The sequence below is a fragment of the Erithacus rubecula genome (genome assembly GCF_903797595.1).
Source record: "Erithacus rubecula genome assembly, chromosome: 17".
NCBI lineage: Eukaryota > Metazoa > Chordata > Aves > Passeriformes > Muscicapidae > Erithacus > Erithacus rubecula.
In genome coordinates, this window is record NC_136669.1 from 8,161,835 (window position 1) to 8,282,990 (window position 121,156).

Genomic DNA, 121,156 nt, shown 5'->3' on the forward strand with positions numbered 1-121,156 from the left:
CTGTCCATCCCTGTCCATCCCTGCCGTGTCCATCCCCGCCCGCCCGCGGGATGCAGACGCTCTATGCAATCCTCATGCAAATCGCGGGGGCGGGGCCGTTCCGAGCCGCGCGCGGGGGGGCGGGGCCGGCGGGGCCGCGATGCTCGGGGGGCGTGGCCAGCGATGCAGATGGGGCGGGACGGGCCGTATGCAAATGAGGGGGCGTGTCCCGGCGGGCGGTGCCGGAGCCTCCCGCCAGCTGCGGGCAGCGGCCCCGAGCGCGGCCCCGGCAGCGCAGCCGGAGCAGCGGCGGATCGGCGGCACCGGAGCGGGCCGGGCCGGGCCCGCAGCCCCCGAGCAGCATGGCCGAGCCACCGGCAGGCGCGCCGGCCCCCGAGGGCGAGGAGGGCCCGGTGCGCTTCGCCCGCAAGGGCGCCCTGCGGCAGAAGAACGTGCACGAGGTGAAGAACCACAAGTTCACGGCGCGGTTCTTCAAGCAGCCCACCTTCTGCAGCCACTGCACCGACTTCATCTGGTGAGCCTGCCTTTCCCCCGCACCGCCGCAGCCGCTCCGGGACACCGGCTCGGCGGGACATCCTTCCCTGTGCTCGCCCAGCCATCCTCATCCTCGCCATCCTCATCCTCATCCTCGCCATCCTCATCCTCATCCTCGCCATCCTCATCCTCGCCATGCTCCGCGCTCCCCTCCCCGCTCCCCTCCCGGTGCCCCCGGTGCCCGCTCCGCTCGGGCGGGCAGGGTCGCGGGGCCGGGGTCTCACTGCGCCTCTCTCTCCGCAGGGGTTTCGGCAAGCAGGGCTTCCAGTGTCAAGGTGAGTGTGGCGCTGCTTGGGGGGGCTGGGGGGTCCCCACTCCGTGTCCGCCCCCCGGGACCGGCCCCCAGCATCCCCCAGGACCGGCCAGCAGCTTGGTCATTTTTTTAATCAACCCAGCAACTAGTCGCTGCCTTTAAGCCGGTCGGGTGTCGTTAGCAGGGATAAGCGCCCGGGACTTCAGCTAAATCCCCCGAAAAAGGCCGAGGGGAGTTTGTTTTTAATGTACTTAACACCAAAACGTGTGTGTGTCTGAGTGGCGAGCGGGCTGGGCGAGGGCTGCTCCCGGCTGGAACTGCGCAGCCGGCGAGGACTTGAATGGCTTAGTTGTGTTGCTGGGGAAAAAATACGAGGCTTTATAACAAAATATGTTGCAGTAGCCGGGCTACTATGACCATAATTCTTTGTTCGGATGTCCCCTCGGGATATTTTGCTGAATTACCCAGGCGTGATGTGGTTGCTGCTGTAGCCAGCCCAGCTGGGGGCTGCTCCTGTCCCCCCACCTGTGTGGGGCTCAGCTCTGGCCGTGGGGCTCAAACGGGGCTGCTGCTCGCAGCTGCTGGCAGGGAAATTTTGCTTTTGTGAATATTTGGGACAGAGTTTTATTTTGGTAGGTGGCTGACTCCCAAGTTGAGGTATTTGGCATCAAAACAAACCCTCTTTAGAGCTCTAGAAGCTCCTCTTCGCAGCTGTGCTCGGGGCTCTGGAGTGGCACGCTCAGTGTGAAGTGCTGGGGTGGGTCTGGCTCTGGGGGGCTCCTGTGGGGGGACTGTGCCTCGGGAGCTCTCAGGAGCATCCCTGCAGCTGCCTGTACAAGCAGGATGAGGCTAATCCAATCTAAATGATGCTGCTATTCATCCTTGACACCTGCCACGCGCCTATAACCTTAAAATGCCAAACCCATCTCCCTGCCACCTCCCAAACTGCAGCCTGAAGGCCTGGACAGGTGTTGGCAAGCAGAGGAAAGTGGATATGGAGAGTAAAATGTGTCCTAGGGCTGTTTCTCAAGGTCACAGCTTCCCCTGGTACCTGAGGTTTCACACATGGGCTGTGCAGTCACGTTACTGAGAGGAATTCTGTGCACCTCGGATCTCTGCTTTGGGGCTTACCTGGCTGTGAATTCCCTGATTTTCCTTACAGTGATAGTATATTTGTGCAAACACAGCGTCCATGAAATGCAGGGTGTGTTATAGAGCAGGTGGGCACCACAGCAGGGTTTGCCTGCATTGTTTCTAGAGCCCTGCTCAGTTCTACCTGCAGCATCCAGTGTCAGTAACTGGCACCTTTCCAAGTCTCTTCCAGCTGTCAGGAGCTGTTCTCCAAACCTGGAGCTGTGCTCTTGCTTCAGGGTTCATCCTTAGATGTTTTTAGCCAATGTTAAATCAGCCCTCAATGCCAGGGCAGCAGGTGGGCTTGGAGATTTTGGGCAGTGCAGCCCTGGCTCGTGGGGCAGGAGCTGCAGTGGCACCAGGGGCACTGCCAGGAGCCCCCTGTGCTCAGTGACACCCCCAGGGTGGGTGACTGCTCTGTGACATGCCTCCATGCCTTGAGAAACCCTTTGCAGGTCACTCAGGTGTTACAGACGTGAATGTGCCACAGGGAATCCTGCAGGTCAGGCTCTGCAAGCCAGCCCAGTCTTTACTTCCCTAAAATCAGGGAGGTGTGGGTTTTCCCAGAGCCCAGCTGTGAGGTGCTGGGGTGCCCACACAAGCAGCTGTGCCCTGGGGTTGAGGGCAGGAGTTTTTCCCTGCAGGATGCTCCCAGCTTGGGAGCTCAGCCCCGGGGTCTCTCCCACTGCCATCTGCTCTGGAGCCACGGGGCTTGTCCTGCAGAGAGGCAGGACTGGGGGTGCCAGGGCTGGCACTGCCCTGTGCAGGGACCAGCTCTGGCTTTGTGCCCCACAGGTTGTGCTGCAGCTGCTGCTCAACTTGGCAAACGTTGACAGGGAGGCAGAAAATTCCAGGACTGGCTTTTGTTTAGGGCTGGCAGGAAGCTCTGGAGTGAGGGTTCTACCTCTGTCTTTACTGAACACAGCTTTAATTCAGCTTTAACAACTTCCCCCAGTGTTTCATCCCGTTGTGCTGTGGGATGGCTGGAAATGCAGCTGGGGCACAAGCCTGTCTGCTCTCAGCTGTTCCTGCTGCTGTGCTCGCTTTAAGTAGGTTTTCACCTGTGCCCTGATTTCTTTCTAGGGCATTTGTAATAAATTAGATTGTTAATTAGCTCATTACTTGTGACTTTTGGCAGGAAGTTAGCAGAAACTGACTCTTTGTAGCTTGAAATACTGATGGATTCCACAAAATGCCTTAATTGCTAATCTGCTTCTTATCCTCAAACACGATCTCCTTATCCTCGTGTGCATCTCAAGACTTCCTGGGCCAACGTCTCTCGTGAGCCAGAGAGTGTCTGGGTGTGGGCAGGGGAGGTCTGTGCACAGCCAGTTGGGGAGCAGGGCTGCTTCTGGCAGGTTCACAAAAAGAAATCAATATCTTGTGGGTGTTGGAAGCTGAAGGATGTGCCTGGAGCTGCCAGGAAGGTGAGCTCTGCCCAAGGGAGGCTCGTTGCCCCTGGCTGCCTCTCAGCCTGTGGTACAGAGGGGTTTTCTGGCCCTGCTGCAGCTGGAAGTGCAATAATTTCTCAGGAATAAAGAGATAGGAGTGAGTGTTCTCCCCCTCCTGGGTTTGGGGGTTCACCCAGGCAGAACCAGCACAGGGATGTGTGAGGAGGGAGCAGCTCCTCGGTGTCTGCAGCTGGGGAAGGAGCAATGGCCAAGTCTTGGTTCTCCTGGTGTGGGATGTGCTGTGGGATGAGGAGGGAATTGGTTTGAGAGCTTTTGAGAACAAAGTTCTTGGTCACCTGCTGGGAATGTGCTGGGAGCTGGCAGCTTTCTCTCTGCTGCTCTTGTTTCCCCCACCTTGGCATCCTCGGGGGCTGTTTCTCCTGCTGTCCAGGCAGCTCTTGGTCCCTTTGTGGATCAGGGTGCTGAGGGGACGTGTCCCCAGGAGCTGTGGCTGGGTTGGACTCACACCCCGGGGGCCTGGGCAGAGGTGAGGAGCACTGGAACATGATTCACACTTGGGAGCAAAAAATAACCTGCATCTGTCACTGCTTTCACATGTACAATGTGGAAAAGATCTTGGAAAGGAGAATCTTGATTCTTCCTGAAGAGAAAGGGGGAAAAAAAACCCAAAAAATAAACCATCTTTTGGTAATGGGAGCTTGGATCCCATGCAGTAACTTTTCTGGGAATGTTCACTTCTCGTCCCTGCTTATGACTCAGTAAGCAAAGAAACTCTTCAGACTAGATCTCCTTCCAGACTCTACACCACCCAGAATTCCTCCCTCCAGGTTTTCCTCTCCCTGTCCTCCAAGGCCTGTGCTCTCGTTCTGTTTTGTGTTTTCACGAGTCAACATCTGAGACCAGAACCGTGCAGCTGGAAAATGTCACCCAGGCCTTACCTCTCAAGCAAGTATTTTTTCTCTTGTTCAGTGCCTTCAGAAGCCACCCTTCCTCCCCCCAGACGGAAGTGAAACCCATCACACTTTGCTCTCCACTGCAGCTCGAGCCACTCTGCAGCCTGGGCTCAGCACTGCTCTTATTGACTGTATTAAACAAGTAAAGAAACAAAAGCAAAACAAACTCCAATCATTCCGAGTTGCCTCAAACCCAGTAATTTCGTGTCAACATATTATGCACACTGGAGAAATGTTAGTGTTCAAATAGACTAATTAAAAATGTTACTGCAATTACTTTTTGCAACACAAATGATGCTAATTATATAATGCTGCAGAAATTGGAAACATGATTTCGGAGGGGTTTTTTGGTGGTAAGGCAGCTCTGGGTGCTGGAGCCGTGTCCCCAGGGCTCAGGGGTGTCCCCAAGGAGCCTGGGGCAGCAGGGCAGTGCTGCAGAGCAGGGACCAGCAGAAAAGGGAAGTGGCTCTGGCCCCATGTGCTCCTGCACAGCCCAGTGCACCCAGAGCTGCTGGGACATGGGAACCTGTGCCCCTCGCAGGGGCCTGCCCAGGCTGAGCTTAAAGCTGGCACCTGGGCTGGCCTAGCTAATCCTGCCCTTCCCTGAGCTGTGTGCCTGCAGCTGGGGCGGCAGCTGGGGAGGGAGAGGGGGTTTTGGAGGAGGGAGAAAGGTTTGGAGAGAGGGAGAGAGGTTTTGGAGAGGGATGAGGATTTGGAGAAGAAAGGGGGGTTTAGGAGGAATAAGGGGTTTTGGTGGAGGGATTGGGGGTTTTGGTGGGAGAGGGGTTTTGGAGGAAGGGTTTTGGAGAGGGTTGTTTAGGAAGGAGGCAGGGTTTTGGAGGGAGGTGTTTAGGAGAAGGGTTTTGGAGAGGGGTTTTGGAGGGAGGAAGGGTTTTGGAGAGGGCTGTTTTGGAGGGAGGAAGGGTTATGGAGAGGGGTGTTTTGGAGGGAGGAAGGGTTTTGGAGGGGGGTTTTGGAGGGAGTGTGTTGGGCCGTGCAGCCCCTGCAGTGCCAGGCTGTGGGCTGGGCAGGCACAGCTCAGTGCCAGCAGCCCCTGCTGTCCCCGTGCAGAGCACAGGGGCTGGCCCAGCAGTGGAAGTGGTTTCTCTCTCCCTCCCCCCTGCAGTTGCAGGGTGGATTTTTCTCTCTTATCTCCGGAGATAGCTGTCACCCTACAGTGATCAGGGGCCCGGATAATGAGGGGTCTGTTTCCTTCCCAGGGTACTGGTTGCTGCCTGGTGCCAGCTGTAGGATGCTGGGTGTGGGGTTTGGAGCTGGCCCTGGGCACTGGGGTGCCAGGAGGGTTTGCAGCACATCTGCCTGGTGCCTGCTGGCTCTGACACCACTGTAGAGGTTAAACCAGCCCAGCCCTGAGCCTCTGCCATGATTATTCTCCAGCTATTGAGTCTTCCTGGGGAATTTAATGTCTGGGCTGTCTCTAAGGAGACTTCTCAGCAAACAGTGCAGGCATTTGTACACGCCTGCTCGCTCACACACGTGTGATCCTCCAGATTCCTGCAGCACACGTGGCCCTGGCAAGGCGAGCAGGGCATCCTCCCCTGGCAGGGTGAGGCAGGGCATCCTCCCCTGGCAGGGTGAGGCAGGGCATCCTTCCCTGGCAAGGCGAGCAGGGCATCCTTCCCTGGCAGGGTGAGCAGGGCATCCTTCCCTGGCAGGGAGCTCTGGGTGGGCATTCACCTGTCCTGACACTGCAGGAGCTGCTGTGAAACAGAGCAGGACCCCGGGGTTTGGTGTGTGCTGTGGAGCAGGAGGTGGGGTAGAATCTGCTCTCAGAAGTTGGTGTGAACTCTGTGAGCTGCTGGGGTTCTGGAGGAGCCGAGGGAGGGGAGTTGCGCAAGCCCTTGCTGTGGGCTGCTGCCCTTCCTCCTTCCCAGCCAGCACTGCTCCTCCTCCTGCAGCTCAACAGGCTGCAGCTGAAAAGGCTGGAGAGGCTCCTCAGTGCCATCCAGGAGCTATAAGTGCTGGTCACAGTGACAGAAATGAGCTGCTGGCTGTACCCGTGGTTTGGGGAGGGCAGGATTGCCTGGAGCTCCCTGTGAGAAGGGTGTGATCAGAGGAGGAAGGTAGAAATGCTTTCCCCTGCATTGAGGGGGTGTTTGCAGGGTGGGTGGGATGGGATTGTGGCCAGGAGAAGTGTTTGGGTGTTTTTTTCCAGCTGTGAGAGGGTGGGTGCAGCTGGCACACCCCCTTGGGCTGGTGGCCTTGGTGTGCCTGTGGTCCAGCCCGGGCCCCAAAGGCAGCACAGAGTGTGGGGGGAGTGCTGGGGAGGTGAATGCCACCAGTGTGGCTTTGTGAGTCACTGCTCTGCAGCTCCATAAATGAGAGCCACTCAGAAAAGGGTGAGTAAGGAGCTCCCTGCAGGGGAAGAGTATCCACAGGTGCCTGGGCAGCGTGTTCCTCGTGCTCTTGGAGGGCTCTGGGCTGTCAGAAACCAGTTCTGGGGAAAAGACAATGAAACAAAATCAGGAGTCCTTGTGTGGGGTCCTGGATGCAGCACTGGGTTGCCAGCCCTGTGTCCTGTCCCACAGAGCTGGGTGAGGGCAGGGGACAGAGATCAGTGGGAGTCCAGAGCCCCTCCGGACCTTTGAGGTGATGCTGTAGAAAATAAAACCTGTCTGGGGACATGAGCATCCTCTGCAATGGCTTTGTCCCGTATTTTGAGATTTAGCAGAAACCACAGGTCCTGTGTTCCTTGTAGTGGGCCCTGCAAGGGCTCCCTGGGGTGGCACAGTGCCCTCCCACCTGGGACCAGAGCAGAGATGTGGGGCTGGGGCAGCTGGGCTGGAGGGTAGAGACAAGGGCTGTCCCTTGGGTTTCCCTTTCTTCAGGGAAAGGACAGCTGTTCCCCAGCTCTGAGCCCTTCCATCCATCCTTCCCTCCCTGGTCTGGTGTTGGTGGCCTCTGTGCCATGGCCAGGAGTCCCTGGAGGCAGGCAGGTGACAGGAACATCAGGGATATAAAATGACCCAGTAACTGCCTTAGCTTTGCAGTGACTCAGTGGATGAAGGTGAAAACCTCAGGGCTGGTGTCAGGGTCTGCTGCCCCAGCAGAGAAGGGCACAGGTGCCACCCTGGCTGGCCCTGTCCTGCACCAGAAGTCAGTTTTTCCACAAGAGCCACAGAAGGGATGGGGTGACAGGAAGAAAGCTCTGGTGGAGGCTGGTGGCAGCCAAACTCTGAGTTCAGCAGAAGCAATTCCCAGAAGTAGCTGTGCTGGCTGTGGCCCTTCTTGGGAAGGGAGGGCACAGTTCCAAACCACAGCCTGGGCTGCACCCCGAGCTGTGCAGGGCCTGCATTCACCAGGGGATGGGGATCCCAGCAGGCACCTGCAGAGCCTGGGGGTCCCTGCAGGGAATGCTCTGCTCCATCTCATCCCAGTAGGGCTGTGGGAAGGAAATGCTTTGGCTGTGGTGAGGGAGCTCCTGGGGTGCCCGTGGGGGGACAGAGCTGTGTCCTGGAGCTCCTTCTCTCAGCACCCCAAATGTGTGTCCCCCTCTGGAGAGGGTGGCCAAGGCTCAGCTGGACCAGCCAGCGGGATGGCTCTGCCCAAAGTGCTCCTGTGTGCAGGTGCTTGTTTGGCTCTGCCCTGCTCAGCCCTGGGCTGTTGGGAGCACCCTGATGGCTCTGAGGAACTGATCCCTCCTGGTTTAGACTGCCTCCATTGGAAAAATGAAACAGATAAAAAGTTCTCCTTGTGAGGAGGCTCCTGAACTCTGTGTAATCCATCATTTGCCAGTAGCTCTCTTTTGTCCTGTAGAGGGTGAGGCCTGTTGATGGGTGGGGAGCTCTCTGGGCCCTCCCAGGGCCCCTCCTGGAGCCCTGGCCATGCTTCTGACAGCCAGGACAGGGAAGTGCCTCTGATGAGATGTGACAGCTCAGTGACAGCTCTGCTCCTGCAGCATGGAGGGGCAGATGGGACTCTGCTCCTGCTGCTCCTCCCTGGCAGCTGCTGGGCTCTGCTGTCCACTGGCCCTGGCCACATCCTGCTCTGCAGGGATGGCCCCTGCAGCCACATGTCCCAAATAGGGACCAGACTGTCACCTCCTGTGAGCCATCCCCTTTGCCATCCCCTTTGCCAACCCCTTTGCCATCCCCTTTGCCATCCCCTTTGCCATCCCCTTTGCCATCCCTTGCCTCTCACCTGCTCCAAGTGCTCCCCTCTTATTCTCTCAAGGCTCTTGCCCTGCTGGGTGCCTGCCCAGGCATTGCTGTGGCTCTGCTCCAGCTGTTTGCTTTTGAGGGATTTTGGGCTGACTCCCCCAGCTGTTTGTAGTCATCCTGCTCTCCCCATCACAATATGAAAAAAAATAAAATTCCAATCCAGCCTGATAGTGGAATAAGTGAGTGTTTGGGCTGGGTAACCTTGTTCACCTCTTGCTTTTAGAATTTAACTCTGTGGCCCAGAGCAGGAGCCTTCCTGCCCCAGCTGATGGGCACTGACTGCCTCACTTAATGCTTGTGAGCTACATCTTGTCAATTTAAATAATTTGCTTCCATATTTGGTCTTGCTTTTGTGCCAGATTTATACATCTTGTTTAAATCTGACAGGCAGAATATACTTGCTGCTAATCCGAGCTGGACAAGGCAGTGCCTGCCAAAAAATCCAATATTAATAAGCTCCAGTACATGGAAGTTACTGGATTTGCAAACTTGAGGCTTCTTATGGCACAGCTCCCTGAAAATTGGCTGTTTTGCATCTACTTAAATCTGGGTTTTTCCAAAGAGCCCGTCTGTGAGCTTCCCTCTTGGGGTGGGAGCTCCCTCCCCTGCTCAGCCTTTGGAACAAGGGAAGCCTTCCAGCTCCAAGCAGATGAATTGGTTATTTTTTGGGGTGTGGTTGGGAAGATGGGGGGTGGCTGGTGTCTGTGCAGGGACATCCTGGGAGCAGCTGGAGCAGGAGCTGCTGTGCTGTCAGCCAGGGCTCATGCCACAGGGCTCGTGGGGCTGCTGGAGCCAGTTCAGAGCTGTTCCCAGGGCTGGAGCCCCTCTGGAGCCAGGCTGGGACACCTGGGGGTGCTCACCTGGAGAAGGGAAGGATCCAGGGAGAGCTCAGAGCCCTTCCAGGATCTAAAGAGGCTCCAGGAGAGCTGGAGAGGGACTGGGGACAGGGGATGGAGGGACAGGACACAGGGAATGGCTTTATATTGACAAAGATCAGGGGATGGGATATTGGGAAGGAATTCCTGGCTGGGATGGAATTCCCAGAGCAGTTGTGGCTGCCCCTGAATCCCTGGCAGTGTCCCAGGCCAGGCTGGACAGGGCTTGGAGCAGCTTGGGACAGTGGAAGTGTCCCTGCCATGGCAGGGGTTGGAACAAGATGAGCTTTAAGGTCCCTTCCAACCCAAACCATTGCAGGATTCTCTGATTCTATGTTTAAAACCCTCAGTCTCCTGTAGTTCTGCTCTCGTCTTCCTACATTTGGTATTTAGTCAGCAGCAGGGAAGCTAAAAAAGATTCAGATGTCTGAATCTCAGCCTTCAGCTGTTCTTCCTCTTCCTCGTGCTGTGTTGCCAGTGTGTTCCAGCTGATCCTGCTGGTGGATTCCTCCCTGCCTTTTGTTGCCATGTGAAAGGATGCAGCAGGAATAGCTTCACCTTTGGGGGGAACAGTTAAATACCTTCATTCTGCTGGTCTGAGCAGAGAGCACAAGCACACTGAATAGCTGACACTCGGAGCACATGAACAAATGCATTTTCATGATTTCCAATTATAGCAGAAGAATGAGAAAGTGAGGTGGTGAAGAGGAGTGAAAGTCGTCCTGGCTCCCCTGAATGGCTTCCTGCAGCCGGTGACATCGGATGAAGTCAGGATTGTTTTATAATATCACTGAGGAGCCGAGTGAGGGGGAAGTGGCCCATGAATTTCATTTGCATCACTGAGTGGATTAGCTCCTGACGCAGTGCAAAGTCATTATTTACTGTGTCTCCAGCTCCAGAGCCCTTCCCAGCAGCGCTGCTGTGGAGAGGCTGATTCAGAGCTGGTGCAGCCCCTGCCTCCCCAGCAGGAGCAGCACTGCCAGGGCAGGGGATGGAGCCTGACTGGGCTGGGATGGAGCCTGGGATGGAGCTTGGCAGGGTTGGGATGGAGCCTGGCTGGGTTGGGATGATGGAGCCTAGCTGGGCTGGGATGATGGAGCCTGGGATGGAGCCTGGGATGGAGTCTGGCTGGGTTGGGATGGAGCCTGGGATGGAGCCTGGCTGGGTTGGGATGGTGGAGCCTGGGATGGAGCCTGGCTGGGTTGGGATGATGGAGCCTAGCTGGGCTGGGATGATGGAGCCTGGGATGGAGCCTGGCTGGGTTGGGATGGAGCCTGGGATGGAGCCTGGCTGGGCTGGGATGGTGGAGCCTGGGATGGAGCCTGGTAGGGTTGGGATGATGGAGCCTGGGATGGACCTTGGCGGGGTTGGGATGGAGCCTGGCAGGGTTGGGATGATGGAGCCTGGGATGGAGCCTGGCAGGGTTGGGATGATAGAGCTTGGCAGGGTTGAGTTCTGGGCCTGCCCCAGGAAAGCCAGAGTAAGCTGGGTTTAGATCTTCTCTTCCTCTACATTCATTGCTCTTAAACACTTCCACTTGAGCTCAGCTTAACAGAAATCCCTGGCAATGCTCTATCATAGCTCAGGCTTAACTGAAAGTGGCCAAGAGGAGACAGAAGTGGTGCAGCTGTGTTCCTGCTGCATGGGACAGAGGCACTGTCCCCATGGTGCAGGAGGTGTGCCAGGCTGTGCCATGTCCCTGCTGGAGCCCCTCTGTCCTCAGCTGGTGCTCAGGATGAGTCACTGTCACCCAGAAGATTTCTGCACAGCTGGAAATGATCCCTCAAACTATATTTATATTTATATTTATATTTATATTTATATTTATATTTATATTTATATTTATATTTATATTTATATTTATATTTACATTTGCATTTCCCATGGCTCAATGCCGTTTTTGCTGTGCAGTGCTGTTGCTTGGCTGTGATGATGGAGATGGGTTTGGGAGAGGCTTTGTTTATGTTGTCTGACCCAGTATGGGATCCTTGGGCAGCCAGCCTTGATAGGGAAGGATCAACATCTCACATGGTCACTTGGTTTTTGGAGAGTTGGATGGAATAATTTGCTTTTTGGGGATATGGTCACAGCCAAGTGCCCTTTCATTCAACATCTGTAATTGCCAGGGGGTTTCAGAGCTGCCAAGAGGGACATCCCTGTGTGCAAGGGGCAGGAAGGCTGAGCAGGACCTGTGTGTCCCCTCCCCAGACCAGAGATTTCTGGCCCAGGAAAAGCTCTAGAACTGGACTAACTCACATTTTTGTGATCATGTGTCTAAGGACCATCTCCAACAGCTTAGTCCATTAATCCCCAAATTTGTCCTGCTTGTGTTTGATGGAGAGGAGCTCAGGAGTTTTCTGGAGAGGAGGGTGGTGGGTCTGAGGGGGTGTGGGGTGACTGTGGAGCCGTGTCCTTGTGAGGAGCAGGGCCAGGAGCAGGGATCCATCCCTGGTGCCTTGGGCAGGGAGGGCACAGCCACGGCAGCGACAAGGGCACAGCTGTGACCCGGTGTCTCCCAGGGCCTCTGAGGTGGAAAAAGTCTCACTTACTGGGTCATTTGGAGACTGAATCTGGGGTTTTGGCAGGAGGAAAGGCTTTAATTAGCTGCTGCTCAGTAGGGCTGCTATTAGATCTTCAGAGCAAGATGCTGCCGGACTGGAAAAAATGCAGCAGTAGCTCATTTGCTCAGGAAGCCATGATGGTGATTTGCATTTTGGTCGGGTGCTGAGCCCTTGTAGAGAATTTTTCTAAAATAACTTCAAACTGTAGCTGAGATTCCTTCCCTCTCTGCACCTGGGTGAATGTCTGGTCCCAAACACTTTGGGTGTGAATCCCTTTGTTTGCAGCTCAGCTCTGCGGGGAGGGCTGGGCTGTGGACATGTCCTGTCAGCAAATGCTGCATGACAAATGGCTTTTGTCTCTCCACTTTGGAGCAGAATTCAATTCTCCCTTATTACACACCTAAAAGGATTTTTCTGCTCTACCAGCAGCCCCTCTGCTGGCCTGAATACCCAAGAGACCTGTGGTAGGGTGGGAAGCTTTGCAGTGCATCTCCTGAACCTCAGCCCTGCTGCTGCTGGAGGAGAAGGAGCTTTGAGATGTGTTCTGAGCACTTTGAAATGTAGTTTGGACACTTTTTTTTTCATTTCTCCTGTGCTGTCAGCTTGCACAAGTGCAAAACGAGGACAAACCCCCCAGCCCCTGCTGCAGAATGTGCCTCAGTGCTGCCCACAGTGTCACAGGCTGGGTGGTGGCTCTGTCCCCAGGGTTTGTGCTGGCCAGGAGTGGCCATGGCTCAGTGCAGGGCTCTCACAGGGTGTCCTGGACACAGAGATCCTGGGCTGGCCCTGCCTGGCTCCTGCTCATCATTGCTTTGCTCCCACCCTTGGCTTTGCTGTGGGTGGTTGCTGTTCCTTTCCCCAGTGAGAGCTGGAATTTCCCAGCTGCTTTGGCCCCTGTGCCAGGCTTTGAGAGGTTTCACCTGGCTGCAGCTTGGCCCAACAGGTTACGAGGCAAGAGGCTGGTTTATGTTTTAGGTCATTGCAGCTGTTTCCCCAGGGTGGTGTGGGTGGGAAAAGTGGGATAACATGGGTGACACCTCCATGGGGCAGGGAGGATCCCTGAATGCTGTGCTGCCAGCTGGGATGGGGACAGGAGCCTCAGCACAGCACCCCTGGCCAGCAGCAAATCCCTCTGTGCTGTGGAGTTCCCTCCAAATCCATTCCCCTCTTCTGGGCTTTGTAAATTTGGAATAAACTTAATTTCTCTGCTGTTACTATTAACTGAGTCCGAGAGGATGAAAATAAATGCCTGTTGGGAAGGGCAGGCTGACTCACTTTCTCATTCTCCTGTAAATTTCCATTTAAGTTTCAGTTTAAGCTCAGGTATGAGGGGAGTGAAAGCCGGTAATTTGTGACAAAAACTTCTATTTTAACTCGCAGTAGAAGAACTCCCTTTTTAATTGCAGAGATTACAAGGCTGGGATTTTTGTAAAGGAATGCTGGCTCCAGCAGGTGCCTGCTGTGGGTGCTTCACTGCAGGGCCACCAAGGGAACATGAGCACCAGTGAGGGTCCCCCTGCTTTGCTCTCACTGCTGCTGTGGCTTCTTGGTTGTGAGATGGTCCTGGCAGGGCCACAGCAGCCAATCCTCCCTCCAGCAGGGTCTTGGTGGCTTTATGGTGTCCCCTGTCACCTGTCCCACGCCCAGGCTGGGCTGTGCAGCCTCCTCCATCATTCCCCATACACAACCAACTCCATGGTTTTGGTCATCTCGCCCTTTGCTGCAGCTCTTCCTGCTCCGTGGGGTTTGGAGGCTGCAAACCTTTCCTGCTGCCCTGCATCCCCCAGGACAGGGGCCCCTTCCTTGCTCTGGGGTCTGGTCACTTATCTTATTCCTGGATCAGGTGCCCCAGGGCTCTGCTGCAAGTTCTTCCCTTATCACTCCAGCCTGGGCTGTGAATTTACTTCCACTGTGTCAGAGTGAAACAAGAAAACTTCTTTAAAAAGCAAGAGGAAAGTCATGTGAGGGAACAGTGTTGTGTCAGCACTTACAGAAGGTTCAGAATAACTCAGTGGCCCATCTGGTGCCTCCTGAGAGGGGAAGCAAAGGGCTCCCTGCCCTGTGCTGACACTCAGGGAACCTCTGTGGGACCAGCTGGGTGCTGCTGGCTGGGTTGGAAAGAACCTTCAAGCCCATCCAGTGCCATGGCAGGGACACCTCCCACTGTCCCAGGCTGCTCCAAGCCCCATCCAGCCTGGCCTGGGCCATTCCCAGGGATCCAGGGGCAGCCCCAGCTCTCCTGGAACCCCTTCAGGGACTGGAAGGTGCTCCAAGTCCAACATCCCCCGGGGGTGGAAGCAGCATCCCCTCCCTGGCAGCCTGTGCCCTAAATTAGAGCAGCAAGATGCTGCAATGGGTCCATATGGAGACTCCTAAAATAATAGCTGTCAGCTCCCTGCTGACTTGCACGGGGTGCTGAAGCTTTTGGCTTTAGGAACAGTTTGGGGAGCAGCAATGCTGTGGGTGCAGCCAGACTGGAGGTGCTGCTGGCTTGGCCCCACCTGTGTTGGGATGGGCTCAACACCTCCATCTTCTGCTGCTGGCACATCCCACGGGTTTTGGAGAGCTGTTACCACCCCTCCATTTAGTGCAGGGATAAAACTGAGCTTGGGGAGAGCTGTGGTCAAGCCCTTTGTGTTAGACCCAGAGGCAGGGGCAGGTGTGGGAGTGTGGAGGTGCTGCCAGGCACGTGCAGGAGCTGTGGCATCCCCTGGTGCTCTGGCAGAGCTCTGTGTGTGTGTGGATGCTGCTGCTCACGTTCAGTCCCACTTTATTGCCCTTTGGCTTTGATGTTTTTCCCCTGTAATGAGCCAGGGCGATGGATGTCTAATAACGAGCTCCTATCTCATCTTCCTGCTCTGCAGGGGCTGCTGGGCTTCTCTAATTGCTCTGCAGTGGCCGTGGGAGGTGGCTGCCTGTCTGGACAGCTGTTCCTTTGATTTCCTATTGCACATTCAGGTCTTGTCCTGCTCAGGTTTTATTTGCTGCCCAGGCCCTGCCAATCCATTCTGCTGAAAGGAGAGTTTAACTGGGAGGGCTCGTGGCTCAGCATCACCTTGTGCCTCAGCATTTCAGGGAGTGGGAGCTGTGGGGGCTCTGGGGGCTGAGCTGCTGCCCTGGCACAGCCAGCTGGGAGCTCTGCTGCTCCAGGAGTGATGCTGGGAGCCTGGACAAACCTGTGCTGAGATAGCCTGGAAAAGCAGCGGGCTGTGCTGTCCTGCATGGAGGAAAAGGAAAAGGAAAAGCTCCTTTTCCTGTTGGAGCTCTTGGGGTGTGCAGCAAGCAGCCCCTTCCCCCTGGCTGAGCTGCAGGGAGTGACCAGGGCAGCCTGTGGGATCTGATGGGGTTAGACACCAAAATCCGCATTTGTACACCATGGTGGTGAGTCCTGGCAGGAGCCTTTGGCTCTGCATGCCCAGCTGGAGCTGTGTCCCCTCCCAGGGGCTCAGCTGTGCTCTCAGATAAGAGCCCAGCACTGCCTGGAGCTGCTCTCCAGGGGAAGGATGGACAGGATCATTCTCCTGCTCTCCCCCTGGTGAGGATGCTGCTGTCCCCTGCAGGGCTCTGTGCTGCTGCCATGCTCTGTCTGTCCTTTGTACCCAGCTCTGCTGTGCCCCCAGACCCTGGGGAGCTGGGCACAGCCTGGCAGGATGGTTCTGGTGGCCTCAGTGCCTTCCTGGGGTGCCCTGTGGGGCTTTCTGTGCTGGACCCAGGTTTTGTAAGCAGGGCTGTGCTGAAGCAACACGGAAGCCATGCAGTAACTTCCTGGGAGTGACTCCCTGGCAGAGGAATGAAAATTACACAGCCTTTAAAAAGGCTTGAATGAGGAATCAGAGGGTGCATTTCAGGTTTCTGTGTAATGTGGGAGAAAGGGTCGTTATTTTAGTTTATTTTTGTCTGTGTGTCTGGTGGGGCAGCCTGCTCTGTCAGGGCCTGGGGTAGCTGAGCTGTGTGTCTGGGGGAGGTGACATCCATGGAGCTCTGGGCAGCTGGGACAGTGGGAGGTGGGATGGTCCTTCAGGTCCTTTCCAACCCAAACCCTTGTGTGGTTCTGGAGCCAGGATTCCCGAGATTCCTCGGGCTCAGCTGTTTCCATAGGGGCTGCAGGCAGGTGTGCAGGTTTTGGGGTGAACCCAGGCACTGTGGGGTTACAACACCTGAGATGGCAGAGCCCAGGCACAGCACCCTCCTCATCCTCAGCAGCTCCTGGTGTGAGACAGGGCTCTGAGAGGGGGGATCTGGAAGCCCCACAGGGGCAGGCAGAGCCTGTCTGTGCTACACAGCATTCCCAAGCACTGCAGGGCATGGAAAACACCAGCCAGGGACTCGAGAAGGCTTCACACTCCGAATTTCTTCCCAGACCTCCTGTGAGCAGGTGGAGCTCGTGGGTGTGGTGTCGTGATGTCAGCTCACTGTCACTGTGCCCCCCATGTCACTGTGCCCCCATCCCTGTGCCCCCCATCACAGTGCCACCCCTGTGTCACTGTGCACCCATCCCTGTGTTCCCTCCATCCCTGTGCACCCCCATCCCTGTGTCCCCCATCCCTGTGCCCCCCATCGGGCTGCACCCCATGCTCACAGCCTTCCCCCCTGCTGCTGTGTTTGCCATCAGTATGTGCCTCTCTCTCCTGACACGTAGTGATTTTTCTCTCTGTGAAGGTTTCTGAGCAGGCTAAATTGAGGAAGGGGAGGATCGCTCGCAGACACGGCACTGGCTTGGCTCTATTTTGAGGGAGTGTTTTGAGGTTTGACTCAGCTGTAGCAGCTTCTCTGCAGGGCTGGATTGATAGTCAGGAGTGGTAGCAGGTCAGGTAGGCTATTTTTGGAAGGGCTGTTTAATTGTCTGGTGTGATTCTTGCAGGGCTTGTGCTGGATGGTTTCTTATCTGCTGTCAGAGTTTGTTAGCGTGAGGCAGCTCTGGTTACACGCTGATATTAAACAATCCAATCCACGCGAGGGGCTCGGACCTGCTTTGTCCTGCTCACTGGGGAGGGTGGCAAGGGATAAAGAGCTCAGCATCTCTGTGCTTTAGTGCCAGAAAATGCTCCAGAATTGTTGTCAGTCTCTTCTCCCCCCCTGCAGTGGGTCTGTCACTCGTGAGGCATCGCTGCCCACCCAGGAGCTGCCCACAGCTGGGTTCTGCTGCCCTCCCTGCACGGGCTGGGTTTGGTTTCAGGCTCATTTTCCATCTCAGCTCTGTGAAGGACACGCTCTCAGCAGCACAGAGGCTTTAACTGAATGCATGTTAGCGTGTAAGCCAGTGTTAAAATGCTTTTGCTCTGCCACGCTACCGAGCTCCAGAGCAGGTTTGGGGTCTGGGGTGGGCTCAGGGGGATTTTCCATTCCCAGGGATGCTGTTCTCGTGCTCACGGCTCCCCTGTTGTGTTTGTCAGGGGAGAAGGGCCAGGGCAGCCCTGTTCCCTCTGTGCCCATGGCACAAACCCTGGCACCAGCCCCTCTCCTCCTGCAGCTTCCTTGTAGTGTCACCCTGCAAAGGGATTTTCCAGAATCTCCTGGTGCAGCATTTCCAGAACACCAGCAGTGCCAGGGCAGTGTCCAGGTCCTGCCCAGTCCTGGTAAGGAAAATCCACTCCTAACCCTGGAAAAGAGAAGAGGAGGGTAAGTCCAGGATGAGAGCAGGGAAGGGTTTGCTGCTGAGTCCCAGCTCATTTCTGTCCCCTCTCCTGTCACCAACGTGTCCAAACAGTCCCTGCTGGGCTGGGGATGCTTTCGGGTGTTCCCCAGCTGGAGCCTGACCTGTGCAGGCATCCGGCTGAAGAAAAGCTCTCCAAATCCCACCTGTGTCTGGTGAGGAGCACAGCCCTGACCCCTGGGTGAGGAGGGGACTCGTTCCTTGTGCAGGGTGCTGCAGGAATGGGAGCCAAGGCACTGGGGCTGTATCCTGCATCCCAACAGGCTCTGTCTGGGGTCCTGCTGTGCTGGAACATGCCAGCTTGAATGAGTGGCTTGAATTAGTTTCATTCTTAGTCTGGCTTTGCTGTGCTGACTCACTTCCAGCTCTCTGATAACTCCAACACATGAGTTCGTGTCAAGGCAGAGGAACAGGGATCAGAGGGGGAAGGAGGCAGTGCCTGGTGTGGGGCAGGCTGTGCTGGGGGCTCGCTCTGGGGGAAGCCAAAGGAGCTCTGAGGTCGGGCTGCACTCAGCCAGGATGCAGGAGATGCAGCAGCACCATCCTCAGCTTTCCCAGGCTCTCCTGCAGCTCTGGTGAGAGCAGGGAGGGCAGCCCAGGGCAGTGCCAGAGTCCTGTGCAGGCTCCTTGCTCCGGGGAGATTTTGGGGCAGGAGCAGTGCTGGGGTCACACACAAGGTGCCTTCTGCACCCTCAGCAAACCTTTGGTGTCACCTCACGATGCCTGAATGACCAAGCCCTCCCAAGGGGGGGTTCTGGAGGATTTGTGGGGGTCTATGGGGTGTTTATGGGGGGCTGTGAGATGTTTATGGGGGCTGTAGGGTGATTTGGGGGCAGTGGGGTGTTTGTGGGGGCTGCAGTACCGTGGGGGGAGGCTGTGAGTGGGAAGGCTGCAGGAGGAGCAGCTCCCTGCTGTTCCTCCTAATTGCTCTCCCACTTCTGTACCCGAGTGAGCGAGGAGCTGTCCCTGGGGACCCTGCCTGCTTCTGTCATCCCCAGCACCCTCCCCGCACTGGGGCCCTTTCAAAGGAGCCCTGCTCTGTTTTGACTCCCCAGTCTTCCCCTTGATGTGAGAATGATCCCTCTGCCTCCCGATCTGCCGGGGCTGTGCTGAAGCCTCCCGGGCGGGGGTGTGAGCTCCTGGGACGGCTCCCGTGGGGAGGAGTGGGAGCAGGGCTCAATCCCCAGCCTTTGCCTAAAGAATTCCTTGCTCCAGACTTGTTACTAGAAGCTGATAATAAAATTTGTAGGAGGTTTTTTCTGATGGAAAAGTGTGGGGGAGTGCGGGAGGAGCTCCCCTGATCTGCTCAGCGTGGTCTGGGATTGTGAGAAGCACCAGCCCCGGGCTTTGGGGTGGGTGCCTGGCTTTGGTGGAGATGGAGCTTCAGGGATTTCCAGAGTGTGAACCCAGGCAGGGCCTGCTGGGGCTGGGGCTCCTCAGGTGCCAGGGATGGGCAGGGTGAGCCAGGGATGGGCAGAGATGGGCAGGGTGAGCCAGGGATGGGCAGGGTGAGCCAGGGATGGACAGGGTGAGCCAGGGCTGGACAGGGTGAGCCAGGGCTGTTCCCCAGGCTCCATGGAGCCAGGGCTGTCCCCCAGCACATCAGATCCTGCCCCAGGAGCTGTTCTCTGGGGGCTTTGCCAGCGCTGCTGTGATGTTCCTGCAGGGCTGGGTCAGTGCTTTCCAAACCAGCAGCACTGACCTGCCTGGAGCTGGGGAATTCTGCTGCTTCCCCCTGCCTGGTGTGCTGGGCTGGCTGGAATTCCCTGCAGTCCAGGACCTGCTGAGACTGCTGCTCACAGCCAGGTTTCAGGGTCCTGTCAGCCCTGGAGGTGGATGCTGAGGTGTTGTTCTCCCCAGGTGCTTTTGCAGAGCTCAGAGCTCTGTTCAGAGCACAGAACTGTGTTCCTGTCTCTTTGCAGTCTGATGTGCCCAATGTGACACAAACTTTGGCTCTTTCTCACTCAACGAGCTTTATCCATGATTTTGTGGAAAGCGTTTGCAGGGAGCAGGAGGGGAGGAAAGCTGTGAACTCATGGGATGGTTTGGGTTGGAAAGGACCTAAAACCCATCCAGTGCCACCCCTGCCATGGCAGGGACACCTTCCACTGTCCCAGGCTGCTCCAAGCCCTGTCCAGCCTGGCCTGGGACACTGCCAGGGATCCAGGGGCAGCCACAGCTGCTCTGGGCACCTTGTGCCAGGGCCTGCCCACCCTGCCAGGAAATAATTGAAAAGGAGCTTTTTCTGCTCCAGGATTACTCAGCAAATTTCTCCTGGAAATTGACTTCAGGCTGATTCTGCTGAAGATTGATTGTTGTTCTTGTTTTTGTTGTTTTTTACTAGTTGTTGTATTTGTAGGAATAATTATGTCTAAGCACTGTCTTACCAGCTGGTCAGGAATTCTCTGGAGAGTTGATAATTTCCAAAGGAAATATTCCTACAGCAGTAACTCCCGATTTGTGTGTGCCCACCTGGAGGCTTTTCCCTGGAGGCAATTTCTGTTTCAGTGCTGGTTAAACACCTTCTCCTCCCTGGCCCTTCTGTTCTGAGCCATCAGAGCACATCTTTACAAACCAGCTGGTTTGGGCACTGCAATTCCTGCAGGACTGGGATGTGCTTTATGTTGGAGAGTTCTGCATGGACAGACAGTGAGGGAACAAGGGGGAACAGCTTCAGACTGAGAGGGGAGACTTAAGTTAGATACTGGGGGAGAAATTCTTCCTGTGAGGGAGTGAGGCCCTGGCACAGAGTGCCCAGAGCATCTGTGGCTGCCCCTGGATCCCTGGCAGTGCCCCAGGCTGGGCTGGACAGGGCTGGGAGCAGCCTGGGACAGTGGAAGGTGTCCCTGCCATGGCAGGGGTGGCACTGAATGGGCTTTAAGATCTCTCCCAACCCAGACCATTCTGGGATTTGGTGATTTCTGCTGCCATCCCATATACCCCAGGCTGGCTGTGCTCCATCTCCACCCATCCCCATCCATCCCCATCCATCCTCGTCCATCCCACAGCATTCCCACCCCATCCCCATCTATTCCCACCCATCCCCATCCATTCCCAACCATCCCCATCCATCCTCACCCATCCCCATCCATCCTCACCCATCCCCATCCATCCCACAGCATTCCCACCCCATTCCCATCCATTCCCACCCATCCCCATCTATCCCCATCCATCCCACAGCATTCCCACCCCATCCCCATCCATCCCACCCCATCCCCACACTGCTGTTGCCACGGGAACGGGCGTTGTGGAGTTGGAAACCTCATTTGATTCCTTCTCTCTGCGAGTTGAGATCTCAGATGGGTTTGAAGTCACAAATACAATAGTCACAAGTTTTTGGGGTGGTGCAGGGAGTTCAAGGATCCTTCCCCAGTGCAGGAGCTGCCTGAGCTCTGGAGGGGTTGAATGAGCTTTTCCCCTCAGTACCCACTCAAAAGCCCACTCTGCCAGCTCGGTGTGTGTGGGGCTGCTCCTTCTGCCACCTGCGGGGATAATTAAGACCTTTCAGGTTGCCATAGAGAGTATTTTGCCTTCTAATATTGCATCAATTTATATTTGGGATATTTTTCTATAAAACTGCCAGTGCAGAGGCTGCTGTCTTTGTCAGGTGCAGCAGTGGCAGGTACAGAAGGGGAGGCCTTAACCAGCCTGTAATTTGCAGCATGGAGGAGATGCTCAGTGCTCCTGGTGTTTCTTTACATTTGGTTTTTCTAACAAATACCATCCAGAACGTTCCTTCCTCACTGAAGGGACGTCAGCAGCCTGCTGGAGGAGTGATGGGATTTTATGTAGGCCAGATCCTGGACTTGGAGCGAGCAGCTCCAGAGGAATTGTTCTGCAGTCACATTCCCAGCTGAAATTTATCTTGGTGAACTTGGCCCTGTTGGAGGGCACTGCAGAATCAGAACAACACCACGAGAAGTTGTGTCTGCTCCTGGTGCTTGCTCAGCCTCTCAGGAAACAAAACCCTTTCCTGCTTTCCAAACCCCCATGGCTTGTTCAAGTGGGGATGGGAACCAGGGCTGTGTTGGGGCTGCAGCTCCAGCCCTTTTCCAGGGCCCCACCACTCACTGCTGCTCCTTTGGGAAGCTGCAACGCTGAAAAGAGCAGCAAAAAGAGTTTGTGTTGAGTTAGAACTTCATAGCAAAGGGCTGCTCTGAAGTGAGGTGGGGATGTTTCCCTTGTACCCCAGGATGGGAGCTGGGACAGCATCAGTCAGGACAGGGGCCAGGGCAGCTCCAGCAGCCACAGAGAAGGGACAGGGCAGCTCCAGCATCCAGGGCTGCAGCTGTCACTCCCTGCCCAGGGCTGCGGAAGGAGCTGTAATTCCATTAATGAGCTGAATATGCTGGGGTCAGCCTTTGCTATCCAAAATAACATGATAATGAAAGGGAATTACAAGGTAATGGTTATGGATGGCCCCCAGGTTGGAAGGGAGCTGACGCAGGTGGGTGTCCCACGGGGCCATGGCCCAGCAGCAGTGCTGGGGAGGGTGGGAGGGGAGGAAGGTGCTGGAGCTACTGAAGGAGGAAGGATGATGTAAGGCAGGAGAATGTGCAGTCCAGGAGGAGATGCAGCTGTGTAAATGGAGTTTATTTGAGAACCAGTTTGCTGTGAATTAGCACCCTGGCAGGGTGCAAAACATGAGTTTTTGGGGAGGCACCTTTTGGTGGGTGTTTGATGCTGCAGAGTCCGAAGGGCAGGGAAGAGCTTCCCTCGGGGGGGCTGGCCCGAGTTTGAGTCCTGGGCTGAACCTGCCTCATCTCCTTTAGCTCCACAGCTCTCGGGATAAGCTGCCTGTGGTGCAGGCAGTGATCTGCAGCAGGACCAGATCGATTCCAGCTCAGAGCTGCGTGGGGGCTCAGGAGCCTTTGGCAGATCTGCCAGGCTGGTGGTGCTGGGGATGGGAGCAGCCAGGAGATGCAGGGGGAAGGGAAGATGAGCCTGGAACAGGCTGCCCAGGCAGGGTCGGGAGTCTCCCTCCTTGGAGATGCTCAGGCATGGTCCTGGGCATGGTCCTGGCTGAGCAGAGGGTTTGGGCAAGATGAGCTCCAGAAATCTGCTCCAGCCTCAGCCTTTCCGTGATTTTATGGGAAGGGAGCTGGGAGAGGTGATGGAGCTGCGCTCCTGCAGAGCTTTGGTGGGGCTGAAGAGACAGCGAGTGAGGCACTGGGAGCTCTGGAGGAGCCAGTCCCGCATCCCTCGAGCTCGCTGGGCAGGCGGGAGGGGACCGGGGACAGCGGGGACAGCGGGGAAAGCGGGGACAGCGGGGACAGCGGGGACAGGGGACAATAGGGACAGGGGACAGCAGGGTCGCAGCAGCACCCGGAGCGAGGAGCCGCCGGCTTCTTCCCCAGCCTCGGCGATGTGTTGTGAGTGTTTATGTAAAAATAACAGATCTTTCCAAATATTTATGACTCGATCATGTGCCGAGGAGCGGGTGCCGTGCGCTCAGAAATGCGAAGCCGCCCCCGAGCAGCTGCCGATCCGGGCTGGGGCTGCGAGGGACGGGCGGGAGCAGCGGCTGGGACACTGGGGTGGCACTGGGGGACACTGGGTGGCACTGGGAGACACTGGGGTGGCACTGGGGGGGCACTGGGGGACACTGGGGTGGGCACTGGGGTGGCACTGGGAGACACTGGGGTGGCACTGGGGGACACTGGGTGGCACTGGGGGACACTGGGGTGGGCACTGGGGTGGGCACTGTGGGACATTGGGGTGGCACTGGGAGACCCTGAGGTGGGTACTGGGGCTCGGGTGTGGAGACAGGCACTGTGAGCAGAATGAGCTCCAGTTGTAGAGGCTTTAGGGGATTTCTCACCCCAGACTCTTCCAGCAGAATCAGGTTTGTGTTGGCAAGAACTTTGGAGTGGCTTTGGAGGCAGCATGGAGGGGCAGCATCCCCTCAGTGGATGTTGGGTACCTGGCTCCTTGTTCAGCCCCAGCAGCTCTGGGCAGCCTTTAATTCCCCAGGAACACAATTCCTGTTCAGGGCAGTGCTGGGGCCATCCCTGCAGCTTTCCCTGAATCCTGCAGATGCTGTGGGGCTCTGGGGGTGCCTGGGGTCCCTTCCAAAAGGAAACTCCAGGTGGGATTGCTGGGAACTGGAGTTTTTGATCCAATGGCTGCAGGAGATTCTCCTGCCCTGGTGAGGTGACCTGGCCCTGTGGTGTGTCACAGGTAAAGGGTGAGCATCTGTTCTGCCAGAGATTTTTTTTTTTTTTTATTCCAAAAATCACACTGGTGGCATGGAAACACTGAGCACACAGCTGGGAGCTGCTGCTGGTGTGGGAGCTGGAGCTGCAACCTCCAAGGAGTTACAAGGGGCTTCTGTTCCTTCTTGTCCTGGCTCTGCTGACAGCTCAGGGCTCAGCAGAGAGGTTCCTCCCTTCTCAGCTGCTTGGCAAAGGGGACAGGGGAAGAGGTGAGAGCTGCAGGCATGGCTGGGGACACACAGCTCAGCACAGCTCAGTGTTTCTGAAATCTGCCCTATTTTGTTCCTCTAAAGTGCTGCAGAACAGCTGGGAGACATTTCGGGCGAGCTCACAGATTTTTATTGTCCCACTTAGTCTCTTATGTATGGAGCTTTCCCTTTTATTGCTTTATTAAAATAGACTGGATGTGAAGCTGCCTCTGGGTGTGATGGCTGGGGCAGGGAGGGTGCTGTGCCAGCTGTGCTAGAACAGAATTGGGATGAAATGTCCCCTCTTGGCTCTGGGGCTGCTCTGGTTGACACCAGGGCTGGCAGGAGCCCTGAAGGCTGCAATTCCTGGGTTTTGGGTGATGGTTCTGGAGCCTGGTGAGCTGGGGATCCACTAAATTGCTTATCCAAACTTCATTAAAAATGCAAATGGATTCTTGCAGCGGGACAGAGCTGCATTAGAAAGTAGGGCATATCATAGCCATTAATAAAGTCATTCTGGCCAGCAGGGACGTGGCCGGGCACAGCGAGCCAGGAAAGCTCTTTGCAGAGCTCCTTGTAAATAAAACTGCTTCTCTCTTTTCTCCTGTCCTCCTCCTCCTCGAGCTGCCAGCCCAGATAACATTCTCATTGAACCCAGTGGTGTGTAATTGCACAGGACTGTTCCCCACAAACAGCAAACTCAGTCCTGGGTTGATGGAGTTTTTTAGGACAGCAGAAGGCAAACACTTCAGCCACTTTGTTAAAGCAAAATTCACCTAAATGATAATTTCTTTTAAAATAAGGTAAAACATGAAGCAGGTTTGATTTCCTCCTCCCCAGCAATGTGTTTTAAAACACCTCCCTTAACGTGATCCTGCAGGTAGTGTCTGATTTCACCTTCTCTGCTGACCTTGGGCAAGGGCTGGTGCTCCTCTGTGCCAGCTCTCCATGGCCAACACCTTGAGCAGGTTCCTGAGCTCGTCCCACACATCCCTGGGGACAGGGACAGCAGATCCTGGGACAGGGACAGACAGATCCCTGGGGGCAGGGACAGCCAGATCCTGGGACAGAGCTGCCCCCTCCTCCCCTAGCAAGGTGACTCCTGCAGCTCTGCACTGCCTGTCTGGCAGCATCAATAAAACCCTGCTCTAAACAGCTCTGGCTGGAGCGAGGAGGGAGCAGACACAGTAAATCTGCATGTTGGAAATGTTATTTTAATATCTTATCCGTGGAGCATCAAACACGGTGCCAAGTACACGAGCATCTTGCCAGCTGCAGCCCTTTGAACGTCTGCAAGGCAGAGATGTTGCTGTGCAGTAACACCCTGGCAGTGCCTGCAGCCTGCCAGCAGATCAGGGCTGCTTCTCCAGCAGGAAACAAAGCAGAACCTGTGGGATCCCCTCTGTTCCTGCAGCTGTGGGGCTGGAGTGGGGCAGTGCCTGTCCTGAGAGGGTCAGGGCTGGGGGGTTTTGCTGCTCCTGGTGCTGCTGGCAAACCTCTCCTGGGAAGTGAGCATTCCTCTCCTGGCTGGGGCCCAGGAGAGCAGCAAGCATCCTCCTTCCCTCCCTCCTTCCCTCCTTCCCTCCTTTCCTCCTTCCCTCCCATCTCCGTGCCCAGCAAGGTGCCAGGTGCCAAAACCCAGGTCAGGGAGAGCTCTGTGCCAGACCTTGGCTTGGCCAGGGTTTGCCTCACTGGTAGGATGAGCCAAGCCAAGGAAAGCTAAACCCCCATCAGGAGTGGGGAATGAGCATTTCCTGGTGCTTTCTGCTGCTGGGGCTGCCCCCCTTACTGGAGCTGCTGTTTCCTGCACAGGAGGTGGCAGAGTTTCTTACCTTGGCAGCTCCCTCCCAAGAGTTTGGGGTTGAAGGCAGGTGGGAGGAAGGCAGGTTGTGGATGCTCCAGTCATGATTGGAGTGCTCCCTCACCCAGCCCCTGTGTCCTGGGGAGCTCTGACAGCAGGAGGAGATGAGTTGCTGCTGGAACAAAACTGGGGGGAGTTGCAGCTCTGTGCCCTGCTCTGCCCATGCCTGGTTTATGGCAGAACTGGGCAGAGCAGTGCCCATGGGGGTAAGACTTGTCTGGGAGGGTGCTGGTGTGTCCCCTGAGAGCTCCTGTCTCCAAGATCCCTGTGGGCATCCCTCCACCTTCTCCTTGGGCTTTGGCTCTGCCCTCGATCCTCAACACTGCTGTTTGTTCTCGTGCAGAAAGGCCCGTGCTTGATAAATGGATTTTTTTTCCCCCTGTGTTGGAAGCTTTCCAAATCATTGAGATTTTTTTGTGATGTGTTTTTGCCTGCTCTGCTCAGCAGTCTTGTCTCGTGGTGGGAGGCAGCGCTCGAGGGATCGGCTGTCCCAGGACAAATCCCGTGGGAGTTCCTTCACAACACAAACCAGGGCTGGAGCTGCAGGGGGAGAGGAAGGAGCAGGGGGGAGACTGCAGCAAGGCTTGGGATGCTCTCATTTCCCTTTTTATGGGGAAATTAGGCAAGTGTGTGAAATATTTCCCGGTGTGGTGCTTCTGGGAGGATTTCACCCAAGGGATGGTTGGAGGCTGGGAAAGGGGTCCTGAGGGTGACCCAGGGTCCCTTCCCTCTCTCCTCTTCCCTGAGACTTTGGCACAAATGCTGCAGGGGCAGCCCCAGGTGATGGGGTTAACAGAGCACCTGGCACAGGCAGCATGTTTCCAAAATAGCATTTTCCCTGAAAATTCTGCCAGGGTTGTGCCAGGCTGCAGCTCAGAGCCACTCCTGGGAGCCTCAGCCACGGCATCTCCTACCCCATCGTGTCCTTCCCTCTGAACATCCAGGGTGTTACATAAATCCAGAGCTCTTGTCTGCCTCAGGAAGCTGGAGCTTGTCCCCCTCTGTCCACAGAGTGCCCTCGTGGTGATGGCTCTGGGGGGACACTGGCAGAGGGACCCTGGGCTGGCTGAGGGACCCCAGGGTGCAGGAGATGCACAGGAGGTGCTGCTCAGGGGCTGGATCCTGGATGCAGGAAATGCACAGGGGGTGCTGCTCAGGGGCTGGATCCTGCCAGGTGCTGGGGGTGCTGGGGGGTTCTGGGGGTGCTGGGCATTCTGGGGGGTGCTGGGGGTGCAGTCTCCAGCCCCTGCGGCCCCTCAGAACCCCCCTCAGCTGCAGAATTCTGGTAGCTGTCACAGCCAGGGGAGCCCTGCCCTGTGTCAGGGCAAGCTGGGGCTGGGGGGATCTCCTAAACCATCTGGTTCAAGTTCATACCACGGGTTCCTGTGCCTGGTCCCCAGGGAGGGGCTGTGGCTGCAGAGGGGACACGCTCAGTGGTTGGTGTTGGAAAGCCAGGGCTGTGCACAGCAGCACAACCAAATAAATCCTCTGCAGGCAGCTCCACCTTACCAGGGCCTGGCTAATTGATGCTTTCACTTGTGCTTAAAAGGAGCTGTTCACGTTCCTGGGTGTTCAAGAAACCCTTCAAACATTGCTCGATGTGTGGTGAACAAACCCTCCTAAGATGCTGCCAGCTCAAAATAAGCCTGAGGCAGCAGCAGGGAAGTCATTACTCTTCATATCGGACACAAAAAACATGTTTCTGTTGTACTCATGATTATTTTTGTTTTCTGCACTTCCTGGAAAGCAAAGGGGCCATGCAGTGTTGTGGGTTTTTTTTAGACATGCAGAGGGGAGCAGGAGTACAGCCCCTGCTCTGCTGCAGCCTTGCTGTGCACTGACTCTGGGTTCAGGGTCTGCTCTGATGGGGTCAGAGCTGAAATCGTTCACATCTCAGGGGCTGGTGCTGGGCTCCAGCTCTGGTCACACCTGTGGAGGGCTCTGGAAGGAGAACCCTTTGGAGGGGCTCCCTGACCCCCTGGCCTTGCAGGGTGTCCCTGTCCCCAGGCTGGAGCAACCTCCAGGGTTCTTCACCAGTTTATGACACCAGTGCTGGTGGGCAGCAGCTGCAGGCAGAGCTGGAATTGGAGTTTGCTGAGTTTTTTGAATCTTTGAGTGCTGAAAGACTTCACCTGATGTCCCTGCTCCTCCTTGCCCGTTTGGAGGGGCAGGTTCCCTGGGCAGTGGACTCGGGCTCTGCTTTTGGAAACAAGACAGTGCTTAGAATATTCAAAATTAAGGGGGAAGGGCGAGGATGCAAGGAAGAAAAGGGGAGTGAAGTTCCCCTCTCTGTCTTGGAGATAAGCTACAAAATCCAGCTTTAACTGAGTTACACCAGCACTTTGGGGACTGGGTTTTTATCTGCCTTGGAGGGGATTAAACGCTGTGACAAAAAGGAATGGCTTCAAACAGACGAGCAGGGCTGGGCTGCTGCTGGGTTATCTCTGCTGGCCCTGCCCTCTCCTAATGCCTGACCTCTCCTCTGGCCAGCACTGATCCTGCTGGGATACCTTTCCATATTTCTCCCTCCTCTCAGGAGTCTGACCCCGAGTTTCAATTACCATATTAAATTACCAGGTCACCAGAGTCAAAGTAGGCTGCCAAGTTTTTAATGATCTTCTCTTTCTTCTCGTGTGGAGTTGTTGTGTTGTTTTTTTTTTTTCCGAGCCTCCTTTCCATCTCTGCACTTTTAATTGAGACCATCTGTAATTTAACACATCTCCACAGCGAGTTGTGTAACTGGTGCAGGGTTTGAGGAGGACTCAGTGCTCATCCTCAGGGACTGCAGCAGCTTTCCCTTGTCTTCCAGTGCCTTCGGAAGAAATCCAGAACTAATTGCCAAGACCGTTTAATCTGCTCCCTCGGGGCTCTGATTAATCACTGAGTGCTTATTTCTCATCCCTCGCTGCTGGAAGTGCTGCGGGGGGTGTTGGGGGGCTGGGGCTGCTCCCCAGGCTGCTGGGGGCTGTTTGTGCTGCTGGCACCCGGGGTGTCCTCGGGGATGTCCCCAGGGACCTGGAGGGGCTGCACAGTGTCCTCGATGCCTGTCCCCGTTTGCCTGAGGGACAAGCCAAGGCTGCCCATCAGTTCTGCACCTCAGGAGCTTCTCTTCTCCTCTGCCTGACCTTGGCCAGCACCTGGCTGCTCCTCCTCCAATGCCTGGCACCCCCAAATCATCAGTGTCCCTGCTTGCCATGACCGTGGTGGCCCTGGGGCTGTCCCCTCCTTGTCACCACCTTCCTCTCCCCTCTGCATCTCAGGGCTCCTAATCCAGGCTGTGAAGAGACCAGTTAGAAGGGGTTGTTAACATGGAAAGAACCGAATTCCAGCCTGTAAAACTGCACATTTCTGTGGCTGTAATTAGGGACTGGGGGCAGCTCCTTCCCCTCCTGTTCCTGCCGGGCTCCAGTTGGGGTGGGAGCCCTGCCTGGGCAGGGACAGAGGTGGTGTCTGCCTGCCCTGGGGCCACCCCACACTGCACAGAGCCCCTGGCAGCTCTCCAGGAATAGTGATGGTCTGTCCATAGCCTGTTTTTTTTTTCCTGATAAACTCCACAAATGCAATTCCTGGATGAAAATTCCTGACCAACTCCCCATATTGGATGCTAATTCCTCACCAACTCCTCAAATGCAATTCCTGGGTGATAATTTCTGGCAAATTCCAGACTAGTTGATAATTCCTGATGAACTCCCCAAACTGGGTGATAGTTGCTGTTCTGTGGTGGTGCTGGGGACAGGCACAGGCCAGGGGAGGAGCTGTTCCCCAGGGTGGCTCTGCATGTTGGGATGCTCTGCCCGCTCTCCCAAGCAGCGTTTTTCACCCAGGTGGGAGAGGAAGCAGGAGCTTGTGCCATGCCCTGGGTGGAGGAGCAGCCTCTGGCACATCCCATGTGGCTGGCACAGGTTCCTGTGCCAGCCAGAGCCACCAAACCTGGGCCAGCTGCATCCCTGGTGCTGCTCCCTGCCCTGCCCCCTGTCCCTGCCCTGCTCTGGGGGTTGCAGCGAGGATCTCTCCCCATCCAAGCCCTGCTGCTGTCACCATCCCCGTCCCCACCCACTCCCCCTGCGCTGCCGGGGATGATTGATGCTGCTCATCCCGCCTGGCTCCAGCGCGTTCATTGTCATGCAGAGGATGTTGTCAGTTCATTATGGTATTTCATGGAAAACTGCAGGCGGTTTGGGGTGTTTTGTTCATGAAGTCCTCCTAAAAGCACGTGGCTGGGCTCGAAATACTCAACCCCTTTCAATGGAGAAAAAGAGGGATGCTGAAGATGTCCCTCTCAGCACAGGCAGAGCAGCCTCCCTGCCCTCCTCCCCAGCTGCTGGGGCTGTTTAGTGTTGGACACTCCTCACAGGTGGTGGATGGGGACATTCCAGGTCCCTGGTGTCCCTGTCCTCATTCTGCAGCCAAGGACACGAGCCGGAGCTGCCGCAGCCCCATGGCATCCCCGGAGCTGTTCCTGGTGCTGTCCCCGAATCCCTGTGTGCATCACAGCTGCTTGCAGCGTCTCTGGAGCTGACAGTGGCAAAGCAGCTGAGGGCTGAGGAGCTGAACATTGTTGTGCTGTAAGAACTCCAGAGAGCTTTTAACCAAAGCTGGGGATTAAATCCAAAGAGGGAAAATTTTAGCTCAGCTTCTCTCTCTGTGTGCTCTAAGTGATTAAAAGCTGTAAAGCGCTGTCAGAAATTCAGGATTTCCCCTCCTGGAGCCCTTCTTTCTCCTTATTTTATGATTACCATGCTTCACTGCCTCTGTTTGATGTGGTGAGTGTGATTTTCAGCATGGAATGGAAAGTCGTGGGCAGCTCTGGCTGGGGCACGTTTCAGTCTCTCTGACCCGGGGGGTTTGCCCAGTGTAGGTGGAGCAACACAAAGCTCCCTTTAAAAAAATTTTTTTTTCTTTTTTTCTTTTTTTAGTGTTATTTTGTTTCCTTCAGTTTTGCTAATCTGAATTCCAAGCTGTTTCCTGAAGCTGTTGTTCCTTGGGAAGCGGAGACGTTATCCAAATGAGAATATCCACAGGTTGGAAGGGAGCAGCTACACACTGAGATATGCTTGAAATAATCTTTGAGCTTCCCTGATATTGGAGCCATCTGCCAAAGCTCAGCTCCGTCAGCTCCCTGGGGATGCTTGAACTCCTCCCTGGCTTTGATTTTTAGATGAGTCTTGCTTGAACCTTCTCCTGTCTCTGTTAATCTTCCATCTGTCTCCCTTACTTGACATGCTGTATCCAAGACTGTTCCTGGTGCTTCTCAGACCTCTCCCTGGCCTGACATAGGGGGAACAAAGGCTTCTCTTTGGTGGGAATGTGTGTTCTGGGAAGGGCTGGACTCAGAGGTGACGTCCCTGAATTATTCATTTGGGAAAATTGATTATTCCCTTCTTCGGAACATTGGGACAAGGAGTTCGTGCAATGAAATTAGAGCAACAAATGGAGATGGAGTGGCAGGCAGGGCTCATCCTGCAGGGATGGTTGGTGATGCTTTGGGAGGGCTGAGTGCCCTCCTGCAGCTGAGGATGTTTTGTGTGGGAGAGGGGGTTAATCCCATCTCATGTGCCAGGCTGGGTGTGAGCAGGGCACCCCGAGCCAGCCCTGCTTCCCCTCCATGTGCTGGGGTGCCACAGGATTGTGGCATCAGGATGGGGTCAGCAGTCTCAGGAGTTTGCCAGTGAAACCCTGGCTTGAGCCTTTCTGTGCTTTCATATTCCTGGGAATACCTTGTGAGCTTGTGTTAGCTCCCAGGGCAGCCTTGCCTGTTTAAGGAAATCTTTGGGCATGGTGGTGTCTTTGGGCAAAGTGCCTGAGTGTGAGAGGGGAGAGGGAGTGTGTGAGGTGAGGTGAGGGATGGCAGGGAAACACTCCTGAGCTGGTTCACAGTGAGCAGGAGAGAGAGGAGGGAATATCCTGCAGGAGAGAGGAGGGAATATCCTGCAGGAGCTGGGAGCATGTGCAGGGCTGGGCTGGGAGCGCCGCTCCTGGGATCAGCAGCTGCCACAGCCGCAGCTTCTGCTGCTGCTGCAGGGATTTGCAGCATCCTCCAAACCCTGCAGGCAGCTCCCCCAGGAGCTGCAGTTCCTCAGCCTGTCCCTCTGCATCCCAGGGAACACCCTGAGCCCTCAGCAGCTGGAGCTGGGGATGCTCTGCCGAGCCAGGACAGCCCCTGCCGTGCTGCAGCTGCAGCCAGATGTGTGTTCTGCTGCCTGCAAACGCCTGCAACACATTCTGGGGTGTTTCTTCTGATTGGCAGCTTCTGGAATCAGCAGGGAATCAGCAGGGAAACTGCTTTATGGTTTTTCTGGTTGGTTTTTGAGCAGTGGTTTAAGCCAAGACGCCTTTCTATATGTGTGTGTATATATATTTAAGCAATACTGTGTTAGCATTTTCTAGCATTTTCTCCCTTTTCATCCTCCACAATGAGACATTTCCTAGGTTTGAGAATGCCCTGCTCTTGTTGTGGTTTCTTAGCTCTCAATCCCAACCTGGCAGGAGATTTTCCTTCCCAGGACTGTGTCAGGATCTCAGGGAACAGAGCTGTGTGATCTGTCCTGATGTTTTGGTGCAAATCTTTTCAGATCTGAGACACTGTGCTGGGGCTGCTGTGAGAAATGTGCATTCCAGTAAATCTCCCAAGGCTGTGGAGAGCTGCTGGGCTCAGGGCTCTGCCTCTTGCCTTCCATGAGTTTGTACCCTTCCCTTCTCCCAGGACAGGGATGTGTCCCCAGAGCCCTGTGAGGGAGCTGGCCCTGAAGGAGAGTTTAGTGCCAGGAAGCACCTCCTGCATCATGCAGTAAGGAATGGGAGAGGTTAATCTTTCATTCTTGTTGTGTACAAATGGCTTGGGATGTTTGTAGCCAACCAGTGGGATTTGATAACTTTATTACCCAAATAATAAGATTTACAAATTAACTGTCTAATTAGCAACCTGGGAAAGCTGCTGCTCGTGCTGGGGTTTCTAAGCTGACAAAGACATGGGCTGAAACTGCTGAAGTGTGATGGCAGCAGGAGGGCAGGCAGCAGAAAGATCTCTGCAGCCTCCTCACATGCAATGGGCAGGCAGGTTCAGGAGCTGAGTCAGGATCACTGGCAGGAGATCCTGCTCCTGGGCCATTCTGTCAGCCCTGTTCCCCTCTTGCATGGATGGAGCACTCACCTGAGCACGTGGGAGGTGTCCCAGTGGCTCCTGCCGAGGCCTTGGAGCTGCCTTGGGAGCAGTGGGTGCAAAGTTTGCCTTGGATGTGTGGGGAAGTGTTCTGCTTGCCCATATTCCAGAGGATTATAGATTAGAATCACAGAATCCTGGAATGCTTTGGGTGGGAAGGGACCTTGAAGCCCATCCAGTGCCACCCTGCCATGGCAGGGACACCTCCCGCCGTCCCAGGTTGTTCCAAGCCCTGCCCAGCCTGGCTTTGGGCATTTCCAGGGATGGCCTCTAAGGTCCTTCCCACCCCAAGCATTCCATGGGAAGTTCAGGCTGGTGGCACTTCCCTTCCCTCTCTGGGTGGGATGATTCCAGCTCCTTTGGGGAGCCTCTGCCAGCAGTGCCTGTGCTCAGGGTGTCATGGAGCTCTCTGCGTTTGTACACACACTTCAGGAGAAATCCCTGCTTAATAGAGTTCTAATTTCTTCCTTCCTGCTTCCCAGATGCTTCTGTCTCCATATACAAATGACAGAAATGGTGAGCAATGCTTTCAAGAAAATGTTTGTTTGTTTGACTCAGAAAAGCAAGTGAGAGGTCCTGCGAGGAGAGAGCTCTTGGCAGCTGTTCTGCCTCTTAAAACCTTCTGGGTTTGTTTTTGTTCACAATGGAAAATGTGAAAAGGAAAATGAATTTACAGCTGGATGTAGCAGGGCACAAAGAGCAGATTGTGAGGTTCATGGCCAGTGTCACTTGGTTTTTCCTTGTTCCTTAGGAAAAGTCCAGTTGCTGCAACTGGAACCTGCTGTTCCTGCTCAGCCAGTTTGGTTCCTGTGCTCCATCTCCAAACCACAGTCCCTGCTCCTCTCTGTGGTGGATGGCAGAGCCCTGAGCAGAGCAGAGGGGGTGCCCAGGCTCCCTCAGGATCAGGATTGTTCCCTTGGCTCTACTCTTGCCTGGGCTCCCTTGGAGCTGAGGTGTCACCATGTGGGACAGGGCAGGGATGGAGCTGAGCATCCCTGGCTGTGGGTGGGTGCAGAGGGTGGTGCCCAGGCCAGGCTGGCACCCAGGAGGTGACAGAGGTGACATGGGCTGCCAGGTGCTGCCTCTGTTCTGGGCAGCCCCAGCAGTGCTGCCACCTCCAGCTGCAGGCTCAGAGGGGCTGAGACCCTTGCAGAGGATCTGGACCATCACTTGAAGTTACCTACAGTGACAAATGCTCCTTTGAGCTCTGTCACTGAAGGTGAGGGGCTTATTTGGCATTTGGGGGGAAAAATCAGCCTTGAAATACAGAGCTTGAAAGACAGCCTTGAAATCCAAACTGCAGACAGTGCTGGCAGCTGCAGGCAGGCAGTGCTGACAGGGTTTGGAGGTTTAGGGGATGGGGGTTTAGCTGTGGATGCTCCTGCCTGGCAGTCTGGGCAGTGGCACGTCAGGATTGATTCCTGTGCTGTTCCCAGAAGGGCAGGGCTGTCTCTGACGTGCGTGAGGGGAGGAAGACGTGCGTGTCTTCTGGTCTGGCAAACGGAGGCTGGGGAGATGCTGAAGAAAAGCAGAGCTGTGGGAGGAAAATTGCCCACCTGTTCCCTTGGGTACAATCTTCCATTTTTGGCCACATGCACTTTTCAGCTCAGATCCTTGCAAACGCCAGATTCTCCCTCTTTATATTCCCTGACCTCAGAGTGTGTGCCACGAGTGACAATGAGCTCAGAGGAGCAGGATTGTTCCCAGCCCTCCTCTGACGTTCACTCAACACTTTGTTCTGCTAAGTTTTACCAAAAAATGCATGTTCTGCTTGGGGTTATTCCATAAGATTTAAAAATCTGCCACGGGTTTGCTCCAAAAACCTCCTGGGGCTGCTCAGGAATCTGACACGGGAGTGGTTTGTGCTGGGACCTCGTGGTGCCAGTCCCAGGCTGATCCTGTCCCTGTGCTCTCTTCACAGTTTGCTGCTCTGTGACCCTGTCCCTGTTCTCTCTTTGCAGTTTACTGCTCTGTGACCTATCCCTGTGCTCTCTTTGCAGTTTGCTGCTCTGTGACCCTGTCCCTGTGCTCTCTTTGCAGTTTGCTGCTCTGTGACCTGTCCCTGTGCTCTCTTTGCAGTTTGCTGCTCTGTGACCTGTCCCTGTGCTCTCTTTGCAGTTTGCTGCTTTGTGGTGCACAAGCGCTGCCATGAGTTCGTCACCTTCTCGTGCCCCGGTGCTGACAAGGGCCCTGCCTCGGATGTGAGTATGGGGACAGCACCTGCAGAAGGTGCTCCTTGCTCCTGGGGGGTTGTTTCACAGCCATCTCTAATTTATGCCATGGGTTAGGTTGGGAAAGCCTCAGGTCCAGCCATTCCCCAGCAGTTCCAAGGCCACCACTGCCCCACACCCACCCATGCCATGTGCTGTTAGATCCCTTCAGGGACTGGGATTCTGTGGCTGTGGGGACTCTCGTAGGTTTCTGGGATATTTAAAACACTCAAACTACCCAATAACCTGTGCTCCCCACATGGGGAGGCAGAGATTTCCCTTTGGGGCTGAGCCTGCAGCCTTGCCCCAATGTCCCTTGTGTCACAAAACCACCCCAGCACTTGCTGGCTGAGTCCCCATCCTTGTTTCCCCAGGATTTTGTTTCCCATGGCTTGGGGGCAGCAGAGCTGGGCTCTGCCAGCACCACTCAGGTCTGTCTGGCAGGTTCTGTGTTTTACCGTGGAAACTGCCTAATTTGGGGAACTGCTGGGAGAGAGGAGCTCGAATTGGGGAAACGACAGAGCACCACAGCTCTCACCCATAAAAATAGAAGTGGTGGGAGCAGGCTGCAGGGGGTGGAGGCTAAACACGAGCTGTGGCCACCCTCCCAAACTGGGCTGTGCCCTGTGCCAGGGGGAGAGGGGGTTTGTGGGATGAGGCTCTTGGGGTTGGTGAGGTTTGTTCTGGGCCTTGGTGGTGGCTGTTCCCCCTCCTGCAGCGTGGTGCCTGTGCAGGAGCCTGGGAGGAGGTGTCAGGGTGGCACTACTGGCACCCACAGACACAACCTCAGGAGGAGGTGGCAGGGTGGCACTGCTGGCACCCACAGACACAACCCCAGGAGGAGGTGGCAGGGTGGCACTGCTGGCACCCACAGACACAACCCCAGGAGGAGGTGGCAGGGTGGCACTGCTGGCACCCACAGACACGAGCCCCTGAGGGCCTCCTGTGCCAGGGACAGGCAGGGGCTGTGGTGGGGATGTGGGCAGGAGCTGCTGCCTGCCTGGAGTGAGGCTCAGCTCAGTGGGACACCCAGAACATCCCTGTATCCCTCTCCCATCCCAGTGCCCATGGCACTCAGGTGTGTGCTGGGAGCAGGGCTCTGTGTCTCTGGGCACAGCAGCTGTGCCAGTGCCCAGCCTGCAGCAGGGGATGGGGCTGCAGGAGGGGGAGTGATGGATTTGAGCTGCTCACATTCCCATCTCAGCCTTCTTTCCAGGCACTTTCACTCCCTGCTGCTGCTGGAATGGGGCAAGGAGAGCTGAGAAGGCAAACAGGCAATGAGGGGATGGGGGTGGGGGCCCTGAGGGCTGAGCTGACCCCCAGGCAGGTGGGACCCTCTGTGGGACGTGGGGATGTGACAGAGCCCTGTCCCCGCACTCCATGGAGGTGTCACAGCCCTCTGCTGTGACACGGTGTGGCACTGCCAGCTGAGCTCCCCCCGGGGAGCCCTGACACTCTCCCTGTCTGTCTGTCCTCTGTCACCTCTGTCACACACACAGGCAGTGGCACTGAGTCCCTGTGGCGTGTCCCAGTGCTGTCACCTATGGCAGGGCAGTGTCACCTACCCAAATCTCTGTTCCTGACAGGCACTGAGCTCCTTGTGTGTGCCCAGGTGGGACCTGGCTGGCCCCAGCTCCCCCCAGCCTGGTGGCACTGGTGGCCCTGGTGGCACTGGTGGCCCTGGTGGCACTGGTGGCACTGGTGGCACTGGCCCCATGGCTGTGAGTGTCCAGCTGGGATCCCAGGGCTTCTCTTCCCGTGCCCTAGACCTGGAGCCCAGGGTAAAAAATGTATTAAAAGAAAAATATCTCCTAACTTTGCTCCTTGATCTCTGTGTCTTCCTAGTGCTGGAGAATTGAGGAGAAAACCATTTTGTACCTGTGCAGTGCTTATGGTCTGGCTGAATATTTCCATTTTAACAAGTGGGTAATTCTGATTACTGAGCTAGAACCCTGCAGCTGGTGTGGAACTCTGCTTTTGTTTTAGGGTAAATTTTGGAGAAAACTTTTGAATGGTTTTTTTTAGGAAATAGATTTGAATAGTTTTGTTTTTATTGCTTTGGGGAAATATTTTTTAGATAAGTGGAAAAAAATCTGATTATTTAATAAGTAAAGTAGTATTTAGTATAAAAATGAATAATATTAAATAGTCAAATTTTTTTGTTGTTTTGAAGAGAGGATAAATTTAGAAGAGATTTATTTGTGGGTTGCAGTTTGTTTTATTTAGTTTATTTTTAGTTTTTTTGGTGCTGGGAAATGCTGCACCCCAAGCTAGGCTTGGTGGGTTACAGGTGTGAATTTTTGGTGGGTTTTTTGGGTTTTCAGTTTAGAGCAGGTTTGAAAAATTTTAAGAAAAAGGGAAAGAAAAAACGCTATGGTTTAGAGAGTTTCTTTGATTTAATTAGTTAGTAAACCAAATAAAAGCAAAGGAGAGGGGTTTTTTTTCAGCCAGTGTCTGTTTGTCCCACAGCCAGGTCTCCAGGACCCAGCCTGTGTAAATGTATTCCATTGGCAAACCTAATTATAGCTGGAGCTATTAGTAGAATGCATAATTATTTAAATTATAGACAAAATAATCATTAAAATGACCTTCTTTGCATGATCTTGTTAAAGGTCATCTAATCAGGATGTGTTAATAAATATCAGAGCTGCTCTGGGAAGGTGAGGGGCCAGTGTAGCTACATTTCAATTTTGGGTGTAAATTATCCCTGTTTGTGCCTTGGGGAGAGGATTTTAGGAAGGGTTGTAGGAATTATTTCAGGATGGGTTTCAAGAAGGATTTCAGGATTTCAGGAAGAATTTTAGAAATTATTTCAGGAATTATTTCAGGAAGGATTTCAGGAAGGATTTTAGAATTATTTCAGGGATGATTTCAGAAAGGGTTTCAGGGAGAATTTTAAGAATTATTTCAGGGATGATTTCAGGAAGAGTTTCAGGAAGGATTTGAGGAATTATTTCAGGAAGGATTTTAAGAAGGGTTTCAGGAAGGATTTTAGGAATTATTTCAGGGATGATTTCAGGAAGGATTTCAGGAAGGATTTTAGGAATAATTTCAGGGATGATTTCAGGAAGGGTTTCAGGGAGGATTTCAGAAAGAGTTTCAGGAAAGGTTTCAGGGAGGATTTTAGGAATTATTTCAGGAATGATTTCAGGAAGTGTTTCAGGCAGGATTTTAGGAATTATTTCAGGAATGATTTCAGGAAGAATTTCAGGGAGGATTTCAGGAATCATTTCAGGAAGGAATTCCCCTTGGAAAGGGCTCCCTGCTGTGCTCCCAATCCCCTCTCACCAGGTGCTGCAATTCCCTGATCCCTCCTCACAGCTCCTGTTCTTCTGGGCTACCCTGGCTGGAATTTGGCAAATCCTCCCAACCTTCCTGCAACTGGCTGCTTCCTGTTCTCCTGCTAATTAACTTCTCCTTGCCTCGTGCTGTGCCATCTGCCCTGGAGGGAGGGCACCTGCTCATGGTGACAATTCCCATTTCCTATGGGATGAAGATGTCTCTGCCCAGCCCTGCCTGGAACAGCTCTGCTCTCCTTGTCTCAGGGATCTGAGGCAGGCTCAGGGATGAGGGTGTTTGGCTCTGTGCCCTCCCCATCTGGGGCTGGGCTGGGTTTGTGTCTCTCTGGGAGGATGAGGAGGGTGCTGCAGCCTGTGCCCACCTGCCTGCAGCTCCTGCAGGTGTCTGGGGGTCTCTGTGCTGTGCCAGCCCCTGGGGCTGCAGGGAGAGCCCTGTAAGGACTCCCAAGGCATGTGAGAGTTACTCTGGAGGATGCTGAGATGCAAACACTGCTCTGGGAGAGTTTTTCCCAATAATGCCTGGAATTTTGACAGGTTTGTAGTGTTCCCCCAATAATGCCTGGAATTTTGACAGGTTTGTAGTGTTCCAGTGCAGGTTTTAGGACTTTTTGGGCCATTTTCAGTGCGATTTTAGGGGATTTTTGCATTTCTTAGTGTGAATTTTCAGGGATTTTTCTATGTTTTAATGCTGAATTTTTCCTGGATTTTTTTTCATGCTTTTCCCAGCAATCCTTGGAATTTTTGCAGATTTTAGGTGTCTTAGTCTGGATTTCAGGAGTTTTTGGGCCATTTCTTGTGTGATTTTAGGACTTTTTGGGCATTTTTAATGTGATTTTTGTGGTGTTTGGGCCATTTTAGGCCACATTTCATCTGGATTTTTTGGCTGAGCTTGGCTTTTTTCTGCTGCTGGGAAAGAGAGAGCATTATGTTTGGTGCTGGCAGCAGCAGCCAGGAAGGGACTGTCACCCCTGTCCCTGTGCAGCTGTCTGACAGAGGATGAGACCTTAGAACCAGGGAATCACAGTCTGGTTTTGGTTGGCAGGGACTTTAAAGGCCACCAAGTTCCAACACCCTGCTGGGACCCCAAACAGGACCTGTGTCACCTCCTCTGGGCACTGTCTGTGTAACTGTTTTATTTTAATATTTTATCTATTTTATTTTATTTTAGCTCTTCTCACTGGCACCAAGACCCACCACCCTCCCTCCCTTGTTCCTGTATTTCCCAGTGTGGTTTTTGCTGGAACCTGGAGCTGTTTCTCCCCAGAGGTGTTTCCCCAGCCCTGTGCAGGGAGGTGGGTGCATGGCCAGGGCTGTCCTTGTCCCTGGTGGATGCAGAATGACCTGCACAGTGCCAGGGTGGCACCTGGGCCTGTCCCAGCCATACTTTCCCTGGAAGGGATGACAGAGCACTGGTGTCTGCTGTGAGCTGTTCCCTGCACACCAAGGGGATTTTCCACGGGAAATGTGGGAATCAAGTGTGAGGTTTTGGGTTTATGTCCCTGCCAGGGTTTGTTGAGTGCAGGCAGTAAGCTGTGGCTTGTGTTGTATTTGCTATTGTGCTGTTTAAATCACTATGAAATTCACTTTAAAATGGTTTCTTCACACGAACTGTGCTAATTCTTCTTCAGCAGAGATCATTTAAAGCTTTCTTTGTGATGAAATGGGGAAAGCAGCAGCCTCTAATCTTGAAAGCAAAGCTCTGTGTTCTGTCAAATGCAGCAAATGTGAGTGCAGAAGTTTCAAACACCCTTGGCTGTACATGTGGGCCCAGCTGCCCCTTCCCAGGGAGGAACTTTTTTCTTATTTAGACAAGGAAACAGGAGAAACTTCAAATGCAATTAGGGATTGCAGTCAGGGATGGGATCTTGTATCATTTTAGAACAGCTCTACTGGACTGGGGTGGGTTCTGCCACCTCTGCTGGGTCAGTGCCTGCAGGGCAGCAGCTCAAAGCTACTCCAGCCCACTCCCTGCCCCAGGCTGGCATCCCTGGCTGCAGAGGGTGTGCCCTGGTCTGGAGGACAGGTGTCTGCCAATAAAGGCAGGAGCTTCTCTTTGAAATGGAGGATGTAAACCCCTACCTCTAAATTCTTATAATTTTGAAATTAAGGGGCTCTCAGGCCAAGATATGGGAATAGGAATAACAGTTCTTTACTAGGAAAATTAAAATAGAAATACAGTTATTACAAAGAACAATCCCAAACACTGCCAGAGTCAGAATCCAAGCTGACACCCCATCAGTCAGTCAGGGTGGTGGCAGCAGTCCCATTCAATGGTGGCTGCATCCTCCTGCAGTGGCAGATGTGGTTTAGCTGGAGCAGTGCTCCTGTAGAAGCTGCAGTTTCCTCCAAAGGTCCAGGGATGATGTGGAAAGGTCCAGTTTTCCTCTGGAATCCAGAGGAAAGAAGGTACCTTGGTGTCCAAAATCTCAGTTTTTATCTAGGTAGGAAATGTTTGGCTCCTCCCCTGGCTGGAGCATCTCCCAGTGGGATGATGTAATTTTATCAGTCATGCACTGGGACTCAATGGCCATTAACAGGAGGTATCTCCTGGAGGGAGGATGGGAGGGGCTGTGGGAAGATGACTGCCCAGCTGATTTAAGGATGGCCCATTAGCAGATAATGTGTGTCAGGAGATCAGGGCCACTGCCACACCCAGTTTCAAACAATGGCCCATTAACAGGTGATACCTCCTGAAGGGTGGGTCATGAGAAAGATAAAGATGATTGCCCCAGCTGGTTTAAAGCTGGCCCATTAGCAGATAATGTGTGCCAGGAGATCAGGGTCACTGCCACACCCAGTTTTAAACAATGGCCCATTAACAGGAGATATCTCCTGGAGGGAGGATGGGCTGTGGAAAGATAAAAATGATTGCCCAGCTGGTTTAAAGATGGCCCATTAGCAGATAATGTGTGCCAGGAGATCAGGGTCACTGCCACACCCAGCTGCAACAGATGGGGACAGAATACACACTGCTGGGCACATCCTGTACTGCAGCCCAAGACAGGGTGACATCCTTGGCTGCAGAGGGTGACATCCCTGGCTGCCCCTGTGGCTGCACTGGCTGGGCTGGGCAGGGCAGAGCCTCTCCATGCTCTGGCTCTGCTCCTGGCATTTCCCAGCTCTGCTCCAAAGGAAGCTGTCCCTGCCCCGTTTTCCAGGCTGGCTCAACACTGCTGGGGGAGGAGAAGAGCCTTTTCTTGGCAAACTTCTTTTTAGCCACTCTTGTTTTAAGTCTCAGCATCTGCATACGCAGTGTTCTCTCAGTGCTGGCTGCATGGTACAAAAATAGTTTCTGTACAGACTCTCCAGCCTTGCTCAGAGCTGATCCCCAGAATTGGCAGTTTCTGGCACTTTCTGAGGTGCTGGTCAAGGTGAGCCCCTCTCAGGCACAGCCCAGCAGCTCTTTCTCTGCAGGCCTAGCTGCTCCATTACCCTGCCAGCCTTGGCTCTGCCCTGGGGGTGTCTCTGGAGCAGGGCTGGGAGCAGCAGTGAACCCCCCCTCTGGGAAAGGGGTGCTGCTTGGGGGAACCCAGCCTGCTTTGCCACTTTGCTTTTTCAGCTCTGGTTTCTGGAACTCTGTGTTCCAGTGGGAATTCAACATCCTTGACACGAGGAGGGAATTGTCTCCTTTTGCATAAAGCTTGTGTTTTTCATGAATGACTGACTTTCACTTGCCTGTTTCTGGAAGGGAAGGCAGCAGCTCGGGGTGATCCCTCTGTGCCACTCATGGCTTTTCCCAGAGCTGCCCCCGTGTCCCCCTGCCCAGGGAAGCTGCTGGGGCTGAGGCAGGGGCTGTGCCTGGGGGCTCTGCAGGATGCAGGGCTGGGCAGACACCTCCTGTAACCCCAGGACACTGGCAGGGGAATCAGGATCACAGCAGGGATTGGGTTGGAACTTTCCAGGCCATCTCAAGGTTCAGTCCCAGCTGCCTCTTGGCTACCTGCCCCAAGTTTCATGGGGGGAGGCTCCCCCCACCTCCTGCTCCAGCCTAAAATCCAGGCTTCATTTCTCTGCTCTCAAAACGTCTGAGGAATGCAAAAGGCTTTCAGACCTACAGAGTCACTGACAGACCTGGCTGCTTGGGCTGTCCTGAAGATATATTGTGACCCCTTGTCCCCTGAACCTTCCTGTGCCATTGAGCTAGCTGGAGCCATGCTGGGAGCTGTGTCTGAGAGCAGTTTCCTCAGGGTAAAATGCGGGATATTTCCAGTTTCAGTGCCTTGGCTGAAGCCTGTGCCCAACCCTGGCATGGCACAGACCAGGTTAAAGGATCCTCTCCTGGTTTTCCCCCTCCTGGGTGCCTTTGGGGTTGTCTGTGGTGCTGAGCAGTAGAGCAGAATGTTGGTGATTAATGCAGCTGGAAGCTCCAATGCAACAGTGCTGGGAAATGAATTTCAGGGGGATGGAATGTATTGGTGGTGATGTTACAGCTCGCTTCTGATTCCACTCTTTATTTATTTACTCAGCTCACAGTGCCCTGAAAAGGTGTCTTTGCTGATGCCTGGGCAGCTTTCCAGGCCATTAAAAAACTGCTCAGCTCGAATGACAGAGCTGGGAGCTGAGCCTCATCCCCAGCCCTTAAACAATTAACCTGAGATGAAATCAAGCTGGTCCATGCCAGAACCTTCCCCTTGCCTCTGCTGCTCCTGGGGGTGAGGAGCCCCAGCAGCTTCCTCTGCCCAGCCCCACTGCTCCAGGCTCTCCTCGGCTCCCACAGTTGTCCTTTCTTGCATGGAACATTCCAAAAATTGCCGAACCCTCACTCTGCCAGTGCTGTGTTCCAGTGCTTAGTTCTCCCTCCCTGTTCTGGAAGTTTTTTTCTGGCACAGGTGCCAGAGCAGCTGTGGCTGTCCCTGGATCCCTGGCAGTGCCTAAGGCCAGGTTGGACAGGGCTTGGAGCAACCTGGGACAGTGGAAGGTGTCCTTGCCATGGCAGGGATGGAACAAGATGGGATTTAATATCCTTTCCAACCCAAACCAGTCTGGGATTCCATGATTTGGGTTTGTTTGGCTTTAACTCCTGTTGACCCTTGCTGGAGCTCAGGAGCTTGCCCAGTGCCTGCACAAGGGATAAACTGGGATAAATTGGGCTCTGCTGGGTCTGCACCCTCTGCTTCTGGGCAAAAATCTTCCCTTGCTTTTAAGAAAGCTCTTGAATGCCTGGGATTGTGAGAAGAGAGCTGGCACCAGAGCACAAGAGATGTTTCCTGGGCAGACTTAATATAGATGAAATCATGGTTGGTTTTTCCTGCCCTGCATGGAAGCTGGGCAGTGTCCAGCCCTTCTGTTGGTTTGTACCTACCAATTTCACCTGGAGTTTTCCATGCTGAGGCTGAGTTATTGAAAAACAGTAAATCCCCAGCCAAACCAGTGCATTGCTTTTTCATTGTTATGGCAACACAGATGAAGAGGAATAAAGCAGAATCCTGGTGCTTGCTGGAAAAGGTCCCCACGAGTCAGTGGCAGTTGCCTCAAGTCCATTAGCAGCACCTCCGGAGCCAGCTGGCACTTGGAATGGGAAGAGCAGGGCTGCCTTGCCAACATTTGCTGCAAGTTTATAATCTTTGTCCTTTATTTTCCTCCCAGGATCCCCGGAGCAAACACAAATTTAAAATCCACACGTACTCCAGCCCCACCTTCTGTGACCACTGCGGGTCCTTGCTGTACGGGCTCATTCACCAGGGGATGAAGTGTGACAGTAAGTGACACTCAGTGATGGGAGATGGCTCTGGCTGCAGCACCAGGGGCTCAGCACCCCCTGGGGGGTTCAGGCACCTCAGGATCCTGGGCTAGAGCCAAGAGCCTGTGCCCTGTGCCAGCAGTGTGGAGCTGCAGGGCTCTGAGGGGCACCAGGGGGCACCTCCTCACCCGCTGGGGGGACTCCCCATGGCTGCTGCAGGGAGAGGGGAGGGAATGGGATTGGGCTGGGGGGAACCTTCCTACATCCCTCTGCAACAGCATCCCTCCACATCCCTGTGTACAACATCCCCACATCCCTGTGTGCAACATCCCCACATCCCTGTACAACATCCCCACATCCCTGTGTGCAACATCCCCACATCCCTGTACAACATCCCCACATACCTGTGTGCAACATCCCCACATCCCCACATCCCCATATCCCTACATCCCTGTACAGCATCCCAACATCCCTGTACAGCATCCCCACATCCCTGTGTACAGCATCCCCACATCCCTGTGTGCAACTTCCCCATATCCTCATATCGCCACATTCCTGTGTGCAACATCCCTACATCCCTGTACAGCATCCCCACATCCCTGTACAGCATCCCCACATCCCTATGTGCAGCATCCCCACATCCCTGTACAGCATCCCCACATCCCTGTACAACATCCCCAAATTCCTGTACAGCATCCCCACATCCCTGTGTGCAGCATCCCCACATCCCTGTGCAACATCCTCACATCCCTGTACAGCATTCCCTCATCCCTGTAAGCATCCCCACATGCCCCAGGGCAGCAGCACCGCCCCATTTCCCCACTGCTGCATCATGCTCCCAAACTCCCCCACAGCAGCACCCCCAAAGAGGCATCCCCTGCAGCATCCTTGCTGCCCTGCACCCCCTCCATCCTCCCTCCATCCCTCCATCCTCCCTCCATCCCTCCATCCCTCCATCCCTCCCCGCAGCCCCAGCCCGCAGCGCTGGCTCCGAGTGACACCCTGTGGCCGTGGCCACGCGTTGCCACCGCATCTCCCGGCGCTGCCGGCAGGGGAATTGCAGCTCAGGGAGGAGAACTGGGCGGGTGGAAGCAGAGGGAAGGGATGGAACCGGTGATTTTCCGAGTTAATCCTGTATGTTCCTATTTAAGGGGACTGGGACATGCAGCATGTGCTCCCTACTTAGTGATGGGGAAGCTTGGCTGTCTGGGAACAGCACATTCCTTAGAACCTCGGGAATCCTGCCAGGGGGAAGTGAGCTGATTTGGAATGTAAATACATATACAAGTATCTTTATATATAGATAGATATTTGTGCCTCTCTGTGTCTATACAGATGCACAGGTAATTTTTAATGCCCCTTTTTGGCTCCAGCTGAGCACCCAGCGTTGCACCCTGGGGGTGATGGAGGAGAATTTTAATGAGTCAGCAGAACTCCAGCAGTCCAACAAGGGCCTGGAGCCCTGGGGTGTGTCAGGCAGTGGGTTCCTGCTCCGGGCTCTGCAGTCTCAGCTGCCCGTGCAGATCCCTTTGCTGTGTTTATCCCGGTTTAAAAGCAGGGCAGGCAGGCAGGGCAGGCTGTCCCCGTGCCCCCTGCCTGCGGTGCCAGGGTGCTGATGTCCCCTCGTGTCCCCAGCCTGCATGATGAACGTGCACAAGCGCTGCGTGATGAACGTGCCCAGCCTGTGCGGGACGGACCACACGGAGCGCCGGGGCCGCATCTACATCCGCGCCGACATCGACAGGGACGTGCTCACCGTCGTAGGTACGTGTGTGCCAGGGCTGCTGGCACTGCCCAGGGAGCAGCACAGGGCTTTGAGCCTGCCTGGGGATCCAGTGCCCCGCGTTTGGATGGCACTTCCAGTCACTTTTCAAAGCGGTTTTTTGAATGATGGAAGGTTTCAGCATCTGCCAGACCCCAATAAGGGTGTGGTGTGTGGCAGGGAACAGGATTATCCCATCTCCAGAGGCTTTTGCAGATTTGGAGTTCCCAGAGGATAATTCTTCCCCCATGCGCTGTGAGCACCTCACCAAACACTGTTCTTGTAAAGCCTCCTGTCCCCAGCACGGGGACACCAGCCCAGGATGTGGCTCTGGGGGCTGGTGGCGCAGTGCCAGCGGGATCAGGGGCAGGGATTGCTGTCTGTGGCACTCCCTGTGGGTTTGTGTGCTGCAGGCTGGGTTGGGAAGGAGCTCCTGCCCACACGGGGTGACCAGGCAGCTCCAGGGGTGGCGGCTCCGCAGGGGCGGCCGAGCTGTCGTGGTTATTCCCAGATGAGTCAAAGGCAGGGTGTGAAATGCCCCCCGTGTGCCCTGAGTGGGCAGGGACCCCGGGCTGGGACACCCATGGCAACACCGGATCCTTCTCCCTCATCCCCCGCCTGCCCCGGGCCGGCTCTCCTGCCACAATCTGCCTCCCCACATCCTGTCACCTCAGCAAGCTGTGACTTCCCCAGGGCTGGTGGCTGTGGGATGGGGTTGGCTCTGTGGGAGCCCATGGTGCTCCTCACCACTTGTCCCCCGGGGAGAGCCAGCAGGAACGTTCTCAGAAAAAACAGCAAGTTGTTGAAAATGTTAATGAAAAACTGGAAAAAGTTGTGGAGGACTTTATAATTTATTTTTTGTTGTGTTTGTCCTTAAAGGAGAGCCTCAGTGAAGCAGGCAGAGCTCTGTTTGCAGAAGTCCTGCTTCCTAGCACCTTCCTGAAGGCTGGACTTGGCGACCTTGGAGGTCTTGTCAAGCCCTAAAGATGCTGTGATTCCCTCCAGCCTCCATCAGATGCCAGTGGGGTGCAGGTCTCACCCTCCTGCTGGCACCCCAGGCTCCCTGGTGCTGTATTCCTGCTCCAGAGGCAGGGGAGGAGCCCCCAGTCTGGTTCTGTGCAGCTGGATTTTCATTTCTTCAGCTGGCTTTGAAAGGCTGTTTTATTTCTGGCCCGTTCTGGAGGTGTTGGTGCAAACGTGTCAGCTGTTGGCTTTTCCAGAAAGGAAGGGAAGCGTGCTGAGCTCTCCAGGAGTGGGAGTGCTTTGGGAGAGGAGGGATGGGCACTGGGGAGCCCAGATGGCCCCCAGAGCACAAGTGGGCACCCAGCCCTTGGCAGATGGAGCCACCCAACACTGTGCTGGCACTGCTGAGGGAGCACCTGGAGCCCTGGGGCAGCTCTGGGAGCTCACAACAGGGACACTGGAGCATGGCCAGGGAAGGGAACAGGGCTGGGAAAGGGCAAGAGAATTCCTGAGGGAGCTGGGAAAGGGCTGGAGAATCCCTGGGTGAGCTGGGGAAGGGGCTCAGCCTGGAGAAAAGGGAGATCAGGGAGGACCTTGTGGCTCTGCACAACTCCCTGATAGGAAGGGACAGCCAGGGGGGATTTGGGATCTGCTCCCAGGGAACAGGGACAGGAGGAGAGGTAATGGCCTCAGGATGGGCCAGGGGAGGCTCAGGGTGAGTTTTGGGAGAATTTCCTTCTGGAAAGGGCTGGCACAGCTGCCCAGGGCAGAGATGGAGTCTCCATCCCTTTAGGGATTTCAAAGCTAGGGGGATGTGGCACTTGGGGCAGCTGTGGCCTTGGCAGTGCTGGAGGAACAGCTGGACTGGATAGGCTAGGAGGAATTTCCTGACCTGCAGGACCCCTGGGCTGTGCTGGGGGGGCACATGGGGTACAATGGGGAGAGCTGCTGTGCTAGGGGGCAGTGCCAGGCTGACAGATTGCAGCTGGGAAATGCTCTTTCCAGGTTTTCTGCAGGAATTCCCGTGCAGGGTGGGCAGGATTTCTGTGGAGGACAGGAGGATGGAGGGGGCTGGATGAATGGAGCAGCCCCCGAGTGCTGCCCGGGGTGAGCCCAGCTTTGGTCCTGCTGCTGTCTCAGCAGCTGAGGGAGCCTCATCCAGGAATTCCTGGAGCATCCCAGAAGAGCGGGCAGGGCAGGGCTGGTGCCTGCAGGCGGCAGCACGGGCACGGCCAACTTGGATTTTCCTCTCCGGCTGACAAATGGAGCAGGGCTTTGCTGTATGCTCCTCAGCTCTGTGCTATTCCCTCCTCTTGCTCTGATGTTTTTCCCTTCTCTTTGTAAAGCCAATCTTTCTTCCCCATGGAAAGCACAGATTTTCACAGAATCTTTGAGTCCTGGAGTGGTTTGGATTGGAAGGGACCTTAAAATTAATTTCTGAAGCTCGTGGGCTTGGGTGCTTTTGACTTTTGTGCCATCCAACCTGGCTTTGGATGTTTCCAGGGATCCAGGGGCAGCCACAGCTGCTCTGAGCACCCTGTGCCAGGGCCTGCCCACCCTCCCAGAGAAGGATTCCTTCCCAATATTTGGAATGTGGGATGTGTCTGAGGCCCTGGTGCAGGAGACACACCCAGGGCATTGCCTGGCTGGTGTGGGACAGCAGCAAATGCACCTTGCACTGTCCTGCTCTGGGCTTTGATCAAGTGTCTTAGTGGGAAAAGGCTGTAGATAAGTAGGAAGTCACAGCAAATGAATGTGTATTGAGGCATTGCTCAGCTCTGCTTTGTAACAGCAAAGCTCCAGTGCAGATTATGCTGAGCCTGTCATATTTAGGGCCATGAATATCTGAGGCTGGGAAATGAGGGCTGGGAGGATGTGAAGGCTGCTCCAGGCTGTGTGCAGGGCTCTGTGCTCGGCTCCCCTCCAGAGCCAGCTCTGCCCTCCACCTTCCTGTGGGAGCTGTGTCTGTGCTGTGCCAGAGCATCCCACTGCTCCTGAGCTCCCCTCAGGGAGTGCTGGGGTGAAGGGACAAGGGCTGAGGGACAGAGTTTCAGAGGGATGAAGAGGCAGAGCTGCAGGGTTTGTGCTCTGGGGTCAGGGTGTGTGTGGAGTTGAGAGTGCCCTGTGCTCCTGCATGTCCTTCCTTCCTTCCTTCCTTCCTTCCTTCCTTCCCTCCCTCCCTCCCTCCCTCCCTCCCTTCCTTCCCTCCCTTCCTCCCTCCCCACCTGATGAGGGAAAACAGTGACCAAAACTGAAACCAATTATGCTGATTAGATAAATGAGCTGGAAGTGTGTTAATTAATAATCACCAGGCCAGGCAGGTGCAGCCATAACGAGTCCTGTGCCTTTTCCATTGTATGAGCATATGCAAATTTATTCTTACCAGAGCAATAATTAAATGTTTTAACTCACGAGGGTGTTCTGAGTGCTGGGATGGAGCTGCTCCTGCCCAGGGATGTTGGTGCTGCTTCAGCTCAGCCTGAGAGCCCTCTCCAAAATCCCACCCCAGAGCTGTGGCATAGAGGGCCAGGAGAGGTGATGGGCTGGGATGATGGGGTGCAGCTCTGACCTGCAGGGACCCAGGCTTTGGAAGGGTTTTTTGTAGATCTATAGAATCCTGGAATGTTTCTTTTTAAAGACGTTGCCTTGGGCAGGAACACCTTCCATTAGACCAGGCTGCTCCAAGTCCCTGAACCCTTCCAGGCTGTGACTGTGCCATTGTTTTTGCTTTGGAGGGCAGTGGGAAGCAGAACTCCCTGCTCTGGCCAGGCTCTGTGGTGCTGTGTGCTCAGAGAGGAGGGGCAGATGTGGCAGCCCATGGAGAGCAGGGCAGCAGTGCCTTCATTGCAGTTTTTTTTAATTCCCCAACAAAGGGAGCCCCGTGTGGCAGATTTAGGAAATCACTTGCTGGGGTTTGTTTACCCAGTGTATGAATTTTGCCTTTCCTTGAAAGCCTGGGGGCTGGGGCAGGGCCTTGCCCTGCTCTCAGAGGCACAGTGAGCTCCTGGCCATGACCCTGTGCTCCCTCCTGGCAGCCTGCTGCTGCTGCTGCCCACGTTTCCATGGGACATGTGGGTGTCTCTTCCCAAATTCCTCAGTTATGGCTGCCAGAGTAATTCAGGGATGTTGTCTGAACTGTTATTGAGAAGCTGTTGCAAACTTTGCAGAATAAATTATGCAGATATCATGCACCCAGCCCTGGCCCTGCAAGGCAGAGTGGTGGCATCTCCTTCCCATGGCAGTGGAGCAGTGTCCCCAGTGTCCCCAGTGCCACAGGAATTATGTGGAGGAGGAGGAGGGCACTGCCAGCACTGCCCCTGAACCCCCCACTCCAGAGATGTCCAGGACTTGCCAGCATCTCATCCTGACCATGGCCTGAGCCCACAGTGGCATCTCCTTGGCCACACTTGGTACCCAGAGTGATTTAGGACTTGCTTTAAATGGGATCATAATATTCTTACTCATCACTGTTAATAATGATGTTACTGCTTCTTAATGATGCACAAAACTGTCAGGATATGAGGGATATAAAACTATTTTACATCAAGTTTAACTGTCAAATAAATGCCATCAATGTTGGCGAGGAGCTCATCTCCCCTGCCGTGAGGTATCGCTGCTGCGCCGCTCCAGGTTTTTATTTTTCTTTCCCTTAATTGTTGATTTCTGCTTGAAAAGTCAGGAAGTTTCTTAAGGTCAAGCAGAAGCATTTTGGTTTTTTTAAATGAATAGATAAAATTATTTCCATTAATGAAATTTGGAGGTCTGCACGCTGAGATAATAACATGAAGTAATCAAATCTCATGCTTCAGGGCATAAACTGATTAACTGCGAGGGCAGGAACGACTTCTCCTGTTCCTCAAAGAAGCCAAGGGCAGCTGATAAACAACAGAGGGCTGTTCATGAGGCTCCAGGGGATGCTGGGACAGTGAGAAACAGAGCAGAGTCAGGGCTGGCTCTGTGTGACATCATGGCGTGGCGTGACATCATTCTGTGATGTGACATCATGCTGAGGATAATGGATGGATGGATGGATGGATGGATGGATGGATGGATGGATGGATGGATGGATGGATGGATGGATGGATGGATGGATGGGACAGCCAGCATTTCCCAGCAGCCTCACACCTCTGCCTGTCTCACAAGCTCCTGATCCCTGTGTGCACACCTGGGGAGGGGGCTCTGCTCAGGGCTCCTTTCCAAACAGTTTTTCCCCAGATTATGGCTTGGCTCCATCCTGACCCATCATTCTTCCCATCTCTGCTATCTGTGCTCAGCCTGAGGGGAAGCTGAGCTCCTTCTGGCAGACAGACCCTCTTGGACTTAATCTGGCCAAAGAGACTCAGCTCAGGCTGGCTGTGTTTCATTTGTCCAAGCTGCAATCCAATTAGAAGCAGCTGAGTCACCTCAGGTTTGCTCTTCCCGCTCTGCTGCTGCTTCCCGGAGGACATGCTGGCCCCAGAGCTGGATGATGCTGCCCAGGGCCAGGGATGGTGCCCTGTGGCATCCCCCAGCCCCAGGGCCACTGCCTGGGGTGCCCTTGGGTTCCTGCTGCCACCCCACACTCCTCAAGGAAAGCTCCATCCCAAGCCCCCTGCAATCAGTGCAGTTCTGCTTCCCAAGGGGCAAGAGGAAACAAATCAGCTTTAAACTGCTTAAAACCGAGAGCAAACAACAAATCAGCCTGTCAGAAAGTAAAAATAATCTCCTGAGTCGACCCTGCAGCCTCCCCCATCCACGAGAGCCGCGTTTGCTCGGCGTTAATTATGTCGTTCCTCATGTAATGCCCATGTCTGCACAGATCCAGTTTAATTCTGCTTTTAATCACTATTTTCACACTTACTCTTGGCACGCAGGGAAGTTGTCAGTTGTTGGGTATTTTTATAGCTGGAATACTGAATTTAATCCTTTTTCTCTTTCCCAGTAAGAGATGCTAAAAACCTAGTTCCTATGGACCCTAATGGCTTGTCAGATCCCTACGTGAAGCTTAAACTAATCCCTGACCCCAAAAACGAAAGCAAACAGAAGACCAAAACTATCAAGTGCTCCCTGAATCCTGAGTGGAATGAGACATTTAAATTGTAAGTACAAAGGAAAATGTTTAAATCTGTAACGTGAATTTTCTCACTACCAAGAATTAATGTGACTTTATTTGCTCTGATTTAATTATTCAGAGGCATTGAGCTGAATCAACTGAGAAATTATTCTTTTTGTTCTGTGACACAGCAGCACTCAAACCTCTGCCCTGACCCTGCTCAGAGCAGAGTGTGGCAGGGCAGGAACTCTGTGAATTGGATGGGCCTTGGAAATTCAATACTGGGGACCTCAGCAGGGGCTGGGGAGCATCCCTTCCCTTTGCAGCCATGTGGAGCAGGGGGGACACAGTGGTGTGGGGACAGCTGGAGGATAAAACCACCCCTGGTCCCTTCCTGTCTTGCAGCCAGCTGAAGGAGGCAGACAAAGACAGGCGGTTGTCAGTGGAGATCTGGGACTGGGATCTGACCAGCAGGAATGATTTCATGGGCTCCCTGTCCTTTGGCATCTCCGAGCTGCAGAAGTCTGGCGTGGATGGATGGTGAGATGTTTCTGTGCTATCAACACTGTGCACACAAAGCTGCCCGGGCAGTGTGGCAGCCTGGCCAGCTCTGCTCCAGCCCCTGTGCCAGCTGCTCCACCTCTGGGTGCTGAGGGTCACTGGTGCCATGGAGGGGGGTGTCTGTGGCACCCAGGGGTGCCAGGGCACTGTCTGAGTGCCCAGCAGGGACTGGCTTGGTGTCACCTCCTCCACAGCCTCAGGCTGGGGTCTTGGGGGTGTTCCTTCCTAGGGCACAGCCAGGTGCCCAGGGCTGCTTTGCCTGAAGGGCTTGGGGAGGAGCTGGCACTGCCAGGCATTTTCCAGCATTTTCTGCTTGGATCCCCTCCGTTTCTGTGCTGGAGAGACACCGTGGGTGCCAGGGGACCCCTCTGAGCTGTGACTGCTGGCTGAGCACATGGGGGGCACTGCTCAGAATAAGGGGAGCTCCCACGTGTGTAATTACCAGGTGTGTAATTACCAGGTGTGTAATTACAGCTGCTCATTAGCACCAAGCCATGAGCACAGTGGGTCTGGTTTTTCCCTGGTTTTCCCCCTGAGAGCTGTGTTACCTGTCCATGGCCAGTGTAATAATTGAACAGGCATGGTAAATGTCTTTTGGAAACCAAACCCTGGCTGTAATTAAGCTGAGTGGATACCCCAGACTGGTTTTTTCTACCATGGAAACTGGACATGTCTCCCTGAGAGCAGAGAATGGAGAGGAGAAGGAGGAATTAGGAGGGTTGGGTGCCCACACTGTGGCACTCTGTGCTCCCTGTGCTCTCCCTGTCCCCACTGAGCTGGGCACAGTGTGTGGCATGGTGGCACTGTGCCCCTCACCTGCCAGCCCTGCTGGGGACAGGGGGAGCTGTCCCTCCCTTCCCCAATTCCCAGTCACCTGTGAGGGTGTGTGAGTGCCACTGCCAGCTCCTGACACAGCCCAAAGCCTGAGCACTTCCCAGCCTTTTAAAAATCATGTCAGTGGAGATCTAAGTAGTTTTCCTTGTCACAGTACTGGCTGGGGTAAAGTGGAGGAGAAGGAGCTCTGATCCATATTTCATATCTAAACAAGTGCAGTTAATGGGGAAAACAAGCTTGAAGGCAGAGGCTGTGCTGTGCACACAGGGCTTTGTTCTGGAGCAGCCTCTGGGATAACACCCGGCCAGGATCCACCCTGGGGCTGTGCAGGGTGAAACTGCCGGGATCTGAGTGGCACTTCCATGATTTCTGATAATTGCTGTATAATAATTTTCTGCTCCTTTGGAGGAGCATCCTGTCTGTGTGCTGGGGTTGGCAGTGCCAGCCCAGCTCTGGCACATGCCACATGCTGTCCTCATGGGGCAGCTGTTGGAAGGGGGTTTGCCCATGCCTGTGCCCGTGGCTGTCACAGAAACACGAGTTTGTCTGAGGGTTTGGGGTCAGGGCTGGCTTGGAAGTGACCCCAGTGCTCTGTGTGCCCAGCACAGCAGGCAGTGCAGGCATTCCCTGGGCTGGGGGCACCCCAGGACAGTCAGGGACCCAGAAATGTCCCTGCAGCCACTGAAGGGCAGGGGCTTGCTGAGGGGGATGGTTTGGGGGCTCTCCTGACCTGGGGAAGGGTCCCCTGGGTGCTGGTACAGCTGGGACAGAGCTGTGCTGGAGCAGAGGTGAGGTCTTGCCTCCCTGCAGCCGCTGACCTGTGTTGTCTGTCCCTCTGTCCCCCTGTCCCTCTGTCCCTCTGTCCCTCCAGGTTCAAGCTGCTCAGCCAGGAGGAGGGCGAGTATTTCAACGTCCCGGTGCCTCCCGAGGGAGAGGAAGGAAATGAGGAACTGAGGCAGAAATTTGAGGTTAATTTTTTTTTTTTTTTTTTTTTGACTCTCAGGGGTTTTCCTCACTGCCTGCCTGCCCTGTGCAAGGGACTTTCCCTGCCAGCCCTTCCCTGGGCCAGGGTCCAGCTGCCCAGAGAGGCTCCAAGGAGAAATGTCCATTTACTACTTAATAAACCATGGAAGTTCTTGATGAATGATTGATCCAGACGCTGCTGAATTAGCAGAAATTTGCCATTTTTCAGTGTAGCTGAAGTCTCCACAGAGCCCTGGGAATGAGTGTGGTGCATCTGGAGACTCACATGCAATGAGCCATAAGAAATAAGAGTTGCCCTTATGGTTCCCAGCATGAACTCTGTAATTGTAGCAGAGACTGCAGGGTTAGCTCCTGTTCTCATTTCTTTTTTATCTTTTTTAATCTTATTTATACACAACTTTCCTGAATACCCAAGGAAAGACAGTTCTAATACAACAGTTGGCTACAACCAATTTTTGGCTGCACAAAGAACTAACAACTGGCTTTTATTGTATTTCATGGTGTCCCAGTGGTGTTAGAATGGTCAGGGCAGTCGGATGATGAGCTGGCTCCAGATCAGAAATCATTGTCCAGAGGTGCCAGGGCACATCTGTCCCTCACCTTGCTGTGTACCTGTGCAGGGAATCCCTCTACCAGCAGGGAATCCCCTTCCAGCTGAGTGCCAGACAAGGAATCCCCTTCCAGCTGAGGTGGCCAGGCAGGGAATCCCCTTCCAGCTGAGGTGTCCCAAATAGGGAATCCTCTTCCAGCTGAGGTGTCCCAAACAGGGAATCCCCTTCCAGTTGAGGTATCCCAAACAGGGAATCCTCTTCCAGCTGAGGTGTCCAGACATGGAATCCCCTTCCAGCTGAGGTGTCCCAAACAGGGAATCCTCTTCCAGCTGAGGTGTCCAGACATGGAATCCCCTTCCAGCTGAGGTGTCCCAGCAGAGAATCCCCTTCCAGCAGGGCCATGGCTGCTGGTGCTGGGAGTGAGGATGAGTGTGCTGGAGCCCAGAACATTCCAGGCAGAGCCATGGTCACACCAGTGGTGTGTGAGTGAAAATCCCAGAGACCATTCCTTAGGTTTGCAGTGCAGGAGCTGTTCAGGTGCTGCAGATGACCTTGAATGGGGAATTCTGCAGCCTGCAGAACCTTGAGAGAAGCAATTAGCACAGCAAAGGCTGGAGATTGCCCGTGGGGGGCTGTCTGGGGGGGCTGCCAGCAGCAGGCAGATTGAACCACAGGGATCGGGGTAATGGAATTTCACACTCGGCTGAGCTCGGCACAGGCCCCACACGGCCACACTCTGCTGGAAATTAAAAGGGAATAAATTGTGAGAGGGATTTACAGGAGGATCAGCACATCACAGCCCTGGCCTGGGGAGGAGGTGCTGGCACTGCTGGGGGCTGGGGTTTAAAAATGGGGTTTGGCAGGGTCCTCCTTGGTGGCTTCCTCTGTGATTCCCTCCAGTCTCAGATACAATTCCAGAATATCTCAAGTATGTGGGATGGACCACAGGGCAGTAATGGATGAAGATCTGGATAAACAGCCCCATGTTTTACTTGCATATATTTATATTCCCCCCTCTTTTTCTGGTGAAGTAAGAAACAGGAGCCAGTTTTTGCCCCAGAAGAGCTTCATTAGGCCTCTTTCCCAGGCTGCTGTGTCCTGCAGGTGTGGGAACAGGGAACAGCAGAGGCAGAGGTGATTCCCAGTTGCTCTGGCAGGATAATTGGGAAGCAGCTGAGCAGTGCCATGTGCCAGGGTGACTTCTCCAGTGCCTTTCTTGGGGCTGTCCCCATCACGCCCGTGGAAAAGGCTCCCAAAGCTCAGGGTGCGTTTTGAGCTGGGATTCTGGGAGCACCCACTGGGTTTATAATGCCCATTCTCCCTGCTGTTCTCAGTCGTGCTTTCTGTTCCTCTCTGCCCCATCTCCACCTTTGCAGAGAGCCAAGATTGGAACTGGCTCCAAGGCTGCAGATGAGAAGACAAGAAATGCCATTTCCAAACTGGACAACAACGGCAGCCGGGACCGGATGAAGCTCTCGGATTTCAACTTCCTGATGGTGCTGGGGAAAGGGAGCTTTGGGAAGGTGAGCTTCCCCCTGGAACACCAGAGACCACCACAAAATCCATCCTTTTGGGCAGCAGGGGATGAGCTGTGTCTTCAAAGCTCTTTTTTATTTGGTTGGGCAGTTGATTCTTCTTCTCTAATCATTACAAATATATGGGAACATTTTAATTAACTTCCCAGACCGGTTGAGAGCAGTAACAGAATTTAATTCTCCTGGTAATTATGTGACTTGGAGCCTTCATTTTTCTTGGGGTCTCGCCAACTCTCTTGGTTTCCATTCAGGATCCCGGTGCTCCAGGGCACGCTGGGGCTCTGCAGGAGGTGGGTGCAGTGTTTGCTGCTGTGATGGCTCCACTCTCATTAGTGAATTGCCTTAATTGCAGGGAATATTGCTGTGCCTGCAGGCTCATTCCTCGGGCAGGCAGTGGAGATGAGGAGGGTGTGCAGGCATGAGCACAGGGGTGCTGCAGGAGCCTCCCTTCCCTCCCAGCCTTCTGCTGCCATTGGAGCTTTGGGAGGTCCCAGCTCCTCTGTGGGTGTTGCTCCGTCTCCAAAGGAGGAGAGCTCTGGGATTCATGGCAGCATTTGTGCCAGGCAGGGAACGAGGAGGTCCTGACGATCCCCAGCCCCCAGAGCATCAGCCCTGAACTCAGTGGTGTCCCAGGTTGGCATCCTGGGCTGCAGGAGAGCCCCATGCTGCTGTCACTCAGAGATGTCCCCTGCCCCTCCCTCCCAGCTCCTCATCCCTCCCAAACCAGTGCCTGGCATCTGGAGGCGCCGCGGCTGAGCCGTGTCCCCGCCGCCTTCTTCCATTCCATTTGAGAAACATTAGCAAACTCCTCAGTCGGCTCTGCCTTATGTAAGGGAATGTGTGACAGAAACTGTTCCCTGGAACAGAATGTTATAAATATGCTAATTAGCGCTAATTAAAACAGCACGTTGGTTTCTCCGGGTGGATGCAGCCTCGCCCTCACGTGTGCCTGCGCTTCCCCAGGCATCCCTGCTGCCATGGGGACACCCAGGTGCCACTGTCCCTGCCCCCTGTGCCTCCAGAGGTGCCAGATGTTCGCCAGGAGCCCGGCAGAGGTGCCTGGAGCAGGAGAACAGCCCGGCTCCCCAGCCCCTGGTGTGCCCAGCTGCTGGTTCTGTCCATGACATTGCCATCCCTCTCCAAGGCTGGCACCGTGTCCTTCCCTCTCCAGGGCTGGCACCTGCTTCTGTGCCTGGCTGCCTGCTGCCAGTCTCCCTCCTGCCAGTCCCAGAGCTCTTGGACTACAATCACACTGTTTTAGTGAGCCTCTGTCTGTCTCCATTAACCCTTTGGCATCAGGACCTCAGATTTATTGCTCAGTATTTGGCTCTCTCCACCCTCGTCTCTCCAGGGTCAGGAGTGCCAATGTGCTGGCCTCGGTGGAGTTTGACAAACTTGCTTTCTCTGTGTTCAGAATATCTCCAGTTCTTATGCTGGAGCATTCCCAAACAAACACTCTATATTACAGGAATAAATCAAGTTAAATATCAGCTTCTTTTTCCTGCACCAATAAAAAGTTAAAAAAGAATGCAATCTGCTTCCCAGCGAGCGCGCTGGCAGATGGAGATCCCCCGAGCCAGGCAGCCAGGTTTGGGGGGTGGAAAATGGATCTGCCTTGGAAAAGAGAGGCTTGGGGGTGTGTGGTCCTAGCTGGCCATGTTCAGCCCCAGGACACAGATGCCCCTGGCACCCTGGGGTCCCCATGGGCTGCCCAGGACTGTGGCTGGTGGCAGCTGCATGGGGCTGGCACAGGCAGGGAGATGCTCCTATGGGGGGAGGCAGCCCTTGGCACAGCCCACCCTGGGTTTGCTTTGCTGTATTATAAATAGAGGAAAGTGGAATTAGGTGGCTTGCTCATGTTTTTGCAGCTAATCAATCTGTCATGCTCTGGAGCTGCCAGGCTTTTTGGGGTTTGTATTGTTTTGCTGAGCAGGGCGGTGCCTTTGGCTGCTGCAGGTCTGGGTTCCAGTGAATTGAGGGAATTCTGCTGGGCTGTTGTGGCCTTCAAGCTGTGCAGTGCTCTGCTCTGGGTGTGAAATGTGGCAGGAGGGCAGGGCATGGTGAGCCTGTGTCCCTGCTCCTCTGTCACCCATCCCCATCCTGGCCTCTGGGCTGGAGGCTGTTTGCATCTTTGGGGTCTGAACACCTTCAGACATCAGGAGGAATTTCTTCCTGGAAAAGGTGGTTAGGCACTAGAAAGGGCTGCCTAAGGAGGTTTGGAGTCCCCGTCTCTGGAGGTGTCCAAGGAAGGGCTGGATGTGGCACTCACAGGGTTGGGGACAAGGTGGGGATTTGGCACAGATTGGTCACGATCATCTTGGAGGTCTTTTCCAAACAAAAGGATTCTGGGATTCTGGAACACAGGAGAGGGGAATCCATCTCAGATGAGCCTCAGGAGTGCAGCAGGGGGGGGTTTCCAGCCTGCCCTCCCAGGCACACACTTCACTCCTGGCCATTCCCTGTGTGTTCCCCAGCTGGATCTCAGCAGCTGGAACCTCCTCTTGCCTTCCCCACTCCAGGAGAATGGCTGGCTCAGCTCAGGGCTGCCCTGTCACTGGAAGCTGCTTTGTGACCCATTCACAGCCATGGATGGCCTCGAGCAGTTTTTGCATTTTTGGGGTAACCCAGCCAACCTCTGCACTGCAGAGTGGGGTGGGAGCCACGTCCTCAGCAAGGTCCCTCCAGGGCAGAAGGATGCCAGGTTCAGGTGCTCCTGCTTTAGTTAACTTTCCTCTGGCAGGACTGTGGATGGCAAGGCAGGTCTGTATATAAATGGTATTGTATACAATGCTCTTACACTCAGGTAACAGGTTCAATTTTCCCTCAAAATAAGTTCCTGTAATGGTTACTTCTTTTCCACCAATTTTGAGCAGCCAAAGTCCTTCTGCTTTTATCACCTAAAAACGAGCTCTAGTTTTAGCACCTGTGCATGGTGCCTTGTAAAGCTCAGCTTGTGTAAAATGGTGAGAAATGGAGGCAGTGAACCAAACCAGCTTCATTTGGGCAGAGCCACAAGGGAGGGCAGAGGTGCAGACAGCATGAGGCAGCTGTGTATGCTGCCCTGGCACAGAAATGGGGAATGCCAGGGGTGGGAAGAGACCTTAAAGGTCACCCTGTACCACCCTGGCTTCCCCTGGTCCCACAGCCCTGCTGTCCATGGTCCCACACATTCCCCTGGTCCCACAGCCCTGCTGTCCATGGTCCCACACATTCCCCTGGTCCCACAGCCCTGCTGTCCATGGTCCCACACATTCCCCATGTCCCACAGCCCTGCTGTCCATGGTCCCACACATTCCCCATGTCCCACAGCCCTGCTGTCCATGGTCCCACACATTCCCCATGTCCCACAGCCCTGCTGTCCCTCGTGCAGGTGATGCTGGCAGAGAGGAAGGGCACGGACGAGCTCTATGCTGTGAAGATCCTGAAGAAGGATGTGGTTATCCAGGATGATGATGTGGAGTGCACCATGGTGGAAAAGCGAGTCCTGGCTCTCTCAGGGAAGCCTCCCTTCCTGACCCAGCTCCACTCCTGCTTCCAGACCATGGTAAGGGCTGGTGCCACAGCTGGTGCCCACCCAGGGCGTGGTGGGCTGGGGACCCTGAGCACTGGGAGCCTGACACTTGGCAGAATGGATTGGAATGGTGTCCAAGGGTTGGACACTGGGCTTGGAGCAGCCTGGGTTGGTGGAAGGTGTCCCTGCCCATGGCAGGGGTGGAACTGGGTGAGCCTTAAAGTCCCTTCCAACCCAAACCACACCAGGATTTTGTTTTCTCTGTACATCACTGCCTGGCCAAAGCAATTGTGTATTCTCTGCCTTGGCAGCCTCACACCTTCTCCAGTTCACTGGCAAAAGTGCCTCCAGGACCAAAATGTGAGTGTGTGACATGAAGTGTAATGCACCAGAGCTGCAGCCTGAGATGTGCTCAGCAGGGATCTGCTGGTGGCATTAGAGGTGATTTCCCAGCCCACAATATCCCTTGTGCTTCAAGAGCAAAGTGCTGCACTTTTTCCCAGAACTCATTCCTCTGATCAAAGCCCTGAGCAAAGGGAGAAACCTAATCCAAAGTGCAGGAAATCCACTTTTCCATGGGTGCATGATTGGGTTTGTGTGAGTCAGGAGTGGAGAGGGGGACAGGGCACCTTTAACACAATCCCTGCCTGGCCCTTGAGCAGCCTGTGAATGAGAATGTCCAGGTGCACGTCAGTGGGAATCAGCAGAGCCCTTTAGAACCATAACAATGCTTTCCAGGAGGATTACATTTTAATATTATCCCAGAAATTTCATTTACCAAACACATTGAGTGTATTTAAAGCCCGTGGCCCTGCTTTGCAGCACAGCAATCAGGATGTGGCAGGAGCAGCTCTTTCACACAGCATCTCCCTGGCATCTGGAGTGAGTCACCGCCAGATTATTCCTGGCAGACCTGTAGTAGCTTAATAGTAATCGTATTTGTAATGTAATCAAAATGTATAGCAGGGTGTATTATCAAAGGCTGGCACAAAGCACTTTGATTTCTGGGAGCACAGTCCAGAGCACAATTCTCCACCAGGGCTGTTGGCTCAGCGGCTTTGGGAGACAGAAAAGCCCTAAATCTGTGCTTTAAGGAAAAAGGGGAGATGAGCAAGGAGAGAGCTCCTGCCTGGGGCTGGAGGGTGAGAAGTGCCTGTGCTGGGGGATCTGGGGAGCTCTGAAAGGTCCCAGGTCTCTGGGATAGGGTGAGCTGGGGGTCCCTGGGTGTCCCCAGGTGAGCCCTGCATTGGCTGTGACCTCTGGGGCACAGAAGCCACAGCCACACTGAGGTGGTAAATCACAGAATCACTGAGATGATAAATCACAGAGTCACTGAGATGATACTTCACAGAATACTGGAGTGGTTTGGGTTGGAAGGGACCTTGAAGGTCATTCATGGGCAGGGACTATTTCCACTAGCCCAGGTGCTCCAAGCCCTGTCCAGCCTGGCTTTAGACACTTCCAGGGATCCAGGGACAGCCACAGCAGCTCTGGGCACCCTGTGCCAAGCTAGCCCACCCTCCCAGGGAAGGATTTCTCCCTGATATCCAGTGAGGTGTGGATGGGGAGCGTGGCTGGTGCCCCTCTTGTTGGGCAGGGGATGGAGCAGTTAATTAGCAGGGCACTGAAAGGAGCCCTGGGAGTGTCACCCCAGGGCAGGGGGAGTGTCCCCAGCTCTGTGCCAGGCTCTGCAGTGCAATTCCATCTCTGTGCTGTGCTGCTGCTCTGTGAGTTTGGGTCATCCAGACTTGGCCAGAGCCATCCTTGATGGCACTGCCAGGAGCCAGGCCAGCTCTCAGTGCTCATCCTTTGGTGGCACTGACAGCTCTCTGTGCCCATCCCTTGGTGGTACTGACAGCTCTCAGTGCCCGTCCTTTGGTGGCACTGACAGCTCTCAGTGCTCATCCCTTGGTGGCACTGACAGCTCTCTGTGCCCATCCCTTGGTGGCACTCTCAGCTCTCTGTGCCCATCCCTTGGTGGCACTCATAGCTCTCAGTGCCCGTCCTTTGGTGGCACTGACAGCTCTCAGTGCTCATCCCGTGGTGGCACTCTCAGATCTCTGTGCCCATCCCTTGGTGGCACTCACAGCTCTCTGTGTCCATTCCTCCTGCCTGTGGGCAGCCCATCCATCTGCCTGCTTTAATCACAGCACTGCTCCCCCTGGAGCACCAGCTCTCCTTGCCCACCCAAACGAGGAGAGCTCAGCTCCTGCTTTCTGAGCTCAGCTGGCTCTGGCTGTTTCAAGAGCCCATCTCTTTAATATTCTTCCTCCCAGAAGCACACTGATATATTTAGGAGGCAGCTGCAGCCGAGCCCGGCGCTGCCGTGCCTGTCACGGGCTGCCTGCCGTGGTGTGGCTGCTCAAGGTGACATTGCTGCACGTGGCCAGCCCTGCTAGGGCTGTCCTTCACACAGGGGGTGCTCCCCAATCCCCAGCAGCTGAAAAGCCAAATTCCCCTCTCCATCCCATCAGTGCCACGTGTTTTACACAGCCCCAGTGCCCCTGTGCTGCTGTGTTTGATCCCCTGGGGCTGCTCCACGGCTGGGGGGGCTCTGCTAGGGCAGCAGCTGCTGACACCAGCTCCTCTGGGGGGGCATTGCCAGGCTGGGCAGTGCTGATGGCTGCTGAACCCCAGTTTTGTGGCTGGGCAGTGCCCATGGGTGCTGAACCCCAGTTTTCCCCCAGCCCTGGTTGTGGCAATGCTCCAGCTGCATCTCTTGTGGCTCCCTGTCCTTCCTCTCTGAAAAGCAGGGCAAAGCTTAGCTAAGGAGGAAATGAGCAATGGGAATTTTTTTATTATTATTATGTAATGCTGCCAACCTGCAGCTCCTGCAGTGCTCCAGCCTCTGTGTCCTTCCTTTCTTCTGTGGGTGGCATGGGGCAGCCTAGGGGTGTCACTGGAGGCCAATGTCACTGCAGGCCCTTGTCCCCTGTCCCTCTCCAGCTCTCCTGGAGCCCCTGTGGGCACTGGAAGGAGCTCTGAGCTCTCCCTGGAGCCTTCTCTTGTCCAGGGGAACATTTCCAGCTCTCCCAAGCTGGTTCCAGCCCTGGAGCATCTGCATGGGCTCCTCTGGACTCCCTTAACCCCCTGTGGCCATGGCCAGAGTGACCCCTCAGAGCAGGCTGGAAGGAGGGAGGAGAGGGGTGCAGCCCCCCCTGCCTCCTCAGCTTCACCAGGGGTCCCCTGCAGACCTGTGCACCCCCACAGAGGGTCACACACCCTCCTGGGAGTGTCACACACCCTCCTGGGGGTGTCACACACCTGGGAGTGTCACACACACCCTCCTGGGAATGTCACAGACCCTCCTGGCAGTGGCACACCCCCTCCTGGTGTTTGGTCCCCACGGGAGCTGCTCGTGTCCCTGTGCATCCTTGACTGAAGCCTGGGGAAATGCCAGCAAGGACCTGCTCTAGAAATGGCTTCTGTCAAGAAATGTATTCCTGGGAAAGGCAAAACTTCTGCTTTAGGGATTCCTCCACTTGCCTTCTCCAGTGGATCTGTGTGCAGAGGGGCAGAGTCCAGCCCTGAGCATTCCCAAGGAATTTCTGTTTATGGCTCTGCATGAACAGGAGCCCTGCAGCCCCTGGGGAGGACAGGGATGATGAGTGTATTTCCCTGGAATTACAGACTGGAGCTGCCAGTCACCTTGGTTCCTGTTTCTGACCCCTGCAGATTCCCTGCTCTGATAATCCTGTTGCTAATTGCTTGGGTTTATTTTTTTTCCCCTTCAGGATCGCTTGTATTTTGTGATGGAATATGTGAATGGTGGGGACTTGATGTACCAGATCCAGCAGGTTGGGAGGTTCAAGGAGCCCCACGCTGTGTAAGTGCAGTGGTTTGGCACTGTGGGGTGGGGATGGGATCTGCCTGTGCCATGGGGCTGGACACAGAGTGCAAGGCACAGACTTTGCAGAGGCAGAAATCAGCAATGGGAAGGTGCAGAAGAACTCTTTGCCATTTTGAGGAAGCTGGTGCCTCCACCTCACCCTTGGGGTACATTGTACTTGTAAGTAATTGTGCTAAACAGATGAATTTGGGTGCATAAAGGCACAAGGCAGGGAGGTCTAGAGGTTCCCTGGGAGGCACCAGGGCTCTGCTCTGCCTGGTCCTTCCCCAGGGGATGAGAGGGATGTTGGGTTTTGGCTCCTCTGGCAGGGTGGCCACCCCAAGAGTTAACTGGGGGTTTTGGCTCCTGTTCCTTGAGAGCTGGACAGAGCAGGATGTGTTCCTGAAAGCCTCCAGGTGCTCACATAAAACCCACAAACACTGAGCCTGGTGGGCTGAACCAGGGTCGTGTCTCTGGCAGAGTCCCCTGAGACCCCAAATATTCCCAAGAGGCAGTGCTGGTCCCACAGTGCCTGTGGCTCTGGGATGACTTTCCCAGCCTCACTGCCAGTGTGAGGAGCAGCCCTGCATCCAGCTCTTGCTTAATTTGTGTAAGCAGAGCTGACAGCCCCCAGCAGCCTGGTGGCATCACTGCCTGGGTGAGCTCAGGCTGCCTCAGGCCATCCTCCTGTGATCCTGCTCTGGAGTTTCTCTGCCTTGTCCTCTGCTCACATCTGCCTGGTGCCTTTCCTTCGCTGCCATCTGATCAGGAAGGTTTTCATTTATCCCCTGTAATTGCCAGGCTTCCTTTTGAACCTCCTCTTCCAGGTTCTACGCAGCAGAAATTGCCATCGGGCTCTTCTTCCTGCAGAGCAAAGGCATCATTTACAGGTAGGTGAGCAGCTTCCTCCTCCTCCTCCTCCCTGCCTTCCCCTGAGCTCCACCAGAGCTGCTCTGGGGGTCCCACCCTGCCCCCAGCCCCCTGCCCATGCCATGGATGGGGTTTGGCACTGCCCACAGGCAGAGTAGCAGGATCCTTAGGGTTGGAAAATTGTGGGATCACTGAGTGCCTGTGGGATTGATCATTGAATGCCTATGGGATCACTGAGTTCCTATGGGATCACTAAGTGCCTGTGGGATCACTGAGGACCTATGGGATCCCTGAGTTCCTGTGGGATCATTGAGTTCCTGTGGGATCCCTGAGCCCAGCCATGGACACGGGATGTGTCCCAAAAGGGAGCTGGGACCTGCAGGGTGCCCCTGATTTGCAGGTTCCTGCTTTCCCCTGATTCATGGGAAGGCAGCTGTGGTTCTCTCCTGCCCCTGTCCCATGTGTTCCTCTCCACACAACACAAATACTCCCTGGCAGCTGGAGCAGCTCCAAGCCCCAAATTTGGCTGCAGGGCCCTGCTCTCTTCCATTGCCACTGGGTCAGCACTTGCCTGTGGCTTGTTCTGAGCTTGCAGTGCCACTCTGTCACTTCTGCTTCAGCCACCCAGGCTTCTCTGCCATTCCCAATCTGAGCCCAGCACCCAGAGGTGGCTGGGGCACTGCCATGTGCAGGGCCAGGCTCACAGGCAGCTGGTTTAGCTCTGGAACCAGCACTCACTGCTCTTCCCTGCTTGGGAGGGTTCCCAGAGCATCCTAATGAGTGTCAGATGCCATTAAGGGCTCTGCAAAGGGAGATGCCAACAGTGCTGCTGGAGCCAGGAGATGCTAAAGATGAAAGAAGTGGAACAAACTTGACATGAGGGCTGTTTTTTGCCGTCAGCTGCTATGGAGAGATTCTAGGTCTGTTGGTCCCCAGTGGCTCTGCTTCCTTCCTTCCTCCCAATCCCAATCCCAGCTCGTGTCCGTCTGCCTTTGGCCTGTCAGGGTTCTGAGCACTGATGTGATGATTAGAAAATACAGTCTTAAATCCAGCAAGAATGTATAAACTGCACCCAAATACTCAGGGTTTACTACAGAAATGTCCTTGAAGCTGGAGCATCCAGCTCTGGAGTGGATCTGGGGATCAGTGCTTGGATCCACTTCTACAGATGGTGCAAAGGAGCAGAGCTCCCGGGGGCTGGGTTCCCCTAGCAGGTGTTCTGGGGCTGAGGATCATGGGGGAGACACAGCTGGTTTGTATTTCAGGGGAGCAGGGCACAGGTGAGACAGGGACTTGTGCTGAGTAGCTGCTTCTCCTTCCCAAGAGCTCTGAGTACACTTTGATTTTCACAGGAGCAAAAGAAAAAAATCAATTCAATCCTTCTCCTGCCAGATGAGTGTTTTCCATCACACACTTCAAAGGGCTGTGCCCAGCACAGCATTCTTCTGGGTTAGAAGTAAAATCAACACTCCATCCTGACAGATCTCTGACTCATTTTCACTCATTTCCCCAAACATTATCCTACAAAGGGTCTGGGTGTGAGACAGGCTCAGGGAGACCCTCTGTGTGCTGTGTCACAGCTCTGCTCTCGCCCTGCAGGGACCTGAAGCTGGACAATGTGATGCTGGACAGCGAGGGGCACATAAAGATTGCTGACTTTGGCATGTGCAAGGAGAACATCTGGGATGGGGTGACCACCAAGACCTTCTGTGGCACTCCGGACTACATCGCGCCCGAGGTACAGACACAGCTTCCTGAGGGTCCCTGCAGCCTCCTGCTCCTGCCCCAGCCTCACCTGCCCTTGGGCTCCTCCAGCTGAGCCAGGGGCACCCAGGGATTCTCCATCAGCCTGCAGAGCTCACACCCTCAGCACTGTCCATCCCCACATCCCCCTAAGGGATCAGGGGTGCTGGACCTGCCGCCCTGTTGTGCTGTGTCCTGTTTCCACCTCAAGAGCAGCACAACACTGCTCTCCCTGCAGTGCTTTCCCTCTCTGGAGTTTTTCCCAACTCCATCCTGCTGGCAGCTCTGTGCCTGTTCTCTCCTTGGAATGCTCAGACCCATGCCAGGTTGTTCCTCACTCGCTCCCTTGCTCCTGGAAATGACAAACTCAGGAGCTCAGCTCTGCCCCTCACTGTGTGTGATGGAAGCTTCCAGCACAATGTGACCAGTGAGAAACAGGCAATTATCAGTGGGTAAGATTTTCATGTGCAGTGGAAATCCTTAGATCTCTCCAGGTCATGTTTGCATGAGGGGCGTGGGTCTGATGGGGAGAGCTCCCCATCCATGGCTCTGGATCCCCACAAAATGACTTTGCATTTAGTTATTGCTGATGTGATAGAGTCACACAGGACACTTACAGGAAGTGCTCTATGAGCACAGTTTAGTGCCAGACTTGTGAAATTCAGAGGAGGAATGATTCTCAAATGTCTGTTCCCTTCAGTTAAAAGTATCCCTCTAAACTCTTGTCACTCTGCTGAATTTGCAATGATGAAGTTAATATTTATTCATTTAAATATTTTAGAGAAAGAGATTCTTTTTGCTAGGACATCAGTGTGTGCTAACCCACATTGTGGTTGCTGCACCCACTGAGGTTTCCCATTCTTGGATCCAATGTGTGTTCCAGGATTAATTCTGGTGGCTGGTGCAGGGCTTGTCACTGTGGGTGATTAATGCTCCTTCAAAGCAGGACAAATGACTAGTTCTCATGTGCTTTCCCAAGTGTTTTCACTTTAACTCTTACTTTCTTCTCCTTGCTCTGTGTCTGCTCCTCCAGGGAGCTGCAGTGTGCTCAGGCCAAAGTGGCTCCAGGGTGGAACTGTCCTGTGATTTGCTTGACCCATTTCTGGGCTTTTTTCTATTCCAAGCAGAGCTGTGTGTGCAGGTGACAGGGACAGCCTGAGAACAGCCCCATGTGTGATTCCCTCTGAGTAAAGCTGCTGCTCACCTGGTGGGCAGTGTCACCTGCTGGCCTGTGACCTTCCCAAACCAGGAGTGGGGGGCTGCACAGGACAGGGCATTTCTCTAAAGCTCTTTCCTTTTCCTTCATGGTGTGAACTGTTCACACCTGAATCCCCCAGGGTAAAGAGCCAAGGGAAAGGACTCAGGGTGTGCCAGGGGAGGGGTGTCAGTACTGGAATGTGTCCCAGGGGGTAACTCTGGCCTCATGCAGCTGGGGATGGCTGTGCCCTGTGCCCAGCTCTGGCTGGGGGTATAATGCTGCTGCTGCTGCTGCTGTTTTTGCAGATTATTGCTTACCAGCCCTATGGGAAGTCCGTGGATTGGTGGGCATTTGGAGTCCTGCTCTATGAGATGTTGGCTGGCCAGGTAATTGAGATTTAATGATTAAACCCTCTGGGCTGGGTCATGTTCCATTGTGAGCACAGTCTGCCCTGGGGTTTGCCCTTGAGCTGGGGGTGACACTGGGGGCACAGCCCCAGGGACTGCAGTGACAGGACTCAAGTGTCACTGTGTGGGTGACATGGCCAAGGAGCACAGCAGCACACAGGAGCTCTGAGATGCAGGATCTGGAGCTGAGGGTGCTCTTCTCCAGGCCCCATTTGAGGGAGAAGATGAAGATGAGCTCTTCCAGTCCATCATGGAGCACAACGTCGCCTACCCCAAGTCCATGTCCAAGGAGGCAGTGGCCATCTGCAAAGGGGTAAGGGCTGGGCTGGGTCCTGTGCTGGCCTGGGGGGCTGTGGGGAGGGAGAGGCTGCACTCCTGGGGGCTCCCAGCTCATCCCAGTGCTCCCCAGCATCACCAGGGGCTGACACTGCTGGGTTCTGGTGCCTGTGCCCTCCAGCCCTAAAATCACAACTGTGTGGTGGGTATGCACTAAACCCAGGTAAAAATAACTCCTGCATCCTCTCTGGGCCCTTACACTGAGCAGAAACACAGCTGGATCTGGGGTGTGGCTGGGAGCTGGGGAGGGAGCCACACACCCTGTGCCCCACCAGATGAGGACAGGGCAGCTCTGTGAACCTGTGCCTGAAATGGAAAATGATGCTCAGGCAAAATGGAGCAGGGAAAAGGGGATTCCCAAATAGTTTTCCCTAAGATCAAACAAAAAACCTTCATCCTTCCACTTAGCTGTGATAAGTTGCCCTTCAGGACCAGCTGAAGCTCTGGTGGTGTCTCCACGAGGTCAGGGCAGCATTTTCATTATCCTGTCTCTTAATTTGCAGTGAAGCTCTGCCTTGCCCAGCATCCCAGGCTGGGCTCTCCATGGACTGGGCCTAGGCCTGACTTAATTGCAGCCTGAATTAATTTGGGATGTGATGGATAAAGGCTGGCAAGGTCCTGATGTTGCTTTGCGTGCTTGGGACTGAGACTCATCTCACCCCCCAGTGCCACACACTGCTATAAATAAGTGTTTGTGTAGGAATTTAAGAAATGTTTGCTTATAATAGTTAATATTGAAAATATCTGAATGTTCTCTATCTCAAAATAGTGTTTCTATCTACAAGTGACACATCCTGCGCTCCCACTGCAGCATTGCAGAGCCTCTTCCTGGCACTGCCAGGATTCTGAGCTGCTCTTCCAGGGGAATATTCACTTTGTCCAGTGGGGAAGAGCTGAGGGAGGTGTTCCCACCTGCAGTGAGGCTCAGGGAAGGGGATGCTGCCCTGCTACACTCAGCAGGGTGCAGGAAAATCAGTCCTTAATTCAGAAAATGGGCTGGAGGGGGATTCCCTCAGAGGCTGTGGCCATCTCCTGGTGTTGTTTGGGATGGAAAGGAAAAATCCAGTGTGTTCCTGGTCAGGCAGGGGGTGAGGACACTGCTGAGCATCCCCAGGCTGGGGCAGCAGAGGCTGGAGCAGAGCCCAGGCTGTGTTTGCTTTGTTTGCTGCAGGCACAACGTGGGTGCTGTAAATCAATGGTCAGGGACTGCTGGGTGTAGCTGCTGTGGCTTTTCTCATTCTGGGCATGGGAGGATGTTTGGGCAGGCAGGAGTGTTAGTTCTCCATCAATTCCTGTGGTTTTTTTAGCAGAGTGGTGGTTCCCTGTGTGTTACTGTTGTTTCAAAACCTCATGGTATTTTTTGCCACCACCAAACTGCTACACCAGAAAGTTTAATTAAGAACTTTTCTCAGCTCCCTCTTTAATCTCTGCCTGGCAGAAAAGGCATGGAATGTTTTCTGCAAGATTTGGGGGATATTTACAGGGGTTTTTGGTGGCATTTCCACTGGTGCTGATGCCTGAGGAAAGCCCACCAGGGCAGCCTGTGCTGCTGCCACACAGGTTTGTCACCTCTGCCACCTTCCCAGGCTCCTGACATTGTTGTTTTTATTTTATAAAGGGCTGCATGCTGCAATGCCAAGGGAAACTCAATTATTAACAAAAAACAAGTTGGGAAGATATTCTTGCTTTTGTTTTTGCTGGTCCCTCGCCCCTCCCTGCCTGGCTCCCTGCTTGGGGACGGGCTCTGCAAGGCTGATGCTGATGCCAGTCACATCCCTGGAAAATCCCTGGGCCAGCCTGCAGAGCCTGCTAGGCCCTTGCTGTTTGTGGATGGGCTTTCCAGGGAGATGCTGCCTGGTGGAAGCCTCTCTCCATCACTGTCCCAGCTGCAGATGCTGTCACAGCTGGAGGCCAGGGATGTGGAGCTGTTTGCTCACAGAGCAGTCGGTGGCTCTGCTCTCACCTTGTGTTTGTTAGAATTTTTTTTGTCTTTTTAGGGTTTTAGGCTTGGGTTTGGGTTTTTTTTCCCCCAGGTTTTTCCTTGCTTTCAGTGCTATTGTACTGTTAAAGACTGGATTTCCTGAGCAAGTTTTTGTGCCATTGGGGTGGCAGGGCTGACCTGTGTCCAGGCAGTGGCTGGAAGGTGTCTCAGCTCCACAGCCAGAGCACTGGTACCTCCTGTCCCTCCCAGGGACAGCCCTTTTAATAAAGCAGTGTTTTGTTGCAGGTATAAAGCTCATATTCTCCATCCTTATCAATGTCTTGTGAATCTCTGGAATCTCCATCTGATCTTTAAACACTGCCCCAGGATATTAATGTAGTACAGCTGTAATTCCTGGGGCCCCTCTCCCTTATTGAGCCAGTGAAGAGGAGAAGTTTAGATGATAAACAACATTAATGACTGTTTGTTCTGCTTTTCCTACAAACTGACTCTCTCCTTAGAAATCCACCTCGTGTCTGTGCTGTCAGCTCCAGAGTGAGATGAAATTTTTGGAGGGCAGACTGTCTATCTCAAAGGTGCCAGGGGTTTTAGAGTTAACTGTACAGATGCTGAGATGTTTGTGCCAAGCAAAGGGATGGCTGGGCAGCTCCCCTCTGCAGGCAGGTGCTGGGGGAGCCCTGCCAGCACCCCGGGGCTGTTCCTTGGCAAGCCAGGTTCACTCCCAGACACAGAGGGGATGTGCCCATCACGTACCTGCCATCTGCACAGTCTGCTCTCATTGTCAACCTTCCCTGTCCCTGAGTCACTCCAGCTTCTTCCCCAGTGTCCTCTCCTTGGAGCCCCAAGGGCATCTGGAGGAGACGGGACCCTGATGTGGGGTGTGCTGGGAAGCAGCTCCCTGGGGGCTGCTCCCGGGGGGCATGTAGGGGGGCACAGGACAGGCTGTGACAGTTTCCTCCCTGCTGCCCCAGCTGATGACCAAGCACCCTGCCAAGCGGCTGGGCTGCGGCCCCGAGGGGGAGCGGGACATCAAGGAGCACGCCTTCTTCCGCTACATCGACTGGGACAAGCTGGAGCGCAAGGAGATCCAGCCCCCCTTCAAGCCAAAGGCTGTGAGTCTGCTGGGAGCCCTGTGCCTCTGCTGGGAGCCTTGTCCCTCTGCTGGGAGCCCTGTGCCTCTGCTGGGTGCCCCTGTCCCTCTGCTGGGAGCCCCTGTCCCTCTGCTGGGAGCCCTGTCCCTCTGCTGGGAGCCCCTGTCCCTCTGCTGGGAGCCCTGTCCCTCTGCTCATGCCCTGTCCCACTGCTGGGAGCCCTGTCCCTCTGCTGGGTGCCCCTGTCCCTCTGCTGGGAGCCCTGTCCCACTACCCAGTCTCCCCCTCTGTCTCACTCCCAGGTGCCCCCTCTGTCCCAGAGTCTCTTCCCCCCTTGGAAGGTGCTGCTCATTCTGGAGGTGTCTCCTTAGAAGGTGCTGTTCCCTGGGATGCTGGGCCAGGAGAAGTCCCTGGTGCCTGGTCCCAGCTCTGGCTTGCAGGCTGGCAGCTCCCATATTCAGCTCCTGGACCCCTTTGTGTTGCAGCCTTGTCTGTTTTGTTATCCTGGGTCTGTTGATCTGTTGGGTTTTTCCTCCCTTTTTCTCAAGCTGACCAGATCTTTCTTTTCCTTAATCCCACTTTATTTCAAGACCCGAGTCTGCCTGGGTGGGCAGTGGAGCTGGATTTCACCACAGCTTCTCTCCAGGGTGGAGGGAGGCTGGAGCCTGGCTCTGTGTGAGGGGATCCTGACTCCTCCTCAGCCCTGGCTGTGCTGCAGAGATGAGCTGGGAGTGCAGCCTGGGGGAATGAGCAAACCCAGGTGGAGGCAGCAGCAATTGGAAGCTGTTTGTCAAAAAAGACAGGAATGCTCGAGTGTTCCTTGTCCACCTGTATTTGCAGTGACATCTGTCCATGTGACACCAGTTCAGGGGTGACACCAGAGCAGGTGTGCAGCCTGAACCCCAGTGTGGGTCTCCCTGCCCATGGTTCTGGGGCTGCTCTGAGTCCCCAAACTCTGCCTGACCCCCTGATGTCCCTGTGCTCTCCCTGCCCTTCTGTACACTGGGAACAGGGATGTCCCTCTGGGATTTCTCTGGTTTTCTGTCCCTGCTGGACTGGCTGGGTCACAGCAGTGTCTGAGTCTCTCTGTGGGTCTCCAAGTCTTGGATTGTTCTCGTGCTTTCCCCCCTGTTGGCTGCAGTGCCCTCACTGGGCACTGGATTTTCACAGAGAGCTGAATCCACACTGAGTCAGATCCCATGGCTGATGTTTGTGACCAGCCTGGGGACCTGCCTTGATCCCTCCTCACAGAGTCCAGGAATGCTCCATGTGTTTACTGCAGCCTCCCTGTCCCACTGCCCATAACAGCACACCTGCTTTCCTCTGCTTTACAGATACCCTGCTCATTTAGGGGCCCCTTTGGTGCTTGGAAAACTCTGCTTTCAGGGAAAACATGGAGTGGGAGCTCCTTTGATGGAGGGTGCTTGGTGCCTTCAGCTCTGCTCTCTCTGTGCCTCTCTGCTCCAACAGGTTTTTCCCTCCCACAGCTCCTTTCCTGGCTGATCAGAGTGGAGTGAAACACCCCTGTGGTGGCTGCCCAGGACCCTCCACAGCCCCATCTGCTCTGGCATGGTGGGCAGGGATGCTGGCCTGGAGAGCTGGTCCTGGGGCTGCTGGTCCTGCCCTGCCTGTGTCTGGGGCTGCTTGTTGGGATTTCAGGCAGGTGTTTTTTAGCAGGGTCACTCCTGGCAGTGGTGCCTTTGCAGGGAGCTCCATGGATGCTGTCCTTGGGGCTGCCCTGCCCTGCACAGCTCAGGCTGTGTCCACACCACAGAGGGCAAGTGTCCTGCTCTGCTTTTTTCCTGCTCTGCTCCTGTCCTGCTGTCCCTCCTGCCATGGGGATGGCAGACACAGGTGCTGGGATGACACGGTCTGCATTGCTGCCTGCCTTTCCCTGGCAGGGAAGGAACCTTTAGGGCACTGGACTGTGTAGGAACAGCATGACTGGGGAAGCTGTAACTCTGATATCCAAGTACAACGTTGTGAAATTGTCTGGGGCTGTTTGTGCACCCCATAATTTGTTGTCTGGGGGTGGGACCCAATCTTTGTGCCAGGGATACTGAGGTACGGGGGGGATCCAGGAGCTCCAGCTGTGGAGGGATCCTGTCCATACCTGGATTCACTGTAGGGGTACCTTCCTGGGGTTATTCTGCACAAGTCCCTCTCCTGAATCCATAGCTTCTGCCATTTCCCACCTCTGTGTCCATTTTCTAGTGAAGCTGCTGCTGTTGTGTCCCCTCCACCCATCTCTGTCCCTGAGCACTCCCCACTGTCCCTGCCTGCTCTGGGCAGGGGCAGAGCCTTGGTATTTGGTGCTTTACAGTGAGAAACAACTGAATTCCATCAAAAGCACTTCCTACTTTAAAATGTGCAAATTCTGTCCTGTTTTAAATGTCTCATTTCTCTAAAAATCCCTCTGGCACCATTCCTGGGGAGGGGCACTGTAAACTGCAGGCTGTCACTTCACCCAGCAGCTGGCATCTGGAAAATTCCCTGTTTGATAGGACAGGGAGATTAACAGCAGCTGATTTGGGATTTAGGGAGGATTAAGACAACTCAGGTACCTGCTGATAGCTGATATTTCTCCAGCAGTGCCTCTGTGCTGGATAAAGCTGTTTCTTTGGTGCCAGCTGTGAGCACAGGGTGGAGCAGGGGATGGGGATGGGGATGGGGATGGGGATGGGGATGGGGCTGGGACACTGCACAAAACATTTGGGGGTGACAGGGAAGATGTGGCCAAGTCCTTGTGACCTTCAGGTGGCCACACCAGGGCACAGCAGGTTGGTGCTGCCCTGGCTCTTCACCTTGGCTTAAGTCTGTTTTCCTTTTATTTTTTTTTTAATGATTAGCATCTATAAAGGTCAGGCTGCAGGAATTGTCTGTATCCAAAGCTTCAAAATAAGGAATAAGATGCAAATGAGGGCTGGGAGTCAGCCCCCACCTCTCCCCAGCCTCTCCCTTCTCCAGGCCATGGGAACAGCAGCCAAGGGGAGCAAATCCCCATCCAAATTATCTTCAGCTTCATTTTGCTTGTGAGGCATCATCAGTCCATGTTTTTTGGACTCCTCACCCCCTGCCAGGCCCACTCTTGCTCCATGTCCCTGCTGCAGCACCCACCAATCCTTTGGCCACATTTCTGTGCTCCTGCAGCCTCTCTGCAGTCTGGGGCACTGGGAGGGTGCAGCAGCTTGGGAATTGCACCCCTCCCAAAACCTCCATCATTTTTCACCAACAGCAAATGGAGGCTTCAGCCTGGCCAGGCAGCTCGTGCCTGAGCTCTGAGTGAATTCCCAGGAGCTGCTGTGTTGCTTTGTGCTTGATTAACCTTTATCACAGAGTCAGGAACAAGACAGATCAGGGGCTGGCTTGTCTTTGGTGCTTCTGACGTGGGGCTCTGCTTGGCTGCTCCCTGCTCTGGCTGGTGCATAACAATTCCTTCCCTGGGTCTGCAGCTACCCTGGGAATGTATTTACACTTCCCTGCTCTCCCTGTCTCTCGTTGAGATAATTATTGTTTTTGGTATCTAATTACTCCTTTACTTTACATAAAGCCTAGTGATTTGAAAAGTCTCATTTTGAAAGCACTGAAAGAACCCAGGATTATTCACAACAGCATGGGGGATTTAAAAAAATCACTTTTAATCTAATAATTTTTAATTGCATAAATTAATTTCCCCCTAACTGCTTGGAGTTAATTAATATTGAAATGCCACTTACAGACCCAGATGTGTAAAAACACCAGTTCCCTGCACAGGGGGTTTTGTAGCCTTAGTTCAGCCTGTGCAAGGTGAGTTCTAATGTTTGCATAAGCAATTTCCTAATTAGATGGGATTTAAGGATTGAGGGGCTGACATTGGCCAGGTGGATGTGCTGAGGTTAAACATCTCTGGTAATCCAGTCAGGATTTGCTCTGGGAGACCCAGGGCCCTGTAAAGACTTTCCCTGGGATTTCCCAGACTATTCAACCTCTGGTTCAGTGTATTAGGCAGAAATTTGGCTTTTTCTCTGGGAGGGAAGGGTCCTACACCAGGATCCCTTGCAGTGGCTGCTCTCTTTGACAGCTGGAGCATCCCAAACTGGATGCCAGACACAAGTGAAAGGCACCACTGTCCCCCCTGACCAGCACAGGGACCCTCAGTGTGGCCCCAAGTTGGTGCTGTGACCCAAATTCCCTTGAATGCTGTTGCCAGAAGAGCCCTGATCCTCCCAGGGTGCAAGGAGCCAATTCCCTGGCCCAGAGCAGCCCCAGGAAGGTCAGACTTGCCCAGGAGATGCCTGCAGGGTGGGATTTTGCCTGTGCCACTGGTTTGGAACAAAACCCTAAAATCGAGGGTGTCAGCACCCCCCTTGGCCCTGGGAGCCAGGGTGGGAGCAGCAGCATCCTGGGTTTCTTAAGGTCCTTGATTGCATCCCAGGGATCAATGGAAAATATTTTATTGTGCCTTTTGTCTCTATTGGAAATCAAGCAGGGAGGTGATTAAATACAAGGCCATCTTTGGAGCTGACAGGTTTATTTCTGCAGCTCAGGGAGAAAAGCCATTCTGTGCTGGCTATAAATATTGGACAGGACACACTGGGATTTATGTGAGATAAATTCCCACCCTCCCCCTTTCTCCAGTCAGCATGGAGTGATGCCTGTACATTCATCTCAGACTAAAATGAGGACAATTTTTTACTAGATGGCTTTAGATTAATGTAAAAATTCATATAGCATCTGTGTCCATGAACCAGGAACTCAAATTTGGGAGGCTGTAAAGAAGGTGCTGGTGCAGACAGTGACAGGATCCTCCCTGCTCTGCCTCATCCAGGGCTGGGCCAAACCTGGAGCCTGGACCTTGGGGTTGGGCTGGGGTGTAAACTCAGAGACAGTTTTCAACTTTAAGATACTGATTTTACCCATCCATTTTATCTGAATCCAAACAGAAAGTCCATAAATTCCACACAGCAGGGCAGGAAATGCCATGGATAGATGCAACTTCTCAGATTTTCCATCCACATATTCTTACCTCATTGTGTGATAGTGAGCAATCCTTGCTTGCCAATGTGCATATTAAAATATATTAGTGTTTCCTATTCCAATAACTGGCAGCCTCTCATCAGGATTAATTCTCCAGTCTTTCTGAGGGGGTTGCTGGTTTGATTTTTTTTTTATTTTTATTAGTTCCTGAGCACATTTGTTCATAGCCAAGAGGCAGGCAGTGCTGTCAGACACTGGTGGGCTGCCCTGGGTGTGCAGGGAGCTCTCCTGGAGCTCAGGGGGGATGAGAAGGGGCTCTGGGGGTGTGCTGGGGGCTGCAGGTGAGCCCTGCCAGGGGTGGCAGTGCCCAGGTGAGCCCTGCAGCTTTCCCAGCCTGTGCCAGCCCAGCCTGGCTGCTCGTGCCCTGCCTGTGGCTCCTGGGCTCTGTGGGGCTGGAGCTCTCATTTGCAGGATTTCCCTGCTGCTCTGTGTTAATGTGGTGGTTTTGGGAAGGTGTTGGCTTGTCAGACATCTCAAACATCCTCCCCAGAGAGGGGCAGGGGAGCAGGGCTGGGCTGGGCTCAGCAAGCAGAAGCTTAACCAAGCCAGACTGGAAATGCAAAATGTGGCTTTACCAACATGAGGATGCCACAGTGCCCGTGCTGAGGGGGCTGGAGCTGGAGTTAAATCCACTCAAACACTGCCCTTGAGCTTTGTGGCAAGGTTTGAGGAGAGCCAAGTGTCTCACCTGGTGCTGTAAGGACACACAAATCTGCCAAAGGAGCAGACCATGGATATCTGATGGATATCCATGTTGTCTTCCCTGAAACCTCCAAGCTGAGGAAGGAGCTGGGGAACATTGACTTCTGCATGTACTCCTCATTAATATTTTATTATATTTAGTCTTCTGTTTATTAAAAATGCAGATCTGTTTACTTAACAAATGAAAGTTAAATGCCCAGGAAAAATTGTGGCAGTGCTTGGAGCTGTGTGTTCTCCCTGGGGCAGTGGGAGAGAGGCTGGAGGGACTGGGAGGAGCAGCCTGAGGGACTGGGAGGAGCAGCCTGGTGTGTGTGACAGGAGGGACAGTGGGGCAGAGCCCCCCATGTAGCTGTGGGGATGTGACAAGTGGGTGACAGGCAGGGATGCAGCCTGGTCTGTAGCTGTGCAGTGAGCTGGCATCCACCATGGTGTTGTTATTCCCTTAAATCAGGGTTTGCAGCCTGGGGAGCTGCAGGACCCTTGTTCTGATTGCTAAGGAAATTAAATCAGATGTTTTGAACCATCTTTGGTCTGACTGGACTGTAGGGAAGGGACAGCCCTGGGAATCAGAACCAGGAATCATGGAACATGGAATGGATCATGGATTCCATGGATCATGGAATCAGAACATGGAATCACAGAAGGGGTTTGGGTTGGAAGGGATCTTCAGGCCCACCCAGTGCCATGGCAGGGACAGCTCCCACTGTCCCAGTCTGCTCCAAGCCCTGTCCAGCCTGGCCTGGGACACCCCCAGGGATGGCTCCTCTCCTCTCCTGATCAAGAGGAAACCTCTGAGCAGTCCAGACATGATGGAAACCTCCTGCCCAGGGGAGGGGGGGATTCCCAGGCGGAGCAGAGCACATTGACAGGAGTGACCATGCCCATCACCCCCATCACTCCCATCACACCCATCCCATTCCTCTGCAGCCCTTGCTGTGGCACAGCCAGCTGTGCCAGCCCTGCCCTGCCATGCCCTGCTGACCACCAGGTGTGTTTTGCCCTCATCCCACGCTGCCTGCCCCACCCACCGTGGTCTTTTCTCCCCTCTCATAGTGCGGACGCAATGCTGAAAACTTCGACCGGTTTTTCACGCGCCACCCGCCCGTGCTCACACCCCCCGACCAGGAAGTCGTCGGGAACATTGACCAGTCAGAATTCGAAGGATTTTCCTTTGTTAACTCTGAGTTTTTTAAGCCTCAAGCCAAGAGCTAAGTTGCTGTGCACATCTCATCCCTGCATCTGTCATCCGGCTCCCGCTGCTGTTGTGGTGGCACGTTCCATGGCAAAGCCTGCATCCATGGGTTGTCTTTAGCTCCTGACTAGAGTGACCAGATTTCAAGTGTCTTCCTGTTATTTGGGGTGTCACTGGAGGGGAGTGATGTGCAAGAAATGCTGCAAATGGGCTTTTGTAACATTTTGTTTGTAGAAAATGGGAACAGCTCAGTGGGTGACAGAATGAAAATGGAGACGCGGTGACAACTGGGAGAAATCCCTTCATCATGTGCTTTAATTCCTGCTCTTTCTTTTTACCTAGTGTTTTAATATAATCATGAAAATTTAATATTTAGCATTCTTAGCCTTAGTGGCAAGTAAGTGTTTTTAATGAAACCATTCCCCAGAGTCTCTCTGCTCCCAAAAGCTCTGCAGAGCCAAGATGTTGGGTCTGGCCCCTTTTTTGTCAGTCCTGCTGTGTGTCCAGTCCCAGCACAGCTCCCCTCTCCTGCCCAGACATTTTGTGCTGGCTCATTCCCAGTGCTGGGTCCCCAGCAGTGGGATAAATTATTTGGGAGGGCGAAGCTGCCACTGGCAAAGATTTCTCCTGATTGTGCAGTTTCTAAGTAGCATATTTTTTAAATCAAAGCAAACATCCAGTTGTAAATGGGAAATTTGGAAGAGCTGCTTTTGAATCCGTGGTCACCCTAGTAAACACCACCAACATCCGTTCCCTAGTGAAGCTTTTTCTTCTTTTCAAATGCCAAAGCCATTGATGGAGTTTGTTACCTGTGCTTTAAATGTGTCAAAAATGGTATTGACCAAAAGGGGAGATATTTCACTCTGAGCAGTATTGGGAATTCTGATATGAAGTGTGCAAGGACACTTGTTTCAATGGAAACTTCTATCCTTAACAATTGCCCCTGGATATTTAAATGGCCCCAGTTTTGTTTCTGGCATCAAAGGAAACATTTCAGGAAGGCTGAATTTCTCTCAAAAGGACAACAATCACCTTGCTTCCTTTTATACCCTTGCAGATGTTCATGGGCTGTCACTGTATCAAGCTTGATTTGTAATGTGCCAATTTTTTTTTTTTTCTGATACTGATTATAAAATAAAAAGTGAGAAAACACGGCCCAGAAACCTGCATGTGTTTGGCAATAATGAGTGTGTGCAATTCAGCCAGGTGATTCCTTCCGACTGCTGGGGCTGGAAGCTGCCCTGGCTGCTGGGGGATGCTGGCTCCTTCTTCCTTTGCGTTTATCCCAAAAATCCGAGGTGGGATGTACTGGAAGCATCATCCAGGAGGGAGTGATGCACAGCTCCACTCGGGCTGCCCCGGCACGGACATGGAAGGAGTTTGTGAGGAAGAGGACACAGCCCGAGGGGAGGACACGGGAGCGCTGCTGCTCCCGGGAATCTCCTGCAGCGCCTCGAGCAGAGCCGGGACTGCAGCATCACCTCCAGCCCCGAGACTGCAGCGAGCGCCGGTGACTCACCCAGCCTCATCCTGCCTCACCAGCCCTGCCTCCTGCTAAAGAGGGATTACAGCCTCCTGTCACCTCCCTCCTGCCTTCGGGGACCCACTTCTGCCGAGGTCTGGACGCTGCAAGGTTGTTCTGAGAGATTCGGGACGTCAGACATCGGTGGGAGCTGATCCTGACACCCTCCACCCTGGAGCTGTGCCACGGGGAAGGGGCTCCTTGGCAGTGGCCAGGGAGGATCCTCATCCCTGGGGGCCGGGCAGAAAGCTCTGGGACAACTGTACCTGGAGAATAGAGCCACGGGCAGCGGGACACGGGCTGTCTGCCACACCATGCCACCACCGTGCTGTGCCACCAACACACTGTGCCACCACCACACCATGCCACCACCGTGCTGTGCCACCACCTCGCCGTGCCACCCTGGCACCACCCCCTGTGCTCCTGGCTATGCTCCTCGTCACCTCCCAGAGTCTGCTCCTCACTGTGGAGGCTCTTCCAGCCCCGAGTGTCCCCTGCACTTCCCTCTCTCCATGAGATCCACGCAGCCGTTCCCTGCCTGCTCCCACCTTGTTCATCATCCTGACAGAGGCCAAATTGCCACCAATTCAGGCAGAATTCAAGGTAAGGCACCAACACCCTGCACTCTGCTGTGCTCAGCTCCCAGCCAAGCCCCCGGGAGTGGGGGCTGCTGGGGAGGGCAGTGCAGGGGGGCAGGCTGCCCTGAGCCCCCTCCCGGGCACATTGCAGCCTCTCCCAGGCATTTCTGCTGACAAAAAGCAGCAGCAGGAGGTTTTTCACACTGCAGGCTGAGCACTCCCAAGGGCTGGGGACCATGGTGGCGATTTGCACCAGTCACATGTGGATGTGTCATTCCCCTTTGCAGCATCCCACAGCATTCCTGCTCAGGAGAAGCTGCTGGATTGGTAGGACAGGGCTGTCCTGGCCCACGGTTTGGATGGATGTGGCCTTCAGGAGCCATGTGGTGAGCTCAGATCCCTCCAGGAGCCTGGGAGCACTTTTCACAGAGACCCTGAGTGCAGCCATGCTCTGCCAGGACCACCCAGCCCTCGTCCCAGGGGGATCCTGCTGCCACCGAGGTGGGCTTGTCCTCACTTTCCAGCTCCTTCACCCTTTGCCTGCAAAACTCTGCACCTGAAGTTGACCCCTTGACCCTGTCTGCCCTTCCTTGCTCCTGCTCTGTGCCCCCAAATCCACATCTTCCTTCTCTGCTGGAGAGAGGAGCCCTGGATGGACTCTGGCACTCAGGGATGGGCTGGGAGCTGCAGATTCCAGTGCCCTGTGGAGCATGGCCGAGTGCTCAAGGCCTGACAGCACAGCCACAGCTTGGCTCTTCTCCTGCCTTTCCTCTCTCAGCTCCTTCAGTTCCATCCAGACCTGTTTTTCTTCTCCTCGTCTCTTCTTCATCATTCTTGGCTTTTCCTGATCTTCCTCTCCAAGGCTGAAGCCATCCTGATGGGATGTTTCCTGTGAAATCTCCAAGCATCTCTGGAGGTCCTCATGCATTTCTGGCTCATCTCCCAGGGCTCAATCCAGCTGCAGCTGCAGTGTGGTGCTCTTGGGATGTCCAGGCTGCCAGGAGGACCTGGCTCTGTGTCCTGGCCATGCTCCTGATTGAGGCATGAAGTTTCCCCAGTGTCCCATTGGGCCAAGAGGGGTGCAGGGTGGACACAGCATCTCTCCTGCCAGTTCCTTCACCAGGACAGCCATGGGGGTGGGCTGGGGTGCAGGACCTGCAGGACCCCCACAGTTACTGTGCTCAGTTCAAGCTGGCAGATTAATTGAGGATTGGAAATCCTGGTGCAGCAGAGCACAGCCAGGACTTGGCACAGTGGGGTCACACGTCAAAGGCAAAGTCTGGGAAAAATGGAGAACGAACAGATTTCTACAAGGCATCAAATTTGTGACTGGGTCCTCCCTGTGTCAGGGCAGGGGAAGTCACCTCCAGCAGGGAGTTGGGGTCTCTCCTGTACAGGGACATGGAAGAAGGGGTGGAGAAATCTTTAGTAACAAGGTGGAGCAGAGCCAGTCCTGGCTGCCAATATCCCTCCACTGCCAGTGGTGTGGATGAGGGACCTGGGTGCTTGTGCTGTACCTTCAGACACCCTCCAGCCACGGCTCTGTCCCCTCCCAGAGCAGGACAGCCCTGAGCTTGGGCTCTGATCTGCAGGGTTTGGAGGAGCAGCCCACGCATTCCCAGCGCTGGCTCCGCAGTGCTGATCACAGGCTCCCAGCACTAATCCTGACACTAACGTCCTTTTTTTTCCCTCCTTTGGCTTGGGTGTAGCTGCAAAGTTGTTCTTCTTAAGAAATTGAAAGGAGAAAATGTTGCATATATGGAATTTTCCTTCTCAGAGGTTTTGAAATGCTGTGTGTTTTGTCTGTACAATCCTGGAGCAAATCACATCCTCCATCAATGAACCAGTGTTGGTTAACACCATATCACGGCATCATTCAAAAATCAAGCTTACAGCAGAAAGAGCTCTTGCAGCTGATCATTTTGTGCAAATTTTGACATGGTAATGACTGTTGCTGCCATTTTGAGGCATGTTGCTTCCTCCAGGCTCCTTCCTCCTGTGCAGTGCTGAGCTCTGGTTGCAGTGAGGGCTCTGCATGCTGAGAACTGCTCCGTGCTCTCTCCCACAGCAAACAGGAGAGCAGGGATGCTGCCTCTGAACACAGCCAGCTCTCACCTGTCCCTCTGTGTCCTGCTCGTGTGTTTCAGGCGTGTTAAACTGTTCTTTCTCTTCTTGCTGCTGCTGCAGGGCTGCTTCTATTGTACAGGGCTGGGAGTTCCTGCTCGGTGGCAGCTTGAGAAAGCAGCGTGGGGTGAGGAGTGCTGGGACAGCATCACCCCTTGGGGACAGTGTCACTCCCCTGGGGACAGCACAGCTCCCCCAGCCCTGCCCTCGGGTGCTGTCACCTCTCGGGTGCTGCCACCACCCCGGGTGCTGTCACCTCTCCGCTCCTTCCCCGCTTTAACTCTGTGTTTTCCGTTTTAACAGAAGGACAAACGCGACACTTCCAACTTCGACAAAGAGTTCACCCGGCAGCCGGTGGAGCTCACGCCCACGGACAAACTCTTCATCATGAACTTGGACCAGAACGAGTTTGCTGGATTCTCCTACACCAACCCCGAGTTTGTCATTAACGTGTAGTGCGGCGCAGCCCCGTCCTCGCTGTCCCACGCCAGCTGGCCCTGTACATAGGACACTAGTCTTCCGGGATTAGCAGTGCAGACTCATCCCCTCCCGCCAAACACGCCGGCCGCTTCTCCTCGGAGCCTCTCCGTGTCCGTGCCACTCGCTAGCTTGGTTTCCCTAGCTGGAGGTGTCCGGGGTGCCAGTTACCGGTCAGTGATACTTCTAGGAACTATAGTTGGTGGTGACTAATAGAGTTTTTAAACAGAAATATACCAAATTGCTACGGTCTCTGTAATTTTTGCAGCGGGATGCTGAGATCCCAGTGACCCAGCTATTCCCAAAGCGTTGCTGTGGAATGCTAAGCATGGTTGATCGCTTAAAGCGTTGTGCTGAAGCTTGCGATGAGTGTGAGCTTGTCTTAGAGGAGCCTTTTGTTCAAGACATGGATATATTTGATCAGTGTGGAAAAATCTGCTTGTAGACCTCTATTTTCCAATGCATTGTCCATAGGGTCGGGATGTTCCCTGGAGCATCCCCCACCATCCGCCTTCCCCGCGCTCGGGCGTTGCAACTCCAAACCACTCCCATGCCAGTTCTTGTACATCAGAGCAAACCTTTTTCTAAGTGAAAGGTGGGGTTTTTGTAACATCTGGAACAGTTTGCAGTTTTGATACGCTCTGTCAGCACTCGCATAAATCTTTCACAGACACTGTCGAGATGTAACAGCTCTGTAAAGGATATTAATATTCTGCCAAAACAAAACACATTTATATTCCTGGTTTACAATTTACCAACTGAAAACACGCCCAAGACCAAAGGGCTGCACTGAGGGCTATTTATAATGGAAACTTTTCTACTTTCCACCCTCTGCTATTCTCTTCCAGACTCCAAACCCATGGATTTCACAGACATCCTGATTTCCCTGATTTCCACCAAATTCCTGGGGGTTTTAGTCAGTAATGCAGGACTTTCTGCATCATTAAAAAAAAAAAAAATCTGATTGAGAAGAGACAATTCCAGCAGCTGTTTGTGAGGCAGAGCCGTGGCATGCAGGCGGGCAGGGGCAGGCAGGAACAGGCAGGAGGGAGCAAGGACAGGAAGGAGAAGATGGGTGGATAGGTGAGGGCAGGAGCAGGCAGAGAAGGACAGGAGCAGGGAGAGGAGGACAGGAGCAGGGAGAGAAAGGCAGGAGCAGGCAGAGGAGGACAGGAGCAGGCGGGAGGGGACAGGAGCAGGCGGGAGGGGACAGGAGCAGGCAGAGAAAGGCAGGAGCAGGCAGGGAAAGGCAGGAGCAGGCAGGAAGGGGCAGGAGCAGGGAGAGAAGGACAGGAGCAGGGAGAGGAGGACAGGAGCAGGGAGAGGAGGACAGGAGCAGGCTGGAGGGGACAGGAGCAGGCAGGGAAAGGCAGGAGCAGGCAGAGGAGGACAGGAGCAGGCTGGAGGGGACAGGAGCAGGCAGGGAAAGGCAGGAGCAGGCAGAGGAGGACAGGAGCAGGCAGGAAGGGTCAGGAGCAGGGAGAGAAGGGCAGGAGCAGGCAGAGAAAGGCAGGAGGGGGCAGAGAAAGTCAGGAACAGGCAGGAGCAGGCAGAGGAAAGAAGGAACAGGCAGAGAAAAGCAGAAACAGGCAAAGAAGGGCAGGAGCAAGCAGGAGGGGGCAGAGAAAAGCAGGAGGGGGCAGAGAAAGGCAGGAGCAGGCAGAGAAAGGCAGGAGCAGGCAGAGAAAGGCAGGAGCAGGCAGAGAAAGGCAGAAACAGGCAGGAGCAGGCAGAGAAAGGCAGGAGCAGGCAGAGAAAGGCAGAAACAGAGGCACTGCCTGTCACTGGCCCACCAGTGACCCTGGCTGACTGTTTTGTTCACAGGGGCTTAACATCCCCCCAGGTGAGCATCCCCCAGTCCCTGTCATTCCTGTCATAGCCCAGTCTGGCTGGTTTGCAGGGTGTGTTTTCTGAGCCAGCACTGGTTCTGCTGAATGCAGCCGTTCTTCCTGGCCCCAGGGAAATGGGTGGGATTTTATCCATCATGAGGAATTCTACAGAGGGAACTCTAGTTTGTAGATCTTTTATAAACATAAATTATTTGCTTCTTTTAATGATTCCTTGAGAACTAAAGGCTGCCAGCAGCTAAGGGGCTGTCCCAGTACTGGGGGCTGGATGAGTGTCCCCCTGTTACCCAGCCACAGCAGTGTCCTGTGCCTGTGGGGGTGAGGGCTGAGCCTCGAGTCTTGCCCTGGGCTGGAGGAACCCAAACCAAACCCAGAAAAACTGCAAATTGTGCCAGATCCGGGAGGGGGTTTCAAGGGGCTCTGCACCAGGCGAGGCCCAGGGGTCGGGGGTGGCAGGTGAGGGCTCCCCGAGCCCGGCACATCCCGAGGACACGGCGCCATCCTCTGCAGAGCCAGCTGACCCAGAGCGTGCGCGCTGCTCTCACCTTCCAACCTGTTGCTGCAGAATTAGTGTTACTTCAGTGGTGAATGTTTTTAATTTCCATCTCTTTGGCTCTGAAGGCGCTCCCAGGATGCTGCTGGAAGGTCTCCGGGGCTGAGGGGCGCCCCGGGACCGTGGGCACAATGCAGGAGCTGCTGCGGGGGGAGTCACATCTTTTCTGTTTGGGACTTCTGTGTCTGTGTTGGGGTGACACTTGTGCATGGAGCAGGCGCTGCTGGACACTGAGCAAAGCAGGTGGCCTTGGAGGGGACCTGCAGGGAAGCTGAGATGTGACACCAGGCAGCTTTGGAGGCAGCTTTGGGACTGAGATCCATGCTCCAGGGTGAGCTTGGCAAATGCCAGGTGCTCTTCTCAGGACTCACACCTTGAGTATTCCTGAGGCTGTCCACTCTGCTGCTTGCCAAACTCTTATTCCAAGACTTATTTCCAGATGACCTGTTTCTTCTGGGGAGGAACGTACAGTGGGATGTGCCTGGCCCTGCACAGACCCTCAGATCTGTGTGGACTCCTCCGAGGAAGGGCAGAGTGACAGGGGTTGAGTCACTGTTTATGTCATCCGATGATTTAATCTGCACTGTTGGATGGGGAAAGCAGAGTTTATGGAGGATGCTCAGAGTCTCAGCAGAGCCCTGGTCCCCAGCCCCCAGGTGCTCCACAGGTGTGTGGGGGAAATCCATACCCAGAGCATACCTGCAGTGCTGGGAATGCAGGGGAAGGGGAGCCTCAGTCTGGTGTCCCACCTGGATTCAGTGGGGTCCCCTGGGGCAGAGGGGGACCCAGAGCCTGGGGGAGGGCAGAGGAGGGGCTGAGGAGGCAGGACATGCTCAGGATGGCACATCCTGGCTTTGTCCCAGGCTGGATTCCATCCCAGGGCTACAGGTAAGTGGGTTCAGGCTCTCAGCTGGTTTTCCCTGGGACAGGGCTGGATCAGACAGTTCCCTCTGGGGCTGTGCTGAGCCTTTGGCTGCTCCAGAGTCTGCCCTGCTCCCAGTGCAGTGTTCATGGCTGGGAGCTGCTGCTGAGCCTGTCTGCCCTGGCTGGGGCTCTGAGCAGCCTTCTCCTCATGAGACCCATTACCAGAGGAGCTATTGATCCATTTAATCCATTTAATAAACAAATGTGAGCTTGTGCAGTGGCCAAGCCATGTGTCCAGATGGAAGATGAGTGGGTGCAGGGCAGTCGCTGTGTTCTGGTGGTTGTGAGTCCCAGAGCTGGAGCCCCAGGGAGGAGCCAAGGGGATTCAGGCACAGGACACGAGGATCCCACTGTTCCCAAGGGCTGGGATTGCACCTGGAGGGTGCAGCCTGCTCTCACTGCCAAGTGCTGTGGCTGCTCTGCCGTGGCAGGAGCAGGTGAGGCTGCCTGAGCACACGCCTCTGGCTCCATGCATGGAAGTGTCACCTGAGCTGTTTATTTCTGATCACATTCAAAGTGGCAATTAAAACAAGGAGGGAAAAAAAAAAAAAAAGAAAAAAGAAAAAAAAAAAAGGAAATGTTTATTGTTGAACAGTTTGTGTTTGTGAATTTGATTTCACCTGCAAGTATTTGATGACTTTTCTACATCTAGACTACCTGCTGTGTGTTGTCAAACAGTTCTCATGAAGACCTCCTTTTAGATGGGCATATACTCTTGATTCAATTTGCTGCATGTACGAAAAATAAAATATTTAATTTTAAAGAAACCCTGAGAGCTTGGCTTCCTTTGCCCAGGAGACTCTGGGGATGAGCCTGGGGCTGGGCATGGGGAGGGCCCTGGGGCCTGGACAGCAGGAAATGCTGGGAGGTTTCAGGGATTTGGTCAAAAAGCTGGGGACAACAAACAATTGGGGATTCTCAGTGACTGGAGCTGCCTCAGTGCAGGTCCCAGAGAGGAGCAGCTGCACCCAAAAGTGCACGGTTGGGAGGGGAAGGGGGCACGTTCTTTGTGCCATCAGTTAATTATTTACCAATGAGTTGCCAAAAGCTGAAGGAGAGGCTCTCCCCACCAGCACCAGCCCCAGTCTCTGGCACTGGTGGGTGCTGGGCAGGGGGGTCAGGACCCTCTGGGATCCCCCAGTGCCTGTGGGGGCTCAGGGGGCTCGGGGGGCTCCTGGCCAAGGGCACATCAGTCTCTGCTCAGGCCTGGCAGAGCTGCCTGGCACATCCCTGCCTCTCTCCATCGAGGAACTCTGCCTTTTTAGTGAGTGTGAAACACAGTGAGTGTGCTGGGAAGAACTTCTCCTGTCCTTGGGGATGTCAGCTGAGCTTTCAGCAAATATCCTTGTCTCTCCCACCCTGTGTGGTCACCAGGAACACCTCCATTCACCTGGGGGTGGGAAAACTGCCCAGCCCAGCCAGCCCAACCACTGCTGGCACACCCTGGCATCTCCTCAGCCCTGGGGGTGCTCCCCTCCCCGAGCCCAGCCCCTGCTTCTTCCCTCAGCCCCCAGCTGTGCCAGGATGTCCCCCAGCCAGCACAGGGGTTTGGGGTGCCTGGCTGAGCCCCTCCCCAGACTCACTGCTGTGCCCATTCCCAGCATGTTGGAAACCCTCCTGAGCTTCGCCTCTCCTGGCTTGTGTAAGTGAAACATTTGGTTTTGTGACACTTTCCTTAATTATGGGAGCTAATGACAAAACCATTGTGACAAATGACTCAGCTTTTGATAGTGAAGTTAATTAATTCTGAAGTTAGAGCCTCCATTGGAGTATCTGGAAAAACCCGATTAGGAAGTGTGCTTAGGCAGCGTGACACGGGCAGCAGGAGTGTGACAGCCAGGTGAAACCCTCCCCCCGGCTGGCAGCCAGGATCTGCCCCCAGCAAGGGGATTAAAGGCCAGACATCCTGGTGCTTGCCTCCTGATCCATCCCTCCATCCATCAAAGCATCCAGGGAACACAGCCTCATTAATGCTGGACTGAGTGACCAGGAGCAGCTCTGCATTGGGCGCTGACCTTCAAGAGCGTCTCCCTGAAGCCATCTTTCATCTCTTTCATTTGCATTACAATCCTGTTTGCCTCATTATTCCTTATCCACTTCTTCTTCAAAGGATTTAAATCAAATCAATTAAATTGTGGCAGGCTGGAGCAGCAGTGAACCTTTCCTTGTGGCTCAGCGTGGTCCAGCTGGACCTGACTACAGAATGGGTTTAATCTTCTGCTATTTGTTCTTTTATTGCATCTGGGCTACCACTGCCCGCAGATGCCTTTGTTCCCTGTCCATCCTTCACCCATCCCATGCAGACACAATCCATGGACAGGCTGGTCCTTGTCTGACCTTGGGGCAGGGATTCTCTTGGCTCCCTCACACAGCCTGGGATCAGGAAGGTGGGGAGGTGCTGGCCATGGAACAGTTGTGGGAGCCCTGGGGCACTGCCATAATGCTTTTTGTCCTGTGCCATCCCTTTCCATCTCCTCTGCTCAGGGAATCAAGAATCATGGAATCATTCAGGTTGGAAGTGCTCTCCAAGACCATCATGTTCAACTGCTCCTCCAGCACTGCCAAGGCCACCACTAACCCATGTCCCTTCATGCCACATCCACACAGCTTTTAAATCCTTCCAGATATGGGGACTCTACCATTTGGCAACCCTTTCAGTGGAGAAATTTCCCCTAATATCCAATTTAAGCCATCCCTGGTGCAAATCGAGGCCATTTCCCCTTGTCCTGTCCCTTGTTCCCTGGGAGAAGAGACTGATCCCCACTCCTGCCAGGGAGGCAAAGTGTCAGTGCAGAGGGAAAAACGCTGAGGAACATCACGAGTGTGGGCAAAACCCGCAGATCTGGGCACGCAGCTGCTGCCAGAGTGGTCGGCTGGTCCCGGAAGATGCGTGGTGCTGGCCCACACACAGCCACCCCTGCTCCCCCAGCATCTCTCAGAATAAAGAGGCTTAATCAGAATGGATTTCTGTTCCTCCCCTGCTATTTTTACTGCTACTCAACTGTCGGAAATCCAGCAGGGAGAGCAGAGCTGGTGGGGAATTGCACCAGCTTGCACCAAGGCAGGCAGCTCGTGCCATGGGCACTGCGGCTGTGGCACGGTGGCATCGCTGGCACCCCGGCAGCACAGCACACAGGGACACCCCAGCCTCACCACTGGAGCCCTGCTGGAGCCAGTGGATTGCAGCCAGCACTTCCAAAGTGTGTGCAGATATAAATAATCCCCTCGTAGGAGTGGGGAAGGATGAACACATGTGCCCAAGGCTCTGGAGTCCTTATCCCCTCGCAGCCCCCGGGAGCAGAGAATGAAGTGAAGACAAGGCAGGGCTGGAGCATCTCCCTGCATCGCTAATGACCCAAACTCGCCTTGTATCAGCCTCTCTTCCTTCAAGGAAAAACCTAATCCAGCTAGGGATTATTTCTGACTACTTACTTCCTGTCACTTTGCCAATTTAAATGCAGCAGAGCTTTCATTGCTGGATTTGGGAGGACAAAGCCTAACAGATCTCAGGTTAGGACATTTTTGCCTGCAAGGACAGCATTTTTCTTGCAGGAGTTGTACAGTCTTAGCAGCGTGGGCTGGATTTTGTAATTTGTTTCTACTTGCCCAGCACAGTAGGGTCCAGGTCCAGGAGCAGGAAGATAACAATGGACAAGGTAGGGAACAGGAAGAGGTGATGGAGCTGGAGATGGAGCTGGAGCTGGAGCTGGAGCTGGAGGAGCCCAGGCTGCCCACAGAGACCAGTTGTGACCCTGCAGTTTGAGCTGCAGAGCAGGACACCAAGGTCACCAAATTCTCATTGACCCCAAATCTTAGTGAACCCCTGGAGATCCCAGAGCTCCGAGTTCACTTCTGGAACTGACACTCCATCCATGGAGCCGTGAGAGGGGTGCAGGGGTGTCCCCACCTCCAGCCCCACAGGGGCCAACACGATCTGACACGGACTTTGCTTCTGTTGGAGCTCTCTTTGTTCAAAGCCTAGGAAACGGTACATGTGCACTCTGCTCACACCTACACACGCTGTGTTAAAATAACACAATTAAGGCTGCAAAATCCCCCACTCACAACGCAATTTGCAGCCCCTCAGCTGTGGGTGGGAGATATCTTTGCTGCCTCTGCGCAGGCCGGGGGCCGGGCAGGGCGCTGGCGTCAGGCGCTGCCCCACGCGCTGGTGACAGCAGGGGGACACAGCCAGGGGTGGCAGGGGTGGCAGCATGAGGCAGATGTCCCACAGAAACCTGGCCTTTTCCTGCGCCGTGCTCTGAGCCACTTTCGTGGAGCCCACGGGATTGCTCAGCACCAGGGGCTTAGGAAAACCATGGAGAGCAACTTTTTACACAGATAGGACAAGAGAGAATGGTTTTGAATTAAAAGAGGAGAAATTTATATCAGACATGGGGAAGAAGGTCTTCCCTGTGAGGGTGGGAGGCCCTGGCACAGGGTGCCCAGAGCAGCTGTGGCTGCCCCTGGCTCCCTGGAAGTGTCCAAGGTCAGGCTGGACAGGGCTTGGAGCAGCCTGGATAGTGGAAGGTGTCCCTGTCCAAGGCAAGGGTGGGATTGGATGATCTTAAAGATTCCTTCCAGCCAAACCATTCCAGGGTTCTGTGATTCATGGTCTCAGGGCAGCCCAGGGTTCATCCCAGTGCCAGTCTGTGACACCAAGGTGTGACCTGGGTACCATCGTGTGCCTCTGCCAGCAACTCTCCCCAAAACTGAGAAGCGAACCGTCCCCCCCCCTCAAAAAAAAAAGCCCAGGAAGAGCTCCTGTGGTGCAGGGTGGGTGGGTGCTGCTGACCCCAGCCCGTGTCCCCATGCTCACACTCCTCAGAGGGCTGTGTCCCCTCCCAGCTCACCGAGCACTGCCACTCTCCAGATGGGAAGGCTGGGAAGCAGGAGCTGGTGCTGTGAGCCCGGAGAGCCTGGGCAGAGCCGCACCGCCTCCAGCCTGAGCTGGGAACCAGGCACAGGGCCCGTGGGGAAGCAGGGAATGAACCAGGGTGATCCACAGCCGGCAGCCAGCAGGGCAGCAATCAGCGTGCCCTGCCTGGGGAGCAGCACAAACGGTGATTTCAGGCTGAGGAGCCACTTAATTTTTGCATTCTTAATTTCTCAGTGCCTTCATAATTCTCTGTTTGCCTTTTTGGAGTAAATAACTAGTATTTCCATGTGAGTGCATACAGATGAGGGCTGGGGAAGCACACGCCATCGTGTAAATCATTCGCTTTCCCGTCTCACCGTGGCCCTTACAGGACCGTGAATTTCAGAGGTAAGTGTATTCCAGGCTTGTTGGAAAGGTCGCATGAGTCATGGGCTCATCCAGCCGGCTGAGGGATGTTTCGGGAGATGGGGAGACAGCGGAGAGGGAGAGGGCAGGGGGGTTAGCTGCTGGGAATGCTGCAGGAGTGGCTTGTGGGTACGGGGGATGTTCACGCTGAAGCAGCTCCTGGGCAGGGGATAAACACCGGTATTACCGGGGCAGGGACAGTTCCGTGGGCAGTGCTGTGCCCTCCCTGGGGTCTCGTCCCAGATGCCGCCCGGTGCCCGGTTCCGGTGCGCGGGCACCGTGCAGACTGAGCTGGGGGGAATCGGAATCGAGCCGCCCCGTGCCGGGGGCTGCTGCGGGTGGGTCACTGTCCCTGGGCGCTGCTGGCACTTCCAGGGGACTTCCCAAGACAGTCCCGGTCCGGTCCCAGAATCCCGGGGGGTGGTCCCCGGGGCAGTGGTCACAGTCTCGGTTCCCCGGTCCCCGCTCGGTCCCGGCACCCCGGGGTGGGTTCCCCCCGCCCAGTCCAGCTATTCCTGTAGGGTCCCTCTCCCGATCCCCCCGGGGCAGTCCCGATCCCAGCACCCCGGGGTGGGGTTCCCGGGGCTGTCACGGTCACGGTCCCCGCCCAGTGCCGGCACCCCGGGGTGGGTTTCCCGTGCCGATCTCCGTCCCCCCCCGGTGCCGGTCGCCGTCCCCGCCGCCGGCCGGCGGTGGGAGCGGGCGGGGGGCGGTGTCCCGGCGGAGCAGCCCCCCTCGGGTCCCGCCCCCCGCTGCCCCTCGCCCCCGCCGCCCCCCGCCGCTGCCTTGGCCGGGCGGCGCGGGGGAGGCGCCGGGAGAGGCGGCGGGAGCGCACGGCGGAGCCGCTCCGGGCTGGGCTGGGCTGGGCTGCGCTGCGCTGCTGCGCTCCGCGGGTGCGCTCGGGCCATGCGTGCCGGGCTCCCCGGGGCCGGGCCGCCCCGCTCCGCGCCGCCGCGGGGGCCCGGCTCTCCGCCGGCCGCGGGGGCATGAGGCGGCGGGCGGCGGGCGGCGGCGCCGGCCCTTCCCCTGCGAGCCGCCGCCGGAGGATGAAGCAGCATGAGGATGTGTGACAGAGGCGTCCAGATGCTCGTCACCACGGTGGGAGCCTTCGCAGCCTTCAGCCTGATGACCATCGCCGTGGGCACTGACTACTGGCTCTACTCGCGCGGCGTGTGCAGGACTAAGTCCATGAGCGACAACGACACGAGCCGCAAGAACGAGGAGGTGATGACCCACTCGGGGCTCTGGAGGACGTGCTGCCTGGAAGGTACCGACCCCCGCGGCCCCAAAACTTCGGGGGAAGGGTTGCATCGCGGGACCCCCCACTCCCGATCGGGGCCCCCGGCGAGCGGTACATCCCCCGGCCGTGCGAGCATCCCCCGGCCCGGCGGCCCCGCCGCTCCCCGCTGCCGCCTTTCCGCGCTCCTCCCCGGGCACTAGCGGTGGCACCGAGCTGGAACCTCACGGGGAATGCTCCCGGCGGGGCACGGGGCCGGGGGGATCGGGGCTGCAGCTCCCCCGGTGCTGGGGACCGGCGGCGGACGCGCTGTGTCCTCCCGGGGAGCTCCGAGCTGAGGGGCCACAGGTCCCTCTCCTGATCGGGAACGTGTGAGCCAGAGGCCCGCGGCTGCTGCCCCTCTCCGGCCCTGCTCCGCTGGCCCCGCGTCCCTGCCACCTGGGGAAACCGCACCGCAGCCGGCGTTGTCATCACCGAGCCCCAGCTCCAGCATCAGCCCCTTTCCCTCCGAGCAGCACAGCGGGGCGAGCTGGGCTGCAAGGTGGGCACAACACGGCTGCCCCACGGGCGAGCTCCTGCCTGCCCGGCCTCGCCGCTTCGCCCCGCTGCCCCCCTCCCGCAGCAGTGCCTGCTTGGCGGGGCCCCAGCAGCTGCCGCCCTCCTGCAGCACAGGCCACAATTTGGGGCACTTTTGCCCCAAAGCTGCTGGTTCAGGTGTTTCTGAGCATCCACAGGCTGTGCTTAAAGATGAGCTTTAACAGAGCCAGGTGCTGGTACCTGCGCAGTAAAAAATGGCCAGTGGCATCACCCTGGGCCCTAACTTCTACAATGGGTGGCAGCAGTGGGTGTCCTGTGTGCTCAGGCGAAGCTGCCCCGCTATCTTGTGGGGCCCTGGCGGTGTCAGACTGCCCCAGGCCAGCAGCGACCCCTCCAATGCTGGGGGCCGGCGAGCCACGGGGCTGAGCTGCTCCTGCACGTTGGAAAGTTCTCGGTGAGTCACGGCCATGGATGCAGAAATGCCCTGTCTGCTCCTGGTGCTCGGTCCTAAACCCAATGAAGTCAGGCAGAGCTTTCTTATTGATTCAAGGAGGGTTTGGATCATGCTCTAATTCCATAATAAATAATTTGAGATAATCTGTCTCCCCTCTTGGGCTGAGAGAGCCAAGGAGGCAGGAGCCAGGGATGTGAAAGATGGGATCGCTGGAGGCATGAGTAATTTCCAAAATTCTTCGGTTTGCTACCTGTATTTTTTTTTTTTTCAGCCAATGTTTTATGTTTCCCTCACTGTGATCAATCACTGCTTTGGAAGGAGCCAGAGAGGCCCCGCCGCCCTGGGCACAGCTCACTCGGGAAAGGGCTTGGCAGTGCCATGGCAGAGCTCAGAGCTGGATGCCAGCCCAGCACCCTGAGCTGGGCACGGGGCTGGCAGCAGCAGGGCACAGGCTCGCCGTAGGCTCGGCACTCCCTGTTCCACATCCTACCCCGCGCTGGTGCTCTGACAGCTGCGGGAGTGGGAGTGGGAGCGGGAGTGGGAGTGGAGCCGTGCGGGGCTCGCTCCGCACCTGCGGCACCGCCGGGGCCCCGTGCGGGGCTCGGGCTCGTCAGCCCCGCCTGGGTGCGGTGGCAGCACCCGGCGGGGACAGGGACGGTCCCAGCCTGTGCTCGGGGGCAGCATCTGGGGCTGTGATGGTGCTGGGGGGACGTGCTGGGGCTGCTTGTCACCTTCCCGAATTCTGCAGGAGAAGGCGCCTCGCAGGCTGTGTTAACCAGTGCGGTGCCGGGAAGGGAAAACTTCCCCCGGCAGAACTGCGCAGGGCTCAGAGTCGGTGCAGGGGAAGGACCGTGCTGGGGCGGGGGCTGAGGAGCCGGGGCAGCGCTGGGGGCACAGCCCTGGGCCTGTGACATGCAGCAGGTCCCGTGTGATTCTTGCTGCGGGCCCTGCTGATTTCTGAGCGCTGTGTCGGGCTTGAGCGGGGACAGAGGCTCTATCCCCGGTGCCGGGACCGAGCGCGTTCTGTCGCAGGGGCCGAGTGGTGCACACGATGCTTTTAGCACTGAGCAGAGCTCCCTGCCCCTCGGGAGCCGCCTCAGGCCTGAACTTTCCGCCGGCAGCGGGGGCTTGACGTGGGTAACGCGGGGGGAATCGCGCTTGGAACCCGCGGGGCTCAGCGCGAAGCTGCCCGACTGGAGCGCCGGCTCCGAGCATCCCTTCCTGCGGGTCCCGGCTCCGAGCATCCCTTTCTGCGGGTCCCGGCTCCGAGCATCCCTTCCTGCGGGTCCCAGCTCCGAGCATCCCTCCCTGCGGGTCCCGGCTCCGAGCATCCCTCCCTGCGGGTCCCGGCTCCGAGCATCCCTCCCTGCGGGTCCCAGCTCCGAGCATCCCTCCCTGCGGGTCCCGGCTCCGAGCATCCCTCCCTGCCGGTCCCGGCGCCTGCGTGGGAGCCACGCACCACGTGAGCGTCACAAGCCCATCGGCGAGAGCGGATAAATCCTGAATGGAGCCGCCGCAGACCCATGGAGAGCCACCCACACTGGGAAACACAAATTAGCGCTTGACTCAATCACTGGAGCCCAGGCAGGTGTTCCCAGACTGCTGGGCCGCGAGAGTCTGCTTGGAATCGCAGCGTTGGGATCCTGATTATGGCTTTTACAATGTGTGAACGCTCGGCAGGTGTCCCCTGGTGTGTCCAGCTCAGGTGTGACCAGCGCTGGTCTGTGTGTCTCCCCCGTGGCTGTTTCAGTGTCCCTTGCTCCCCTCTGTGCATGCTGTGTCCGTATGGAAGGGAGGGAAGCACACGGCACTTTGGGGAGAGAGCTGAAGCTGAGAAATAGCTGCTTAGGCTCGTGGTGTTTTCAAGAAAGTAACAGAACTTTGGTTTTCATCAAACTTAATTAAATTCAGCACCATTAAATGCAGCATCATTAAATGCGGGGAGGCTCCGTGTCCTCCCTGCTGCGTGGTGTAGATTGGGACTGGCTCCATGGCATCATGCGCATCTGAAACAGGCAGAAGGAGCAGGAGGATTTGGCCAAGGCTGCTCAAAATACCATATTTTAAGGCGATGTGGTACTTTTCCTTTCCTCCTTCATTTCCCTCATCAGAATAAAGTGCTCTGTCATTTCTGGAGGAGGCCAAGCTTTGCTCTGCCTGCCTCCCTCACAGAGGATGCTCAGCATCCTACATTCCTCTGGGGTGGGATGTGGGGTGTTCTGCAGGGGACACGGACATCTGATGTCCCAGAGCTGTCCTTCAGCTGAGCTGTCCCCCTTGGGCCCATCCTGGCCCCTCTAGTGTCCCTACAGCAGCTCCAGCACAGCTTTTCCCAGCACAGTTTCTCTCTGCTGAGCCTGGGGTTTCAGGGCTGCTCTTTTGGGATGATCCTGTCTGGATTTACACACGGTATTGCAGGCACCATCAGCTGACCCTCAGACCCTGCCCGGTCCTTTCTACACCTGAGCTGCAGCTCCTGCATGGCTCAGTGCTGGATGGATGGTCACTCCTGGAGGCTGCCCCTGAGGATGTCCCTGGGCCAGGGGTTCCACTGGAGACCCCCTGAGCTCCTCAAACTGCCCTTGAACACAATAAATGATCTCTGATACCTGGGTCTCCCATAGCCATGTGTGGTGTCTGTCCATGATCCACCTGCTGTGAGTCTGGTCGAACTTTGAGGCCACTGAGCCCCTCACAGGGAGTCCCCAGAGTGATGGGACCCCCTGCCCATCCTCTGGGACTGAGCAGCATCTCCCACCCCCAAACTGGAACTTGCTCTCCTGGTTCCTCCCTCCTAATCCTTGGAGTTGGCTGTATAGGGATGACCATGGCTGAAGGAGCCCGAGGTACTGAGCTGCCCAGATCTGCCTGACCCATCTCCCCCATTGTCAGTACTCCCATCAGTCTTTTCTCTGCCATTTCCCTGTTTTACTCCCAATTATTTCATGTTTTATTCAGTACTCTCAATAAAGATATGGTTGTAGCTCAGCACTGTCCTCGTGCAGGAGCATCCCTTGGATGAAGGGACTGTCTCTGTGAGCTCCCAGCCCCATTAACAAAGCGCTGTTGATTCTGCATAATACAGGTCTTTAACTTTTTCAGAGAGCTAAATCAAATGCCCTGTGGAACTCTTAAACGTATTATGTTACTGACTTCCTTTATCAACTGAATTTGTAACTATATCAAGAGAAATTTATGAAGTTTGATAAATCTGTTTTCCATGAGGCTGTTTGACATTTGCCTCCTCCTCTGTTCCCACCTCTGCTAACCCATGGGCGGTGCTGGGGACACAGCTCCTGCCATTGCCCATCGCATCACTCCTGGCATTAAACCAGCTTCTCCCGCCTTCTAGAAATCCAACAGAATGCCAAGCTTTATTAAAATCCATTTTAGATCTTCAGAAGCCTTCTCAGCCCATTCTCTGAATGCTCCTGGGAGGAAGTTTCTCTAGTCCTCCCGATTCTGTGTTTACACTTTGCCGTCGCTGTTTAGCATCCCCCCAGCTCCTGCCAGAATTCAGGAGCCTGTTTGTCTCCAAGTACAGAACAGAAGTATCTGATGAATAAATAAGCATGTGTCACTTTTGCTCCCTGACTGACAGTTACACTGTCATGATCCAGTGGTGGTTTACACCTCAGGAAAGCTCCTTCCAACACAATGAAAGAATTCCTCCTTGTTTTGCCTTGACCTTTCAGTTGCAGATTTATGTTAACTGATCCCATCAGTTTCTCCCATCAGCCACTTGTGTGTGGCCTGCTACCTCCCATATCAGAGTGCCCAGTTTTTAATCTTTTTATTCAATTTCCCATTCCCTTTTCCAGTAGGCCTGGCAGGGGTGTGAGGTGCAGGAAAGCACCTACCCTTGCTCCTGAGTTTCCATTTTCCCCTGATGGTTTTGTCCATGGCTGGTTTTGGCTCTGCTGAGCTGAGCTGGGTCTCAGTGAAGGCATTACATCGGGCTGGAAGCAGCTGCCCTGGCCAGGCACCAGCTCTCCCCCACCTCCAGCTCCTCTCAGCCCTCTGAGTGAGGCCAAGCAGAGAATTTCCCCAAGGTGACAGCAAGATTGTTTCTGTTAGAAAGTTATTATCTTTAATTTTTAAAAGCGCCAAGCAAATGTCCCTGAGATTGCAATCACCCATGATGGAGCACTTTTTCTTGCTCCTCATTATGGGCAGGTATTTAAGGAGCTGCTCATCCTGTTCCTGTGTCTGGTCAGAGTCTGTGATGGATTCTCATCCCCTCCCCAATGTGCCCGGTCCAGCTTGGTGCCAGTGCTGGTGAGGATGTTGTGGGGCTGCTAGGCTCCTCTTCACGACCCTGCTGACCACCCTCACCACCCTCACCACCTTGCCCAGCACCTCTGGCATGGCTCCCCACAGTGCCCCAACCATGGTGGTGCCCACAAGGAGAGCCCAGGGATGGGCAGGAGTGCACAGATGGGCACTGCCAGGTGGGCTGGAGGGGTCCAGGGTGGGTCTGTGCAGCCAGGTGGGGTTGGGGATGTGCTGGGAAGGGGCTATTTGCTCTCTGCTACCTGAGGGCTGGGAGGTGTAGAGCTTTGCTGTGTGATGGAGACAGAGGATGTGGTGAGGTGCGATGGAGGCACCTGAGGCGAGGTGAGGTGTGGGATGAAGGTGGACAGGGACAGTTTCTTGTGTGAGAATATCAGATGGGATTACCAGGCTGCAATTCAACACCCAGTGAGGACAGGCTGGAGCAGGGACAGCCCAGCCCCTGGCACTGCTGGCACACTGCACTGAGCACGTACAGGGCACGGGGCTTTGCGAGGGGTCACGTCCAACACCCAGCCACAGCTCGGCTTTAGGGAATCCCTGAGCCTCGCCTTGGTGGAGGATGTGCTGGACAAAAGTGAATTACTGTCCTCTGATGGAGATGGAAATGAGGCTGGCTGGACCCTCGGGCTGCTCCAGACCCATGTTCTTGTGGCACATGGCCAAATGCCACGAGTCATAAGAATTCTTCTGGACACAGAGGGTCTCGTGCCCCTGCCAGCTGGCACCGTGGCTCTGAGCAGCCGAGCCTCCAGCTCCGCGGCTGCTTGGAGTGTCCGGGGAGGAGCTGAGCCTCAGCTCACTGCTACCAGCTCTGCTTTGAGCACAGGGTGCAAAATCCACCCTCCTGGGATGCTGCGGTGTTTTCTGGGCAAAAATCCTGACTTGTGGGGTGGGTTAAAGAGCCGCTTCCTTCACTGCCTGCGAGCAGCACGTGATGAGTAAAAATGCTGTGAACAGCTCAGAAACAGGCATTTTACTGCTGCATAGGCGTGGTGCAGAGCCTGTCATCTCCGGAGCTGTTCCCGTGTAATAGAGGTGGAAGGCTGAATTTGAATGAGGCTCAAGTGGTTTTTTTCCCATGCAAGGTCACTGGCTCCATGCCGCCTGGAAATAATTGGGGATGGCTAACGAAGGCTGAGAGCCCCTGTGGTGGCTGCGGGCCGCTGTGGTTTGGGGGGGACGCCCCACGGATGGATGGATGCTGCAGGACTGGCCAGGAGGCCAGCGATGGGCTGGCCAGGGAGGGATGGCCGACATCTCTGCCAAGAGCCCCGTGGCCTTCGGTAAATCCCTTCTGTCGGCATGAGTTCTGCCTTTTGTAAGGTGAGGCCAGGTGGATTCGGCAGCGCTCACCTCCCGTGGCTCCGGGAAGTCTCCTCGAATTGTGCCCTCAGGTGATGCTCTCCCGTGCCCTCAGGTGATGCCCTCCCATTCCCGCGGGTGATGCCCTCCCGTGCCCTCAGGTGATGCCCTCCCATTCCCGCAGGTGATGCCCTCCCATGCCCGCTGGCACGGTCCCAGTCACGCCGTGCCCTGCTCAGGGGACAGGCTGGGTGTGCCGAGCTGTCACACTCTGCTGTGTGCGATGAGCTGAGGTGAGACAGCCCAGCGTTAATCTCACTCAGCGCTCCTCGCATCTCCGTGGTTCCTGTTCACATGGGTTTCATCATGGATTTTTAATGAACGCAGTGTGCGCTTCATAAATAGACATTAACCTCCTTTTTTGGGAAAACCAAAAATGCTCTTAAAATTATATAAATGCGCTAATCCGGAGGTGTGGGGGGGTTGCTCAGTTGCTGCCTGAACCCCCACTTGGCAGGGGGTTCTTCCCTGCCTCACCTGCTGACAAGAGCTGCTGGCAGGAGGCAGCTGCCAGGTACCCACTGCCATTAACAGTGATTAACCTGCAGCAGCGCTGCCAGGGGCTTAGGCTGGGGCAGTTCGAGGCTTCTGAGGGGAAAGGTGCCCACCCGTGTCCTGAGTCCCTGCAAAGCGCCAGTGGGGAGCTGGGAGGGCGTGGGGAGGGGTCCTGCTCACTTCCCACTCGCGTTGCAGAAGGGCTCCGACACCCACAACCCACTTCAGCCTTTCAGATGGGCCTCGGAATCAGATCCCCTGGAGCCAGTGGATGCATTTGGGGTTAGTGCTCGGTGCGGAGAGGTTTCGGGGGTTTCCCGTCCCTCCTGAGGGTTCCCGGCTGGGTTTGCTTTGGCCGATGGGCTCCGCTCTGGAGGTTTTGGGAAGTTTTGCTCGGGATGCGGAGCCGGGAGCCGCTGGCTCTGTCCCACACGGGCTGTGAGGAGCCGCGGCTCGCTCGGGGCGTGCAGCAGCTCCAGAGAAGGACTCTGACTGAGACACCCGCGGGGATAAAGGTGACAGAGCCGGGGTGACGAGGGGTGTCTCTCCCGCAGCGTGTGTGGGCTCACAGCTCTGCGGGGACGGGCAGGGGCTGCATCCCGCACGGGAGCTGTTCCATAGCCCCGGGAAACGCCGCCCGTCCCGGGACACCGGCCGTGCTGCGGGATGCTCCCATCCCACTCTGCTGCCAGTCCCCAGCCTTGTACCTGCGGCAGGTGTTGGAGTGTCTTCAGGATGAATAGTCCAGGCCAGGGTATGATGCGTGCTTGGAACTGTCCTGTGTCTTTTGGTCCCTTCCAAACAATTCAGGGAGTCTAAGATTCTGCGATCAGTTACCCAGAGGAGAAGAAGTGGAGGGTTTTCTTGAAGTAGGCTCTTGGTTCCTTTTGAGATGTGTCAGGACCCCTGGGCTTCGCTCATCCCCCGAGCATTGCAGGAACCCCTCACTCCCTGAACACATCAGGGATTTTCAGTCATGGCAGGAGGAGGGATCGTGGCTGCTGAGCAGGTGATAGGGTGTGATGATTTTCTCAGATATTGCCTATTTCTTATCTCCTGACACCACAATGTAAAGACAAATCTCGTGCTGCTGGGCAGCAGAGGGAGGCTGAGCTGCTCCTGTTCCAGCTCCTTGGGAATGGTGGTGTTTAATCACACGGTCCTGTGGAGGTGCCAGGGTGGCAGGGAGGGCAGTGGGCAGGTTTGGGAGCAGGTCCTGTGCCATCCTGTCCCTCTCACTGGGGCTCTTTGTCTGCTGTTTGTCAAGGGGTTTCTATTGAAGGAGAAGAATCAGGTTGGGCAGGAGCCCTGGGATGGGGACAGGCAAAAGGGGGAACATGTGACCTCCCACTCTTTCTGGGGGTTGCTGGGCACTCATGGGGATGTCGGCATTGGTGGTACATCCAGTGGGATTTGGGCAGTAGTGAGCAGTGACAAAAGGTGGTGTTTGAAGGTGACATTTGTGTTCATGCCTCTCCAATGGTCACATTTCCAATTTCACTGGTGTTTTGGTAATTGTCCCCTAATTACGCCTTTAATCTCAGTTCATGCCTGGAATCACAAGGGGTGGAGGGAGCACCCCAGAGAGACTACCAACAAGCAATGACCCTTTTGAGGTGTGCCTGATTTCACTTGTTAAAATAATCTTTGGCTTGTGCTGCTGGCACTGTCATCAAGCAGCTCGTGTCCTGCAGGACTTCCCTGGCCCCAGAGATGGCATCTCCATCCCCCTGGGGAGGCCGGGCTCCCTCCTAACATGGAACAGGAACCCTTCAGGCCAGGCTGGTGATGCTCAGCTGGGTGTTAAACTCCAGTTTCTTGTGTGTGTGTGACACCTCAGCATCCCCGATTGCATCACCCGAGTGCTGCAAGGGGCTGCGCTTCCCTTGCCTCCTGCCCGAGCCAGCCCGGCGCTGCTGCCGGCTGGGAAAGGTCCCTGTCGGGCTGTGACCTCCCGGCACTGTCCCCTCAGCCCGGCTGCGTGTCCCAGAACGAGACAGCGATTCCTGCCTGTCCTTGCCATCCGTACCAAATCCTCCATTTGCTTGAGCAGCCTTACCTGGGTGCAGCAGCCGTGCCACCAGAGCTGGCAGCTCTGGATGGGCACGGGCTGATCCTCCTGCCCTGCTCCGGGGGCCGGGAGCCTCTACAGCCCCGGGGCTCCTCCTCCCCGTGCTGGGAGAATCTCCTATCCTCAGCACACTCAGAATGAGTGTTCTCTGTGCATCAGTCTTCGGCCTTCTCTCCGACGTGAGGAGCTGGAGGAGGATCCGAGCGATCGCGCCTTGCCTGTGAAGCAGGAAAGCTACAGCGGGGTGTGAGACCCCCAGCCGGGGAGGAGCAGGAGCCGGGGCTTCTGCTCGTGTCTTGTCAGCGACAGCGTGATCCTGCGAGGGCAGCGAGGCTGGGGGAGCACCTTGTAAATAATGGCATATAGTAACATTAAAGATGTTCTCTCTATTGCCCCAGCCTGCCCCAATTCGCACTGCTGCCGCCCCCAGCAGCCTGCAGCAGCTCCCGGCAGCCCAGCCCGGCCCCGCGGGGCCGATCGGCCGGCTGAGCCCCGCTGCGGGCCCGGCTCGGCGCTGCCGAGGTGCGGGACAGACGCGCCCCCGCCTCCGGCGGGGCCCTGCGGACACCGGGCTGTGGGGCGATGGGGCTGTGGGGCTGTGGGACTGCGGGGGTGGGACGGCCGCTGTGCCGCCGCAGCCCTGGGCATGGTGGTGTCGGGTTTGCGGGAGCTGCAGCCCATCGTGCAGCTCGCACTGGTGCGGTGCGTGCGGCACCACCTGAGCCGCGCACGGAGGGTCCCGGTGACACGCAGGATGCCGGTGACACAGAGGGTCCCAGTGACACACAGGGTCCCAGTGACAGCGCTGTGCCTTAAGCGCCAGCTGGTCGGGGCACTCGAGTTCCGTCACTCTTTAGTAATTACTTGAGGTGTCAATTTGAACAGATCTCCCCTTGGGGATGGAGGGAAGTCTTCCATAGCAGAGACAGCAGAGGCAGAGCGTCCCATCCGCAGCCCGGCGCTGCTCTGGGGCGGGGGCTCAGCCCCGCAGGCCGGGCTGTGACAGCAGCGTCACCTCCCGCGCAAAGCCTGCCAGCTCCAGGGCTGTGAAATCCCCGGCTCTGCGCAGCTCCAGCTGAGCACCCGAAGGGAGCAGATGCTCGTGATCTGCATCTCTCCAGTGCTACCCTACCCTTCTGTAAATTGGGGATAACAGAATCACGGAACCGTGAAATTATTTGTGTTGGAAGGGACCTTCAAAATACTCAGTGCCACCCCCTGCCGTGGGCAGGGACACCTTCCACTGTCTCAGGCTGCTCCAAGCCCCTGTCATTCCATGCCCTCGTCCACATTCCTTCTTCAGCTCTCCTCGGGGCTGCTCTCCTTCCATCCATCCATCCATCCATCCATCCATCCATCCATCCATCCATCCATCCATCCATCCATCCATCCATCCATCCACCCACCTATTCTCCATCCCCCAGGGAGCAGCTGGGTGCCCTCAGGGGTAACCAGCTGGACCTAGTGGGCTGCAGCTGGGATAGAGCCATTAAAGGGCTGCTGCAGGCACAGCCCTCTCTGCATGGATATGGGCTGAGGGCAATGCCACCGACCCAGAGTTGAAAATAGGGGCAGCCCCAGATAAGTGCCAGGGGTCTGGTGGAACTCCTGTTGTCTTAACACTGATGGCACTGGCTGCAGCAGCAGCAGGATGGGCTCTGTCTGTGATTTAGTGCAAAAGAGGAAGGTGGAAAGCGTTGGGTGAGTGGTGAGGCTCTCTGCTGCCGCCCATCCCGGGGCTTTCTCCTCTTCCCCTCAGAGCTCTCGTTGGCTCCTGGAAGGGCAGAGCCATGGGGAGCTGTGGTTGTTTGGTGTTTGGAATGGCAGGGCAAGACAGACCTGGGGTTATTTAAAAGCTCAGATTTTTTTCTAGCAAACCATTTTGTGCTTTGAGCCAGGTTTGGGAAGCTGGGGAAGGTGAGGCTGTTTAATGGCCAAGGTGATGGGGTCAGCGGGGACCACCAAACAGCTTGCCCAGCTCTGACTCGAGCTCATGGCAGCTTTGTAGCCAGGAGCAGGGACAGGGGAGGGTGCAGCGTGGGCAGGGACATCACAGCCTCAGATAGAGCAGTATCATGGGCTGGCTGAGGCAGGGGAGTGTTTCAGGGGCCTGGAGCAGCTGGCTGCCATGTGCTGGGGGTTTTGGTGCTGTGAAATCCCAAAGTGATGTGTGATGAATGAGGTGCACCCTTCCCTGTCCCTGCCCAGGAGCCTGCTGCCAATGCAGTTCTGCCAATGTGTTCCCAAACACACGGGCAAGGCGAGTTCTGTGCCCTGGGAATGGCTCTGGGCAGCTCAAAAGAGCTCCTTTGATTTCTTGGATGGGCGAGATGAGCTTGGCGTGGCTCACTCGTTCAGCAGCAAAGTTCTCTCCTGATGCTCCGTCTGCAGGAGAGTTCCTCCTTGTTCTCAAAAAAAAAAAAAAAAAAAAAAAAAAAAAAAAAAAAAAAAAAGCCAAAAAACTAAGAGTGAAACTATGGTGCTACTCCCGAATCTCGCTTTCCCCATCTGGGGCTTGGAGCCGCTCCCCGGGGCTGCTTCCCTCCCGCAGATGGTGAGGAGGCGGCGCTGCCTCCCGGCGGGCAGAGCTAAATCCGTCCGTGCGCTCGGAACCCAACCGGACCCGCAGCCCCGGCCGGGGGAGCCGGGCGGAGCAGAGCAGGGAGCTGCAGCACCTCCTCCCGCAGCAGCACAATGCCCACTGCATCCCTGGAATAAATAGGCTGTGATGGATCGAGGCCCTTTTAGCACATCAGCTGAAAACTTCAAATATTTATACCAGGAAGATGTGACAGAAGTATAGATATATTTTTTTAAAAGGCAGGTGCTGAAGTGGAAGTCATGTATTTGAACTTCAAATACTTACCTTCAAATCTATGCTATAAAAGAAGAAGAACGTAATAAATTTAATATCATTTTCAGGGAAAACAACCTGCCGAGCCTCCTCCCAGGCTAAATGTGCTTTAAAGATTGACTGTGCAGCTGTAATAACTATTGATGAACTGTAAACATGAAAAGATCTCCCTGCTCCCGGCCTGTCAGGAGCATTAGGGTGGAAATGCTCTGTGCTCCGCTCTGGCATGACTCACCCAGGCCTCAGCAAATGTGTTTATTTGTAAAGATCCTTATTTCAGAAATAGTGACCTTTTTAATGCCTCGTGCAGCGAGCTCGGAAATTCGAAATTGCCTTTTGGCGACTGGCTCGTCCTGCTGCAGCTCTGACAGTGCTTTTCATGGCCATTTACATATTTTTAGCCTGGGTATTCTGCACTGCACTGCTCAGCTCCTTTGGAGGAGGATTTGCTTTTTGCAGCCCTGGGCCTGCAGTGCTGGGCTGAGGGCAGGCTGTGCTGAGGGTGTGGAGGGGCTCACTGAGCTCCTCTGGCACCCCCAAACCTCCGCCTTGAGCCTCTCTTTATGGGATGGATTTTGTAACATCCTCCTTCAAACACCAACCATGGTGTTGATAACAAATTTAAGCAGCTGCTTCACCTTGAAATAGGGAATATTCTCTGGCAGAAGGTGGCCAGAGCAGCTGTGGCTGTCCCTGGATCCCTGGAAGTGTCCCAGGCCAGGCTGGACATTGGGGCTTGGAGCAGCCTGGGACGGTGGAATTGTCCCTGTTCATGGCAGGAGTGGGGCTGGATGGGCTTTAAGCTCCCTTCTAACCCAGGTCACCCTGGAATTCTCTGATAATGCCATAAATAAAATTGTTTTTCCAGGCTGCTGTACATCACCAGACCAGGTCCTTTTTGGACCCTCACCTGCTGGGGTCTGTGCCTGTCACTGTCACTGCCCCACTCTGCTGGTGGCTGCACCAAACCAAGAGTGACCAGTGACTTGTGCCAGTGGCCAGTCCCTTGTTCTGAGTCGCTGCCTGTGCCCCTGGAGCAGCAGAGGGGATGCAGGCAGGGGCTCTGCTCCAGGCAGGGCGTGCAGAGCAGCATGCCAGCCTCTCCCACAGGGCTGGAATGCTCAGCCAGCTCCTCCCTCCCTCCCGGGCTGGGGGATAGCGGTGCTGCAGCGGTGCCGTGGCTGTGCCGGGCTGTTTCCCGTTCCCGGGCTGTGACTGAGGCTGTGGCGCTGCGCGGTGCCGGGCGCTGCTGCTGCTGCTCATCCAGGCACTGGGCAAGGACGTCCTGGTGCTTTTCTGCTGTTTGCTCTACAATTCCGAGCTGCTGATTTATATTCAGAGTTATGAATATCTCCTTTCTTCTCTTTGTTGGGCCTGCTTTTATTTTTATAGCTGTTTGCTTATTAGCCAGGCAGTTTCTAAACCAGTGCAAACTCCCGTCATGGTGATGAGTTTTCGGGCAAAACACTCTTAAATCATTCTCTGTACACAGTTGTGCTTTTATGCTTAAATCCATTCTCCTAAGTGATTTGGCTTATAATTGTTTTCTGCTCTGTGAATTGACCTCTCAAAGCACTAGGAGTCTGTGCTGGGGCCTCAGACTTGCCTCTGTGTGCCCATAAGAAGCATAATCAAGCCATGATTGCTTGGACTTGAGCAGCAACTAGTTTTTAATTCTGTGATCCATTCCCCTTCAGCTGTCAACACAGAATCGAAAATAGCACTCCCCTGTGCTGGATGCCACGCTTCACAGCTATGAAATTGTCATTTATAGGTTTTTAGAAATTCAGAGGACATTTTAATACTGGTGAAGTGAAACCTCCAGCTCCCCATCATAATGCAGCTTCTCTCCTCCTTAGTATAAATAGGTGTTTAAGCAGCCAGGGGATGATCTGGCCTCAGCTGAGCTCAGGGTGGGAGCAGGCACCAGAGCACCCACACCTACAGATTCTCTTTGTCTGAATTATTGCCACCTTGTTTAACCAGAGGATCCCAGGCTTTATACTCTTGGCTCTTGGTTTTTCCCCTGGACCCAGCTGGGCAGATTTTGTCCCCAGTGTTCTGGACATGAAACCTGTGGATGAAACTCACTCCTACAGATGAGTGTGTTTGGACCTGTCTGTTAATTATTCAGCTGGATAATGGGATCATGGAATGGTTTGGGTTGGAAGAGACCCTAATGACCAGGCACTTATACCAGGGTTGGGCTGGGAGCTTCTGCCAGCTCCTGGAGTGGTGGAAAGGGGAAGATGAGGATGAGGATGAGGATGAGCCTCCTTTGCCAAATGGGCACAGAGATCCCACCCTGCAGGACAGACTCCATACCCAGCTAGAAAAATATGTGGGATCCAGGAACTTCCCAGAACTGAGCTGACCATCCCTATTACCTTAAGCCAAAGAGGAGGCTGGAAGGCAAACCCTTCCCAGAAGCCCATTAGTTAACCCAAATAAATCTAAAATGTTCATTAAACAGGGAGAGGTCCCAGTGCCTCGGGCTCTGGGATGCTCTGCTGGGGCCAGGCCTCCTGCTCTGCCCCTTCTCTTACCATCAATGTCTCCAAGCAGGCAAACAAACCGAAGATTATTATTTTTTTTTATAATTGCCAGAATTGTATTAATTTAAACAGATAAACTCAATCAGTGAAGCTCATTAATTTCTAGCACACGGCTTATTTACGCCAATTCCGGCTGCTCCAGCGCTCATTGCGCTCTCATAGGAATGTCAATTACCTTTTAAAATAAAAATCAATGTTTATCCACTGTTAAAGATAAAACATGAAATGATTTCCTAAGACATGCTGATGAGTGCTCTCCTCCCCAGCGTGATCCAAGGGCTCCTGGCACTGGCAGCTGCTGCCCATTGCCACGTGCCAGGGGGGCACAGCAGGGAGGGGGCCCCCAGAGCCCTGCACCTCCCACCCCATCCCAGCACCTTCCCAGGAATGTGGTGTTTTCCTGCCATGAGCTCCAGCAACGTGGAAGGACAGAGGGAGGAAGGTTGGGAGGATGTAGGGAGGAAGGAAGCTGAGGAGAGCGTGGGGGGAAGCCCCTGGAAGCAGCTCCAGAGTGTTACCTGATTACTTTTCTAATGAGGAAAAATGAGAAAACCCTCAGAGCAAAGGGCTGGAAATTACCCATCAGCTGCAAACTTTTTTTTCCTCCTCTATTATTCAGAATTGTTTTGCTTTTCTGAACTGCCTTGTGTAGGTTGCACCAACCCCACAGATTCCAGAATGGGAGATGATGAGTCACTGTCAAAATGTAGATTTTTTTCCCCTTTTTTTTTCCCTTTAACACTGCTGAGGGAGTGAAGTCCCTGTGCCACGCGGCGCTCGCTGGCACCTCGCGGGCTGGCGCTGGCAGGAGCTCCCAGCCCACCCTGCTGGGAGTGCCAAGCTGTGCCTGTGTCCCCCGTGGGGATGCCCATCACAGCATCTCCTGCTCCCCAACCCTGCCAGCCACCCCTGGGGGTGCCCAGGGGCTCTGTCCCCCTGCCAGGTGTGCTCACACTGGCCTCCACCACAGCCCAGCCACCTCTGCTGCCTCCTTGCTCCTGCATTCCTTTCGTCTGACTTGGGTTTTTTCCACTGGTGGGGTTTTTTTTGATATATATATATAAAACCAGGGAAAAATGTCCTTCAGAACAGGCGTATCTGTGTAGGTGCCTCTGCTCAGCCACGAGCCACCACCGCAGAGAGGGGGAGAGGGTGTGAAATGGAGACGGAGCCAGATCCCACCCGAGGCACTGGGGGAAGCTGGTGTGGGGCTGCTGGGGCGACGGGGATGTGCTGCAGGAGAGCTCAGTCCTGGTGAGGAGGGGGAGGATTCCTCCCACTGCCAGGTGTTGAGGAGCCCAGCACCCATCCCAGCACCAGCACAAGGCTGGGAGCTCCTGTGTTATGCCTTCATTTGGCCACTCTCAGTGGATCTGGGGCCAAGAGGTACATGTGAGGTGGTGGTGGCAGTGGCAGTCTGAGCTGCTGTGATGGCAAGGACAGGACACCTGGGTCCCCAGGGCCTCCCTGCCCTGCTGGAGAGCATCCCCTGTGCTCAGCCCCAGCAGCAATTCCAGCAGGGTTGCTCTGTGCTGCGGATCAGGGGCCTGTAGCCCTCCCTCCATCCTTCTCTGATGCTCTTCTAAGCTGCTGTGTGTGTTTGAACTCGGGATGTGTTGAAAATTTGGTGATGCAGGAGGCAAACAAGGTGCTGGGGGTGGCTGAGACCCCCCCCCCCCCCCCATCCTCTCCTGAGCTGCTCAGTGCCACCCTCTGAGTCCATGGAGTGGCCACTGTGTGCTGGCCATAGCTAACCCAGACCCAAAACCCCAGAGCTCTGCAATCTCACACCAGGGACCTTGTGCAAAGAGCCTCAGGATCCTCTGCAGAGCCTGGAGCTGGGGAAGGAATACGGATGAATTTCTTTCCATCTCTCCAAGCATCTGGGAGGTGGGTGGGAGGTAAAAAAAGATGAGCCCTGAAGTTTTAATTCCTCAGAGATATTTAGGTATCCTGCTCTTGTTACTCAGGGAGTGCAGAGCCTGAGCATCTCTGGGATTGTGCAGCAGGCTCCTTCCTACCCCAGCATTTCCCAGCTCAGCTCCGACCTCTGGCTCTCCAAAATATTAATTTTCAGAGCACTTAGACCATAATGCCCCACCACTTCCTTCAGATGGACTTGGTGTAACACAGTGTCTTTAGAAAGGCTGTTACTGGAAACCACAACCTGGGAGATAACTCACTTGGATTTATCAGGAGGAGCAGAGAGCTGAGGGTTGGGATGTGACCTTGGCTCCTGGCTGAGCCTCTACGAGGGGAGCGAGGAATTTTGTCCTCATTTATGAGTGGTCTCAGCTCACCCTCCTCAGCCTGAGTCTTCCTTTGCACACACCAGCAGCACCCAGAATGGTGCCTGGAAAACTGTTCCACCAGATGAAAAGTAATGAGATTTTAACACCACAACTGGAGCTCTTTAGTCTTCTGCCTGGCTGGGCTGGGATCGATATGCTCGGCTGTATTTCCCTCCCAGCCCCCTCCCCGTGCCCCAGCCCTCCCTGGGGACAGGGCTCCGAGAGGAAAACAACCTGAGATCAAATCAATTAATTGCCTCTGCATGTGCCGATAAAAGCGGTGCGGGAGCTCGGGGCGCACCCAGAGAGGGGAAAGCACAGACCCCGCCCGGGGCTGGGGGCTCGGGGGGCGCGGGGCTGGAGGGGTGAGCGGGATGGGATGGATGGAGGGAGGGAGGGAGGGATGCATGCATGCCCGTACAAACCGCAGGGTGTGACGTGCGAGTTCATCGCTCCCAAATTCAATGCGGTGTCACCCTCCCAAAGGCAGGGCTCGCTGCGGGAGCTGGGCAGGGACACTCTGCAGGCACCCGTGGCCCCATTGCTGAGGTAGCCAAAACCTCTGGAAGGTTTCCCAGCTGCAGGGGTTTCCCTGGATCGAGGTGAGACCTTTACAGGGAGAGTTTGACCTGCAGCTGGGTGAGGCTGGGGCAGAGTGCTCCACTGTGACAGGGCTGTGTGGCAGCTGCCGAGGTGACCAGAGAGGTGGAACCAGCTGGGGCTGGGACTGCTCACGCCGACCCCTCCTGCTGAAGGACGGGCCAAAGGGGTCTGACTGCCCGGTTTGGGGGGTTCAGGGCTCCCAGCACAGCCCCCCTGCCCTGAGCCAGCTGCTGCCGTGCTGGGCTCCGGCAGGGAACTGACAAGCCAACTTGGCTAATTGCGATTTATACTAATAGGGAGAGGAAATTCCTGAGATCCAGCACCGAGGCAGCGAGCAGGGAGCGGACAGGGGCGGCAGCAGCGCCTGTGCTGGAGCTCAGCGGCCGCAGATGAATCAATCCTGGGGCTGTGACTCAGGCTGCCAGCACGGAGCCAGCACAGGCTCGGCTGGGAATGGCTCAGGAGCAGGGAGGGGTGTGCTGGAGCAGCAGCCTGGCATCCTCCGGGCTGGGAGAGGATGACAGCACCCGGAGGTGGGGCTGGGGGAGCAGCAGCCCCCAGTCCGGGCTGTGCCACACTGGGGCTGTGCCCAGCTCTTGGTGCACAGCTGAGTGCTGGGCCTTAGCAGGGGTTGTGAGTGCCCAGAGCCAGAGCATGTCCCCCAAAACACCACCTTCAGTCCCCCTGAGACACCACCCCGGTGTCCTTCAGTCCCCCTGTGACATCACCCTGGTGTCCTTTAGCCAGGCCCAGCAGTAAAGCCAGGACAGGAGCACACGGAGTTGCATCTGCTGTCACTGGGGGATGAGATGTGACACGTGGCCCTGCCAGGCCCCCGAGCAGCTGCCTCATCCATCCCTGGTGCCATTCCCAGCCGCAGGGGCAGGGATTCCCTCCCTGGGGAGCATATTAGAGGTCAGAGGGGGATTTTTGGGGTTGCAGCCTTGTTGTGATGTGTGTTTGGAGGCTGAAGTTGTGTCAGGTGGCTCAGCATCGCCATGACGACGAGCATCAGTTGGTGAACAGAGGGAGTAAAGGAGACAAAACAAATGTCAGAGTGTGAGTAGAGGCTGTGGGGCCGGGACTGCCCCTGCCCTCCCCTGCCCTGGGCAGTGTCACCCTGCCCGTGCCTGCCCAGCCCGGGGCTCCCGATGGCTGCACAGCAAAGGGACCCGTGGGGGCAGCCCTGGGGCGTGTGGGGCAGAATCTGCTGCCTCTGGGTGCTAGGAGAAGGTGGGTGCAAGCCCAAAGCTGGGAGGAGGAGGAGGAGACTGGGGGCTGTGCTGTGTCCTCACCGTGCCCAGTGCATCCCCATCTCCCACAGTTCCCAAAGCAACAGGAGCAGGCAATTCTCCCTTGGATGCTGTGTCTCCCTCTGGGTGACAGCTTGCCTCCTCCAGAGCTTCATCTTCAGGCTTTAATTGATGCCTGTTGTGCTGCTCAGCTCCCCTGAGCGCAGCCTGGGAGCTGCCACCCAGCAGGACACCCTGAGGCTTGGCTTGTCCTGTCTGGTCCCTGGTCCTTGGTGCCATGCCAGAGGGGGCAGAGCCAGCATAACCTGGCCACACGCTCTAGATCCAGGATGCTGAGAGGACTGCCCTTCTTCTAGGGAGGTGCTGCAGTTCCTGCCATCCTTCCCTGCCCCTTGCTGCTCCAGAGCAGCCCCACACTGTGCCTCAGTGTCCCCACTGAGCACATGGAGGGCCCTGGGCTGCTGCACATCCTGGCCAGTGCAGGGTTCTGAGCTTTTCCTGGCTTGTGTCTCCCCAGGAACCTTCCGAGGAGTGTGCAAGAAAATCGACCACTTCCCTGAGGATGCAGACTACGAGCAGGACACGGCTGAGTATCTCCTCCGTGAGTCTGCCCCCTGTGCCAGCACACTCCCCTGCCACTGCAGGCACCCCCTGCCTGTCCCCCAGCACCACCCAGCAGGAGGCTGAGGGGTCACAGCTCCCCAGGCACCCTCTGGGTCACCCAGCATGGCCATGCCACACCGCAGTGCCACATGTTAGTGGCACACTGCCTGGCACTCTCTGTCCTCATGGCTGATCCCAGCAGCTGCTGCACAGCCTGGCTCTCATGGTGTCCCCCCATGGGAGCAGGGACCCCACAGGGTCCTCGTGGCCTGTCTGTGCTGTGTTCCCTGAGCCTCCAGCCAGGCTGGATTTGCTGGGAGAGCACCACGAGCAGCTGCCCTCTGCTCTGCCAGGGCAGCCAAGCACAGGGATGCAGGAATACTGAACTGGCAGATTCCTGGGAAAAGTGGGTCCTCCTGTCTCAGGGGCCAGCAGAGCTCTGGGGCAGAGCTGCATTCACATAGAATCCTAGAATGGCCCAGGTAGGAAGGGACCCTAAAGCCCAGCCCAATCCATTTTCCCACATGAATCAGCTTCCAGAATGCCAGTAGAGAGAATGAATGCAGCAGATCATACCTGCTGCACCAGAAATACACTGTGCCTTGGCTTGGGCTCTCATTCCTCGATTAGGGCCGTTATTAAAGCAGAGAAATACAGAGAAGCTCCATTAAAATTCCACTCCAGGGGGCTCTAAAATAGACTTTTTACTTTAAATGTGAGAGGGGGTGGGAGAACTTCAGAACTAATCTACTAAAACTGCAAAGCCATTTCATTAAACTCACTCTCTTCTGCTGGATGAGCAGAGATGTGGAAATTTGAGAGTCCAGAGCAACAACTGGATGAGCAACATCTGGGTGAGTCAGGGGTTGGGGCTGAGCGCCAGACCATGGGCACAGGACCCTTCTCCCAGGATTCCTTCCAGCCCCAGCAGCTCAGGGAACCTCCAGGGCTGCCTCTGTTGCTGTTTGGAAATGCAGAGGTTGGGTGAGCCCGCAGCAGTCTGGCACACACACGTGTGGCTCTGCACATCAGGAGTGTCATTTGTGTGCAGCCTCTGTCACGGTGCCCAGCATGTGCTCACACTGAGGGGACAGTGCCCCTTGTCCACAGGGTCACCTCCACCCAGCCCTGGCACTGCCCACACTTTCTGCTGGAAAAGGGGAAATTTAGGTGAGTTATACAGGAGGAATCCTTCCCTGGGAGGGTGGGGAGGCCCTGGCACAGGGTGCCCAGAGAAGCTGTGGCTGCCCCTGGATCCCTGGAAATATCCAAGGCCAGGTCGGATGGGTCTTAGACCAAGCTGAGATAGTGGAAGATATCCCTACCATGGCAGGGGCGGGACTGGATGTTTGAAGGTTCTTTCCAACCCCAGCCATTCCAGGATTCTGTGACAGGCAGAGGATGCACAGTGTGATTGGTGCTGGGTGTCCCTGTCCATCCTGGCAGCACAAGGGCTGCCCTTGCACGGATCCTTGGATCCTTCCCAGGTGCTCGTGTTGGTGCAGAGGGTGCTGGGGGCTGATCCTGCCCCTGTCCCTGTCCCACAGGTGCAGTGAGAGCATCCAGCATCTTCCCCATCCTCAGCGTGGGGCTGCTGTTCTTCGGGGGCCTGTGTGTGGCTGCCAGCGAGTTCTACAAGAGCAAACACAACGTCATCCTCAGCGCTGGCATCTTCTTCGTCTCTGCAGGTAGGAGCTGCCCAGGGGCTCCTCCAGCCTGGAGGGACATGGGGAGCAGGAGAGGGGTGTGGGTCCTGCCAGGCTGTCAACACAGAGAGATCCTGAGGTTTGAGAGCTATTCCAGCCCTGTGGGGAAATCCCCACAGCAGGGAAAAACTGTCAGGGGTCTCTGGCCATGGTCACTGTGCCAGGCAGAGCTTCAAGCCCCTCGAGCAGGGGCTGTGTGGGGGCACAGCCAGGAGGGGGTCCCAGAGCACAGGCATTCCCCTGGGGGCTGCCAGGGACTGGGGGCTCTGCCCTCCACCCCGGGCAGTCAGTGGCACTGTGCCAGCAGCAGCAGAGGGACTGCCAGAGCCCCACATGGAAATGACTCTCTGGAGAGGCTGTTCCTGCTGGATTACTCATTTCTCTGTGCTGTTCCCCAATGCTTCCCCTGATTATCGCGTGACAATGTCTTTGTCTCAAGGAACCACTCTATTTTGTGTTTTTCTTCTCCCCACAAAAAGACAAATTACTCTCCCTCCTTGGCAGGCAGGAGCTGCTGATGCAGATGAGAAAACAGCAGAGAGAACATAATCGATTCATTAAGTAAATCTGAGAATGCACCAGCCTCTCCCCAGCCTGCAGCACAGCCCTGCTGACTGTGCCCCTGTCCCAAGCAATGCCTCAGGACTCCACCAGAAACTGAAAGAGCCAGAGCCACTGTGGCTTCCCTGTGCTCCCAGTGCCATGGCGAGCTGGGGTTCACGCTGGGGATCCCCCTGTACCCCTCAGGTCATCTCTGCTGCTGCATGACACCAGCCAGGCTCCTGCATCCACTCTCAGCAAAGCACAAGCAGCCTGAAATGTCCCTGTCCTAGACAAAACTAAAACTGTGGTTATTGCTCCTTCCCTTCAGATGCCTGGGAATATACAGGAGTAAGGGAATGTGTGAGGGAATAAGTGTATAAGAGAATATATAGGTGTATAGGAAAGGGAATGTACAGGTATATGGGTAAGGTAATATACAGATATATAGGTATATAGGTAAGGGAATATATAGGTATATAGATAAGGGAATATATAGGTATATAGGTAAGGAAATATACAGGTATATAGATAAGGGAATATATATGTATAAAGGTTAGGGAATATACAGGTATATAGATAAGGGAATATATAGGTAAGGGAATATACAGGTATATAGGTATACAGGTAAGGGAATATACAAGTATATAGATAAGGGAATATACAGGTATATAGGTAGGGGAATATATAGGTATATAGGTAAGGGAATATACAGGTATCCTGGGAGATCAGCAGAGCTCTGCAAGGCGATTTGGTCCAGGTGTGCTGGCAGAGGGGTTGGTGCCCCGTGGGGACACATCCCCCCATCCACTCCTGCCGCTCAGGCGAGCGCCTGTCCCGCCCGTCCCCCCTGCAGGACTCAGCAACATCATCGGGATCATCGTCTACATCTCGGCCAACGCGGGGGACCCGGGCCAGAGCGACTCCAAGAAGAGCTACTCCTACGGCTGGTCCTTCTACTTCGGGGCGCTGTCCTTCATCATCGCCGAGATGGTGGGGGTGATCGCCGTGCACATGTACATCGAGAAGCACCGCCAGATCCGCGCCAGGTCGCACTCGGAGCTGCTCAAGAAGTCGGCCTTCACCCGCCTGCCGCCCTACAGGTACCGCTTCCGCCGGCGGTCCAGCTCCCGCTCCACCGAGCCCCGCTCCCGGGACATGTCGCCCATCAGCAAAGGCTTCAGCACCATCCCCTCCACCGACATCTCCATGTTCACCCTCTCCAGGGATCCCTCCAAGGTCACCATGGGGACGCTGCTCAACTCGGAGCGGGACCACGGTTTTTTACAGGTGCACAACTCCATCCCCAAAGAGTTCAAGGAGTCTTTGCACAACAACCCGGCCAACAGACGAACCACGCCGGTCTGAGGCGGGCTGGGCCGCGGGCAGGCTGCATGGCATCACCCTCGTGACGGTGTAACCTGTGAAACCCCGTTTTTAAGGACAAACCCAGAGGCTCCCTGTGCCCCCGCCCTGCGGGGCTGGTTTTTCACTCCTGAAATTGCCACTGGCCGGGCCAGGCCGCTGTGCCTGCGGTGGGGAGGGGACGGGGCCGCGCTGGGACCCTGGCCCCGGTGCCTGCGGACTGAGCGGGCTCCAGCCCCCCGGGACTGCAGCTTCCCGAGGTGTCCATCGTTCGTGTGGTCATAACCGCAGTGTTCCCATAGCCGTGTGTCCATGGAAATGCTGGCCACAGCCCTGTCTGTGAGAACCCTTAACCCGGTAGTTGCATTTCAGTGGGATCGCCTGGAAGTGCGGAGCTGGAAGCACCGAGCTCGTGCCGGAGCCATGCTTGTGTTCCGAACCCCTTTCCCTGTCGTGCTGGACAGAGTGCTCGGGCTGGGCTCCTCTATGGCGTTTCGTGCATGCATTAAATAGCTTGGAATTCAATTTTGTCATGTCGGGTTGGAAGAAACATCCTTTTGCAATTTTCTGTGGTCTCGAAAGGGCTTATTTCCTTCCCTCCTTCCCTCCTTCCCTCCTTCCCTCCTTCCCTCCTTACCTTCCCTCCTTCCCTCCTCCTTCCCTCCTTCCCTCCTTCCCTCCTTCCCTCCTTCCCTCCTTCCCTCCTTCCCTCCTTCCCTCCTTCCCTCCTTCCCTCCTTCCCTCCTTCCCTCCTTCCCTCCTTCCCTCCTTCCCTCCTTCCCTCCTTCCCTCCTTCCTTCCCATGAAAGGACTCAGGAGCAGAATTACTCCAGTGACTGGTAGCAAGTATCCAGCATTTAATTCACCTCTAATATTGCAAGAAAATGAATTATTCCGTGCAGCTGATACATACGCAGTCAGAGATGACTGTCTGGGCACAGCCGAGCCGTGGTGCTGCGGGTGGGGTGTGATTCCCTAATGGCTGGGAGATCCACGAGAAAAACAATAAAATTGTCCAGTTCGGCAAGTTGCTTGGCTGAATAGGTGGCACTGACCCTGCAGTGGGGATTGGAGGGGCACAGTGTGGCTGGCAGGGAGGAGGGAGGTCAGTGTGGGACTGCAGGGAGTGTGTGAGCAGACAGTTAAACTCTCCCACTGGAGCAGAGCTCGTCTAAGTGGAGGCAGTTTTGGAGCAGTTGGTCTGTGGCGATGTCACTTAATTGAAATCTTATTTAACCTTCCGACAGAAGTGGCAGATTCCCACAGGGTCCCCGGGGCTGATCTGGGGCCAGCAGGGCTTCGTTCACTCTGCTCTGGACAGAAGGGAAACATCTGGTGAGCAGTGTGTGAGTCTGAGCAGCCTCACCCTGCTCCTACTGCCCAGAATCAGAGCTGGCTGTCATGGGCTCATCCTAATCCTTCCTGGGAATAACGGGCAGGCTGATGGGAGACCTGGCACAAGAGCTCAGCTGGAGTGAAATCCTCCCTGGAGCTCCACAAACAGCCTCAGCAAGGGCTGAGCAGGGCTGCAGACACTTTCTTCACAGAATGCTTTGGGTTGGAAGGGACCTTAAAGCTCATATCATTCCGTGGGCAGGGACATCTTCCACTGTCCCAGGCTGCTCCAAGCCCCGATGTCCAACCTGGCCTTGGACACTTCCAGGGATCCAGGGGCAGCCACAGCTGCTCTGGGCACCCTGTGCCAGGGCCTGCCCACCCTCACAGGGAGAATTTCAACTCTCTCACCCTTCTTTGCTACTACTGCGAAGGGGGTTATTCGAGAAGGCTGATTCAGATGCTAATTAGGCCTCTTAATTGCTGTAGTTGCTGATTGCATGTGTTAAAAACAGTCAAAGGAGAGTTGCACCCCCATCTCAGGGCAATATTTAAAAGCAAAGCAGTGAAGGAGCTGGCAGTGCTGAACACAGAGTAGGATGGAGCAGAGCAGCTCAGTTGGAAGGGGCCTGCAGTGCCCATCTAGAACTTCCCCAACAATTGGGTTTGATTGTGGCTGACCTAAAGTTAAACCAGGCCCCTAAGGGCACAGCCCAAATCCCTTCTCACCCCGTCAGGTTGGGGCACGGGCCCTGAGCAGCCTGGGGTCTCAGCAGGGCCTGTGTTTGTGTCCAGGAGGCAGAGGGGCAGTGATTGAAGGTGTTTACTGCCACGTGTAATATCCTCCCTTTGTGCCGATGTCTTTCCCCTGGAAGAGAAAATCGATACCCAGGCTAAATCTGGAGGCTTCAATATTTCTCAGAGAAGTGCAAATCAATATGGATTTCTTAACAAGTTTAATTTCAATACCTGAAAGTGCACATTCTGCCCATTTCCTGACCTTTCCAATCCCCGGGGGAGGAGGATTAAAAAGATTTGTTCAAATTCAACGAATTGAATCAGCAAATGCCCCATTACCTTGTTTTCTTTCCGCCAGCCCTCGATAAGCAGTATGATAGCCCATCACCTACACGTGGTTGCCAGCGCCGCTCCGACGGCAGCCCCGCCGGGCAGGGCAGTGCCCGTGGCCACCGCCAGCGCGGGCACAGCAGCCCGGGTGGTGACAAAGGGGCCGGGGGCCATGTGCAAATGCACCCACTCCCCTTCCCCGAGTGGCAGCGGCCCCACAGCCCATCCCAGCCGTGAGCCCGATCCCCGCCGTGCTCCCGAGCCGCTGATTGATGGTGCTGCAGTGCTGTGTGTTTACCCTACAATGGCTTTGTGCAGCGTTAGATCATCGCGGGAGCGCTGTAAGCACCGAGAGACGAGCGTGTGCCCTCGCCTGGCCCGGGCTGAGCACTTGGAGTGATTCAGTGTTTGCCCTTGGAACGGTCCCAAGGACACCTCGGGACACCTGTGTGTCACAAGGGTAGCAGTGGCTGCCACTCGGGGTCACCCGCAGCTGTCTGCAGGTGACACAGGCACTGTGGGGACTCAAGGTGTGCCCTGGTGGATGTTGGTGCTGCCCTGGGGTGCAGGTCCAGCCCTGGGGCGCAGATCCAGCCCTGGAGCGCAGGTCCAGCCCCGCAGACCCACAGGGCTCTCCCGGGGGATGAGGATGGAGCTGGTCCCGGTCCCGGCTGGGGCGTTGCTGTGCCGGTCCCGGGGCTGACGCTCCCTCTGGCTCCCCAGGGAGGGTTTAATTGCTGTGTTGGTGCTGTGATGACAAACCCGGCGGCGAAGCGCTGTCAGCCCGCGGGAGCTGCTGCTGGCACGGAGCCTGCCCAGGGGAAATGGCAGCTGCGTCCTGGCTGCAGCGCAGAGCTCTGCGTGTCACTCTTTCTTCCCTAATTCCACATTTACATCAGGACAAATGCACTGCCCTCTCCTCTGTTTGCTGCAAGGAGAGCTCTTTAGTCCCTATTCCTGCAGGCTGCTCCTTCCTCAAAATCATCCTTTGTCCTTTCTGGGTTTGATTTTGGGGGGGGTTTTATTGTTTGCTATAGCTCATGAGAGTCTGGGTAAGGCCAAACTGTTTATATTGTGTGTTGATTATTTATTTGGTGGACAGTAATGGTTTCTGTGGTGCTATTACTATCTGTCATCTAAATCCAAACGCTGAGGTGCTGTAAAGGGCAGCCTTTCACTGAGGGATGGAATAGCTTCTTCAGCATCGTTATCCTGCACATCCGTAAATCTCCAGCCACTAAACACAGCCACTAAACACAGCTCTCAAAAGTTCCCCAGAAAATTTTCCACAAATAAGACTTTCACCTGCTCTTTACTAATAAACTCCTGTCCCTCTGCCATTATCCTCCCTCCAGTCACTAGAGAAGAAAATCCTCCTTCACCACCTGAGCTGGTGTTGGAGGTCAGCAGGAGCTGGGGATGTTTGGGGACAGGAGCTCTGTGCCCGTGGCTGCAGCTCTGGGGACACTCCAGAGGTGGGGAGCCCTGATGGGTGCCCTGGGAACATGGGAAACAGTGATGCAGGTAAATGTAATTAAGAATTAATTAGCACAGCTTCTCATTGTCTGCTCCTGGTGTTCCAGTACCCAAAGGGAACATACAGAAAGGATGGAGGGAGACTCCAGAGCATGTGGTGGCAGGACAGGGAGGAAGGGCTTCGCACTCTCAGAGAAGAGATTGGTACTAGATGTTAGGAAAAGCTCTTCCTTTGGGTAGGCAGGTCTTGGCACAGGTTTTCCAGAGAAGCTGTGGCTGCCACATCTCTGCAATGTCCAAGGCCAGGCTTGGAGCAGCCTGGGATAGTGGAAGGTGTCCCTGCCACAGGCAGGGAGTTGGATGAGGTGCTGCTCTCACTTTGCTGAATTAAAGTTTCAGCTTCTTTAGTAACCTGCAGGTCTGCTGAAAAATTGTGACGAGTGGCATCAAGAAGCAACTCGGTAAGTTTATTTTGATGAAATACAATAATTATCATGCTTAGCAGCTGTTGCTATTTAAAATAAGAAAAAACGGGGCTTGCATTGAAAATGTTTTGTAAACCATGTGCACCAACAATCTGTTCCAATGAAACCAGCCATTATGGAAACGGTATAATAGCAGGAGCTCATTATGGAAAGTTAAATTGCAAATCATATTTTGTTTCAAATGAGCTGGATGAATGCATAATTTGCCTCAAAGAAATAGTTTTGTAGTTCTGATCCTCCTGCCAAGAGCTGAAGCTCTTGGGCTGCAGCTGCCAGGGCGGCCTGATTGTCCATTTCAAACTGCAGGAAGTTTGGGTTTCAAAGGAACATTTGAAAAGAGAAAAGAGGGAAAAAAAGTGAAGGAATAAAAGGCAGAGCAGTGGGAGCTCTCAGTTGGTTTCCTATGTGAGATCCTGGTGGTGCAGGGTGGGTTTAAAACACGCCCAGGGCCTGTGTGTGGCTGATGGTGTGTCCCTGTGCTGGAGCAGACCCCGAGCATGGCAGAGCCAGCTCCCCAGGAGCCGAGGTGACAGCCGAGGTGACAGCCACGCCTGGAAGGGCAGTGCCACTCGGACTGGGGGTGGCAGCTGAACACAAGTACCAGAGCATTGTTCTGGGGGTGGCACAGAACTGGGTGGCCCCGTGCAGGTGTTCCCTGAGCCCTGCCAGCCCTGCCTCAGCCAGGGTGTCACCGCAGAGGCCACCCAGGCACGGCACAGGTGACAAACCCCCAGCCCCACAGCACCTGCTGCCGTGGCCGCGGCTCTGGTGGCTCAGTGCTGCAGGGCTCCAGCACGTGGTGCCCGTGCCCGGAGACCTGACCTACAAGTGGTGGCACGTGAGATGCCACACGAGCAGCTGATGGCATTTCCTAATGGCATTTCCTCGTCGTGGGGTGGCTCCAGGGACGGGCAGCACTGGCACGGGGCACACGGAGCCTCTGTTCACACTGTGCCACTGCAGAGGGCTGAAGGAAGTCATGGGCAGGTGGCCACGGCCTCTGCCATGGGGGATGAGCCCAGGGACTGCCCAGAACT

The 121,156-nt window shown here is 55.2% G+C and overlaps 2 protein-coding genes across 3 annotated transcripts; both read left to right on the top strand.

Moving 5' to 3' along the window:
- Window positions 1-213: 213 nt before the first annotated feature.
- Window positions 214-87,009, top strand: PRKCB (protein kinase C beta). 2 transcript variants are annotated; one of them, XM_079321252.1, is made up of 17 exons: window positions 214-514; window positions 778-809; window positions 35,095-35,177; window positions 44,072-44,183; window positions 45,801-45,929; window positions 51,812-51,968; window positions 52,328-52,462; window positions 54,189-54,285; window positions 56,229-56,375; window positions 59,758-59,931; window positions 63,633-63,724; window positions 64,555-64,617; window positions 66,197-66,335; window positions 67,844-67,924; window positions 68,151-68,258; window positions 71,195-71,335; window positions 82,752-87,009. In XM_079321252.1, exons 1-17 carry the CDS (start codon window positions 342-344, stop codon window positions 82,902-82,904), a joined length of 2,016 nt encoding a protein of 671 aa, XP_079177378.1. In that variant the 5' UTR covers window positions 214-341; the 3' UTR covers window positions 82,905-87,009. The 2 variants fall into 2 exon arrangements, with proteins under 2 accessions (XP_079177378.1, XP_079177377.1); XM_079321251.1 differs by lacking the exon at window positions 82,752-87,009 and adding an exon at window positions 78,086-79,375.
- Window positions 87,010-92,589: 5,580 nt separating this feature from the next.
- CACNG3 (calcium voltage-gated channel auxiliary subunit gamma 3) lies at window positions 92,590-116,191 on the top strand (the record flags this gene model as incomplete). Its single annotated transcript, XM_079320365.1, has 4 exons — window positions 92,590-92,800; window positions 112,059-112,142; window positions 113,692-113,832; window positions 115,247-116,191. 4 exons carry the CDS (start codon window positions 92,590-92,592, stop codon window positions 115,756-115,758), a joined length of 948 nt encoding a protein of 315 aa, XP_079176491.1. The 3' UTR covers window positions 115,759-116,191.
- Between the last annotated feature and the right edge of the window lie 4,965 nt (window positions 116,192-121,156).

Bases quoted from the DNA above. Each gene is read 5' to 3' on its own strand.
- PRKCB (XM_079321251.1), top strand. From the start codon at position 342: ATGGCCGAGCCACCGGCAGGCGCGCCGGCCCCCGAGGGCGAGGAGGGC. The intron at 63,725-64,554 runs GTAAGTGCAGTG...CTCCTCTTCCAG, and splicing joins TTCAAGGAGCCCCACGCTGT to GTTCTACGCAGCAGAAATTG. The intron at 71,336-78,085 runs GTGAGTCTGCTG...CCCCTCTCATAG, and splicing joins CCCCCTTCAAGCCAAAGGCT to TGCGGACGCAATGCTGAAAA.